This window comes from Dama dama, chromosome 1 (assembly GCF_033118175.1).
Source record: "Dama dama isolate Ldn47 chromosome 1, ASM3311817v1, whole genome shotgun sequence".
Classification (NCBI taxonomy): domain Eukaryota; kingdom Metazoa; phylum Chordata; class Mammalia; order Artiodactyla; family Cervidae; genus Dama; species Dama dama.
Window position 1 is genome coordinate 76,705,293 of NC_083681.1, and position 128,893 is coordinate 76,834,185.

Below are 128,893 nucleotides of genomic sequence, written 5' to 3' on the forward strand. Positions count from 1 at the left end.
TTAGTTAGTTAATCCAATCACTCAGTTGTGTCCGACTCTTTGTGACCCTAAGAACCACAGCACTCCAGGCCTCCCTGTCCATCACCAACTCCCAGAGCTTACTCAAACTCATGTCCATCGAGTCAGTGATGCCATCCAGCCATCTCATCCTCTGTTGTCCTCTTCTCCCCCTGCCTTCAATCTTTCCCAGCATCAGGGTTTTTTCCCAAGGAGCCAGTTCTTCACATCAGATGGCCAAAGTATTGGAATCTCAGTTTCAGTATCAGTCCTTCCAATGAATATTCAGGACTGATCTCCTTTAGGATGGACTGGTTGGATCTCCTTGCAGTCCAAGGGACTCTCAAGAGTCTTCTCCAACACCACAGTTGAGAAGCATCAATTCTTAGGTGTTCAGCCTTCTTTATGGGTCAACTCTCACACTCATATATGACAACTGGAAAAACTTCCAGTAGTCTAATAACTCATCATCGTGCATGTTTTCTTCTACTCAGATGAGAATTCAAAAGAGTGCTTTCACGGTTTTCCTGCATTTCTCTCAGCTCTCAACATGACATGAAGCCCCAGATGAGGGAGAATCAGGAGCTTTGTCTTGAACATTCACAGCAGTTGTTCATTGAGGGATGGCTGCCCCTTAGCTACCTTTGTTCTCTTATTTGTTCCTTATGTAATCATATTATTTTCCAACACTGAGAAGTTAGTTAGATTCTGTTATTTTTTTTTAAGTATGAGAGTTGATTTTTATTTATGTTTTTTTATTTGGCCACATCAGGTCTTATTTGTGTTAGTGTAAACTTTGCTGCAGCATGCAGGACCTTTTCATTGAGGCACACAAGTATCTCTCGCTGTGGTGTGCAGGTTCAGTAGCAGCTGTGGGAAGCCTTAGTTGCTATGCAGCATTAGGTACCTTAGTTCTCTGACCAAGGATTGAACCCACGTCCTCTGCATTGGAAGACAGATGCTCAACCACCGGACCACTAGGGAAGTCCCCAAATTCTCTTGACCTGAGACACTTCTATTTAAAATTAGAGATTAGTTAAGTGAATTCTATCTTTAAAACTGTTCAAAGTCTACTTATATAATACTTATTTTTAAGTAAAGAGTTTTAGCTAAATAAATGTATTTGGAAATCAAAATTATTTCAACTCATCAGTTAAGTAACAATAAGTTGAAGATAGGTAGAATCCTATCCCACATAAAATTTTTCAGTTTTCATTAGTTAAGTTTAACTGGAAAACATTCTGTGGTTGATAATTATCCTTAAAGTAAGTACAAACCGAAAATGTCTCCTTTGAAAATTTAGACTTTTTTAATTTTTTTTTATGTATGTTTACTTTTAATGTATCTGTGTCTCATTTTAAAGTGCATTTTTCATTGAGAGTACATGGTTGTGTTTTATCTATATTGAGAATCTCTGCCTTTAATTGTACTATTTAGAATAAAATTTAATATTAGTATAGATATGGTTGAGTTTAAGTATATCATCTAACTATTTATATTCTATTTGTTTCTGTTGTTTTAATACCTTTTTTTTTCTTTTTTTTTATTTATTTGTTTTTTTTTTTTTTTTCAGTGGGTTTTGTCATACATTGATATGAACCAGCCATGGATTTTAAAATAAAAATTTATTTATTTTAATTGGAGGCTAATTACTTTACAATATTGTAGTGGTAGACTTTTGAATAGTTTAAAATAGAGTTGATGTTCCATAGTACAGATCATATTTTAAATGTCTACCTGTTAATTCTATGGCATGTATAAGAGTTTCCAAGACTATAAAACACATAGGTATTGATTTTGACAGTTACTAGAATTGATAGTTTCAATATATCCTTGCTATGAAAGAATTCTTTATAGACATCTGGGGCACAGATTTGTTTATAACATCAGATGCAGACTAAGGTAGGTGTACTAGCTTTTGCAAACCTACTTAGGACAGCGGATTCATCATCAATGGGTGAGACACTCATGGTGCATTGTCTCTAGCCTTCATTTTGCTCACCCACTCCAGTACTCTTGCCTGGAAAATCCCATGGATGGAGCAGCCTGGTAGGCTACAGTTCATGGGGTTGCAAATAGTTGGACATGACTGAGAGACTTCATTTCTTCTTCAATGTCTTTTACATTACGTGTTAGTTACATAACATGTATAACTATTGATTAATTAATTTATTAATATCATTGCCTCAAATACCACCACGTGTATCTGACCACAAAGTTTGTCTAAAGTTGTCTTCTGTATTATCTCTTTTGATTTACACCAGTTCTTTAGATTGTAAGTAAAACATATGCAATTTCTAGCAAAAGTCATGGCATATGCTAAATTAAAAAAATATGTGGGCAGTGTATTTCATCCATGCCTTAATGATTGCCATCACTAACTTCAATGACTGTAATTATTTTTTAATTGTCTTTCACTTGAATTATAAATAGAATAAATGGATTTCCTATTTTTTCACAATTTCCATCATTAAATGCATTCTTTCTTTTGCTGAGTAGCTCTCAAACATTCTTTACTTTCTAGTATTATAGCAATCACTCTGGTTTAGCATGATTCCTTGGCAACATTTTCATATATAAGCCATAAAGAGCACACTCTGTAAGAATTTTCCAGTTTAGGTTGGGATGCTTAAATACATTTGCATTTCCTGATGATTCACTCCCAGATAATTCAGAGAATTTGGACAAATATATTAGAAAAGGGAAGGTCAATTTTATGTATTTGAGATATATATATATATATTTAAAATATGTGGAAAAGCATGTTTTTACTTTGGTCAATTAAAAATCTTTGTTAGCTAGATAATATAATTGACAGTCAAATATGTTTCGATTTTCAAAATATTATTTAAATGTTTAAAATCATTACTGAAAAATAAAATTCAGTAAAATAATTATTACAAAAGTGTTCCACAGTAGATTTATAAAATAAAAAGCAATTATAAAATAAAGCAGCTTAATTCAATAAGTTGAGAATATTATATTCATGTCAAACTAGTTTTTAGTAAAGTTTATAATTTTGTGTTCATATTGTTAATTTTCACCAAATTTATGTTTGTTTGTTTGTTTTTTTCGGATACCTAATTCATTTGTATATAATATATACCAAACTCAGATATATGGAACACCAGAGAGACGTCTCAGGATTCATCCTTTTGGGACTTTCTCATGACCAGAACATGCAAACATTTTGCTCTGTGCTCCTTTCATTCTGCTCTGTGACCCTGTTGGTAGGGAGTCTCTGACCCTTGTGTCCATTCCGGGCAGTCCTCTTCTTAACCAACCAGTGCACTGTTTCCTCGGTCACTTATCGTTCATAGACAGCTGCTGTACCTCTAGTGTTACACCCAAACTAACTGGTGATCTGCTAGGGGGAAAACAAACATTTCTCACGATAACTGCACGCTCCAGATTTTGTGATGCGTTTTTGGCAGCATTGAGTCTTCATTCTTCCTGCCATGGCTTTTGGTCGCTACACTGCCATTTGTAAACCTCTCCACTATGTGATTGTCACGAACAGAGCAAGATGCACTCTTCTAGTCTTGGCCACTTGGGCTGGTGGGGCTGTCCCTTCTTTTCCTCAATTATCTATGATAATCCAGTTGCCTTTTTGTGGTTCTAATGAAACTGGTCACTGTTTTTGTGATCTTCCCTATGCTTAAAATTGCTTGTGCTGATCCCTCCATCACTGGTGTCCTTCTGGTTGCCAACTCAGGAACGGTTTCCTTAGTTACTTTTGCTGTCTTATTTGTTTCTTATGTCATCATACTATTCACTTTAAGAAGTCACTCAGCGGAGGGAAGACGCAAAGCCCTCTCCACCTGTGCGTCTCATATCACAGTAGTCCTCTTACTTTTTGGACCTTCGATCTTTGGTTACCTTAGACCTCCTACTACTTACCCTGAGGACATGGTACTTGCACTATTTCACACTGTCATCGCCCCTGTGTTCAATCCTTTAATCTATACACTGAGAAATACTGAGATGAAAAATGCCATGAGGAAAGTTTGGTGTCAAAGGTTATCTTCAAAGAAAGCACACGATTAGTGTGTGAAGAAGCTTATATGTAAGCAATTTTATAAAAGAAAAGAGACTGATGTAAATTTTAAAAAAAAGACTATCTCATAGATTTTACATTCTATCATCATGTGAATGGAATTATTGAGAACAGAAGTTTAGAAACTTAAAATCAAAACCACTACTAATTTGCACATACCAAAATAGCTGGAAGGTTGATCAGTTTTTTGGAGTATTATGGTGGGGTAGACATGGTTACCTGCAAGGAAATAAAAACAAAAAAACTGGTTCAAAACAAATAAGACAATTCTATATTGACCTTTGAATATTAAGATAAAAATATTTTAAATTATAATTGCTTTAAAAACTCTGGGCTTATGGGCCAGACCATATGGTGGCTCATATTATATGGCAGTAGAAAAACTGAAATATGAGATAAAATGATATCCTTAGATTTGTGAAAGAATATTCACATGCATATTTTAGTAGCATTCAGAAATCAGTAATTAACAAAAGATCAGTATAACAGACTCTTTTAACTCGCTTCCAGATGGTCACCTGACTTCACATTAAAAAATAGTAAAAACTAGTAAAGACAAACTAAGAATCAATAATTTAGGAAGATTAAAACCACAATCAATGTTTTCCACCTATAGATCAGAATATAAAGCATTTCCCACAAAACTTACAGAAGTGATTAATAATAAAATGTAGGTGTTAACCCTTAACTGCCTAAAGTGATAATTGGCTCATGATTGGGTTGGTACTCAAAGATCTGTCATGCAACAATGAGGGGGAAAAAAGCTAGCAAAAGACAAATAATATGCGATTAAAGTCAAAGAAAGAAACAAGTGAGTGAATTTTTGTAGCACATGGATATTAATAGCAACTTTATTGTTAATTGTCAAATCTTGTAGATAACTAGGATGTCCTTCTGTAGGTGGATAGATAAAATGTGGTACTTCCAGACAATGGAATACTATTCAACACTACAAGAAACTTAAATTCATTCAGTTCAGTTCAGTTGCTCAGTTATGTCTGACTCTTTGTGACCCCATGAACCGCAGCACACCAGGCCTTCCTGTCTATCACCAACTTCCAGAGTTTACCCAAACTCATGTCCATTGAGTCAGTGATGCCATCTAACCATCTCATCCTCTGCCCTCTGCCGTCCCCTTTTCCTGCCCTCAATATCTCCCAGCATCAGGGTCTTTTCAAATGAGTCAGCTCTTCATATCAGGTGGCCAAAGTATTGGAGTTTCAGCTTCAACATCAGTCCTTGCAATGAACACCCAGGACTGATCTCCTTCAGGATGGACTGGTTGGATCTCCTTGCAGTTCAAGGGACTCTCAAGAGTCTTCTCCAACACCACAGTTCAAAAGCATCAATTCTTTGGCACTCAGCTTTCTTTATAGTCCAGCTGTCACACCCATACATGACTACTGGAAAAACCATAAACTTGACTAGATGGACCTTTGTCGGCAAAACAATGTCTCTGTTTTTTAATATGCTGTCTAGGTTGGTCATAACTTTCCCTCCAAGGAGTAAGCATCTTTTAATATCATGGCTGCAGCCACCATCTGCATTGATATTGGAGCCCAAGAAAATAAAGTCTGTCACTGTTTCCATTGTTTCCCAATCTATTTCCCATGAAGTGATGGGACCAGATGCCATGATCTTCATTTTTTGCCAACTTTTTCACTCTCCTCTTTCACCTTCATCAGGAGATTCTTTAGTTCCTCTTTGCTTTCTGCCATACGGGTGGTGTCATCTGCATATCTGAGGTTACTGATATTTCTCCCAGCAATCTTGATTCCAGCTTGTGCTTCATCCAGGCCAGCATTTTCCATGATATACTTTGTGTCTAAGCTAATGTCATGATGTATGTCAAAACCCATAAACTGTATAAAACCTAAAGTGAATCCTAATGTAAACTATGAATTTTGTGTGATGAAGTTGTGTCAATGTGGGTTCCTTTGAATGTAAAAAATACACCCGTCTTGTGGGAGAGGCTGTTCTTGTGTGAGGATAAGGGTATATGGTTTTGCCATGAAACTAAAACTGCTTTACAAAGTAAAATTCATTAGTTAAAAATATACATTTGGTCAAAATAGATACATCAGCTTATCTTGAAACCAGACTATAGAAAGAATTCTGAGAAAGATTTTATAGAGAAACCAGAAGAGAATTTTATGAAAGTCCTTTCAGCATGCTTCAGTTCAGTTCAGTTCAGTCACTCAGTCGTGTCTAACTCTGCGACCCCATGAACCGCAGCACACCAGGCCTCCCTGTCCATCACCAAGTCCCGGAGTTCACCCAAACTCATGTCCATCGAGCTGGAGATGCCATCCAGCCATCTCATCCTCTGTCATCCCCTTCTCCTCCTGCTCCCAATCCCTCCCAGCATGAGGATCTTTTCCAATGAGTCAACTCTTCCAATGAGGTGGCCAAAGTATTGGAGTTTCAGCTTTAGCATCAGTCCTTCCAATGAACACCCAGGACTGATCTCCTTCAGGATGGACTGGTTGGATCTCCTTGCAGTCCAAGGGACTCTCAAGAGTCTTCTCCAACACCACAGTTCAAAAGCATCAATTTTTTGGTGCTCAACTTTCTTCACAGTCCAACTCTCACATCCATACATGACCACTGGAAAAACCATAGCCTTGACTAGAAGGACCTTTGTTGGCAAAGTAATATCTCTGCTTTTTAATATGCTATCTAGGTTGGTCATAACTTTCCTTCCAAGGAGTAAGGGTCTTTTAATTTCATGGCTGCACTCACAATCTGCAGTGATTTGGGAGCCCATAAAATAAAATAACACATACTAATTGAAATATAATTAAGAAGTCACACATACTAATTGAAAAAAAAATATATTCCCTTCATTGAGTCCCTTGCACAGCAAGGAGATCAAACCAGTCAATTATAAATGAAATCAACCCTGAATATTCATTGGAAGGACTGATGCTGAAGCACTGATACTTTGGCTATGTGATTTGAAGAGCCAACTCATTGGAAAAGACCCTAATACTGGGAAAGATTAAAGGCAGGAGTAGAAGTGGATGATAGAGGATAAGGTGGTTGGATGGCATCACTGACTCAATGGACATGAATTTGAGCAAACTCTGGGAGACAGTGAAGGACAGGAAAGCCTGGTGTGCTGAATTTCACACAGTTGCAAACAGTTGGACACGACTTAGCAACCGAACAACAACAACAGCAATGTTCAATAGCAGCATTATTATAATTGCCAGGGAAGTAAGCTAAGTGTCCATTACCAGATGAATTGATACAGAAGACATGGTGCGTGCACGCACACACACACACACACACACACACACACACACAGAGGAATACCACTCAGTCAAAAAAAGAATGATGCATATTACCACTTTCAGGAACATGGATTGACTTGGAGAGCGTTATGCTAAGTGAAATAAATCAGACAGAGAAAGATAAATACTCTATGATATCTCCTAAATGTGAAATCTAAAAGCTATGACAAATTACTGAATATAGCATAAAGGAAGTAGACTCACAGATATAGAGAAAAAACTAATAGTTACCATTGGGGGGGGATGGCAAAATAGGGGTGGGGGAATGGAATGTGTAAACTTTTGAATGCAAGATAGGTTAAAGGATGTATTGTAAAACATGGAAAATATACCCATGACTTTGTAAATGAAAGTAACCTTTAAAATTGTGTAAAAATTAAAAATTGCAAGAGTCACAATCATTCTAAAGATGCTATATAAGGAAATATGCATGTGTGTGCCTAGTTGCTTAACTCTTTGCGACCCTACAGACTATAGCCCAACAGGCTCCTCTGTCCATGGGATTCTCCAGGCAAGAATAGTGGAATGGGTTTCCATGCCATCCTCCAGGGGACTTACCAACTCAGGGATCACCTTGTGTCTCTTACATCTCCTGCACTGACAAGTGGGTCGTTTATCACTGACAGCACTTGGGAAGCCCACAAGGAGTTATAAACGATGGAAAAAATGATAACAAAGGTAAAATTAAGTATTGTTTTTAGAGCAGAGAGGAACTGCACAAGTTACCATCCCAAGAATTTCTAATAAAGAATCAAATTATCTCCAGATTTGGGAATTCCCTGGTGGCTCACTGGTAGAGAATCCGCCTGCCAAAGCAGGAAACGCAGATTCAGTCTCTGGGTTGGTTGGGAAGAATCCCTAGAGAAGGAAAGAGCAACCCACTCCAGTAATCTTACCTAGGAAATTTCATGGACAGAGGAGCCTGGTGGGCTACAGTCCATGGGGTTACAGAGTCCAACATGACTTAGAGATTAAACAACTGGCAAAACTGGCAGTCCAGTGGTTAATACTCGGCATTTTCACTGTTGGGTCCCTGGGTTCAATCACTGGTCAGAGAACAAAGATTCCTGAAAAAGTGGCAGTGTGGACAGCAACAACGACCAGAGAAAAATAAACTATCTCAAAACCAAGAATGTTAAGGAAAGTGTTATTGATGTTATTACTGTATGTTTAAATTTTCAGTGTTTTGTATGCTTTGCTGTCCTGGGTCTTCCAGCTGCACCCTGGCTTTCTCCAGTTGCAGTAAGTACAGCCGCTCTTTGCTGGGGGCACAGGCTTCTGATTGTGGTCGCTTCTCTGGCTGCATAGCCCTGGCTCTGGAGCTTGTGGGCTCAGTAGTAATAGAACAGGGACTTTGGTTGCTCTGCGGCATGTGAAATCTTCCTAGACCAAGGACTGAACCCAGGTACCCTGCCTTGGCAGGCAGATTCCTATCCACTGTATCACTAGGAAAATTGTGTTGTTATTTTTTTTTAAATCGCCAAATTTAATTTTAGTCATGTTCTATGATGTTTACTTAGCTGAACAGAACCAAACAAAACTGTCAGTAAAAGTGAAATAGAAGTTGAGTTAATTAATAGATTCATTTCAAAGGACTATCAGTTCAGTTCAGTTCACACCCTCAGTCATGTCAGACTCTTTGCGACCCCATGGACGCAAAGCCCAGCATGCCAGGCCTCCTTGTCCATCACCAACTCCCAGAGTTTGCTCAAACTCATGTTCATTGAGTCGGTGATGCCATCCAAACATCTCATCCTTTGTCATCCCCTTCTCCTCCCCCCTTCAATCTTTCCCAGCATCAGGGTCTTTTCACATGAGTCAGTTCTTCGCATCAGGTGGCCAAAGTATGGGAGTTTCAGCTTCAGTACCAGTCCTTCCAATGAATATTCAGGACTGATCTCCTTTAGAATGGACTGGTTGGATCTCCTTGAGGTCTAAGGGACTCTCAAGAGTCTTCAACACCACAGTTCAAAAGCATCAGTTCTTCAGTGCTCAACTTTCTTTATGGTCCAACTCTTACATCCATACATGACTACTGGAAAAACCATAGCTTTGACTAGATGGACCTTTGCTGGCATCTTTAAAAGGTAAATATTTGTTTTCATTATCATATTCCCTTAATAGTATGAATTTCTAGTTATAGAGCATTATTAGTGATCAGAATTCTTATTTCAAACACTATTGACCTAGCACTAAAAACATTTTTTGATACAAATCTAAACACAAATACCTAAATGAGACTTGAGACTTTACCAGAATATTTCACAGAAATTACTTAGTACTTCTTGTACCGGCTGTCAGGAGTAATAGGTTGACAGCATTTTTCAAATTGAAGCATATTGACATATAACTACATAATTTTTAGTTTATATATATATATATATATATATATATATATATATATATATATATCTCCACATATCCAGGAAGGATTTATCTATGTTATAAATAAATTTGATAACTGCAACTTTGGACCTTTTGCCTCTCTTCACCCATTTTGTCATGCCCCTTCAACCCACCTCTGGCAACCAGCAATCTTTTCTCTGAATCTATGAATTCAGGTTTGCTTGCTTTTCCTTTTTTTAAGATTTCACATATAAGTACGATTATATGGTATTTTTCCTTTTGTGTCTGTCTTACTTCATTTATTATAATGCTCTCGAGTTCCATCTGTGTTATTAAAGTGGCAAGATTTGTTTCTTTTGTATATGCATAAACACATATATGCATATATCACATTTTCTTAGGCAGTTTCCGTGTTGTGGTTATTGTGAATAATGCTGCAGTGAAAATGGGAATCATATATCTCTTTGATGTAGCAATTACATTTACATTTTCTTTATATTCCACAATTCAGTCCAGCATACCACGTTTCATTTAGTATTCTTCTCTCTCTACATCATTATTGCTCCTATGTTCAATCTCTTAATCTATATGCTGAGGGATGTAAAGATGAAAAATGCCGTAAGAAGAGCTTAGTGTTAAACATTCTAACCACATCTTAACAACAACAACAACAAAGGTGGGAGGAAGGACAGCTAGATGAGATATATGTGGAATCAGAGAACAATAAATTATTTCACAGATTAATTACTCCACTGGTACTGTTTTATAAAGTGACATAAATGAGACTTCTAGATTAAAAATAGCTACTAATCAAACACCAATTCTACTTAAAAAATTGAATTGAAAATGTAGTTTATTTTGTTGAATTTTGAGATGATGTGATCAGGGTTACATGCCTAAAAATCATCTGGGTTATAGTAATTAAGTCACTACTCTATTAAAACAAATACTATAATGAAAAAAGAAAAAAAAATAAGAGGGAAGTTAGGTTTAGTGCTTTCTGTATTCATCATCAAAGACTATTGTAACTTCTATTTCTTGAGAATCACTTCTTGACCTACTTTTCTAAACTCCAGTTTCTTCATCTGTGCAATGGAGCTGATAAGAGTTATCTATCCCTTAGGGTTGATACAAAGACCAATAAGCTAAACCCCATCAATTGGCTCAGACCTTACAGATAGTAAATATTTGCTATTATTAAGGAGGCTCACAGAGCAGGGCAGAAGCAACCGTTAGTTTTGAATATAGACGTGAAAAGAGGAAAAGCTGTTGAAAAATTATGAGAGCAAAATTACACAATGCTTGACTCCACTGTTGACAAATTAGTCTGGTAAGTTTTTTGTAAACCTAGAAAGATATGAAAGAAAGTTCTATATATCTGTAATTTTCTGGAAAAATTCATCTTACCTGGAAGTACATTAAAGAACATTCATTTTGCCCTCTTGGAGACAAAGATGAAAACATTACATGAGGATGGATGAAAATTATTTCTTAACAAAAGGACTGACTACAGATTTCCTCAGATAATAGCAAGGAGAAAAGAAACTCAAATTGCATAAATAGCAGATCTCAGTCATCAAGGGATGCTGAGATGCTGCAGGGTTGCCTCTTTTTGCAGGGCATTTATAGTCCACTTCTAGAGCTGCTCTGATAACTTAGATCTAAAAGGACAAAGGTGAGTGGATTATTTTGGAACATACACATAATTCTTGTTGCTGTTTAGTCTCTAAGCCATGTCTGAATCTTTGCGACCCCATGGACTGTAGCCTGTTAACCTCCTCTTTCCATGGGATTTCCAGGCAAGAATACTGGAGTGGGTTGCCATTTCCTTCTCCAGGGGATCTTCCTGACCCAGAGATCAAACCCACATCTTCTGCATTGGCAGGGGGATTCTTTACCACTGAGCCACCTGGGAAACCCAATGTACATAATTAACTCGAACTAAGTAAGCAACCTTTTGGGAAGAAATACATGTACCTTTCGGATATAAAGTTTACGTAAAACTTTACAGAGTTTTGTGCCTAAACCCCTCAGGAATGATGTGGTAATAGAAATGCAGAGTCTGTAAAACTCCATTTGACTAGCTTTGGATAACGGAATACTCTTCTTATCCTCAAGCTTTTTTCTGTGGAATAAACCCCCATCATTTATTTGATTTGATGGTGTTGTAGGGGACAGTAGTTACTAAAATTATGTAAATGTTGTACTATTTATTTACAGATGGGGGAAAATTAGAAAGTGAAACTCAGCAGTGGCATTCAAGTCAGAAACTTGAAAGGAAATCACCTGAGGAGTTAAAGGATGACTATCATTTCAATGAAGACAGGACAGAAACTATACAAGAAGAATAGATTCAAAATAAGTGCAGAGGAAAATATGTGAGTAAATTGTGTCTTTTTCTTCCTTGCCAGGAGCTTCCATAAATATGTGGTATTTCTTGCAATGTATTTTTAATTACTGGGTTAAGAAAATATTAATTAGCTGTTGCTTTTAAAATAGGCTTTACTGTGAATTTTATAGCCTAGGAAATTTTTTGATTAAGGGACCAGGAAATTCAAGGAGGATCTGGGAGTAAACTGAGGGTGGAATAACAGATTCTGGAAAAATAAGATCAAAGTCATAATATAATACTGCAGGATGACTGCATATAAAAAAAGAGGACACATTGTTATAACTCAAGGGAGAAGGTCAGTAAAACATTAAACAATATTCAGCTAATTTTTATTCTGAAAAAGACATAATAGCAGAAAGGGCTATTAGAACAATGAAGCTAATTTCTTCATTTCACAGAGCCAGGAGTTTTCAAGTTCACAGATAATAAGAAGTGGCAATGTTAGGACATGCTCCTAAATATATTTCTCCTGCCTATTATTTTACATGGTTAAGAGTTGAGATGCACTGTTAGTGCTCACACTTGAGAAAATATGAAATTGCTTCCTACAGTAGATGAACTGTATGCTTGTTACATTTTTGAGTGGCTTATTTATGGCAATTCGGAGCTGACTTGGTTTGTGGTTTCTCATAGAGACTTTAGCCCAACTACGTTCTGTGTTTCCATTTACACATTTTTTAAATTTAAGTTTTTGTGACTAGAAGGGAACAATGATTGATTCAGGAGGTATCATAGATTTATCTAGAAGGTTTAAGAAATCTATGCAAACTTCAGAGTTGGGTAAAGTGGGGTTAATGTTAAATCTTTCTTGTTGCTTTGCTTTTTTTTTTTTTTTGGTTTTCCTTTCTGAAACGTTGTGAAACAGGCAAGGGAGTCAGAAAAGTTAAGCTATAAACCCTAGTTTGTTGAATACTAGATATGTTATTATATACAAATAGCCTCTGAAGATAATTTATTTTTGTGTACATTTATTTTAACACAATCATCTTGCCATGTGTACACTATTTCATGCTTTTTAAAAACTCTTTCTCGCTTGTGATCAAAATCATCCCAGAGTCAATCTGAACTCTAAAGAATATTTTTCTTGGGTTAAAAAAAAAGAAAAAGTTAAATATATCAGCTACCTTGCAAAATTTATGTCTGAATTTAGTGGCTTAATTAAGATATATAAAGAGGGTACCCCCAAAATATAATGAATGATTATATTGTAATCTTTATTTTTAAAGACATTAAAATATGTTAAGTTAATCATAGTAGTCCTATGTCAATGAAGAAAATGAATCAAGGAAGAATGCCAGGTAAGAAATTAAGCATAGCTGTAGCCTTCTGGATAAAAAGATAGCTAACCTTCAAGGAAAATTTTTAGTAAACTCCTAATAAATGCAAATTGATGAATGGACTTTTCTGAGCGTATTCCTAATTTTCCTTTAGATAGAGATTTAAAATTATGTAAATGTTTTAATATATTTTTGTCGTGATAACATATTTGAAGTATATAGTGAATGCTTCAAGCCAGTAGTATATTCAACATTATTATTTTATTCAAATTGAAATGAACAGTCTTTCTACTTACTGGCTAATATACCATGGTCTGATTTGGGGACTGAGCAGAAGCTACTTCTCAATAAATTTTTCTTTAAACAAATTCCTAAATTAGTTTAATTTTAATTTAGCAGAAGCTCTTAAAATTCTGCTATGGGAACAAATTTTATTTCTTTTAAAATTCTATCTCTATTACAATGCAATTGTTCACCATGTAGGTAACAATGTTAACTTAATCAATCATAGGGAGAATTGAACCAGACAATTAAACAGAAATTGATCAAGAAGCCAAGTATGAGGTTGATTACGAAAATATATAGTATGAAAATACAGACACCATGAAGACATCTGAAAATAATTTATCCTAGTTTATTTTCATTATTTCTTATAAGTTTTTGATGGAGCACATTGTTAACCAACCACTGTCATCTTTTCAGAAGCATTCAAAACTCTATTGTGGATTGATAAGACATTCATGTTGACTGACACCAATGCTGATCACAATTCGATGGAAGAATTAGCAGAAATCAGTCAGTATATATTAACACAGATTCTTAGTAAAAAGTATTTTGAGTACCTGATTTTTATTCAGAGACATTTAAATGAGTCCTATTAAACCTATTAATAATTAGTGTCTTTAAAATCATAGGATCATTACTCTTCTCAATAAGCATTTCTAAACATTGGTTCATGAATTATATCATTTCAGGTAATTTATGTGTTCCACCTACACTAACCATGGAAAAATGCAATAATGTCACTGTATTTATTCTTTTGGGACTTTCCAAAAACAAGAACACTGAAATCCTTTGCTTCCTCTTATTCTTATTTTGCTACATTGCTATTTGGATAGGAAATGCGCTCATCATGATTTCTATCACCTGCAGTCAGCTCATTGAGCAGCCCATGTATTTTTTCCTTAATTACCTCTCAGTCTCTGACCTTTGCTACACATCGACAGTGACACCCAAGCTAATAACTGACCTACTGGCAGAAAGGAAGACCATTTCCTACAGGAACTGTATGGCACAGCTCTTTACCGTGCACTTCTTTGGAGGCACTGAGATCTTTATCCTCACAGGGATGGCCTATGACCGCCCCGTGGCCATCTGCAAGCCCCTGCACTACGCCGTCGTCATGAGCAGGCAGAGGTGTAATGCCCTCATCATCGCCTGCTCTACTGGGGGACTTACACACTCTGCCAGCCAGTTCCTTCTCACCGTCTTCTTACCCTTCTGTGGCCCCACTGAGACAGATCACTACTTCTGTGGCGTGTATCCTTTGCTGAAACTGGCCTGCTCGAATACACGCGTGATAGGTTTCTTAGTTATTGCTAATGCGGGCCTAGTTGTTTTGGTGACCTTTGCTGTCTTGATGCTGTCTTCCTTTTTATATTGTTCGGCATCAGGGCATGTTCCGTGGAGAGCCGCAGCAAAGCTCCCTCCACTTGCAGGTCTCATATCACCGTTGTAGTCCTGTTTTTTGCACCTGCGTCATTCATTTACATCAGACCAGCCACAACTTTCCCAGAAGATAAAATGTTTGCTCTTTTTCACACTATCATTGCCCCGATGTTCAACCCTCTGATCTACACGTTGAGAAACACGGAGATGAAGAATGCCTTGAGGAAAGTTTGGTATCGTCATGTACTTCTGGAAAGAAAGTAACTTTTCTGAAGCTTTTCTGCGTTTCATGACAAGGTTCCGTGAGATCGCGGCTGGGAATAAGATCCATTCTCATCACCTCTGCTTGGAGAGATAAGTGAAAAAAAAAAAAAAAAAAAAAAAAAGCATATCCTGTCTGTTGTTCTATGTTTCTACACTGGCACCTTAACATAATTTTAAGCATTATCCTTATTCTCACCCTCCTTCATCTGTCTTAACAATTAAGACTATGTTTATGCAAAATAGCCAGAGTATGCGCTAAAAACAAAAAGTTGCATCACATATTTAGCATCCTATTGAAAAAAGATAAAATAAATCATGCACTTTTTATGCCTTAAAATGCTGAGAAACTGAATAAGATATTACCTTCTGTTTTCAAACTTTTATTGGACTATACATGAGCGTCACTCACGTGTAGTTCTTGAACGGTCAAAAACTGAGCAACGCCGTGTAATCAGCAGCCAGATTGAGTCAGAAATTAATATACCAAAACTCCACCCCGTACCCCTGTATAATCACAATTTCCCCACAAAATCACCATCTTTATCTTTAAAATCAATTTATATCCTTTTTGTATTCTATAGAAAGATAGCAATAGAGATCATACACTTGTGTCCATTTTTCTATTATTGTGTTTGTAATACTCATTCATCAAGCATCAACTTCTCTGATGGCTTTCATTGATCTACAGCATCTCATTGCATGAATATGTGACCATTAATTTATCCATTCTTTTGGTGCTAGGCATTTGGGTCATTTCTTGCTTAGAGCTATTGAGAGTAGCACTGCTTTAAACACTTTGGAATGTATTTTGGTGTATATATGTCTTCTGTTGTTTCTTTTCAATATGTTTTACATGGTAAATTTTAATACTTAAAATTTTAAGATAGTGGTGCACCCTTGTATTAGTAATCTTTGCTAATATGTTACTGACATAAACTAAAATATATTAAATTTTAAAATGTCACTAGAAAGACATTAGGGTGGATGAAATAAAAGGTTTAGAAATATGTGAAACTTCTGACACTTTTAGAATTCATCACTGGGGTCTGGGGTATATTAATCAATGCAAATCAAACTGTCAATCACAGATACAAAGGATAAGACTGTTAGAAAGAAAGCTTGGACAATGGAGCTTAGGAAAAATTTGCAGAATAGAATGTCAGGTAATGTTTACAAGATTAACGTTTAGGTAATCATCACTGGGAAATATTACAAATAAGATATTTACTAGAGGATATGGAGTTGCTTATCATAAGTAAAGCTGGAAAATTATTTATTTAGATTCTGAGTAAAAAGAAAAAATGTATTTCAGTGACCTCTAAATAGGGGCAGTGGTTTCAGGTAAAGTAGGTATATGCAGATGATGCCACCCTTAAAGCAGAAAGCAAAGAGGAATTAAAAAGCCTCTTGATAAAGGTGGAGAAGGAGAGTGAAAAAGTTGGCTTAAAACTCAACACACAAAAAACAAAGATCATGGCATCCAGTCTCATCACTTCATGGCAAATAAATGAGGAAACAATGGAAATTGTGACAGACTTTATTTTCTTGGGCTCCAAAATCACTGTGAATGGCGACTACAGCCATGAAATTAAAAGACACTTGCTCCCTGAAAGAAAAGCAATGACAAATCTACACTGTATTAAAAAGCAGAGACATTACTTTGCCAAGAAAGGTCTGTATGTTCAAAGTGTTGGTTTTCCAGTAGTCATGTACAGGTGTGAGAACTGGACAGTAAAAAAGGCTGAGAGCCAAAGATTGATGCCTTCAAACTGGTGTTGGAGAACATGAGAGATCCTTGGACTGCAAGGGGTCAAACCAGTCAATCCTAAAGGAAAGCAATCTTGAACATCCATTGGAAGGACTGATGCTGAAGCTGAAGCGCCAATACTTTGGCCGCCTGCTGCAGAGAGCCAGCTCACGGGAAAAGACCCTGATGCTGGGAAAGATTGAAGGCGGGAGGAGAAGGGGACAACAGAGGATGAGATGACTGTATGGCATCATGGACTCAAGGGACAGAGTTTGAGCAAGCCCCAGGAGTTAGTGAAGGACAGGGAAGCAGTCCATGGGGCCGCAAAGAGCTGAACATGATTGAGCAACTGAACAACAACAAGTGCGAATGCTGGTTTGCAATGCACACAAACACAAAATATAGACAATTACAACTTTCCAGGAACTTCTATTATAGCACAAATGAGATAAACATTCTTGAATTCAAAATCAAACTAAGAGAGAAAATATTTAAATTTTTCCAAAAGGTGATGACCACATTAAAAAAATAGCCCTAAATATAGGGGAAAATTATATTGAAAATAGATACTGCAGAGTATGTCACACAATGACTTCCTTTATTGAGGTCATTGGACAAAAATATAATGTAAAAATATTTATTATTATAAAAATAATAATTTTCAAAGCATGATATATGAATCTCAAAATTGTTTAAAAAATTAAATAAAAAATAGTATTTTAATTTGAAATTTGATGGATAAAACAAAAAAGAAAGAAAGAAACAGTAAATATCTTAAGAAATTTATCTTAAGAAAGAAACAGTAAATAGAATTGCAGTTATTAACAAATTACCAGAACACAGAATTAGAGAGACAAAAAGATAGAGAATATCAAAAAGATATTAATATTCATTATCAATGAAGTAAAACAAAATTGAAAAACCAATATTTATCAAACTCTAGGGTTTGGATAACAATAAGAAAAAAAATTAAAGTGCCGTTTACTGAAAATTTTCCAGATTGATGATAATTTTGAAAGAATGAAATATTGCCTTTTGCAGCAATGCCAATGGTCCTAGAGAGTACTATGCTTAGTGAAATAAGTCAGACAAAGACAAATACGATATGATATCACTTACATGTGGAATCTAAAAAACAATACAAATGAATCATATACGAAACACAAGCAGACTCACAGAAGTAGAAGTCAAACCCATGATTATCAAAGGGGAACAAAAGGGGAGGAAGGACAGATTAGGAGTATGGAGTTAACAGATACAAACCCCTACATGTAAAACTGAGAAGCGGTAAGGATTCACTATAGCCCAGGCAATTATATCCAATATATTGTAATAACCTGTAATATTGACTCCCAACTGATGATTCACAGTTGTATCTTTTCCCTTTTGCCAAAAGGAATGGAAAAGAAAGTTAATTTGGTTTGGTTATTTTCTCTTCCTTTTCTTTGCAAAACCCAATCTCCCATTTGAGAAATGGAAATAAATGTGGAAGTGAATAACCTGGGACTGAGAGGAATAGAGTGCCAGCTGGTCAGTATTTTCAGTAAGTGACTCCTGTATCCATTTGCTTTGTTCCTGACAATTATTCGAACTCTGTATGTTTCGCTTTGATTCTCTTTGTTCCCCTCTCAAGAAGTAGAGACCTCCTCCAAAGAAACCTCACGCTTCCTCAGGGCTACTAAGTCCTCCTCCTGCTTTTCTTTTCTTTTCTTTTTTTCCCATTTATTTTTTTATTAGTTGGAGGCTAATTACTTTACAATATTGTAGTGGTTTTTGTCATACATTGACATGAATCAGCCATGGATTTACATGTATTCCCCATCCCGATCCCCCCTCCCCCCTCCCTCTCTACCTGATCCCTCTGGGTCTTCCCGGTGCACCAGGCCCGAGCACTTGTCTCATGCATCCAACCTGGGTTGGTGATCTGTTTCACTATAGATAATATACATGTTTCGATGCTGTCCTCTCGAAACATCCCACCCTCACCTTCTCCCACAGAGTCCATAAGTCTGTTCTGTGCATCTGTGTCTCTTTTTCTGTTTTGCATATAGGGTTATTGTTACCATCTTTCTAAATTCCATATATATGTGTTAGTATGCTATAATGTTCTTTATCTTTCTGGCTTACTTCACTCTGTATAATGGGCTCCAGTTTCATCCATCTCATTAGAACTGATTCAAATGAATTCTTTTTAATGGCTTAGTAATATTCCATGGTGTATATGTACCACAGCTTCTTTATCCATTCATCTGCTGATGGGCACCTAGGTTGCTTCCATGTCCTGGCTATTATAAACAGTGCTGCGATGAACATTGGGGTGCACGTGTCTCTTTCAGATCTGGTTTCCTCAGTGTGTATGCCCAGGAGTGAGATTGTTGGGTCATATGGCAGTTCTATTTCCAGTTTTTTAAGAAATCTCCACACTGTTCTCCATAGTGGCTGTATTAGTTTGCATTCCCACCAACAGTGTAAGAGGGTTCCCTTTTCTCCACACCCTCTCCAGCATTTATTGCTTGTAGACTTTTGGTTGGCAGCCATCCTGACTGGCATGTAATGGTACCTCATTGTGGTTTTGATTTGCATTTCTGTGATAATGAGTGATGTTGAGCATCTTTTCATGTGTTGTCCCTCCTGCTTTTCAAGCAAGAGCATTAGCTAGAGATGGCAGAATTTCCTGACCTTCCTCAGGTCTGAATAAGAATGCTGCCCTCTGGAGACCCAGTGCCCAGAGCCCTGCTAAAGCAAAGTGAAAAGCAAATTTACAGACTGAAAATTCCCAGGAGGCCTCAGGAATATAACCTTGGACAAGTGGTTAGTGATTATAGCAAGACTGCTTTAGAAACACTTTTGGGAAAACAAATGCCCCTAGCATTCAAAGAATGAATTCTTATAATGCCCTGTTTGTATTTGGCACTTCCGGATATCATTTCCTCTAGGCACAAGCGTAAAACAGATGACTCCTACGGAATGCATGTGCACATTGTTTTAGCAGGTATACAAAAATGTCTCTGGCTTACTTGCAATTCAGAGCAGGTGTAAAGAAATTATATCTGTAATCAAAAGACCAGATCACATCCCTGTGGAAAGAATTCACACTTCTCTGTGAGTTCAGGATGACTTCAGGGGTACCTAACTCTTGTTTTCCCTTGCAAAACAACAGAGCTTCGCCTAGAAAAACAATCCTGAAGATATTTGCAGAGAATTAATGTAGCTTTGTTTGCATCATGGATTTGTAGTCTCCCATTTCATTTCAGGTTTATACGATTGAAAAAGGTTAGTACAGTGCTTACCAAAAGTGGAGAATGTACCAAGCAGATATTTTCCTGAAGAGCTGGAAACTAACCTGACGGCAACTCAAAATTGCCCTGATGTTTTTGTTTGTATTAGGCTATCGGCATGCTATTTGCCTTTTGTTCTCCTTAACTGTTATTGTAAGGTTATACATTTAATTGTGGTATAGCGATAAGAGTACATGCTTTGGTGATGTTTAGCCTTAATTGTATATTGCAGGCTGAATTGGAGTAGGGGAAATAACATTAGAATTTTGAAATGTTTAGGTTGTCTATGGCTTTTGAACGTCTAATCTACAGAGATCAAATGATGATTTTCCTAAAATAAATTAGACTGATTGAAATTGATGAAGGTAAGTTAACGGTAGGGAAAGGAATCCTGTCTAGTTGTTATGTACTAGGTACCATACTAGGAAGCTTCACATTATAATTTTATGCATTTCTCAATATTTTCTTTAAGAATGTATCAATATTGCAATTGCACATATAAGGATTCTGAAGTTTAGACAGATTAAACATCCTTCCCAAAGAATCTCAAAAGAGTATACTTTGTTCTTGTTATAAATTCTTAGTAACAATTTTATGGAAAGCAAAATATTTAAAATAATTTTGGAGAGTAAACTTGGTAGTGTCTAAGCTTATGCAGGATGAAAGTTGTTTGTCTTCCACTAATTCAGAAATAAATATTTGACACAATGGTAACATTTATTCAAACCCAAATATTGAAAAATTGGGTAATAAATTGGCCAGGTGTAAGGATCTACTATTTCATCTAATGGCAAATGTGTGTGTTAACAATCTTGATGGAATTTATTATATATGGAGTTTGAATCAATGTGATTAGTTCTCCTCTTTATTTTACACTCCTCAGCTTTTCTAATTCTTTTGCTGTTGTCTTTCTTGAAAACTATTTATACTTGAATAAATGTAATATATGAGTTTAATGTTTTGAAAATTTTTCTTCAGTCAAAGAAAGGTTAATTTTTCCATGACTATAGTTTTATCCCCTCAATTTATTTATTAGATTAATTTTGTTATTGCCAGTGTCTGTAGAAATACTTAATTGATCATTCACCATAATTTCCTTAACAACATTCAATCAACAGTAAATAGCTAATCCTTTAACTGTACAAACTGGGACACTGAAAACTACTGTGGTCAAATTGTAGGCAAAGATGTTGCAAATGGGCTTGAAATCATAAATGCTAATCTACATCTTAATTCTTGTAACTCCATAGATGTATTTTTAGAATGACCTAGCATATTGCCTGTAATCTATATTGCAAAGAATTTGAAATATAGATTCAAATGATTCCACCCCTGCTGTCCCTCATGATTCCTGGTCTGCTCTGTTTCCATCCAGAAGAGGCATCAGCAGTCTAAATGTAAACCAGATTATTTCTATGAGCTACTGTTTATTAGCTTTCTGATTTGGGAAATTGATTCAGCTACTTTTTATCAGATTCTTTTGTAATGGAACAAAGGGATCATGTTCCCATGATTAAGTCATTCTAATAACTAGACTCCTTCTTATTTAATAGTTCTCTTTATATGAATGCACTTAAATTTATTAAAAATGTAAGTTTTTATTTTATTGCTGTATAATAGAGATATCTTATGACTATAATTGTGACATTTTTTAAACGAACCACACAGCATGAATACGTGCTATTTAACTACTATCATCAGTGGAAAATCTGAGGAAATCTGCTGTCATTCTGTTAAAAATGGAGATTAGCAAGGAGAGACTTAAGGATATAATATGACCAAATCAAAAACTCCTGCCTCATGGAATCAAATAGATTAAACTAAAATGGTACCAAATGTGTTTTATTGTCTTATCTATTTGCTAGTTAAAATCACTTTAAGTATTACCAGTAATATAGCTACACAATGTGGTTAATGATGAATTTGTTAATTTCTACATAACTCTACAACAAAAACAAAATTTATATTTTAAAAACATCTCTGTGATGGCTGGGTATGGTCTTCACACCTGATCTAGGAGTAAGGTAGGAAGACCTTCTGGATTTACCAGGGTGGAGAGCAGCATTTAGATGAGTTCCCCTGTATGTAGTGCATATTTTTCCACTCCTGTATACTGTATGTCTTAAAAATTATGCAGAAATATGACACAAGCAGATTCATGAATCAATCCCTCATTCATTCAACACATAACAGTCAAACACTTACTGACCATAACTTATGCTTTATCATTTTATAACATCATCTTTTACTGAATTTCAGTGATTAAACAGTAAAATATAAATATATAAAACACATAAAAGGTGCAGGAGTTAAACATACCTGTGTAATTACAAGCAATTTTCTTTTTTCTTTACTTATTAAACCACTAATTTTAACAAATGTACAGTTTACTACAAAAGCAGTGACTTTAACCCTTAAAGGTTAAATAGAAAAGGTGCATATATTTTACAGTTATTTTTAGGCTCTCAGTCATTGACAGCTTTCCAGTGTCTGTGATCATGTATTCTAGTTATTTAACTTATAAGATTGATTTGACTTATAAGACTTATTTGACTTATAAGATTATGTTTCTTTCACTAGTGGCAAAGAAATCAGCTGTTTTGCAAATAAATTGTCCACTCAAGCATTTCGAAATTCAGAAAAATAGGTCATAAATTTGTTTATATTTCTTGCACTTAGGCATGAAGAAAATGCAGGGGGTAGTCAATATCCTGTTGGAGAAAGAAACATTATATAAAATGAAAACTGTATCATGTACAAAAAAACACGTATTTAATATATCAATATGTCACATACCCAGAAATGAGTAAATAAATATTCATTTTCCCCCAAAATATTATGCTGTTGCTCCTTAATCGTTTCAGTTGTGTCCGACTCTGTGTGACCCTATGGACTGCAGCCTGCCAGGCTCCTCTGCCCGTGAGATTCTCTAGGGAAGAATACAGCAATGGGTAGCCATTCCCTTCTCCATAATTTTCCCTTCCCCTTTAGGAAATAGTGATATGTTAATCATTAAATTTAAAAACTGAGGAATACTGAGAGAATACATATTTAATTCCATCAATAGGATAGAAGATTTTGAAACAAAAGGAAGCTATGGGGCAAAAAAAAGTCTATGATTTCCCATAACAAGTACAGTAAATACCTTATGAATCTGCTTCAATGATATGTTAATGGTTATAATTTTATAGTAAATTGCTATTGTTTTACTGTAAGTGTTTCATCCAAATGCATGTGCTGATTTTTCTTTCAGGTACTCAACAATTTTTTGCATAATACATATTAAACTCACCTTATGGAAAATCAGAGGAATGTATCGGAATTCATTTTTATGGGGCTTTCCTCTGACCAGAAAATACAGATGTTTTGCTTTGTGTTCTTCTTATTCTGTTATGTTGCCATCTTGGTGGGAAACCTTCTGATCCTTGTCTCCATCCGATGCAGTGTCCTTTTTCACCAACCAATGTACTATCTCCTCAACCACTTATCCTCCATGGACATCTGCTATACCTCTTGTGTGACACCCAAACTGATCAGTGACCTGCTCCTGGGAAGGAAAACCATCTCTTACGGCAACTGCATGCTGCAGGTCTTCACCATGCACTTTTTTGGCATCATCGAGGTCTTTGTCCTTACAGTTATGGCCTTTGACCGCTGTGTTGCCATCTGCAAGCCTCTCCACTACATGATTATCATGAACAAGGCAAGATGCGATCTCCTTATCGTGGCTGCTTGGGCTGGTGGGGCCGTCCATGCCTTTTCTCAGTTCTCTATGATAGTCAGTTTGCCCTTCTGTGGCCCCAATGAAATTGACCACTACTACTGTGACATTTTTCCTTTGTTGAAAGTTGCCTGTACTGACACCTACATCACTGGTGTCCTGGTGGTTGCCAATTCAGGAATGGTTGCCTTAATAACCTTTGTTCTCTTGTTTGGGTCCTATGTCATTATATTATTCACCTTAAGAAACCACTCAGCTGAAGGAAGGTGCAAAGCCCTCTCTACCTGTGGGTCTCACATCACTGTGGTTATCTTATTTTTTGGTCCTTCAATCTTTGCCTACCTCAGACCCCCTACCACTTCCCCTGAGGACAAAATATTTTCTCTCTTTTATACCATCATTGCTCCTATGTTCAATCCCTTAATCTACACTCTGAGAAACACAGAGATGAAAAAGGCCATGAGAAGGGTTTGGCACCAAAAGATATTTTCAGAAGAAAAACATAATTGATTTTTTCTACTCGATCAGTTCTGGGTGTTCATTGGAAGGACTGATGTTGAAGCTGAAACTCCAATACTTTGGCTACCTGATGTGAAGAGCTGACTCATTTGAAAAGACGATAATGCTGGGAAGGATTGAGGGCAGAAGGAGAAGGGGGCAACAGAGGATGAGATGGTTGGATGGCATCACCGACTGAATGGACCTGGGTTTGGGTAGACTCTGGGAGTTGGTGATGGACAGGGAGGCCTGGCGTGCTGCAGTTCATGGGGTTGTAAAGAGTTGGACACAACTGAGTGACTGAAATGAACTGAACTGAACTGAACTCTGTATGTTAAATAAAAACTTTATGCAAGAGTAAATGGGAGCTTGGAATCATAGAGTCCTATGGCTTTGAGAATGATTTGAACTCAAATTTTCCACTTTATAAATTTCAGAGGTGATGAAATGAAGAAATATGTGTTAATCTCTCTAACCCATAGTGAGCTATGAGGCTAAAGAGAGTTCTCATAATCATTCACATGTAAACTTGGGGACAAGACAAATTGCTGATATTCTCCAGACATGCAGAAAATTAAGAAAATGTAAGTTCATAAAGCTCTTCTCTGGTGCCCAGCAGTAAAGAATCCACTTGCAATGCAGGAGACAGATTTGAATCCCTGGGTTGGCAAGATTCCCTGGAGAAGAAAATGGCAACCCACTTAAATATTCTTGCCTGGGAAATTGCATGAACAGAGGAACCTGGTGGGCAACAGTCAATGGGGTTGGAATAGTCGGGTCCAACTGAGTGACTACACCACCACAGGTTCATAAAGGAGACATTATTTTTCAGCATTAAGCTCTGTTTGGTGAAATAGTTAGAAATTGAAGAAAGTGGAGAAAACCACTATACCATTCAGGTATGACCTAAATCAAATCCCTTACAACTATACAGTGGAAGTGAGAAATAGATTTAAGGGACTAGATTTGATAGAGTGCCTGATGAACTATGTACGGAGGTTTATGACATTGTACAAGAGACAGGGATTAAGATCATCCCCATGGAAAAGAAATGCAAAAAAGCAAAATGGGTGTCTGAGGAGGCCTTACAAATAGCTGTGAAAAGAAGAGAAGCCAAAAGTGAAGGAGAAAAGGAAAGATATATGCATTTGAATGCAGAGTTCCAAAGAATAGCAAAGAGAAAGAAGAAAGTCTTCCTCAGTGATCAGTGCAAAGAAATAGAGGAAAACAATAGAATGGGAAAGGCTAGAGATCTCTTCAAGAAAATTAGAGATACCAAGGGAACATTTCATGCAAAGATGGGCTCAGTAAAAGACAGAAATGGTAGGGACCTAACAGAAGCAGAAGATATTAAGAAGAGGTGGCAAGAATATCCAGAAGAACTGTACAACAAAGATCTTCATAACCCAGATAATCACAGTGGTGTGATCACTGACCTACAGCCAGACATCCTGGAATGTGATGTCAAGTGGGCCTTAGGAAGCATCACTACGAACAAAGCTAGTGGAGGTGATGGAATTCCAGTTGAGCTATTTCAAATCCTAGAAGATGATGCCAGGAAAGTGCTGCACTCAACATGCCAGCAAATGTGGAAATCTCAGCAGTGGCCACAAGGCTGGAAAAGGTCAGTTTTCATTCCAATCCCAAAGAAAGGCAATGCCAGAGAATGCTCAAACTACTGCACAATTGCACTCATCTCACACGCTAGCAAAGTGATGCTCAAAATTCTCCAAGCCAGGCTTCAGGAATACGTGAACCGTGAACTTCCAGATGTTCAAGCTGGTTTTAGAAAAGGCAGAGGAACAAGAGATCAAATTGTCAACATCCGCTGGATCATCAAAAAAGCAAGAGAGTTCTAGAAAAACATCTCTTTCTGCTTTATTGACTATGCCAAAGCCTTTGACTGTGTGGATCACAACAAACTCTGGAAAATTCTGAAGGAAATGAGAATACTTGAGAAACCTATATGCAGGTCAGGAAGCAACAGTTAGAATTGGACACGGAACAACAGACTGGTTCCAACTAGGAAAAGGAGTACATCAAGGCTGTATATTGTCACCCTGCTTATTTAACTTATATGCAGAGTACATCAAGAGAAACGCTGGCTGGAGGAGGCACAAACTGGAATCAAGATTGCCGGGAGAAATATCAATGACCTCAGACATGCAGATGACACCACCTTTATGGCAGAAAGTGAAAAAGAACACAAGACCCTCTTGATGAAAGGGAAAGAGGAGAGTGAAAAAGTTGGCTTAAAGCTCAACATTCAGAAAACTAAGATCGTGGCATCTGGTCCCATCACTTCATGGGAAATAGATGGGGCAACAGTGGAAGCAGTGTCAGACTTTACTTTTTTGGGCTCCAAAATCAATGCAGATGGTGATTGTAACCATGAAATTAAAAGACGCTTACTCCTTGGTAGGAATGTTATAACCAACCTAGACAGCATATTAAAAAGCAGAGACATCACTTTGTCAACAAAGTTCCATCTAGTCAAGGCTATGGCTTTTTCCACTAGTCATGTATGGATGTGAGAGTTGGACTATGAAGAAAGCTGAATGCCGAAGAATTGATGCTTTTGAATTGTGTTGGAGAAGATTCTTGAGAGTCCCCTGGACAACAAGGAGATCCAACCAGTCCATCCTAAAGGAGATCAGTCCTGGGTGTTCATTGGAAGGACTGATGTTGAAGCTGAAACTCCAATACTTTGGCCACCTGATGCGAAGAGCTGACTCATTGGAAAAGACCCTGATGCTGGGAAAGATTGAAGGTGGGAGGAGAAGGGGATGACAGATGATAAGAAGGTTGGATGGCATCACCGACTCAATGGACATGTGTTTGGGTGTGCTCCGGGAGTTGGTGATGGACAGGGCCGCCTGGCGTGGTGTGGTTCATGGGGTCACAAAGAGTCAGACACGACTGAATGACTGAACAGTTCAGTTCACTCAGTCATGTCCAACTCTTTGGTACCCCATGGACTGCAGCATACCAGACTTCCTTGTCCATCACCAACTCCCAGAGCTTACTCAAACTCATTTCCATCATGTTGGTGATGCCATCCAACCATCTCATCCTCTGTTGTTCCCTTATTGTCACTAATTATTTGTTTGTTTTGTTTCCTTCTGGATCCTTCTCCACTTCCCAAAACTGTTCCCAAGCACACATTTTCTCAGCAAGTTCACAACCCCAGGACAAACCTGGCCATCACCTTGCTGCACCATCAGACACTAGTGGAGCAGACATTTGCATCCCAGGCCTTGTGCCTGCCTCCACGACAAGGCTCCAACACGGGTGCTCTATCTGAGCATTCACCAGTCAACATCTTCCAGTCTAGGTCCAAGTTGTTGTTATTGTTTTCCTAGTTTCTTCTCTAAAGTTTATTCACACCTCAGACCACAGACACCCTGTATCCAGCTTGTTCTCTGTACTCAATCTCTGCATATCCTCTGGCCAACCTTAGCCTTTAGAAAAGCACTTCCTGCTTGTTCTCTGACGGTGGCGGTTCTGGCTGCAGCTACAACAGCACGTGGCTCCAATTTTTAATTGCGCCAGTGCTGACTCCCAATTTTGAGGAGAGATCTCCTCCTCTATGTTCGTTCTTTAGTTACTAATCCTCAATCTTAGGTTACTTTCAACATTTCTAATGGCATATCATACATTGAACATATTTAAACTGCACAATTTGTTCAGTTTTGACAAATGTATACACCTCTGAAACCATCCCCACGATCAAAATAATGAGAGTGTCCATCACTCCAAAGAGTTTCCTTGTGCTCATTGTAGCCTTCCCTCTTGCCCTTTACTGGACCCCTTTTCTCTGGCAACTGTTGATTTGCTTTCTGTCTCTATAGATTAGTTTGCATTCTCTAGATATTTATATACATTTAATCATACAGTATAAATTCTGCATTCACTAGTTTCTTTCATAATAATGACTTAAAGATTAATCCATATTGTTGCATGCATCAATTGTTCATCCCTTTTGATTGATGAGGAATTGAATGCAAATCCCATGAATGCAAATTTTACAATTTGCTTTTTCACTGTGTTCTTGATAGACATTTGGGTTAGGTCCAGTTTTTGCCTATTACAGATAACTCTGCTATGTTCATTAATGTACAACTTACTGATTTTGCATATAGTCTTGAAAGGTATATATGTAGGAGCAAAATGGCTGGTCTTATGCACACTTAACATTTTAGGAAACTGCAAGCTACTTTGGAAAAGTGAGTGATTGTACCAGTTTACCTCCCCACAAGAAGTTTATGAGTGTTCAAGATGCTCTTCAATACTTGATATGTCACTTTTCTCAATTTTAGCCTATATTAGAATCATGAGCTGCCATCTCATTATGGCTTTAATTTGCATTCATAAATAACTAATGGTGTTAAGCAAATTTTCACCCACTAATTTGACATTCAAATATCTTTTTCGGTGAAGTGTCTTTTTAAATCATCTGCTAATTTTTAAAATTTTTATCCAGATTGTTGAAATTTTAGGCATAAAATTGCTTATATTATTTACTTATTAGCTCTTTAATATCTGTATATTTATAGCACTATCATGCTTCACTTTTGATGGTGGTAATATGTGTCATTTCTCCTTTGCTCCTGAGTCACATGGCTAGATGTTTATCAGCTTTAGAGTACTTCTCAAATAACTTATTTTGCTTTCCTTTTCTCTCTACTGTATTTTCTTGTGCTTTTATTTTTGATTTTTCACTTTGATCTTTATTTCTTTGTTTATTTGTTCTTTCTAATTTTAAGACAGAAATTGAGGACAAATGTGAGAATATTTTTCTTTTCCAATATAGACGTTTGGTGCAACAAATCTCCCTATAATTAATACTTTACCAGCATTGTATAGACTTTGATATATTTTGTTTTTATTTTAAGTCATATAAAACTACTTTGTGATCTCCTTTTGATTTATTCTTTGCCCTTGGGGCCCATTTGTGCAGATGGTTCTGAGTGTATACACCCTGCAGGACTAAACCTACTGAATGGAAAGTGCTCAATAGTAAGGGGGGTAAAAATACATGTATTTTGTTGGTTTCTAACTTCATTAAGCTATTTAAAACTTCAGTAAACAAATGTGGAGCCTATTCCAACCTATCTATAAGAATAGGGATTTTGTTTTAAATTTCAAGTATTTTGAAATTTTTTTTTTTTTAATATTTATTTACTTTTATTTTTGGCTACACCGTGAAACTTGTGGGCTCTTAGTTCCCCAACCAGGGATTGAACCCCTGTCTCCTGCATTGTTAGCACAGAGTCTTAACCAGTGAGCTGCCAGGGACGTCCCACTGATGACTCTTCTTCCTTCGTCTCTCGCAGCCCAACGCTCATTGCAGCCTTGGCACGGCATTGCTGTTGGTTGCTGCCGCTGGTCCCAGAAAGTAGTGAAGTGACAGGTCATTGATTTATTGTTAACTGACTCTTATGCGTCTTATGTTGCTTTTGTTCATAAAAAATGTTGGGATTCTGAATATCTCTTTCTGATTTTCCTCTAACTTCTTTTCTTCTTTGGCTTGGAAATAGAGGCCTTCTTCAAAGCAAACTCGGTGCTCCCAAAGGGTTACCTAGGTTCTTTTCTGTTCTTCACAGGAGGAAATTAGACAGAACTGGCAGAATTGACTGAGCTTCTTTGGATCTGAATAACAGTACTGACCTCTGGAGACAGTGCCCAGAGCTTGGCTAAACAAAAAGTTAAGTACATTTACATTCTGAGAATTCCCAGAAGGCTGTGGAATATAATCTTGGACAACTGATTAGTGTTCCTTGGTTAGAATCTTTAAGAAATGCTTTTGGGAAAACAATTTCTTAAGTCAAACTATTCTTATAGCTTCCTCTCAGGTTATATTTGGCTCGTGTAGAACAAGTTTCTTTCAGGCACAGGCATCAAAGAGATGACTCTGAGGGCGTGGATGTGAATGCCGCTTTAGCAGATATTTCAAGAAGTTCTTGTTTACTCTTGAATGTGAGCAGGTGTTGGTGAGTCATCAGCATTTAGAATCCTAGATCACCTTCTTGTGGGATGAACAAATGTTTCTCTGGGAACACAGGGTAGTTTTCAGGGGTATTCAAACCACCACTCACTTTGTATAACAGTAGGATTTTTCTTCCTGAAAATTCAAACAATATTTGAAGATATTTTTAGAGAACTGATATAGATTTGTCTGAATCGCTGCTTTATAGACTTACATTTAATTTAAGTCTATATGCCAATGCTAGTGAATGGTTAGCAAACTGTGTAAATGAAGTCGGGGGTGGGGGGGAGTTGTGTGACCAAGACATTTTCCTGAATAAGTTAAAACTAACTTGAACACCATCTGCAAATTATGTGCAGGTGATAGTCTTTACAGTACTTGTTTTAGGCTCATCAGCTCTATTTGGCATTAATTGTGTTACTTTAAGGTTATATATTCTGTTGTGGTATATAAAACATTTTAGCAAGGGTTCAAATGAGTTCTGTTTTGATAGTGTATTACAAACAGCATGTGTGCTTTGGATAATACATTTAAAAATGATGAAATTTTCAGATTGTCAGTGATCCTCCAAACTCTAATATTTGAAGAAACTCCTATTTTTTTAAAAATATCAGTTGCCTAGAATTGTCTAGATTCATCAGACTCAGGTTAAGTAAATGTATGGTTAGTCCCAGGTTGATTATACCTATATATATATATATATATATATACCCATGTATACCCATATATATACCTATATATATATATATATAGGTATATAGGTATATATACCCATGTATACCCATATATATATATATATATATAAATACATAGAGATCCTACTTGACTTCCTGAAGAATAGTTTTACAACCCTGATAGCACCTCATGAAGGGTGAATAGGACAGTTAAGCAGTACTGCAGCAGGTGCAAATTAGCTTTTTAACTTAATATTGGTGGCATGAAATACAGACTACTTATTTAAAATTAAATATCAAGAAATTTTGCAGGCAACCAGTGATATAGCCAGGTTGACTTTATTTTTTTCAACAGAAATTCAATTTGGGTTTTGTTTGGGTTTCATTTATTTCAAGTGATTTCATTGAAATGTATGTCTGTGCCTTTATTCAAAGAAAAAAAGAATGTAAAGAAAAGATATTGTTATGTATGGATTTTGTTTTATGAACTCATGTGTTCTCTCATTGTTTCCTGGAAAGATGTGTCTATATCAAAGGTGTAGTTGTTGCACTTCAAATTTAAAGTACATTGTGTTATACAACCAAGAACAACTCGTGTGATTGAATAAATCCAAAACAGTCCTTCTTATACTTCAGATTGCATTACAAATAGTAAAAGAAAGTTAAACATATAAAGCACCAAGAATAAGGTGTGACAATTGCCCAGATTCAAAAAGGATGATTGATTATGCACTCTAAACTGGAAGGTCTTTTTAGATTTAAATGTCCTCTTCTGTATAAAGCATAAATATAAAAAACTGAAGCAAAAAAAGTAGCTAACTTTCAGTTTACATTATTTCACTTGATATCAAACATCTGAATATTGGAAACATCTAGGTGACCAATATCCTCTCTCTAGCATCAGAAGTTTACCAATGCTTGGATAAAAGTGGTTTTTCCTCCATTTTATTTTATTATCTTTATCATATTTAATTTTAACCTTATTGCTTTTGCATCATCACTTGATTTTTGACTTAATTATGTTTTCTTTTCTTCACTTATGTGTTCAATGTTTTAACCTTCATGAAGGCCATCATTCTACTAGTGCCTTCAAGAGAGCTGATAACATATCTTTATAAGATCAAAGCATTAATATCTGTAGTGTTTAGATTGAAAGCTTGATGTTGTAAAAGTGATTTCAAAGCACGGACATGTTACACCATGCATCTATTCTTATAATTATCATAGTATGTTTTATAGTGATCTGGGAGTCTGTCACCTTTCAGGAGATGAAAATAGTGATAATTCCTTTACTGCTGTCTTTTCTAATAGGTGCCCCTTTCCTGTGGAAAGCAATGATATACATAGTAAGACTTTGAAGATCTAGTTTATAAATGCTGTGGTTTACTTGTTCTGTGGTTTGGGATAGTCACTTACTTTATTTTAAATCAATTCATTCGATACTGAAAATCATATGGTTGGATTAGATGAGTACTTTTATGCTACATAATAACTAGACTTATTTATTTTCAATAAATTTTAAGTCACTTTAGTTTCTTGTACTTTCACTCAAAGGAATGCAATATAATATTTTTTCATAAGTTAGTTATTAATTGCAATTGTGATGATACATTTAAAGATATAACAAAACATTAATTTGTATGGAGTTTATGGTATAAATTGCATGTAATTTTGAAGATACAACCCTGTTGTCTTCATGTTGAAAAAAAAAAGGAGACTATGGATATAATGTCTTCATGTTAAAAAAAGGCATCTTAGGGATATAATGACATAATATGATTAAATTAATACTTTCCCTTTTTAATGTAGATAAAGATATTGAGCTAAAATTGAAAAAAGAATTACTCTCAACATATTTTGCAATGTGCTTTAAAGCCACGTCTGTTTATCAGCTAAGATAATATTAAATATCACAAGCAATACAGCTATACAATTTGGAAAATAGTGAACATGTTAACCTATTCATTTTGTTGTATCAAAAGTTATGTATTATTAAAAATCTGCTTATGGAACCCATGGAAATCAGCATGGCTACTCCATCTGACAGAGGAGTCAGGTAGACAACGACCTGGATACTACCTAATTCCTCAGGAGTGACGGGAATAAAACTGAGAAGTGTGTGTTCTCAGTAGTACATGCTTTCATCACCTTAGTGTTAAGTCCTACCCTGATCAAAAAGAATATACTACATGCAAATCCATTAAAAAGCCAATGAACAGAAAACAACTGATCACTTCTTGACCACAGTTTGCCTTACATTTATATTGAGGTGACATCATTTTCTGATTTTTGCTGTCCATGATTTATTCCAGCAGAGAACACAAGTACCAAATTCAAATTATTTGTTCATTTCAATTAGTGTATCTCTTTATTTGCACTGTTAATTTTAATCACTATAAAATTAACATTAAACCATTATTTTACTTTAAATTTAAATATGAAATACAATTTTCTTTCTTTAAATGTCAATCACTAAAAATTTTTGCTATATTTTCAAATAATTTTAGTCTTATAAAATAGGTAGCAAGATTGGCTCCCCAAGTTCACTATGCAGTACTTACTCTACCCTTACTCTTGTATTTCAAGGGACAGCACTTATAATCCTAATCACACAGCTCATAATTTAGGTGACTTTTATTACATGCACTGTATTCCATGATCATATGACTACAGACAAATCCAGGAGAGTGTTTTATATCATGGTAGGGGAATGGAGCATCATGTAATTAAAAAAAAAATTACCTTTCTGAAGGAGACATTTGAAAATTATAAGTAAAAAAAAGTCCTTTATTAAATTGCATTAATAACACTAAGTGTTAAAAGTAATGGTAATGGTATAATTTATCTCTGGGAAATAGTTCAGATCTTCATGACATTCAATGAGATTCAGTCCAGTTCAGTTCAGTCGCTCAGTCGTGTTTGACTCTTTGCGATCCCATGATGTAGCATGCCAGGCCTCCCTGTCCATCACCAACTCCCGGAGTTTACCCAAACTCGTGTCCATTGAGTCAGTGATGCCACCCAGCCATCTCATCCTCTGTCGTCCCCTTATCCTTCTGCCCCCAATCCATCCCAGCATGAGGGTCTTTTCTAATGAGTCTACTTTTCACATGAGGTGGCCAAAGTATTGGAGTTTCAGCTTCAGAATCAGTCCTTCCAATGAACACTCAGGACTGATCTCCTTCAGGATGGACTGGTTGGATCTCCTTGCAGTCCAAGAGACTCTCAAGAGTCTCTCCAACATCACAGTTCAAAAGCATCAATTCTTTGGTGCTCAGCTTTCTTCACAGTCCAACTCTCATATCATACATGACCACTGGACAAACCATAGCCTTGGCTAGATGGACCTTTGTTGGCAAAGTAATATCTCTGCATTTTAATATTCAATGAGATTACATCCCAATCAATCCATGATAACCTGAAAATACAAGTTGAAAGTGAATTGAATACATCTAACCTACTGGACATCATAGTTTAGTCCAGCTTACCTTAAACATACTCAGAATACTTACATTAGCCTGCAATTGAGCAAAATCATCTCTAATACTTTGACCACCGAATGCAAAGAGCCAACCCATTGGAAAACTCTCTGATGCTGGGAAAGATTGAGGGTAAGAGAAGAAGGGGGAAACAGAGGATGAGATGGTCAGATGGCATCACTGACTCAAAGGAAATGAGTTTGAGGAAACTCGGGGAGATAGTGAAGGAGGGGGGAGCCTGGAGTGCTGCAGTTCATGGGTTCCTAACGAGCTGGACATGACTTAGCTATTGAACAACAACAGCAATCTAACATGAAGCCTATTTTTAACAATCTAACACAAAGCCTATCTCATGCAAGTTATTGAATACTCCACTAAAAGTGAAAAACAATGGCTGTCTGGTACAGAATGGTTGTAAGTGCATCCATTATTTACCTATGAGATCACCAGGCTGACTGGAGGCTACTGTAACTCACTGCTCAGACCCAGCATTATAACAGAGTATCATATCACCTATAGCTAGCCCAGGGAAAAGATCAAAATTCAAGTACAGTTACTTCTTGATGCCTGCTATTCTCATACTATCATAAAGTCAGTAAAGTCACAACATAAATCACCATGAGTCAAGGAATGTCTGTAATGTCTGTTCTGTACTGTAAACCATGTGCTCAGTCGACTCACTGTGGACCCATGGATTCAGAGCCCAGAAGGTTCTTCTGTCCATGGAATTTTCCAGGTGAGAAGTGTGCATTGGGTTACCATTTCCTACTACAGGGGATATGCTTGATCCAAGGATCGAACCCATGTCTCTTGTGTCTTCTGCATTGGCAGATGGGTTCTTTACCTCTAGAGCCACCTGGGAAGCCTAAACAATTATATTTTGAAAATTTAATAGAATTTATTTTTATTCCACTCCAGTGTTCTTGCCTGGAGAATCCCAGGGACAGCGGAGCCTGGTGGGCTGCCGTATGTGGTGTTGCACAGAGTTGGACAAGACTGAAGCGACTTAGCAGCAGCAGCAGCATTTTTATTACTACCAATGTAACAGAATATTTGAAAACAATACTGAAGAAATTAGCTATGGTTCCTAAGAAAAATATAATATCATTAATTTATTAACTAGTTTTGGTAATTTGTTAAAATGAACTTTAATGGCTTGTTAGCAGCTTTTATATGATTGTGATCATATTGTAAATATTTTCTTTTATTTTTTTTTCAGATATTCAATTATTTGCAGATAGCATACAATATATGGAAAGTCAGAGGAACATCTCAGAATTTATTTTTTTGGGACTTTCCTATAACCAAAACATACAAATATTTTGCTTTGTGTTCTTCTTATTTTGTTACATTGCCATCTTGGTGGGAAACCTTCTGATCCTTGTCTCCATCCGATGCAGTGTCCTTTTTCACCAACCAATGTACTATGTCCTCAGCCACTTATCCTCCATGGACATCTGCTATACCTCTTGTGTGACACCCAAACTGGTCAGTGACCTGCTCCTGGGAAGGAAAACCATCTCTTACGGCAACTGCATGCTACAGGTCTTTTCCTTGCACTTCTTAGGAATGATTGAAATCTGCATCCTTACTGTCATGGCCTTTGACCACTGTGTTGCCATCTGCAAGCCTCTCCACTACATGATTATCATGAACAGGACAAGATGCAATCTCCTTATCATGGCTGCTTGGGCTGGTGGGGCTGTCCATGCCTTTTCTCAGTTCTCTATGATAGTCAGTTTGCCCTTCTGTGGCCCCAATGAAATTGACCACTACTACTGTGACATTTTTCCTTTGTTGAAAGTTGCCTGTACCGATATCTACATCACTGGTGTCCTGGTGGTTGCCAATTCAGGAATGGTTGCCTTAGTAACCTTTGTTCTCTTGTTTGGGTCCTATGTCATTATATTATTCACCTTAAGAAACCACTCAGCTGAAGGAAGGTGCAAAGCCCTCTCTACCTGTGGGTCTCACATCACTGTGGTTATCTTATTTTTTGGTCCTTCAATCTTTGCCTACCTCAGACCCCCTACCACTTTCCCTGAGGACAAAATATTTTCTCTCTTTTATACCATCATTGCTCCTATGTTCAATCCCTTAATCTACACTCTGAGAAACACAGAGATGAAAAAGGCCATGAGAAGGGTTTGGCACCAAAAGATATTTTCAGAAGAGAAGCATAATTAATTTCCCCTACTCAATGTGTTAAAACCTCTATGTGGAAGTAAAAGTGGACTTGGGAATTGTAGAACTCAATTAACTTTCAAATCACAGAGCCCAAATTATTTACTTTATAAATGTCAGAGATGATGAGTTGAAAAAGTATGAGAAAAATGACAGTTCCATTGGTCACTCTGAGATTTGGTAGGGACTAATGTGATTAAAAACATATTAGCTTAAAGAAACTGTTGCTATGTTATATAGATTAGGCAATTCTAAGACTGACTGAATTTAAAAAAGATAATTTGCTTCTGATATTTGTACATGAAGACTAGATAGGAAATACCTAAATTTGCTTTCAAGTTAATTCTTTACAGACATATCTAACCTTACACTCTGCCTTGGGTGTTTCACTGACTTATGTATGGTTTTAAGGCATCTTACAGATTTTTTCATATATTAGTTATGACATATAATCCATAAAGAAATGAAAAACAAAACAGAGACAGAAAGACAGAACTATGAAGGCAATAAACCTGTACTCTGTACCTGAATCAAGAAATAGAGCACAATAATAATCTCCAAAGTCTAATATCCATTCCTTCCTGTCCTCACTGCTTCTGTCCCCTAGAAGTAGATACCCTTCTGACTTTTATAGGTACTGTCCTCTCTGCCTGGTGTCAGTCATTGAGAGGACACGACCACTGCTGGAGCAATGAGATGGGCCTGAGCATCAGAAGTTCCTCATTTGTCCTCCCATTCTTGAATTTGAGTTCCATTTATTGTCCCAGTTTTTGCCTTTTCATACTGTTCATGGGGTTCTCAAGGCAAGAATGCTGAAGAGGTTTGCCATTCCGTTCTCCAGTGGGCCACATATTGTCAGAACTCTCCTCCATGACTCGTCCATCTTGAGTGGTCATACATGGCATGGCTCATAGTTTTATGAGTTAGATAAGGCTGCAATCCATATGATCACCTTGTTTAGTCCATCCTAAAGGAAATCAGCCCTGAAGATTCATTGGAAGGACTGATGCTAAAGCAGAAGCTCCAATCCTCTGGCCACCTAATGTGAAGAGTTGACTCACTGGAAAAGACTCTGATGCTGGGAAAGATAGAAGGCAGGAGGAGAAAGGGATGACAGAGGACCGGATGGTTGGATGGCATCACCCACTCAATGGAAGTGATTTTGAGCAAGCTCTGGGAGATGGTGAAGGACAGGGAAACCTGGCTTGCTGCAGTCCACGGGGCTGCAAAGTTGGACATGACTGAGCGACTAAACAACATCACCCCCATAGCTGGAGACATTTTCAAGGATGCAGACTTGAGATAATAAGGTGTTGTTGAGACCATCTGGACTGAATATGTGAATGAACCCAGGAAAAGCCTGTATATGATCTTAAATTTTCTGACATAAAGATGCAAAGATCTGCTTGTCTTGGAACCATCTGTGACAAGCCCCCCATGTAAGGCCCCTTGTTTAGTAAAAGTGCCACCTCCAAACTGGAGTGGTCTGACTCTTTTATCAGTCTCTCCCTGCCTCCTTATATGGGGCCAGTTTGCTAACAAACACCTCGAAACATTAGGCACATTATAAGTTAATTATCTGTTATTGATTTTACTCATAGGTAAATTTAGGAGACTTAGTGCCTTTCTCACTAGGACCTTGTTAAAATGAAAGAGAACCCTTTGTATATGACACCCAGTAAATCCTCGCTATGTATTTGCTATTATTTATTTTGCTCATATAGCACATTGGAAGCAACTGAATCTTCAGAAATACATGGGAAAGAAGAAAATAAGGAAAGAAAGGCTTTTGGAAATGATATGTTTGGGGAAAAATTAAAACATGTTCAACTGAAAATTTTTTCTATTATTTTTTGGAAGTTCTCTAAATTCATAAAAACAACACCAAGGTTTATTAGCTTATAATTTTCTAGGAAATCAATACTTGAAAATAAAGTAAAACCCATTCATACTCTCTCAGGGAAGATGATCTTTTTGAGGAGCGATGAAGACTATTAATTGCCATAAGTTTACTTCAGCTCAGTGCTTGGTCTTGTCCGACTCTTTGTGACCCCATGAATTGCAACCCACCAGCCTCCTCTGTCCATGGGATTTCCCGGGCACGAATACTCAAATGGGTTGCCTTTTCCTCCTCCAGGGGATCTCTCTGACTCTGGGAGTGAAACCTAGTACCAGAGCTGTCCTTTGCCTCTCACTCAGACTACAGACCGAGAAGGCAATGGCTCCCCACTCCAGGACTCTTGCCTGAAAATCCCACGGACAGAGGAGCCTGGTAGACTGTGGTCCATGGGGTCACTAGGAGTTGGACACGACTGAGAGACTTCACTTTCACTTTTCACATTCATGCATTGGAGAAGGAAAGGGCAACCCACTCCAGTGTTCTTGCCTGGAGAATCCCAGGGACGGGGGAGCCTGGTGGGCTGCCGCCTATGGGGTCACACAGAGACGGTCACAACTGAAGTGACTTGGCAGCAGCAGCAGCAGCAGATTACAGAAATCATGGAAAGGGTAAGCCCCTCAAGGCAAAAAATCCCACAGAGTTGTTTATATCACAAAACTCTGAGTGAAGTGCAAGGGAATTCAGTCACTGAGGCCCAGGAGGAATGAATGTCTAATAACTGAGCTTCCTAAATCACACACAAAAGCCTGGGGTGGCCTGCATACTATTTATAATCCAGCTTTGATGTTCACTTCAGTGGATCTGCTGACTTGGATCTAGAGGAAATCCACTTGGTGAGCTCATGATTCGGGAACATAAATCCAAACAACTTGCAAAACATAGTGTTCTAGAATAAGATAGATATAGTTTTAGAATGTACACTTTAATTTTGTTTATTAGTTATGTGAGCCTGAACATCTTGGGGATTAGAGATGAAAATATAGATGGTGATTAGACTCTTGTGGATATTCACACTAGGCCACTTTCTTCAAACTGTTCCTCTGGGGGTATGTCCTCTCATTGTGTGAACACTGGTTGAGTGACAGTGTCTCTACAATGACACTTTTATTTTTCTATGAATGGCTAATGAATGATATTGAGAGATATGTGAATTCAAGACACAAAATGAAATACTCTGAACAGTAGGTGAATGACCAGAATTTCAGTGAGGAAAGAATGGCCAGATTGAAATAAGTGATATGAATGGACTCACGACAATTGGATTGGAAGGACATGTGTGGTGAATGATTTCTCCTCCTTTCCATGATCCTGCCAGACTGTGTGATAGCTGAATATATTTTCCTTTTACTGCATAGGTAACAGATTGATGGCTAGTTAAAGTTAAGTATAGGTATCTATTTTTTTTTTTATAATTTGCTTTGTGATTAGAGTAGCAATAAATTCAAGGAGTTTCCTGTTGAGTGTGCTCTGATGTTCCAATAGGAAATCAGACAGTGATAGGGAAATCATGCTTTGCTGAATAAGAGGAAAATAGCATTAAGACTTTTGGTAGAAAATGGGCAAAGTGCTCATTAAGAAAATAAATGACTCACAGTTACCAAGAAAGTGAGAAAAAACAAATCCAAAAGAAAAATAAGATCCCTCCAGTACCCATTGTCATGATCCATGATCCCCCATCCTGACAAAAAAAGAAGAAAAGATGGCTCAAGAATTAAATTAATCAAAGACTCTAGGCAGGACACAAAAAGTCGAAAGGAGATATCTCAAAATTTGAGTCTCTTTACTTTATCTCTATATACCTTGCTCTCCACCCATGTTTCCTGTAATAAATGTGATGCTGATAACTTCACTGATTTGAATACTTTATATATCATTTTAAAACAACTGAAGTTATTTCAACAAATAGTTATTGATTATTGGTTAAATAAATGGTATCTTGTAATCATTTCAGCTCCTCACGTTTGGGTAGGATCATGGAAAGGAGGAGCTATAACTCCCCACACATGTTCTTCCACTTCAATTGTTGTGAATCCATTCATATCACTTCCTTTCAGTCCTGCCATTCTTTCGTCATTCCGGTCATTCACCTACTGTTCAGAGTATTTCATTCTGTGGCTTGAATTCACATTTCTCTCAACGTCATACATTTGCCATTCATAGAAAAAAAAATGATTATGGAGATACAACAAAGATAAAATCATTGGAAATATTTATTGAGCCTCTAATATATGTTGGCTAACTCACACCTCTTATCTAATTAATTCTCACAACAGATGTGGGGGTGGACATGCTCATCAACAAAGTGCTCATCTGCTGGCAATATGATAATCTAAGAAAAATCAGCAGATGTCAAATTCTGGAGAAGATGTGACAGATGCAGATCCAGGAGAAGTGTCTAGAATTTAAAATTAAACATGTACAGGCATTTCTTAATATTCTAGGCAGAATGTAAGATGGTCTTTCTTTCCTTGAGAAATTTAAATTCATGCAGATTAAGGATGTATAAATTTACTTTGGCATAGATTGAAATCTGAAATATTGGAGTCAATGAAGCTCTCTGTTTCTAATATTAACAGCGTCATATATTTACTGAACATGCATAAAGTATCAGGAACTATGGTAACTGTGTAACATTTTACCAAGTGTATTGCTAAGTAAGATATATGCTGTTTTAGATCTTGACTCTACCACTTATTAAGGCCATCTTGCACTAATTTTTAATTTTTCTAAAACTCAATTTCCCCATTTGTAAGCTAAGTTTACCACTAATATTTATTAGAGTTATAGAGATGGTTGAAATATTTGTTTACACAATGTTTAGAAGAAAGTTAGGCACATGAAAATGTGAAATTGTAAACTAATAAAAGAATTAGACTGTTGTTAGTGTAATTAAATAACATCTTGAGGCCATATACTCACTCTTAGCAAAGCCAGAATATAAACCCAAGCAATTTCACTTCCTTAATTTTAATGTTTTCCCAAACTTTACCTTTAATAATACCAGGGTTGTGTAAAATCTTAACTGAAGAATATATTATTAAATTGTCAAGACTATATTCATCATTTGGTATATATATCAAACTGAATTTAGACTGTTTCATTTGCTTACTGTTTTACTTTTTTCAAAGTTTCTGTCTATTTTAAAATTTGAATCCCATAATTCTCTGAATTATTTAGGGAAGAAGCTATTTCTCTACAATTTAGATACAGAAAAATATTACAGGAAATGTAGTTAAGAGTTCACACTTGAAACTGATGACTCTGTCAAAAATAAAAGCTAGAGATCTCCCACTAAAATTGAGAAGCTAGAAATCTAAGCACTAGTTTAAGCATTGTGGGATACAACTGTAGGGGAAGTTAGCAAAAAGAGAAAACTACCAAGAAAGGAATTAAAGAAATGTTTGTGGCCTTGAGAATTGAGAAAATTTGAGATCAAACACATGTTTAACAAAACTTCTTGATTAGAAAGTCAAATTTAAGAAGAAACATTAATACTGTATGAAATGGAGACAGAACAGTTGGCTTTGGTAAATTATTGTAAAAGCTTTAGTTTTTTTATAGGCTTAATTTATTTAGGTATAAACTAAAATGTCCCTGTTTAATTTGGGGGTGGGAAAAAAATTTAAACTGGTTGTTTTTTTCCATGCCCATAATTAAAATAATGGCTTTGTTTATGTCTATTCAAATGAACAAGTGATTGCTTCAAGTTCACCAAATCAGTATTTTAAATATCATTTTAGATTAACCTTTATATAGGGGAGAGAGAGAGAGAGAGAGATGAGGAAATATTTCTATGATATAACTGGAGACATGAAATCTTGCTTTTCCATAGCTACACTGTAAGCTAATTTTAAATTTTAAAATTTTTACCATAGATATAACTTAATTGTTTTAAGGCTCCATTGCAAAGAACTTTTCTTTTTGGATGTGACAGAATTAATTTTGTCTGTAAGAGAGTGATAAGCAGAGAATTTATAAATTAACTGATTAAATATAGCTACAAGATTAGGGCAGAAGATATGTAACAAACTTTAAAGAAAGGTTTTAATTACTTATAATGTATTTTGGGATCAACATTGATAGTAAGAAAACTTGGAGTATGTAGTTACCAGTTCTATGTAATATTTGTCATTAGTGTTGAGACACAAACTACATTCTTAGAGGCTATGGTCAACCTCAAGTGAATTGTTTGTATTTCCATATGTCAAATCCATATGATTTAACAGATTGTTTATGAAGTGTTTCAAGCTACCTTTATTCATATTTTGTATATTTCCCATAAGCTTTTAAGTAAAATCCCATCTATTTAGAATAAGAGGATTTGTCTAGTATACCTCAACATTTTCTTCCAGTTTAAAATAATTGCATGGCTTTAAACCTTCAATTTCTATATGAAAGTTATATTTAGTTAACTTTATTATTGACAGCCTCACTGGTAACACAAGAATACATATAATAAAAATATCAATCAATAATTCAGTGGCTAATAAAACAATGACTATTGATTGATTTGAGTATTTTGTGATAAACTATAAAATATTTCACCATTTTACAAATGTTGTTCAGTTAAGTCATGTCTGACTCTTTGCGACCCCATAGACTGCAGCACGCCAGACTCCCCTGTCCTTCACCATCTTCTGGAGTTTGCTCAAATTCATGTCCATTGAGTTGGTGATGCTATCTAACCGTCTCATCCTCATCCACCCACCCTCTTCTCCTTTTGCCTTCAATCTTTCCCAGCAACAAGGTCTTTTTCAATGAGAGATAGCCTAAATTTAGAGGAATAAAGTGATTTGTACCAACTTCACACACTGCAGTGTAATTAATAATGGATTCTAGACCCCAAATGTTTGTCTTCAGCAAGCCTTTCCCACACACCTCCCATGCACTTTTTCTCTGAACTATACAGTGTAAAATTTTTACACGTGGGTTCTGGAAAAGTCTTAGATTGGACAAATAGGAAGAGAAAGTCATACTCCAATTCTAACCACTGAGAAAAATATTGACTCCTAAAGTATGATTCAGTGAGTTAAGGGCAAAGTCATAAAGGTAAAACTTCCTTTTGCTTCTCTGTTTTTAGTTTTAGCTACCATTCTATTCTGCGGTTGATTTAGTGTATGGTTTTTATTGATGTGCCAGAAATAAACATACTTCTGTTATAAAATGTTAGAACTTTACTATCTCAAATCAGTAATAAAAATATAACTAAGGAATCAAAATTTTTCAAACCAATGGCATTGGCTTCTTGCATAGCTTTCATCTTCCTCTTTGTAAATATACATGTATCATTATATAAATAAATATTTAATTTTATATTTGACCTCATTTTAAAATTATTTTGAAGCAGGATGTTTTCTACTAGTGAATATTTTTAGGTTTTATACTTTCTTCTATATCATTAAAGGTAAACTTTGTAATACTTATGCTTAATTGTGTCTTTAACAAATTTGAGTTTGTAGACATACAAAGCAATGTTTCTTTTCAAGAACTTGTATATTTTTTTAGAAGTGGGAAATATTTGGCAACTAATCATTATTTTTAAATAATTTGACTAATTGATCAAATGTATTTATATTTATTGTTTATTTTGAACCTAATGTTCTTAAAGATGGACTTGTGAAAATCATGAAACTAATCAGAAACAAAGAATACTATCAAATTTTCATTTTGTGAAGCTGGAATTATGTTCATTAAACATAGTTTCATGCTATTAGTGTGCTTTAATTAATTTTTACTGGACTAGAGTTGATTTACAATGTTGTGTTTACTTTCTGCTGTACACCAAAGTGAATCAGTTATACACATAGATAGATCCATTTTTCTTCTAGATTCTTTTCCCAATGGGTCATTATAGAGTATTGAGCAGAATTCCCTGTGTTATAGAGCAGATCCTTATTAGTATCCATTTTATTTATAGTAGGGTGTTTATGTCAATTTTAGTCTCCCAGTTTATGTCTCCCTCCTTTCCCCTTGGTAACCATAAGTTCTTTTTATCTACATCTAAAACTCTATTTTCATTTTTGCAAATAACAGAAATAGCAGACATTAGTGTTATCAGAGGTTTTCTCCTTGAATATTTCTGATATCAACTTATGCATTATGTCCTTTCAGGGAACTGTTATGCCTTTTTACTGCACTGGATCATGGAAAATAGAAATAATGTCACTGTGTTTATTCTCTTGGGATTATCTCAAAATAAGAACATTGAAATCTTCTGCTTTGTCTTGTTTTTGTTTTGTTACATTGCTATTTGGATGGGAAATTTGCTCATAATGATTTCTATTATATGCAGTCCTCTCATTGACCAACCTATGTATTTCTTCCTTAATTACCTCTCCCTCTCTGACCTTTGCTACACATCCACGGTGACACCCAAACTAATGACTGATTTATTGGCAGAAAGGAAGACCATTTCTTATAGTAACTGCATGACACAGCTTTTTATCCTTCACTTCCTTGGAGCCATCGAGATTTTTATCCTCACAGGGATGGCCTATGACCGCTATGTGGCCATCTGCAAGCCCCTGCACTACACCATCATCATGAGCAGACCAAAGTGTAACACAATCATCGTCGCCTGCTGTACCGGGGGACTTATACACTCTGCCAGTCAGTTTCTCCTCACCATCTTTTTACCCTTCTGTGGCCCCAATGAGATTGATCACTACTTCTGTGATGTGTATCCTTTGCTGAAATTGGCTTGCATGGATACACACAGGATTGGTCTCCTGGTGGTTGTTAATTCAGGTCTGATTGCTTTGGTGACTTTTGTGATTTTGATGGCTTCTTATTTTCTGATATTACACACAGTCAGGGATTACCCTGCAGAGAGCCGCACCAAAGCTCTTTCCACTTGCAGTTCTCACATCACCGTTGTGGCCCTATTCTTTGTGCCCATCCTCTTCATCTACATTAGACCAGCTGAAACTTTTCCGGAAGACAAAGTGTTTGCTCTTTTCTACACCATCATTGCCCCCATGTTCAACCCTCTGATCTATACATTGAGAAACTTGGAGATGAAGAATGCTGTGAAGAAAGTGTGGTATCATCAATTTCTTAAGAAAGGGCAGTAACCTGCATGAAAAAAAATATTTCAGAAAGTCACTTTAGGGCTAGAAATATCATGAGCCCTGAAAATAGATGTATGGGATGATATACAAGGAGTTTACAATGATTGCAAAAGCTGGCTACAGACTCTTTAGCATTTTCTCAGGTCTCTCCTGGTTGGGAAATTTAATTTTTTCATGTTTATTTTTCCTCTTTTCTTTTCTCATACCTGTCTCAAGAATTCCTTAATTTGACATTGTATTTTGACTGTGCAATAAAATATTTTAGTTCTTCATATATATATATATATATATATATATATATGTGTGTGTGTATATATATGTGTATATATATATATATATATATATATATATATATGAAAGTTTCTCTTTTTTTCTTTTGAAATGCTTAATTTTATAGGAAATAGTAGATGGAGAATAGTGGGAAGTGGATATATTGATAAGTTTTATTTAAATTTACTAGATTTGAGTAAAATAATTATGTCAGTTCTTAAAGTGAAAGTGCTAGTTAGTCATGTCTAACTCTTTGCAACCTCATAGACTGTAACCTGCCATATTCCTCTGTCCATGAAATTCTCCAGGCCAGAATACTGGGATGGGCAAACATTCCCTTCTCCAGGAGATACTCTCCACTCAGATATCTAACATGGGTCTCCCATTTTGCATGCAGATTCTTTACCATCTGAGCTAACAGGCAAGCCCTCTTAAAATATCAGATCAATATTAAATAAGCATCCTTAATTACTGAAACATAAATTCTCTAGTAGCATACAGCCAATTCTCTAATTCTCTCCTCTGGATTGCCAATCTTATTCTAGGGTGCTCTTAATGACATAAACTAAGAGGAATTCATCTAATAGAGGACAAATATTGTTAGATTTTACTTCCAGCTTCTCAGAGGAGAGCATTTAAAGGTGGATTTTTGAGTTGAAGCTAATAGGTAAATGAGTGTAACATTTAACTCCTTTGGCTACTTAGAGTTTATTACCACTCTTCTACATTAAATTTGAATCTCCTTATAAAAAAACAATAACATCTCTGTTTTTGCCAAATAAGATGCTTCTGCAAAGATAGACTCCCTCTTTCTCTCTCAAAAAGGAAATGCAAATCCTAAACCTCCTGGACAATGTTAGTTTCTCCTCTAGTTCAGGTTGCAAACTTTCTTGAATAATTTGTCACAATAAGAAGAGGTTGTAAAATTAATACTCAAAACTTAAAAAAGAAAAACATAGTATGTAATTAAATATATGAAAAGTACACAATGCTAAATTAGTCTTTGTCTCTGTGATTGGGATCAGGAATTTAGATATATTGAAGATGGTTTATCTAAGTTCCATGATGTCTGGGGTCGAAGCTTAGATAATTCAAAAGTTGGGAGGGAGCTAGAAGAGGGGATATATGTATATCTACGGCTGATTCACGTTGAGGTTTGACAGAAAACAGCAAAATTCTATAGAGCAATTATCCTTCAATAAAAAAATAAATTTAAAAAAAAGTTCATTAACTAGAAGCTGAAATCTTTTAATACCTTGAATTGCATGCCTGGAAGTTGAGGTTGGCTGTGAGCTGGGACCTCAGCTGAGCTGCTGGCCATAAAACTCTGTATCTGTCCTGTATGTGTGGGTTTTCAATGGACTAGTTTGGGCTTCTGTATAGTATGGAGGCTGTGAAAAAATATATCTCATTTTCACACCTTCTATGTTATGCTTTCTAAATAGTTAAATGTCCAGTGAAACTATTATCAAATGCCATGTTTAGAAACAGTCCTACACATCTAGACATCTCATTGTCTATACAAACTAGACAATCAAATGCATTGGCTGAGGTTTTGACTACTGAGAATAATTTCTTCACCATTAGCCTTTTGGGAATATTCGTGTTTGAGGCTGCAATGCTATAACATTCCATGTTGAGTCAGTGCCAGATTTTCTGGTAGAACTAAATGCAAACAGATGCAATCATGTGTTTCCTCCTTGGCCAACCCACCATAAGATCACAGTTGTTGACTGAGGGAAAAGAGACAATTTGGCAAGGGTTTCATGAACATTTCTTAAGCGTACAAGACATGTTCAAACATAACCTCTTAGATATCATTCTCACTTGATGATGTGTTGCTGGCAATCACTGAGCTTCTTCATGGTGGAAAATTTACCACTTTGTTTTTCAGTTCAGTTCAGTCACTCAGCTGTGTCTGACTCTTCACAATCCCATGGACTGCAGCACGCCAGACTTCCCTGTCCATCAACAACTCCCAGAAATTGCTCAAACTTATGCTCATCAAGTCAGTGATGCCATTCAACCATCTCATCCTCTGTGGTCCCCTTATCCTGCTGCCTTCAATCCTTCCCAGCATCAGGGTCTTTTCCAATGAGTCAATTCTTTGCATCAGGTGGCCAAAGTACTGGAGTTTCAGCTTCAATGTCTGTCCTTCCAAAGAATATTCAGGAATGATTTCCTTTAGGATTGACTGGTTTGATCTCCTTGCAGTACAAGGGACTCTCAAGAGTCTTCTCCAATACCACAGCTCAAAAATATCAAGTCTTCAAGACACAGCTTTCTTTATGGTCCAACTCTCATATCCATACATGACTACTGGAAAAAGCATAGCTTTGACTAGATGCACCTTTGTTGACAAAGTAATGTCTCTGCTTTTTAATATGTTATCTAGGTTGGTCATAGTTTTTCTTTCAATTTCATGGCTGCAGTCCCCATCTGCAGTGATTTTGGAGCTCAAAAAAATAAAGCCTCTCACTGTTTCTATTGTTTTCCCATCTATTTGCCATGAAGTGATGGGACCAGATGCCATGATCATAGTTTTTTGAATGTTGAGTTTTAAGCCAACTTTTTCATTCTCCTGTTTCACTTTCAGCAAGAGGCTCCTTAGTTCTTCTTTGCTTTCTGCCATATAAGTGGTGCCATTTGCATATCTGAGGTTATTGGTATTTCTTCCCAGCAATCTTGATTCCAGCTTGTGTTTCATCCAGCCTGGTTTATCGCATGATGTACTGTGCATGTAAGTTAAATAAACAGGGTTACAATATACAGCCTTGGCATACTCCTGTCCCTATTTGGAACCCAGTTTCTTGTTTCATGTCCAGTTCTAACTGTTGCTTCTTGACCTGTATACAAATTTCCCAGGAGGCAGGTCAGGTGGTTTGGTATTCCCATCTCTTTCAGAATTTTCCAGAGTTTGTTGTGATTCACACAAGTCAAAGGCTTTGGAGTAGTCAATAAAGCAAAAGTAGATGTTTTTCTAGAACTCTCTTGCTTTTTCAATGATCCAGTGGATGTCAGCAATTTGATCTCTGGTTCCTCTGACTTGTCTAAATCCAGTTTGAACATCTGGAAGCTCACGGTTCATGTACTGTTACAGCCTGACTTGGAGAATTTTGAGCATTACTTTGCCAGTGTATGAGATGAGTGCAATTGTGTGGTAGTTTGACATTCTTTGGCATTGCCTTTCTTTGGGATTGGAACGAAAACTGACCTTTTCCAGTACTGTGGTCACTGTTGAGTTTTCCAAATTTGCTGGCATATTAGTGTTTCACTTAGGAGGGTCTATACTCTTTTGCCTCAGAGACCCTAATCCCTAGACATTAACATGAGTAAGTTTTTGTTCGAATTACTGAATCTGAAGCAGGAGGTGCAGTTGAAGTCATCATCTAGATAATTTATGAACATCCGTTGTCAGTGTTCAAGGTATATCTATCCGCAAGCTAAACAAGTAATTTGAGAAGTACTTGTAATAGGAATTAATGCCCCCTATTGTTTATGTTTTGTTTTTGTTGTTGCTATTATGGTGACCTTAATATATGCATGTCCATCAGAGATACAGTGTTATTTTGGCTACATAGTAATGACAGAGAAATTATATTCCATGGGCTTACATTTGGGCATAATAAGAAGCAAAAATCCATTGAAAGGATCACATGTAAATCCATGGCTGATGCATGTCAATGTATGGCAAAAACCACTACAATATTGTAAAGTAATTAGCCTCCAACTAATAAAAATAAATGAAAAACAAAAAAAGAGTGTCTATTTTAGCTGTGCATTTAAGAACTGTGGAAACAAACGTAGTGTGAACCTTTGTTCCCCTGAAGACCAGTATGAGATGGCCTGGGACCACTATCTCTAGCAGTGACGTGCTTTCACTTGAGGTCAGCTGCTTCAGAATCCCATGATTCTTATTGAAAGAAAGAAGTATATTTCTTGGGACTTACTGAGAAAAAAAAATCTTCTTTTAAATAATAAATAGGATTCACATGTGACAAATTTCTAAAGCAATGACAGAAATTAAAATTTCCAAAATTTCAGGAGGGTAAAACAAACAAATTTATTCTTAAAAGACAAGAAAAGAGGGCAGATTAAAAATAAAAATATATTAAAAATATAAGCAGATATAGAACTATAGAAATGAATCCATGAAGATATGTCAGACTGATTTAATTTATTGAGCTAAAAGATAATAATTATCAGACTAGACTTTTAAATATAGTCATATATGTTAAAGGGGCTTCCCTCTTAGCTCATTCCATAAAGAATCTACCTGCAATGCAGGAGACCCAGGTTCAATTCCTGGGTCGGGAAGATCCCCTGGAGAAGGAAATGGCAACCCATTCCAGTATTCTTGTCTAGAAAATCCCATGGACAGAGGAGACTGGCTGGTTACAGTCCATGGAGTTGCAAGAGTTGGACACAACTTAGCAACTAAACCACCACCACCATACATTTTAAAGAGATTAACCTAAACAATAAAGATGCAAAGTGGTTAAAAGTAAATGAAGAAGGTTGAGTGGGTAAGTACTAATGAAAAGAAAGGTAGTATTCATATTAGTGTCAGAGCAAAATTAATAGAGAAAAGTATGTCGATAGTGTTAATGACATTTCATAACATTAAGAAACTACAAAAATTCTATGAAAATAGGTTTGTATATTTTATGGAAATAGAGGTTTATAAACCTGATGAGATCTCATGGACAGCTATAGCTCACTTGAACCAGAGACTCTGGAAGGTGAATTCCATTTACACACACAGAGATTACTTTTTAAAATATCATATGTTGTGATACAAATTAATTTTCTTCAAATACACATTACTTTGACCACCTCATCTGAAACGTAACAAGGCAGTTACATTTCTACTGCAATAAGCACATATTTTAAACAAGTTGAAATTTAAAACTATACAATAAAGCATCTAGTGAGGTTGGGAGGGTGCTTTGGATTTGAAGCAACACACAGAATATTTTTCATTCTCTTTCCAAACAGTTTATTCCATAGTAAACCGAACTTCGAAACGGGGTCTGGAGTTTCCCTGACAGTTCAGTAGACTCTGCCTTCCAGTGCAGGAAGTGTGGGTTCGATCCCTGGATTGGGGAGTTAAGATCCCACATGCCTCATGACCGAAAACCCAAAGCATAAAACAGAAGCACAGAAGCAATACTGTAACAAATTCAATAAAGACTTTAAAAAAGGTCCACATCAAAAAATAAAATAAAATAACCTGTTTCTGATTTTCTTGGCCTTTGTCTTCTTCAGTGTTTTCTAATATTTCCTCTGTTCAGACATTATCTCTTAGTTCTTCCTCAAATTTTGTTTCAACATAAAGGACATGATTTATAATCTCAGGATTGAACATAAGTGGGCTTTCAGTTTGTACTCACATTCCTCAGAGTATAAGGAATTAATAGCTATGACATAACTATTTTTTAAGGACTTGGCCAGCTTTTCTTTGGGGAGCTGTCTCATCCTTACAAAAAGTGAGAAGGAGGTTGGGGGTTATAATCTCCAAGGTCATCTATTTAAACACCACTTGGAAATCAAACAGAAGGCTTATGTGTACATTTCCATTCCCAGAACCACAGAGGAGATATAACTTTTGGTAGAAAACAACAGCACTATTCAACAAAAATGCCAGTGATGATTCAGTTTTAAAAATCAAAATGATTTTTAGATCATCTAAAAATTTAGATGATTTTAGTTTCAAAAATCAGGAGAGCAATTCTTATTTCTGTAAGGACAGCAGAAAAGTCCCAGAACCAGGATTCATGTGAGCTGATTTTAAGATAAAATTCAATAACTTTAGTAGTGTCGTTAAGATTCTGACTGCATTGAAAACATTGCTACCATTTACTCAGAGATAAAGGATTTTATCTAAAGAGATAATCACCTGGTAAGTAAAATTTCAATCAAGCTATAGTAAAGAATAATTACTTTCAAATACAAAAGATAAATTTTGCATATATAATTTAAATTAAATTTTATCTATAAACGTGCTGATTACATATGTTAATTCCCCTTGTCATATGCCTCAACAGATGTCAAAATTAAGCAGATTTTTGGTACGTTTTTGAGAAATTCATGGAGAAATGATAGCATTTGTGTCACATGGGGATATATTAAAGAAAAGAAGAAAAAACCTTATACTTAAGATGGAAGAGAAAAAAATATTAAAGAGAAAAAAGGGTACAGATAAAATAAGTTAAGGGAATGTACTGATATAGAGATTCATCACTCTTCTGCCTCCACTGCTACTCTGCATAATACGTATTTAGTGAGTAATTAAAAAAGCAAAATGTTACAATATAGAAAATCTTAATACCAGAGGATCCTGAATGTCAAGGTAGAGCAAACTCAATCAGGAAAATTGAGAATAGGATGAACAGTTACACAGAGAGCAAATAGAATTAGTTTAGCCAGAATTGGTACCAGTCTTAAGAGAAACCTTTGAAACTGTTGGGAAACATTAAGCTTATTCACGAATTTTTGTGTAAGACAACTTGGTTATAAAAGTAATAACAAAACAAACAGATAAAAATAACATGTCCCTAGAATCATAAGACTAGTTTGTACCAGAAACCAAATTAGCAATATCCGGATGGTGAAAGAAAATTAAAATAAACCTAAAAACAGTCTTTAGTATTTATCAGTATTTACCCAAATTGTTAAATATTTGGCTTCCTTTTTTACAAAAAAAAGAGATAATAAAATGATCACTGGACACTTATTTGGATTAATTGTTCAATTCATATAAAATGTTTAAAACTTTTCAGGAAATATTAGGTATTATTATCATTACTTATCTTTTATGTCTGTGAAAGACCTGTAAGAAAAATCAATTTGATATGAACTGCAATGGCTTTAATTTTAGCTATTAATATTTCAGCACACTTCTGATTATTTTTTATTGTGCTGTATGAGATACTCAGTCTATACACAATGAAATGAAGAAAAACAAAGTGAAAGAGAAAATAATCGGGCAGAAAGTGAAGAAGAATTAAAGAGCCTCTTGATGAAAGTGAAAGAGGAGAGTGAAAAAGTTGGCTTAAAGCTCAACATTCAGAAAACTAAGATCTTGGCATTCACTCCCATCACTTCATGGCAAATAGATGGGGAAACAGTGGAAACAGTGTCAGACTTTATTTTTCTGGGCAAAATCACTGCAGATGGTGACTGCAGCCTTGAAATTAAAAGACGCTTACTCCTTGGAAGGAAAGTTATGACCAATCTAGATAGCATATTAAAAAGCAGAGACATTACTTTGCCAACAAAGGCCCATCTAGTCAAGGTTATGGTTTTTCCAGTGGCCGTGTGTGGATGTGAGAGTTGGACTGTGAAGAAAGCTGAGGGCAGAAGAATTGATGCTTTTAAACTGTGGTGTTGGAGAAGACTCTTGAGAGTCCCTTGGACTTTGAGGAGATCCAACCAGTCCATCCTAAAGGAGATCAGTCCTGGGTGTTCATTGGTGGACTGATGTTGAAGCTGAAACTCCTATACTTTGGCCACCTGATGCAAAGAGTTGACTCATTTGAAAAGACCCTGATGCTGGGAAAGATGGAGGGCAGGAGGAGAAGGGGACAACAGAGGATGAGATGGTTGGATGGCATCACCGACTCAGTGGACATGTGTCTGGGTGCACTCTGGGAGTTGGTGATAGGCAGAGAGGCCTGGTGTGCTGTGGTTCATGTGGTTGCAAAGAGTTGGACACGACTGAGCGACTGAACTGAACTGATTGCACAGTATGTACCTGCTAATTCTACCTGCACTACCATGAAATATTTATATTTATACTAGAAATGCTCATATTAAAAAGGAGAAATTTGTCATAAATAACAAATTTGTCTTAGCAGCAATGTTAGTCCTTGAAGTTTATCATACAAAATGTTCTCTTTAAATCACATGGATATGAAAATGAGGATCTTGTATATATAAAATCAGTAACTCTAATATTAAAAAGGAAATTGGAAATAATTTGGAAGTGTTAGAAATGTAAGTTATACTTTAAATAGCATGATTATGAAGTCTCTGATATTAAGTTGAAGGCTGTCAAGGAGAGACATTTAAGGGAAAAAAAGGAAACTAATTAAGTGTTCTGATTATTTTCCCATTTTGTTATGATAACATCTAGTTAACATGAGATAGACAGATTTTCAAACTATCCTGCCTATGAATTAATGGAATGTTTCTATTCATTTTTTTTCAGTTAGAATATGCTTTCCTCCAGGATTGTATGAGCAAATTATCAAAATGATCTTAAATTATTGGATTAAAAATATGCTTATAAACTATAGAAGCATATTGGTTAATTAATTGGAAATGAAAGTATCTACAACCTAAACTAAAGTTATTTAAGAAAGTAACTTTTATTTATTTTTCTGATTATAGAAATGCTAATAATATGCATGGTATTCTGAAAAATATTTTCTTGGGATATTTATTTATGAAATTGTCATTATTTCTTAAAGAAATCATTGTAACCTAAAGGAGAACAAAGCAGGGACATTATAATTAATCAAATTATAAAATATTCTATTATAAAAATTATTGAAGCCTGATCCCTATAAAGCAAATGCCATTCACTTATATATTATTGTTATTAGTCATTTTGGCAACATTTGTTTCTCAATTTTATGTGTAATTACTATTATTTTTCCTATTAAATTAAAAGAAATGTCACAGCTACTTTTGCTTCACCCGAAACAGTATTTTCTTTACTGTTTTTGTCCACAATGCTTGCAAATATATCAGACCGTTTTCCAGAATCAGAGCTTCTTCTTGTTCAGTCGCTAAGTGTGTCTGAATCTTTGTGACCTCGTGGACTGTACCACGCCAGGCTTCCCTGGAGTTTACTCAAACACATGTCCATTGAGTCAATGATGCCGTCCAACCACATCATTCTCTGTTACCCCCACCTCCCCCTACCCTGAATCTTTCCCAGCATCAGGGTCTTTTCCAGTGAGTCGGCTCTTCTAATCAGGTGGAAAAAATTTTGGAACTTCAGCTTCAGCATCAGTCCTTCCAATGAATATTTAGGGTTCATTTTCTTTAGGATTGGCTTGTTTGTTCTCCTTGCTGTCCAGACTCTCAAGAGTCTTCTGCAACACCCCAGTTTGAAAGCCTCCATTCTTTGGCACTCAGCCTTCTCTGTGGTCCAACTCTCAGATCTGTACATTACTACTGGAAAAGTCATAGCTTTGACTATATGGACCTATATTGATAAAGTGAAATCTCTTATGCTGTCTAGGTTTGTCATAGCTTTTCATCAGTCAGACAAATGAGTCACTTGTCTTGTGTGCAAGCAACCCACTGATAAAGATAATAATGATTTAGTGCAACAGTTTAAAAAATCACATTCCACAAGAAAATATCAACATTTTAAACAAAGACAGGGTTCTACCTGGCAATTGCACAACTTACTTTACTCCCTTCACTTTAAATATGCTTGTTTGAATCTCCTAAGCAAACAAGCCACTTCAGGAAAGGAAATGTATCTTTCCTAAACTCACTTTTCATCCCATACATAAGATGACTGTGCATGTTTGTTTATACTTAAGCAAGTGTATTTATCATCACTATTCTCTTTCACTCTAGAAAATAATCAGATCTGGTATATTATATGGCAAGATATTCATACAAGGTTTAGAATTAACTGTTTAAAAGTATAGTATAGGAAGCTGATTTACTCAATGGATGTATTTCTCCAACACTCACCCTGATTGACTCCATGCTTAGTCAATATTTCTCATTCTAACCTGTCTTTTTTTTTTTTTTTCAGGCAAACTCACTGAGTCTTCACTGCATTAGACCATGGAATATACCAATAACATCACTGAATTCATTCTCTTGGGACTTTCCCAGAACATGAAAATCAAACATGTGTGCTTCCTACTATTCTTATTTTGTTACATAGCTATTTGGATGGGAAACTTGCTCATCATGATTTCTATCACATGCAGTCAGCTAAATGATCAACCCATGTATTTCTTCCTTAATTACCTTGCTCTATCAGATCTGTGTTATACGTCAACAGTGACACCCAAGTTAGTCACTGACTTGCTGGCAGAATGTAGCACAATTTCATACACTGCCTGCATGGTGCAGCTTTTTGCCATGCACTTCTTTGGGGGGATTGAAATCTGTGTCCTCACCGTGATGGCCTATGACCGCTATGTGGCCATCTGCAGGCCCCTGCGCTACACCGTCATCATGAGCAGGACCAGACGCTTTGCCATGGTCAGTGCTTGTTATGCTGGGGCATTTCTGCACTCCTTTGTCCAGGGTCTCCTCACCATTAACTTGCCATTCTGTGGCCCCAATGAAATAGATCACTATTTCTGTGATGTGTATCCTTTGCTGACACTGGCCTGCACAGACACCTACAGGGTTGGGATCCTAGTGGTGGCCAAAGCAGGCATGATGGGGTTGGTGATCTTTGTGGTCGTGATGCTGTCCTACATTTTGATATTATACACCATCAAGGCTTACCCTACAGAAAGCCGGTACAAAGCTCTTTCCACCTGTGGTTCCCACATCACAGTTGTGGTTCTGGGCTTCGTGCCTATTCTCTTCATTTACACTAGACCGGTCACAACGTTCCCAGAAGACAAGGTGTTTGCTCTCTTCTACACCATCATTGCTCCCATGTTCAACCCTCTGATTTACACTCTCAGAAATGCAGAGATGAAGAATGCCTTGAGGAAGGTCTGGTGCCAGAAACTATTTTTGATTGCAAAGCAAAGCATCTGAAATCACTTTGCTTCCTCATTACACATCTTATTCAAGTGATATTTGCTTACTTTAGTTCAATAAACAATGAACTTTGCTCTAGAAAAACTAAGCATAAACAATAGTATCAGTTGAAATCCTTTTATTCTATCAATCCATGTTTCTGATTAACATCTTCCCCTAGTAACAGGAGTCATCATTTCCTTGTTGAAGTGACACTTTGCTTTGATTGTTTTTTCTCTTTCCATAAGTCGCTAAATGGATGTTACCATTTTAATTTCCCCATACTTTGGTTCCATGAAACAAATCTCCAAGTGTACATAAGCTACAATCATGTTGATCATCCCAGACAGAAAGTCCATAGAACCTTGCTATACTCCCTGCATTCTCATAAAAAAGGAGTATCAAAAATTAAAGTCTTATTTTCTATTCAGCTGAGGACGTCCCATATTCATTGCACTATTTGAAAAGCAAAATTTAGTTATGTAGGAACTGAACAACAAAAATATGATTTATGTGAGAATCACTATATAAAAATTGGAACATGTTTCTAAAGTGATTTTAATGAAATCATCTTAAAATGACAAAAATTAATAATTATATAACCTTTTACCATAACAATATCTTCATATATATTGAAACATTAGTTTGGAAATAAAAAGGATACCTATATGATTTATTGCTCAAATTGAGATATTTGAGTGTAAAAAAGTGGAGTTCTGTGACTAATTATGCTGAAATAATGGACATAAAATGGGATTGTATCAAGCAAGTAGGATGTCTACCTACTTTTCAATGTCTGAGATGTATGGATATTCTTCTAGTGAAAAGGTTAGTGGCAGGAACATTGCAGATCTGCATGTTATCTTAGTTGAAGTCAATGGGGTTTTGAAAACAGAAGTAAATGATAGTACTGAAATTATTCGATCCAGTGTATACTTCAGGTTTTCCATTACCATCGCGTTGCCGTGCCCTCCTCCAGGGGATCTTCCCCACCCAGCGATCCAGCCCAGGCCTCCTGCGTCTCCTACATTGCAGGCGTATTCTTTACTAGTGCCATCTGGGAAGCCCGAAACAAAAGTACACATTTTCAATTTCCATAGAATTTCTATACACTTTGATATCCCTAGATATATATAGAACCAAGAAGCATCTCTTTTCAAATAATTGGATTTTATTTTTTTCTTAATTCTTTAGCAAAATAAGATTCATTGGACATCATGAAAATAATTCGAAGGGGAGGAATAATGCATTATGTTGCACATGTATAGGGGCTTCCTAGGTGGACCTAGTGGTGAAGAACCCGCCTGCCAATGCAGCCAAGGGAAGATATGTGGGCTCAGCCCCCGGGTGGGGAGGAGCTCCTAGAGGTGAGCATGGCACCCCACTCCAGTATTCCTGCCTGGAGAATCCCGTGGACGGAGGAGCTGGCAGGCTGTGGGTCATGGGGTCGCAAAGAGTCAGACACGACTGAAGCAACTTAGCAGCAGCAGCAGCAGCACGTGTGAAGGGAAAAAAATAATAGATAGACTGAATATGCAAATCAATGTAAATTTACATATGCAAATATGTAAATACAAAATGCAAATATGTAAATAAATCCATATAGGGAAAGACAAAACAATGTCATAGCACAGTGTATAATGAAAAATTTCAGAAGCGTTCAAATGTGGAAGTAAGGGGAATATTCATATAGGTACTAAAAATTAAAAAAAATGTTATTAGAGCAATTGATAACCTAGCTAATTCTATGAATTATTATGACGTCTACATCATGATGCATGCTGGTTTGCATTAGTTCATTAAAGGTATCTTGAAGCAATGAGAAAATTATTAACAAGTGTTTCATTTTTTAATACCTTACCTTAGGTTAAAAGAGTTTGTTTTCCAATAATATTATTATTATAAAATGTTGAGTTACTTTAAAATTGTACTAATAGTAGAGATGGCAGTTATGATTCAAGTGATTTATTAAAATATGAATTTAGTAACAAGTGAACAGGAAGCATGCAGATAAATAATATTTTACTAAGTGAGGGGCCCTGAAAAGACCTTGTTCTTTTTTTTTTTCCCTCTGTTGTTTAGAGATATTAGTAAATAGCTTATAAGCTAATTGTGATGCTGAAAGGAAATGTGTATTGTTGTTCTTAGAATAGAAACTGCTCAAAATTGTTTTGCTACTGTTCTTATTTCTAATGTTATATTAGAAATATATATATTATTTCTAATAATAATATTAGAATACAATTCTAATAATTTCTGTAATTTAATTTCTGTGAAACAAGAATTTTATAATAAATATTTTATTTTTACTTTTTCATTATATCAGAAATATAAGTAGAAGATTTCTGTGGCTTATGTTCATGCATATTTAAGTAACATATATGCAAAACAGAAAAAAAGACACAGATGTACAGAACAGAAATTTGGACTCTGTGGGAGAAGGCAAGGGTGGGATGATTCGAGAGAGCAGCATCAAAACATGTATATTATCTAGGGTGAAACAGATCATCAGCCCAGGCTGGATGCATGAGACAAGTACTCGGGCCTGGTGCACTGGGAAGACCCAGAGGTATAGGGTGGAGAGGGAGGTGGGAGGGGGGATCGGGATGGGGAATACATGTAAATCCATGGCTGATTCATGTCAATGTATGACAAAAACCACTACAATATTGTAAAGTAATTAGCCTCCAACTAATAAAAATAAATGAAAAAAAAGAAAAAAAAGAAAAGGCATATAATAAAAAATGTCTACATATTAACATGTAGCAAAAATGTTTGTATATTTAAATATTTGTGAGTATACTTACCCACTCATATGCCATTGAAAGGAATACAAAATAAAATGAGATGGATTCAGCCATTCATTATTGTAAATTATTAGAATAAAAAAGTGCTAAAAATAATCTTTTCTCTTAAGGAATGAAATCAGAACTTCTTTAAAGTTACCTGGAACTGAACTGAAAACACTAAATGTGATAGTAAGAATTTCAGGGGAAAAAATGCCACTTTTAAAGCATTTAGTTGGGGAGTAATTATGATTTGTGTTGAATTATCAGACTTTTCTAAATCCTCCTTTGAAATTGTTAGTCATTGTCTTAACAGTATTACTTTTTATTTCTTCTTGTCCAGTTACAAATGTCTTAATTCCAAAGAACTATAGTTCTCTCATGAGCTTTATAACATTTTATTAAATTGCTAAATAGGGTAACAGTGTTTGGTAGGATGGAAAACTTGAGGTGAAATTGCATATTTTCACCCAAAGTTTAAAAGAAGCATGCTGTTTAATTAATGGTACCTCATCAAGATAAAGGATATTACTAAAATAAAATAAAGCACCAATTTGAAAAGTAACAAAAAAAAGTAACATTATAATAAAATATGATTTCAATCTTCATAAGATATATGTGGTAATTTTTTTCTCATAAAGCTCTATAAACTCTAGTTCTGAAATATTGATCTAATTATCTATGTTATTTTACAGAGGTGCAAATTGAAACTCAGCAGATAAAATTCTTTCTAAGCATCAAATGGCAAAGTCCAGTTAAGACAGTTAAGTAGTCAGGTTTGTGTCTGTGTGTGCTAAGTTGCTTCAGTAGTGTCTTTTTGTGACCTTATGGACTATAGCCTGCCGGGCTCCGCTGTCCATGAGATTATCCAGGCAAGAATAGTGGAGGGGGTTGCTACGACCTCCTCCAGGGGGTCTTCCAGACTCAGGGACTGAACTCATGCCCCTTAAGTCTCCTGCATTGGCAGGTGGGTTCTTTACCACTAGCACCACCTGGGAAGCCCCGTAAGTAGTCAGGTAAGGGAAACCAAAAGCCATAAAATTGATGGCAACACTCAAAGTTTTATTTAAAGCTTTTTAGCAAGGAGGAAGTCATCGTAAAGGCAGAGATCAAAGTCTTCATCCTCAGAAATGACATGTACAGTAGTTCATTTCAGCTCAGTTACTCAGTCGTGTCCAACTCTTTGTGACCCCATGGATTGCAGCATGCATTTATAGTAGAAAAAGCAGAAAATAGAGTGGAAGGGATTATCAGACTAGATAAAACTGAGGAACACCTGATTTAGTTTTAAGGAAAACTGATAGTTGGGTAAATGAATCTTACTTCTTCAAAGATAGTCTTAACTCCATTAAATTCCATCAGATAATTGCTCAAAAATTCCATTTTTTTCTCTCTACTTTCTCTCTCTCTCTCTCTCTCTCTCTCTCTCTCTATATATATATATATATATATATATATATATATATATATATATATATATATATATATATATATATATATATATATATATATATATATATTACACACATCAGACTTCCCTGGTAGCTCAGCTGGTAAAGAATCCACCTGCAATGCAGGAGACCCCTGGTTGAGTCTTGGGTCAGGAAGATCCCCTGGAGAGTGGATAGGCTACCCACTCCAGTATTCTTGGGCTTCCCTGATGGCTCAGTCAGTAAAGAATCTGCTTACAATGTGGGAGACCTGGGTTCAGTCCCTGGGTTGGGAAGATTCCCTGGAGGAGAACATGGCAACCCACTCTGATACTTTTGCCTGGAGAATCCCCATGGACAGAGAAGCCTGGTGGGCTACAGTCCACGTGGTCACAGAGTCAGATATATCTAAGCACAGCAGCAGAATATACATACATACACACACACACACACATATATACATTCCCATCACTGAGTCTGATCTATATTTTGTCAAATATTATTTTAGGATTATTCTACACTTGAATTTAGATAGTAAGTGAAAATCTTTTACCTTGAGATAGATCATCTATTCTGAGGAACGAAGGGATTTATATTTTCTTCTTTTTTGTAGCAAAGTCAGTTGTGGTTTATTTATTCCTTGATCATATATACTTAATGTCAAACTCAGTTAAAATAGCATGAATTTGTGTGTTAAAATAGCATGAGTTTATATATATATAAACACATATATTTTCCCCAATGCTTACAATGTCACTTCACAAACAGATCACACAGTGACTTGCTTTTCAGAGGAACATGCCATGTAGACTATAAGACTGGACTTTACACTATGTTCTACTTAGATCTATATATTCTCTTCACTTAAGTAAAATAATAGTGGTTCACAAATGCACAAAAAAATCTCTAGGTATTTGATTAAAAGAAGTCTAGAGTTGTAAGACATGAGGCTAGGTGTACAGTTCTGAAAGGAGTTTGCAGTATGTGATTGCTCCTATTTTCCTGTAACTGCCTTTTTGTTGCTGTTTAGTTGCTGAGTCATGTTCAGCTGTTTTGCATCCCCACGGGCTGTAGCCCACCAGGCTCCTCTCTCCATGGATTTCCCAGGCAAAAACACTGGAGTGGGTAGCCATTTCCTTCTCCAGGGGCTTCCTGGCCCAAGGATCGAACCTGTGTCTCCTGCATTAGCAGGCGAATTCTTTAACTGTCTTTTACCTTTTAACATAATATTACCTTTCATACCTTGAGGCCAAGTGTATTGACAGCCAGGTCTCCCCCAGGTTTAGCCTCCAACAGAAGCAGGACCACTCTCCCTCCAGATTTTTCAGTGTGTTTTCACTCTGCAAAAAGTTTTTTTTCTTTTCTTTTCTTTTTTAACAAAGAGGATTATTAGTGAAAAGTGAAATCAAGGAAAATGCATTGAGAGGAAAATAAAAGCAGGAACCACTGAGGACAAGCTGTTTTAGAAGACTTGGCTTTTACACATTCTGACTGATTTTCCCATTAGCAGGAAAGAATCAGCAACAGAGGGAGTGATGAGAAGACAGTCACTGGCATCAAAGATGAATGACCTTCAAATCATTAGCCTTCCTTCCCAGAACCTTTTATTGCACCAAACTCTTCTTATGGAATTTTTCATCTCCATGTTTCTAAGTGTGTAGATAAGCGGGTTGAGCATGGGGACAATAATTGTGTAGAAGAGTGTAAACACTTTATCTTCTGGTAATGTTGTAGCAGGTCTAATGTAAACAAAGATGACAGGTATGAAAAAGAGGATCACGACTGTGATGTGGGAACTACAGGTGGAAAGTGCTTTATGGCGGCTTTCTGCAGAATATGTGTGCACGTTATACAAAATCAAAATGTAGGAGGCCATGAAAACCACAAAGATCCCCAGTCCCATCAAGCCAGAATTGGCAATGACAAAAAAGCCAATTTTGTGTGTATCAGTGCAGGCTAGTTTCAACAAAGGATACGCATCACAGAAATAGTGATCTATTTCATTAGGGCCACAGAAAGGTAAAACAATTGCAAGAAGAAATAGACCAAGAGAATGAAGAAGTCCCCCGGCACCTGATGCTATGAGAATTGAGTGACGTCTTTGCCTGTTCATGATGATGGCATAGTGGAGAGGTTTGCAGATGGCCACATAGCGGTCATAGGCCATTCCTGTGAGGATGAAGACCTCAATCCCCCCAAAGAACTGTGTGGTGAAAAGCTGTGTCACGCAGTTTTTATAGGAAATGACCTTTTTCTCCAGCAGTAAGTCAGTCATGAGTTTGGGTGACATAGTGGAGGTGTAGAAGAGATCTGAGGGTGCAAGGCAGTTAAGGAAGGAGTAAACGGGCTGGGTGATTGGCTGACTGCATGAAATAGAAATCACGATGATCAAGTTCCCCAACCAAATAGCCAGGTAACAGAATAAGAAAAATAAAAAGCAGAGGATCCGGGCTTTCTTGTCCGTAGAAAGTCCCAAGAGAATAAATTCAGTAACATTATTTCTATCTTCCATGATCTGATGGTCAAGAAAGTTATCTGAAATGACGAAAGCAATGAAATTAATCATTGATGAGAAAATGGAAACCTATTATCTACTTAAAATGGCACCAATGCCTTTTAAAGACACGTTATTTTGAGACCCACTGAAATCATTTTTGTTTAATACAACTCTTTTGAATATCTAGTACTAATATTCTTCTAAGAGCTAAGCATACAGTGATAAATTAGACAAAGTTCCAGTTTTTATATAATTTAAATTATTTTGTGAGGAAGCAAGGAATTATATTTGTCAAGAATAAAAAAAAGAGATAATAGTGTTAAGTAGGGATTAATACTGTAATCCCTAGCCTAGGGATTAGGATGCAAAATAGAGGCAACTACAGAAGCTGCTTGATTAAGTGGTTTCTAATGAAATCACAAAATTGGTGTAGGGAGTGTGGGTGGGCTTTACAGTGCTCGGTGCAGAGTCAGTGTTAAATAAATGTCAATTAAATAAAAAAACTGGAAACTGAACAAAGTGCTGTAATTTTGAAGGAATAATACAAGAAATAATCAATCACCCTTTAGTCAGGCAATTCATTATAAAATTGAAGAACAAATCATTTTTAGGAGTGGACTCATAATCCTTTTTGACTTTTAAGAAGAAATAATTCCTTCATGTGAAATACTCCATGAAACTTCCATATTTCTTAAACTTAATTTGTAGCATCTCTAGGTTAATATATCTATAACTCTGCTTTTCCTATTTGTCTATATTTCTCTTGCAAGATTATATCCTGTTTCAAAATAAATTAACATTTAGAGGTTATTTGAGTTAAGTCTTGTCAGACTGTAATTATAGTTGCCTAGTTTGGAAATAATATACTGAGAAAAGGGCTCCTCTAATTCCAAAATAGTTCCCCCAAACACAATACAATAAACAAGATGTAGCACTTCTTCCCTTAATTTCTTAGAGAATTCACCCACACAATCTGCATGACTATATAAAAGAATCTCTTCAGTTCTCTAAAATAGAAGCAGTTATACCTGTATTCAGGTAATCATCTGGTAAATACACTATATAAGCAGACAAAATACCTAGTTTTTTCCTCCCATTCTGTTGCTTAGTTGTTCATTCCCTAGGATCCCAGTCTCCCATTCATGAAATAAAGCGATTAGATAATCTCTGAAGATCTCCCCAGATCCCAATATTGTGTGATTTCTGATTCTCCATTAATTTGAGGAAGACATCTGTTACCTCTCTCCTGCCTTCCCTTCTCTGCTTGATACATTGAGACTATGAAAAGTAACAAATACAGTGGCAATTTCATTACAATTCCTGTGCCTCAGTTTACTTCTTTGTAAAAATCAAGGTAAAGATAATATCTCTTTATATGGTGATTTTTTTGAATAATTAGTTTCTAAATATGAAAATTCTTAAAACAGTATCTGGAAAGTACTATATATTTAATAATTACTGGCCATCCTCAACAATTACTAAGGGTTTCCCTGATGGCTCCGATGGTAAAAGTCTGCTTGCCATGAAGGAGACCAGGGTTCAATCCCTGGGTTGGGAAGATCTCCTGGAGAAGGGAATGGCTATACACGTCAATAAATATTTTTGTCTGGCGAATTCCATGGACAGATGAACCTGGTAGGCTACAGTCCTTGGGGTCACAAAGAGTCAGATACAACTGAGCAAATAACACACACATGATTACTAACTATAAGATCAAGGCCCAGAGAAAATATAAGTACACCATCTTAGGAATTGTATCTTGTACTATCCTTCCCTAAACAAGATAGGAAATATTATTAATAGTAATATCAGAAACTTCAGAGATAGAGTCGTGTTCAGCACATGCAAGAGTCTTCACCTCCTTAAATACTTTTTCCTTCTTCCTTAAAATAAGCATGCAGTACCTAATTTACAGGACTACTGTGGAATGTAAATAAGCTTACATATACAGAATTTTATGCTCAAAAACATGTTAGTTTCCCCTCCTTCCTCTTGGAAGCCCATAGTGTTATAAATTTAGGAGGTCCTCACACTATTTGAGTGGTAGTAGATTCTAGTAACTCATAATTAAGATTATGAGTTCTGGACCAACATAGAATGAGATACTGGCTCCAAAATTGACTTGGAGCATAATCACAGATAAAATATATAAGCTCAGCTTCTTCACCTATAAAATGAATAATACTGTAATTAACTCTGAGATCTGCTGTAAAGGTGTGATGAGGTCACTTATATAACAGCTTAGGACAGAAACTGGTATATATTAAGATAAAACATTTAGTACATATTCATTGTCATTGACATCATATATGTCATATCAGTGATATATTGTATTATTCTTACTATACGTTTTGAATAGCTTATTTAAAATATGTCATATTGTAACACGGGATAAATATGGATAAGACATAGCAGAGCTTCCCTGCCGTAAGCCGTCTGCTCTTTCTTACCTGGAGGCTGGGCTTGCTCACTTTGGGGAAACAGCCTATCATTGAGCAAAACCTTTCTCTTTGGTCTGCGTTGAGCTGCCTTCCCCACATTTCTGAAGATAAATGTACTGCTTATTTCAGCCAGTTAATACTTTTGTTTTCTTTCTTTTGAATTAATTAACCTTATCCAAATTGACAGATGTTTATGTTCTCCTTTGATAATTTTTCTTCATCTCAACTAAACTTAGGAAAAAGAAACCTACCACTTAAATACTATCCATTCAAGTAGCTTGTTTGAAAATTTCATCATACATTTTTGCTTCTGCATAATCTTAGAAGCATACTGGAGTTTTGATTTTATTTTTTTTAAATACATCTTCTGTTTCTTCACTGCAATACTGTCCACTTATCTGCTGGACCAGTGCATTCTTCTTTATATTAAACATTTTTCCATAATGGAATTCAAAGAGCTAATAATATGATTAAATTTGTGAAATATGAAAAGACAAGTAAATCTAGTAATATTTTGATATCTGCTGAGAGACATGGCACTGATAACTTTAAGAGCTCATGTGCAAATCACCATTCATGATAGTTGAAGCCAGGTTTTCCCAAATAGTAAAAATAGCATTTTAAAGTTTCTGGAATTTTTCAGAGGTTAGTTAGAAGGCTTAGACCATAAATGCAATCAGAATGATTCAAATATTCATTTTAAGGAAAGTATTATAATTAGGAACTGGATTTAACTTACCAGCTGCTTAACTCATCAGACATTTCTTATAAGATGAGGCTTCACACCTAAGATAAAGTCAGAATATTAAAAATTATCATTTCCATGCAGTAATCCATCTCTAATTGCATAAAATCTTACAAGAGAACTCGTGAGTTCCGCTGTTACAGATATGTTTGGTAAATTGAACTAATTTTGAGATTTTTTTTTAGCATGCAGTTTTTCCATTTCTAAAAAAAATAAATGTGTCTCTGTGATATTTTACCTTTGTCTCTATAGAAAAGTTACACACATACATATATACATGATATATTCTGCTTGATGTTAAATTGGCACTTAAGGAGAATTCTGACAAAATGTGTAATATAGAAAAGGTCTCAATATCTCTGAAGATATAGAAATTTCCCATCAGTATACTTCGCCAAAGATGTAAATCATAGCTTCAATTTCTCAATTTCTCCCTAATAAATAAATATGCCAAAGTTCTTAATTACATTTCCCTATTGCATCAACATCCAAACCACTGAGATCAGACATGGACATGGAGACTATGAGGAGATGGAGTGTATAATGACTATGGACGTGGAGTATATAAAGCTCGTTTGTCAGGACAGGGCACAATCAGCTGAGGGAGACTGAAGTCGGCTACCATGGGAAATACTGAGAACCCTACAGCTAGAATTAAAAGTTCAGAGAGTAGACCCAGGACTTAAGACTTAAATTTTCCTGGGGAGAAAAAAAAAAAAAAAAGCTTGTTAGGGAATTATAATTTCTGGCTGATGCCTGGAAAAGACTTCTATGCTTTACCCCTATGCTTTTATTTGTGGGGCGGGGGTGGGGGGGGGGTGGAAACTCACATGCCCCCATGGGCTGTCTTGCAGATGCACAGACAATTTCCCAATTTATAAGGCAAACTTACATATAAGTTTGTAAGGCAAACTCCTTTCTAAAAAGATATGCTTTTTCCTGATTGAATTCTCCATATGTATATTGCAGAAAACATATTTTAAAAAGAATTGTAACAAAAATAAAATGGTCTCATAAATTTATTCGTATAAAAATATTTACTATCTCCTAATTCTAAAAGGTCTGACTTGGACAAAACTTACTATGGAGAATGCATTTGTTGTTGTTTAGTCGCTAAGTGATGTCCCACTCTTTTGCAAATCCACAGAATGTAGCTTGCCAGACTCCTCTGTCCATGGAATTTTCCAGCAAGAATATTGGAGTGGGTTTCCGTTTCCTTCTCCAGGGGAACATCTTGACCCTGTGATCAAACTCACATCTCCTGCATTGGCAGGTGGGTTCTTTACCATAGACCACCAGGGAAGCCCTAGAGAATGTATTTAGTGGTGAACAAAACAGCCTTTGTCCTCAGTGAGGCTGGAGACTAATGAAAGAGACAGGCAATGAAACAAACAAGAAAATAAGCAAGTGTATAATTACAAATAGTATATTTTAAATAAACAAATAGGAAGTTGTGGGTCATTTCTTTTCAATCTATAGAAGTTTTAGTCAAGTGTAAATCTTGGACATTTTTATGTTATACAGATATTTATTCCTTAGTTGCCTCTTGAATTTTACTTTATGTAATTCCATAAGACAATTGTATTTTCTCATCCATTTTTTACCTGAAAATGTAGTATTTATATTTGTTGAAAAGTTGAAATCATACAACTGAATTAATCCTTTAAGATATTTACTTAATCTTTATTGTTTGTCTGAAAGCTTCTAAGATCTTTTAATGTACCATTGAATTTTTTTAAACAGTCAGTGGGTGTCTGTGAATGGATCTATTTCTATAGTTTCTTTAAAGTTTACCATTTGTCAAAGGATACAGTTTAAAAGAGAATATAATTGAATTTTTATGCAAATGATGAATGGACATTTCAAAGATTCTATTGAATTTATTATTAATATTTAATGTAGAAACCAATAAGATGTTAAAATCAGTTCAGGCAACAGTTCACCACATATTTACCATCAGTAAGGGGTGCTAAAATGAATTTATAAGTTGATGCAAAATAGTCAAATATCCAACGGGCTATCATTAATTGCATTTCACCTGACACAATTTGAATTTCTACGTCCAGGCATTGTTGATATTGATATTATTTTGTGAGAATCAACTTCTCTATTTTGAGTTGTAAAATGTCTTAGCCAAAAATAATGAAAGGTAGATAATAACCTGAATGCAAGAACTAGTAGGGTCACTCACTAAATTACAAAGAATCTCACTGTGCTTTCTTGATATTATATGTGCTATTAATGATCCATCTGAAGAGAGAAGTATGGCTGATGCTCTTGAGAACCTAAGAAGGGAGGAGATTACAGTGCAAAAGTGAAGGAGCTAAATCATAATTCCCTGGTTAATGGTTGATATTGACAATGCAGGGTTTGCTTGTTTATCTTATTAAACTATAGTTTATTTACAGTGGTGTGTTGGTTTTGGGTATATAGTCATGTGATTCAGTTCATATATATGTATGTTCATATGTATGTGTATTTTCCATCTCAGATTACTTTTCATTATAGGTTATTACAAGATATTGAGTATAGTTTCCTGTGCTATACAATAGATCATTGTTGTTTATCTATTTTATATTTGGTAGTCTCTATCTGTTAATCCCAAATTGCCAATTTATCCCTCCCCTCCCCTTTTCTTTTGGTAACCATAAGTTTGTTTTCTGTGTCTGTGTATTTTTCTATTTTGTAAATAAGTCTATCTGTGTAATTTTTTTTTTTTTTTAGAATCCACATATAAGTGATTGCATGTATTTGTTTTTCTCTGTCTGACTTATTTTACTTAGATTTCTTGGTCCATCCATGTTGCTGCAGTCTCCAAGTTTTTTAATAATCCACAGTCACAACTTTTATTCCAAGAATAAAAATAAAACAGAAACATTTGTGTTAATTTTTGAAGTTTTATTTTTCAATAATACAAATCTGGTTGGTTGGAGGATAGGGCTTCTGAAGCAGGCGAAACTTTGAGGGTTGGCTGGTCTTCTTATTAAAGACCCTGCTTATTTCACACCAGAAAGTGATCTTTAACTTTCCTGCTCTGTTATGTTCTCTGACGTGTATACTGTGCATGCCCTATCCAGGAGTTCTCAGATAGCCGTCAAGAATTAGGTTTAAAACAATAAGCAAATATGTTAGGATCTTTTTATAAGAATTTCTAGCACATACTATTTTTAGGTTTATTTGTTGGGCATTTTAAACTGAGTCATATAACTATGCTATTTTTCTTGTTTATATTGTGAACCCATTTTAAGAATCCTCAACATTGAAACTCCTTTTTATCTAACATGGCTCTCTCTACAGCTTGAAAACAAATTCTCATGCAAGTACATCACATCCACAAAGTTTTTTAAAGAATTTTGAGACTCTACCCATTCCTAATCAGTTTCTAGTGGCCTGATCTTGCTCCTAGTCATTTCTGACATTGGGCAAAGGAGCTCCAGGATGACTACTGGAAAAACTGCCATTAACTTGAACAGTGCCAAAGATGTGCCCATTGACTTTAAGTGATATTCTCCACTTGCCCACTCTAAGAAAAAAACAATTTCCCCAGTAATAGGTGCCCACTGCACGCTGCGCTCTGCTTAGTCACTCAGTCGTGTCCTGCTCTTTGGGACCCCTGGACTGCAGCCTGCCGGGTACCTCTCTCCATGGGGATTCTCCAGGGAAGAATACTGGAAGAGATTGTCATGCGCACCTCCAAGGGATCTTCCCAACCCAGGGATTGAACCCAGATCCACCACATTGCAGGTGGATTCTTTACCATCTGAGCCACCAGGGAAGCCTAGTAATAAGAGCATGATTTAACATGAGCCCCATTCTCACACCCTCACTGCTCCCAAGGAAAGTTATTATCAGAATGGTTACCTTTCTGATGCATAACAGGAGATTGGGCAATAAAACAGCTCATTCGTATTCAGCACTGACTGTGTGACCAAGCAGTGTTTCAGTCTGGCACATATCCTCACAAGACTGTGTGTTGGGCTATTATTATCACTTGATGGATGATCTGTTGAGCATATGTCCCAATCCTCATGGTTAGTAAGCAATTCTGGGTCCAGAACACATGCCCATAACAAATATACACTATCAGGTGCTAGAATTAGCCAGAGTTGCAGTTCACATTTACATGGACAGAGTTGGGAGGGACAGTTCCTTTGAACAAAAGAAAAGAGATTGATGTGGGGCTTAGGTAAGAGTACTGGTGTTGGACATATGAGAAGCTCCAGATCGCCACTGCTACAAAATTATCAGAGTAGAAAGCTATATTTTTAAGAAATATAGTTGCAGGTCCAAAATTTGGTCTTTTAAAATATTCTTTAAATGATGCAAGTAAAATGTTGGAATTATCTTCTAAATCATTGCTACCCGGAATTGGCTGTATTGAATAAAGTCACATACAAGAATGGACTCTATGGGTTCTCAGTGTGGATTTGTATTACATGATGCCTTTGATATCTAAATTTATATTTAGATATGCTAAATATCTAAATTGATTACACAGTCAAAAGATCAGAGGGGAAGAGGAGATATAAATAAGAAAACAAGAAAACTAGAAGAGAGCACATCAGAGAATCTGGATAAATCCAGGGAGTTGCAAGCTTTTGCTCGTAGTTAAACCTATATATTGCTAAAACAAAATGAAACAAAAAAGCATATAAGGCAAGCATTATACATTTTAAAGTCTTCATTGTAGAAAATTCATATATTCAACAAGTTCAGCAGTGGGAATCAGAGGTATCTTAGTTCATTTCCTCTCTTACTGCGATATGGCACCAGAGTTTCTTTACGGCATTCTTCATCTCCAAGTTTCTCAGCGTGTAGATTAGAGGATTAAGCATGGGAGCAAGGATGGTATAAAAAAGAGCGAACACTTTGTCTTCTGGTAAAGTAGTTGCTGGTCGAATGTAAATGAAGAATAAAGGAGCGAAAAAGAGGACCACCACAGTGATGTGGGAACTGCAGGTGGAGAGAGCTTTGCCGCGATTCTCTACAGAGTAGGACCTGACCGTGTATAAGATCACAGCGTAAGACATCAACAAGACCACGAAAGTCACCAGGCCCATCAGGCCCGAATTGGCGACGACAAGGAGACCGATTCTGGTGGTGTCAGTGCAGGCCAGTTTCAGCAGAGGATACACATCGCAGAAGTAATGATCTATTTCGTTGGGCCCACAGTAGGGTAGAAGGATGGCCAGGAGAAACTGGCCAAAGGAATGCAGGAACCCCCCAGCGCAGCAAGCAGCGATCATGGCAGCGCACTTCTGTCTGGTCATGATCAGAGTGCAGCGCAGAGGCTTGCAGATGGCGACATAGCGGTCATAGGCCATCCCCGTGAGGAGGAAGACCTCGATGCCCCCGAAGAAGTGCATGGTGAAGAGCTGGGTCATGCAGCCGTTGTAGGAAATGGCCTTCTTTGCTGCCAGCAAGTCAGTGATCAACTTGGGGGTCACAGTGGAGGTGTAACAAAGGTCTGAGAGGGAGAGGTAACAGAAAGAAATACATGGGCTGCTTCATAAGTTGACTGGAGGTGATAGAGATCGTGACAAGTAGGTTTCCAATCAGAATTGCAGTGTAACAAAGTAAGAACAGTAAAAAACAGAGAATTTCAATTTCCTTTTTCTGAGAAAGTCCTAGGAGAATAAATTCTGTAAGGTTATTCCTATTTTCCATGACTCAGAGCAGTTTGTAGATACCTGGAATTAAATAGTTATCAATCTTTATAAATATGTAAATACGATGATGTATATTATTCCTTGTCATAGGCATTTTATAACGGAAAGCGTTCAAAACTTGAAGAAAAAGATTTGATTTTTATTTTGAAAGGCTTTCCTTGCATTCTTTTTGTCCCTTTCTGGAAAATGTTAACTCCTGATAAGCAACTTTGATACCTGATTTAAAAACTAACACTGTAGAATGTAGCATATTTATGCAACCATTCTGTTAGCATGTATTAACAAACATAACTGGATATTATGCCCTGGTAGAATTCAAGAAATGGTACTGTAGAAAAAAAGCAGTCATCCGTTTCCTATTTTCACCATTTGTTATTGAGAAAATAGACATAGAAACGAAACTTTGACAGAAAATACAAACACACTTGTACGTGGATAATGTTATATGTGAAAAATTTCCTTCCATCTGTCCTAGGTGGAAATGTGATAAATAGAAAAAAAAATCAACCAATTTGGAATCATGAGGTATACATACATGGCCAAAATCAGTTATATATCTGTTGTGCCTAATTTACAGATATGATTAATTTATAATTGTGCCTAATTACAGATAGGATATGATATTTTATAGTCAAACAAAAGGATAACAAGCAAAGTATAATTACCTCTATTTTTTCAAAAGGTATCACCTCAAACTTTAAAAATATTTGTTTTAGACATTCAGGAAGGCAAAGAATGCTCAAACTACCGCACAATTGCACTGATTTCACACGCTAGTGAAGTAATACTTAAAATTCTCCAAGCCGGGCTTCAGCAATATGTGAACCGTGAACTTCCAGATGTTCAAGCTGGTTTTAGAAAAGGCAGAGGAACAAGAGATCAAATTGCCAACATCCACTGGATCATTGGAAAAGCAAGAGAGTTCCAGAAAAACATCTATTTCTGCTTTATTGACTATGCCAAAGCCTTTGACTGTGTGGATCACAATAAACTGTGGAAAATTCTGAAAGAGATGGGAATACCAGACCACCTGACCTGCCTCTTGAGAAACCTGTATACAGGTCAGGAAGCAAGAGTTAGAACTGGACATGGAACAACAGACTGGCTCTAAATAGGAAAAGGAGTACGTCAAGGCTGTATATTGTCACCCTGCTTATTTAACTTATATGCAGAGTACATCATGAGAAACGCTGGGCTGGAGGAAGCACAAGTTGGAATTAAGATTGCCTGGAGAAATATCAATAACCTCAGATATGCAGATGACACCACCCTTATGGTGGTGAAGAAGAAGAACTCAAGAAGTGAAGTGAAGTGAAGAAGAACTCAAGAGCTTCTTGATGAAAGTGAAAGAGGAGAGTGAAAAAGTTGGCTTAAAGCTCAACATTCAGAAAACTAAGATCATGACATCTGGCACCATCACTTCATGGGAAATAGATGTGGAAATAGTGGAAACAGTGGCTGACTTTATTTTTCTGGGCTCCAAAATCACTGCGGATGGTGATTGTAGCCATGAAATTTAAAGACGCTTACTCCTTGGAACGAAAGTTATGACCAACCTAGACAGCATATTAAAAAGCAGAGACATTACTTTGCCAACAAAATTCTCCCTAGTCAAAGCTATTGTTTTTCCAGTAGTCATGTGTGGATGTGAGAGTTGGACTATAAAGAAAGCTGAGTGCCGAAGAATTGATGCTTTTGAACTGTGGTGTTGGAGAAGACTCTTGAGAGTCCCTTGGACTGCAAGGAGATACAACCAGTCCATCCTAAAGGAGATCAGTCTGGGTGTTCATTGGAAAGACTGATTTTGAAGCTGAAACTCCAATCCTTTGGCCACCTGATGCAGAGAGCTGACTCATCTGAAGCGACCCTGATGCTGGGAATGATTGAGGGCCGGAAGAGAAGGGGACGACAGAGGATGAGATGGTTGGATGGCATTATCGACTCAATGGACATTGGTTTGAGTAAACTCTGGGAGCTGGTGATGGACAGGGAGGCCTGGCATGTTGCAATTCATGGGGTCTCAAAGAGTCAGACACGGCTCAGTGACTGAACTGAACTGAAGGCATTTTAGGATAATAGTAGGTTTCACTTGAGTTTTGGTTTCACACAGTGTCTTATTCATTTGCATAAATTTGCTTCTTTCTAATTGATGTACTCAAACTCTTCAACTCTTCCTAATAATCAGTCATCTTGAAAATGTTTGTTTCTTTCTGTTCCTACATCACACGTCTTAGTATCTCAGGCTGGCTTTTCTCTCTTTAATTTCTGTTATTTTTACCTCCTCTCCTCCTAGCCACTGCTATAAAGTAATGTAAGACCAGTGCTAATAATGTGTTTATAACCATCACACCTTTGAACAAACCAATAGCTTTCTATTGGCAGAAGTTCAAGAAGCATAGACTAGGAGAAACTACTGAGAATTAATCATCCCACTAAGTCACACCAAAATTCCCTACTTCAACTATATAATACATAGGACTTTAGTATTTAAAATATTTTATTTCATTTACTCCAAACTTCAGAGCCAATCTATTCACAATTTATTTTCAAATCTGTAATGCTCCTCTCCTTCTTTTTCATTTTCAGAGAAATTGCCATTCAAATCTGTGTACATAAAGTGGGGTTTGGAAGAGGAAAACTGCAAATCTATCCGGGGTATGAGAGTTACCATCAAGGCCCACAAGATGACATTTAAATAGGTATCATACTGAATAGTGAAGAGGGGATATTTGTAGTGGTCAAATAAGCCATCTCCTTCAACCAGCACTAACAATTATGCTTTAGGCTTTTAATCATTCCCAATAATTTAAAAGCATGTAATTCTCTATTCTGATTTCTCCCCTAAATTTTATTCTTCTTCTGATTTGGTGGGAAACACTGCAAGTTAAATATTCAATCACAGATTATTCTTTATATAATACTTGACTTGCTGCATGATCAGTTAACTTACATTTTCTCAGCCTTTTTTCCGCTTACTATTTGTCTAAAATTCTGCCTCTGTGAGACTCTTTATTAGATAACAGACCAAATTATATTTGAAAAAGACAATGTAAATGCCATTTTGATGAGTGTGTTTGCACTAAAAGTGGAAAATCAATGAAATGATTATGAATTATCAAGAAAATAAACAAATGCTTTTAAAATGCAGGTTATTTTGTCTTACCAATATTTGAATATTTCAGGCAAAATTGAAAATTATTTTTAAAATAGCAATCATGTAAATGCACTCAATCTACTCTGTTAGGAAGACAGGGAAATATGTGAAAAATTCCTAAAAACTAATTTACTTTTTAAAATATAAAAACTGTATAATGCATGACTCAAAAACTATAGCCTGCATTCCTGAACAACTTGAAAGCATTTCTCCTATTTTCAATTATTTCTATAGAAATAAAAAAGTATGACTCATGTGTAAAAGTATCACAGCATTTTCACATTTAAAAAAATAAGTATTATATCATCTTAACAGAAGATATTCTTTAAAATGAAGCAAAGTATTTTCTCCCTCATCTCATTGTACTATTTTCTAGCTTGTTGACTTGAGTATGCTACATCCCTGTTTTGTATTTCGGTTTAGGCATCAGTGAGCAATGGGAGTTAAACTGTATCTTTAAGGATCTCTGCTGGACCTGAACTTTTTGTCCATGGTTCTGACAGAAATTTTGAGGAGTCAGCAGCTGGATGTTGATGGTTAATGTTTTCCAAACAAATCAGAGTAAATTTACAACTCCTCTCCAGGTTATTGTCTCTCTTACCTCTTATAAGATTAACTGATCCAGTCTCAGAAAGAAGCACAACTCCTTGAGCTCTCCTTTAACTTGGATCCGTTAGAGACTGCTATTTAAGTTCGTTTAATCCAATCCAGGTATATGGAAATCTATATCATCTATGGTTCATACTTAAGTGTTCTCTGAAATCTCTAATGATTCCATGAAGTAGTGACGCTGGACGAGCAGTTCAAATCAATATTTGTTCAATACTATCACAGTGTATTAAACTCTAGCTACTTCCAGGTCGCTTTCACTAACGACAGCCCACCACGCCATGGTTGCCCAAATATTCTAAGTCTTATGGTTCTTAGAACTAATTACCTTGCTTCATATTTTTATCTGATTATTGTCAGATACTATTAAATACTTTAGTTTATCTCTCTAAAAAATCTTATCTTGGTGAGAGTTAGGGCCAGTGCCTCATTTTCTCCCTGAAATGAACAAAATTAAAAATGAAACAAAACAAAATTCATGCCATTCAGATCTATGTTGAATAGTGAATGTTTAGCTTTGGAACAGATTATGTATACTCTGAGCCACCTTACTTGTTTAACCTCTAAAGAAAGGAAAATAAAACTCATTATTAATTAGTTATCAACTACTATGTGCCAAAAGTTGTACAAGGTGGAAATAAGACTAAAATCACCTAGGAGACTTCACTGAAATTCTCATTTAGTAAGTTAGTTACCCAGTTCTCCTATGATAAGATTGTGACTGGATAATAAAATGATGAATTATGAAGGATTTGATGTATTAGGTTATACAATACATTCCTCATTTAATCAATTGTAGTGCACTTTGTCTCATCATGAATTAAATTATTAATTATATTAGTTTTCTCATTATATCCTCACTCTATACTTTAAGTGTTCAGTATGTATTTGTCAAAGAAATAATTTTATTTCAATATTTGATAGAATGAAATGAAACTTAATTTTAATTATGTCATTATCAAGATAATTGTTTTGAGATATAAAAGCACAGAATCTTATAATCATATTTACTTCAGAAAGATAGAGACTTGGAAAGATCAACTTAGGAATGTTCTTCTAATTTTTCCTAGCATTCTGTCTATTAGCAAAAATCATTTGAAGTTCACATAAACCCACCCCTGTAACCTTTCTCCGTTTTTCACTCCCTTGGCTTACTGTGGAGACTAGACCCTTAAGAGTAGTCTTATATATTCAAACTCAGTCACTTGCCCTAAAACCCTGGTTGTCTCCAGCCTGGGTGGTTTCCAAAATGTGCAGAACTAAATCTGAGCATGCTCCATTCACCACTGTTTCATTTATTCTGAATAATTATTCAGATCAACTTCATTAACTTCCTATTTTAATAAATAGCTCTGTCTTGGTTGAAATGCAATAGAATAAGTGGTGTTAATACAGGAATGAGAAACTCAAGCTACAAATATGGCACATCCAGGCAATTAATAGAAAGTAAGAGCAGAGTGATTTAACATACTCTGTGCACTCCAGGACTCTTGCCTGGGAAATCCCACGGACGGAGAAGCCTGGTGGGCTACAGTCCAGGGGGTCGCAAAGAGTCGGACACGACTGAGCGACTTCACTTTCACTTTTCACTTTCATGCACTGGAGAAGGAAATGGCAGCCCACTCCACTGTTCTTGCCTGGAGAATCCCAGGGACGGGGGAGTCTGGTGGGCTGCCGTCTATGGGGTCACAGAGTCGGACACGACTGAAGTGACTTAGCAGCAGCAGTTCTTCTTGAGGTTTTCCTTGACAGATGTTCTGTGTCCTTAACTGAAATATAAGTCACCGACTTTCTGCTTTACTTGTTTCCCTTTAATATTCCCCAAGTTATGAAAAAATGTTTATTACTGTTACTGTTTATTACTTTATGCAACTGACATAGGAAGGGTAAGTTATCACACATGGGTTGTATAAAAATATATAACCATGAAAGAGATGCTCTATGTTACCAGGTAGGTAGAGCAATAGTTTCAAATATTGACTGTATGTAAATGTGGCTAAAGTTTTCTTACAAACATTAACCAGAGGGCAAATGATCATTAAATTATATTTAGATAATTAATTCTAAAATCATATTGATCAAGCAATAGTAATTAATTGTGGGTTGATTAAAGAAAAGTCAACTCATGTCCAACTCACCATATATTTGGCTTAAATCTAAGGTACATGTAGTATTTCACAGTAGTTCACCTTAAGTCAACCAGTAAATTTTATGACTATGTAGTAATATGTCTCATTATACAAGTAATTTTGAAGAAATCTGAAAATAGAACTTACCTGCTCTCTAAGGTAAGGTGTCCAGCTTTTTTCTTAAGCAAATTCAAGAGGCTTTTCCCAGTTTTATTTTAATATTTAAGAGAATAAAATGGGGCACCATCAGCATTTATGTTGGCAACTATTCTTTATTTCTCTTTAAATAACACTTTTATTATATTCTATGGTGAACATAAAAACAAAGACAACACAAGGTTCCTATCTGATTTCTAAAAAACTTTACCTGGGAGATATTTAACTTGCAGACACTTATTGCAGTATCTCTGTGAGTCTGGAAATTCCCTTTGGGATAATCTGACCAAAGTGAAGCTGAACTTTTGGAACATTATTCAAAGACCTAAAAATAATTATATCGACCAAGCCATATTTTCCCTATGTGTATATGGAAACTAAGCACAAATCAGCTTCTACTTTAATATGGTGACAATTGTGAGCAAAACTCTAATGACCTGGAAAGAAAGCTCATAATACCCACACCTCAGAAAGAAGAGGTGAGGAAAGAAAAGGAAACTCTGAGTTGCAGGGAAAAGGAAAGCATTGATGCTGCCGCAATTGACAGTTTGTGGAGGATGCTGGCTATTGCAGCATGCATCTTCTAAAGTCTATTAATAATAAAACCTCTTTGAAAAGTTACCACAATCTATTCTTTACTCCTCAGTGTCCTTCACTGTTGATTTTTCTGTCAACAAGTCACCCAAACATCTCTCTTATACACCTCATCCCTGTAATGGAAGATAATACCAAGCCTTTTTGTGATTGTTCATGTTTGTCTTATTTCTCAGTAACATTTTGAGACTATTTTCTCTTTGACAGCATTTTATTCAGGCTCCAGAGACCATATTCTTCAAATGTATTAACATTTTAAAAAATGAAACTTCAACAACTTTAAGTGCAAAACAGTGGCATTAATTACATTTAAAATATTGTACCACCACTACATATTTCCAAAACATTTTCATCACTCCACACAGAAACTTTGCACCCATTAATGATAACTCCTCAGCCCCCTATCCCTCTAACTGATATCCTGTAATATACTCTGCCTCTGGGAACCTGCTTCTTATCTTTCATGTAAATAGAATCACACAATGTTTGTTTCTCCTGTTATTTTAAATTAATTAGTTAATTTGGCTGTATCGGGTCTTAGCTGTGGCACAGGGATCTCTCATTACTCTACCTGGATGCCTCAATGCAGCGTGGGGTCTCAGTTGCTCCTCCACATGTGGGATCTTAGCTCCCAACTAGGGACTGAACCCGTGCCCCCTGCACTAAAGGTGGATTCCTAACCACTGGACCACCAAGCAGGTCGCCTATCCCTTTTTTCAACCTTGCAATTTAATCTTCGGTTCAGTTCACTTCAGTAGCTCAGTCATGTCTGACTCTTTGGGACACCACGGACTGCAGCACACTAGACCACCCTGTCCGTCACCAAACCCTGGAGCTTACTCAAATTCATGTGCATAGAGTCGGTGATGCCACCCAACCACCTCACCCTCTGCCATCCCCTTCTCCTCCTGCCCTCAATATTTTCCAGCATCAGGGTCTTTTCCAATAAGTCAATTCTTTGCATCAGGTGGCCAAACTATTGCAGTTTCAGTTTCAGCATCAGCCCTTCCAAAGAATATTCAGGACTGATTTCCTTTAGGATGGACTGGTTGGATCTCCTTGCAGTCAAAGGGACTCTCCAGTTCAAAAGCATCAATTCTTAGGTGCTCAGTTTTCTTTGTAGTCCAATTCTCACATCCATACATGACCACTGGAAAAACCATAAATTTGACTAGATGGACCTTTGTTGGCAAAGTAATGTCTCTGCTTTTTAATATGCTGTCTAGGTTGGTCACAGCTTTTCTTTCAAGGAGCAAACATCTTTTAATTTCATGGCTGAGTCACCATTTGCAGTGATTTTAAAGCCCCCAAAATTAAGGTCTCTCAGTGTCCACTGTTTCCCCATCTATTTGCCATGAAGTGATGGGACCAGATGCCATGAGCTTAGTGTTCAGAGTGTTGTCCTAAGCCAGCTTTTTCACTCCCCTCTTTCACATTCATCAAGAGACTCTTTAGTTCTTTTTTACTTTCTGCCATAAGGGTGGTGTCATCTGCATATCTGAGGTTATTGATATTTCTCCTGGCAATCTTGATTCCAGCCTATGCTTCATCCAGCCCAGCATTTCTCATGATGTATTCTGCATATAAGTTAAATAAGCAGGGAGATAGCATACAGCCTTAACATACTCCTTTTCCAATTTGGAACCAGTCTAACTGGTTCCAACCCATTCTAACTGTTGCTTCTTGACCTGCATACAGATTTCTCTGGAGGCAGAAAACTTTGTCTGGTAGTTCCATCTCTTGAAGAATTTTCTACAGTTTGTTGTGATCTACACAGTCAAAGGTGTTGGCGTAATCAATAAAGCAGAAATAGATATTTTTCTGGAATTCTCTTCCTTTTTCTATGATCCAACAGATACTGGGAATTAGATCGTTGGCTCTTCTGCCCTTTCTAAATCCAGCTTGAACATCTGGAAGTTCACGGTTGATGTACTGTGGAAACCTGGCTTGGAGAATTTTGAACATTACTTTGCTAGTGTGTCAAAGTGAAAGTGAAGTCGCTCAGTCATGTCCGACTCTTTGCGACCCCATGGACTATAGCCCACCAGGCTCCTCAGTCCATGGAATTTTCCAGGCAAGAGTACTGGAGTGGGTTGCCATTTCCTAGTAACTGTGTGGCAGTTTGAGCATGCTATGGCATTGCCTTTCTTTGTGATTTGAATGAAAACTGACCTTTTCCAGTCCTGTGGCCACTGGGGAGTTTTCCGAATTTGCTGGCATGTTGAGTGCGGCACTTCCACAGCATCATCTTTTAGGATTTGAAACCCAAGGATTTTGTACTCCAAGGCCAAATTTGCCTATTACTCCAGGTATATCTTGACTTTTGACTTTTGCATTCCAGTCTCCCCAATGAAAAGTGGGCTTCCCTCATAGCTCAGATCATGAGCACCTTATTGCCAACTTCAGACTTAAATTGAATAAAGGAGGATAAACCACTACACCATTCAGGTACTACCTAAATCAAATCCCTTATGATCATACACTGGAGTGACAAAGAGATTCACGGGACTAGATCTGATAGACGGAGTGCCTGTTGAACTATGGACGGAGGTTTGTGACATTGTATAGGAGACAGGGATCAAGACCATCCCCGTGGAAAAGAAATGCAAACAAGCAAAAGGGCTGTCTGAGGAGACCTTACAAATAGCTGTGAAAAGAAGGGAAGCGAAAAGCAAAGGAGAAAAGGAAAGATATACCTATTTGAATGCAGCTTTCCACAGAATAGCAAGGAGAGATAGGAAAGCCTTCCTCAGTGACCAATGAAAATAAACAGAGGAAAACAATAGAATGGGAATGAGATCTCTTCAAGAAAATTAGAGATAGCAAGGGAACATTTCATGCAAAGATGGGCTCAATAAAGGACAGAAATGGTAGGGACCTAACAGAAGCAGAAGACATTAAGAAGAGGTGACAAGAATACACAGAAGAACTGTACAAAAAAGATCTTCATGACCCAGATAATCACGATGGTGTGATCACTCACCTAGAGCCAGACGTCCTGGAATGTGAAGTCAAGTGGGCCTTAGAAAGCATCACTAGGAACAAAGCTAGTGGAGGTGATGGAATTCCAGTGGAGCTATTTCAAATCCTGAAAGATAATGCTCTGAAAGTGCTACACTCAATATGCCAGCAAATGTGGAAAACTCAGCAGTGGCCACAGGACTGGAAAAGCTCAGTTTTCATTCTAATCCCAAAGAAAGGCAATGCCAAAGAATGCTCAAGCTACCACACAATTGCACTCATCTAACAAGCTAGTAAAGTAACACTCAAAATTCTCCAAGCCAGGTTTCAACGGTACGTGAACTGTGAACTTCCAGATGTTCAAACTGGTTTTAGAAAAGGCAGAAGAACCAGAGATTATCCTTTGAATCATTGAAAAAGCAAGAGAGTTCCAGAAAAACATCTATTTCTGCTTTATTGACTAAGTCAAAGCGTTTGACTGTGTGGATCACCACAAAATGTGGAAAATTTTGAGAGATGGGAATACCAGTCCACCTAACTTGCCTCTTGAGAAATCTGTATGCAGGTCAGGAAGCAACAGTTAGAACTGGACACGGAACAGCAGAGTCTTCCAAATAAAGAAAGGAGTATGTCAAGGCTGTATATTGTCACCCTGCTTATTTAACTTATATGCAGAGTACATCATGAGAAACGCTGGACTGGAAGAAGCACAAGCTGGAATCAAGATTGCCAGGAGAAATATCAATAACCTCAGATATGCAGATGACCACCACCGTTATGGCAGAAATCAAAAAAGAACTAAAGAGCCTCTTGTTGAAAGTGAAAGAGGAGAGTGAAAATGTTGGCTTAAAACTCAACATTCAGAAAACTAAGATTATGGCACCTGTCCCATCACTTCATGGCAAGTAGATGGAGAAACAGTGGAAACAGTGACAGACTTTATTTTTTGGGGCTCCAAAGTCACTGCAGATGGTGATTGCAGCCATGAAATTAAAAGATGCTTACTCCTTGGAAGAAAACTTATGACCAACCTTGACCGCATATTGAAAAGCAGAGACATTACTTTGCCATTACTTTGTTATAACTCCTCTTCATTTATAGTAAGCCTGCTTTAAAGCTAAGAAAAATTTTATCAATTCTTATTCACAACCTTACAGAGTTATGAACACAAATAGTAAATTGTGTCAAATAAGACTATTACAATGATTTATTCAATCTTATTGAGAACCAACTTGGTGGGGTGGATCATAGAAGATGCCATAAAACATTCATTATTAAAGAGCGCCTGCTTTAGACTTGAGATGAATAACTCTCCCTGTCCTAATCTCGAGAAGGCAATGGGCTAGCAGAGGATACAATCCAGTGAACAACACAGGTTTGGACTGAACGGGTCCACTTATACACACATTTTTTCAGTATTAAATACAGTACTATGTAATTGCAGTTGGTTGAATCTGGGAGACGTGGAACTGTGGATTCACAGAAACCATGTATATTAATTGTATTTGTTGCTGTAAGGATTTTAATATTTTTACTAATATCTGTACATATTGTTAACCACATTTTTGTGTATTAGCTTCTTATACAATTAATTGAAATGAAGTGTTAACTCTCTTCATTAACCAAAATATGTGATTCTGTAAGTGACCAAGAGACAATACATCGCTGCTAGTTCAAAACTGAAAAGTGAAAAAGCAAAGATAAAAATCAAAGGTGAGTGGATACTTGAATGTGATCAAGTAAATTACCATCTTTGAACACTTGTTTCCTTATTCCTGAAAGAGAAATGAAATTACCAACTGACAAAAAAAGAAAAAAAAAAAAACACAACCTAAATAGTGATAATTATTTTTTATTCTATTTACTGAAACCTAGAAATTACGGGGCTTCCCCGGTGGCTCAGACAGTAAAGAATTCACCTGTTGTGCAGGAGACAGGATCAATCCCTAGGTCAGGAAGATCTCCTGGAGGAGGAAATGGCTTCCCGCTCCAATATTCTTGTCTGGAGAATCCCATGGACAGAGGAGCCGGGTGGGCTCAGCCCATGAGGTCACAATAGAGTCAAACTCCACTGAGAGACTATGCACAGTGCAAACCTGGGAGACAACATCTCAGTTCAAAGAAACTGCTCTGAAGAGGGAAGGGAGGAGTCAGAATGTACATGCATTTTGCAGCAAAATCCAGGTAGTCAGACCATCAGAAAATTACTGTAAATCAAAGAAAACCAGGGAGCTCGTGTTAATGAACTTAGGGCTTCTCTGCGCCTGGGAAGGGGGAACAGTCTGGCTCCTTGATATCATCCCTGTGAGCTGCACCTTAACTGCTCAGGGCCGGTACCCTGCTCTTTTCTCTCCTGTGTCCTCAGGGTGCAGCTCTGACCCCATCCAGAGCTCCTCCGGGCTCAGGTCTGAGCGGGAGGTGGGGGTGCAGGAGGCGTGCCGATGGCTTGGTGGCCTCAGCATCCTCTGTCGGTCGACGCAGGTCACAGTTTTTCTTCACAGAATAAAATGTTTTCAAAGTTATATTTAAACCACGAACATCTTGCTTTCTATCAGTTTCTGCTACTTTCTCTAAAGCAATCAATGCACATTATTGGTGCCTTGATTTAAATTACGGTGTCACCCTGCCATCTAGTGGACATGCTAGAGCATCACTTGTTAGGGAAAGACTAATTCATACTCTCTGCTACTAATTTGCAGAGGGATTTTATGCTGCTTGTGGCTCAGAAGGTAAAGGATCCGTCTAGAAAGTGAGAGATTCTGTGTTCGATTCCTGGATCAGGAAGATACCCTGGAGAAAGGAATGACAACCCACTCCAGTATTCTTACCGGGAGAATTCCAGGCGCAGAGGAGCCTGCTGGGTTACAGCCCACAGGGTTGCAAAGAGTCAACCACGGCTGAGCGATTAGCACTTTATACTCTTTGATCCTATGAAAACATTCTGCCAGCTGCTATGTAATTTTGCTGAGAATGAGACCACAAATAGATAATGTAGGGTCAAACTGGGAATGTTGGGGGAAAATAAAACCAACATCTCCTTCCCATTATGTCAAACTAGTATTTAAACTGTATATAAATTTAAGAGGAAAAAATAATCTCTTGTGTAATAAGAAATAATACTGGAGTGAGATGATCAGATTTACTTTAATTCTTGAATCTTTTCTGAAATATGTGGCAGACTGGAGGCCCAGGCTAGATCAAAGAAAGATAAATAAAACTGCCTGTGAGCACAGTGAGGGACCCTGGACACCAGGGTGCCCGTGATGGCCTGCCTTCACACTCGCCGTTCTCAGAGGCATCTACACACACATACCTGGGGGAGGAAAGTGCAGGTGTTAGTGGCTCTGTCGTGTCTGACTCTTCATGACCCCATGGGCTATAGCCCACCAGTCTCCTCCATCATGGAATTCTCCAGGCAAGGATACTGGAGTGAGCAGCCATTCCCTTCTCCAGGGGAATCTTCCTAATCCGGGGATAGAAGCCAGGTCTCCTGCACTGCAGGTCAAATCTTCACCATCTGAGCCCCCAGGGATCTATCTAAAACTACATATTTACATGTAGTACTGAATTTAGGAGGCTATTTTGAATTAACTTTCTTACTTTTTTAAAGTATGCTTTGCCCACTACACTTATAGGAATGACCTCCTCAGGTATGTGCCATGCTCAGCCACTCAGTCGTGTCCAGCTCTTTGTGACCCCATGGACAAGCTCCTCTGTCCATGGGAATTCTCCAGGCAAAAATACTGGAGTGAGTTGCCATTCCCTCCTCCAGGCGCTATTCCCAACCCAGGGACTGAGCCTGGGTCTCCTGCATTGCAGGAGGATTCTTAACCATCTGAGTCACCAGGGAAGGCCCTCCTCCATTATAGACAAAAGATTAATAAAGTTTGTATTGAACTGAATCCTTCTGTGTTAAGGTGGTTAGAATGTACTACTTAATTATAGCAATAGATATTTTATCAGGTGGAGTAGTTAAATCAACCTGTTACAGATGTGTAAATTATGGATTTTGAGAATTATACAGATAATTTTAAACAGTATTTTGAGAACACCAAGTATGTATATTATCTATAGTGAAACAGATCACCAGCCCAGGTGGGATGCATGAGACAAGTGCTCGGGCCTGGTGCGCTGGGAAGACCCAGAGGAATCGGGTGGAGAGGGAGGTGGGAGTGGGGATCGGGATGGGGAATACATGTAACTCCATGGCTGATTCATGTCAATGTATGACAAAACCCACTGCAATGTTGTGAAGTGATTAGCCTCCAACTAATAAAAAAAAGATAAAAATAAATAAAAATAAAAGCTATTTCTAAAATTAAAAAAAAAAAAAAAGTGATCTTAATGAAAGCTCTAGGCCAATGTGAGGACCAGTCACAGAATATGGGAAATGTAGAGAGACATTGTGGAGTTTAACATCTTGTCTGCGTGCTTCCTGAAGAGTCTCCCCCTTGCTTTTGTTTACATTAAAGTTTGTGTCTCTAGAGCCCCTTCTTATATACTTTTAGTGAAACTGGGCAACCCAGAGACTCTGAGTCATTCACACTATTCTGTTTATTGACACTGGAGAAAAAAGAAAATTCTTTTATTGTTGTTGTTCTGAAATTAGCTTCCTGTTGCTTTTAGAAGTGGATTCATTTAAAATTAAATTTCTGTCCTCAGGAAACAGATAAAAAGGGCCAGTGTTTCTTTCATATTTTAGCCGTGAAATATTTGAAGACAGTGTTAAGAGTCTCTTTTTGTTTTCCTTCTGTGCTCCAGATGTCTTCAGGCCTTTGACTGGTTTATCAGATGCTCTAGCTCCCACATTACACCTCATTGTTTATTACTTTACATTTTAGGTGCCTGAATAATTATTGCTAGCTTCTGGGAATTATTCACTAATCTGCAGTGAGATGTTGTCGAGAACATAATGTTCGTTTCTGAATCAAAATGAAAATGGGAGCTACTTCTTTCTGTTTACACCAACTGCTGATGAAACCACACTGAATGCCACGATTACAATATTGAAGCTGAACCAGGTTCAGTCCCACTGTCGGCGCTGCTTTACAGCCACGGCCTCTTCACTACCACAGCCTTGTCCTGTGGGCATGGAACTCTATTTCAGCCCTACTCAGCAACCGTTACTGATCCCAATTGCGTTCTTTACACAGTTTAGATTCCCTGGTCGTCCGATCCTATCTCATACTTTTTGCTGTTGTTCAGTCATGTAAGACTCTCTGCAACCCCACGGACTGCAGCATGCCACGCTTCTCTGTCCCTCACCATCTCCCAAAGTTTGCCCTGCATAAACTCTACTTCTAATTGAAAAAAAATTTGAACATTCAAACTCCTACCTTGGTTCAGACTGTCTTCTCTGCTTAAAATGTCTTTTGTTTTTCTTTCTTATCCCTTCCTTCTACCTTAACACTATAGTTTGACTCAAAGTTCAAAGTCCTATTGTGATTTTATTGATCAGGAAATATCTCGGTCATTATTCAAGTATCTCAACGTGTGAAGAGCACTCTTAATATGCTTGACGAAAGCTTAATGAAAAAGAAATAAGCAAAACACAAAAATATTATGCACAGTAGCAATGCAGAAAAGTGCAGTATTTTTAAAACCAAATTATTATTTCTCTCACTATATTATAGTTATACCATAACAATTCCATTGTTGAACTTCCCAGGTGGCGCTAGTGGTAAACAACCCAACTTCCAATCCAAGAGAGACAGGTTTGATCCCTGGGCTGGGAAGATTCCCTGGACTAGAGCACTGCATCCCAGTCCAGAATTCTGCCTGGAGAATCCCATGGACAGAGGAGCCTGGCAGGCTTCAGTCCATACCCCTGCACAGAGTCAGACACCACTAAAGTGACTTCACACACATGCACCCAGTCACATTATCATAAGCCATAATTGAGAACAAGCTTAAGTCTCTGCATTGTCACTCAGAGGGCATCTGCCTACTGATCTGGAGATAATTTGAGACTTTGAACAATCAAGAAATGCATTCTATTGCATAGGTTGACAAGGTGTGATCTGCAAACCAAATCTGTCCTACTGTCTTTTATAAATAAAATTTTATTGGAAGAGAGGCATGCCTATTGATTTATGTATTGTCTACAGGTGAATCCAGGCTGCAAGATGCAGACGTGCATAGCTGAAATTGAGAGGATGTGGCCCACAAAGGCTAAAGTATTTACTGCGCAGCTTTTTCCAGAAAAAAGTGCTGCTCCCTGTTCTATTAAATCAAGTCACTGGAGTTGAGATGTTTATATGTTAAGCTATGTCAGCTTCTTAAATAATAAATATACTATACTTCCCATAAACCTAGACTACAAATTGAAAAATAGAATGGAATTTCCATAATAAATGTAAGAATAAAAAAAATTTTGCTCATATTTGTAATAGTAATGCAAGTTGTATTATCTTAAGAAAACCAATCATTTTTATAGAAAATGAAACACAACACAATGTTAAAGAAAGGATTAAAAAAACACTATAATATGATTCATATTGTTTAAGTTTTATATCAAACACATCAATATGTCCCTCAGATACAGAGAAAGTGAAAGTTGCTCAGTTGTGTCAGACTCTTTGCGACCCCATGGACTATACAGTCCCTGCATTTCTTCAGGCCAGAATACTGGAGTGGGTATCCTTTCCCTTCTCCAGGGAATCTTCCCAACCCAGAGATGGAACCCAGGTCTCCCACATTGCAGGCAGATTCTTTACCAGCTGAGCCACCAGGGAAGCCCAAGAATACTGGAGTGGGGAGCCTATCCCTTCTCCAGGGGATCTTCCTGACCCAGGAATTGAACTGGGGTCTCCTGAATTGCAGGAGGATTCTTTACCAACTAGCTATGAGGGAAGCCCACAGATACAGATACAGAGGGACAACCAGAAATTCAACAAAAATTAAGAATCTTTGGATTGTTACCCAATAGCTGGTTTTGCTTTAGTATATTTCTGCATTTTGCAAGTATTTAAAGACAAAAATATAGTGTCTAGTTCAACATTTTTAAAAGATCAATGAACTAGAGTGCATGATGAAATTCTTCCCCAAACTTTGGGAAAAAATGCACATGCAACCAAAGTATTACAAGGGCATTATTTCATCTAATTGCCCCATTTGTGGTCTCAAGGCAATAGTTAAATAAGATTCTCTAAGGTAAACCTCCTTAGGGTTTTGGTGGCACATATATGTGACAGTTTGATGTTAGGGTTCACCTTTTTTGGTCTCCTTTGCTCTTTGTCATGTCTGAATATATTTTTAATACATTATAAGAGAAATTCATTTTCTTCTGAAATATTCATTGCAATATACTCTAGTTTCTTATTTTTTCAGGCTTATTACTATATTAAAAAAATTGACTTCTCAGCAGAAATTTTCCTGGAATCCATTAAACTTAGAAGCTTTGTTAAATGAGCCAGTCAAATTTTTCTACACTCAGGTGAGTTGATTTTTATTTCACTTTAAAAGGAAAATAATATGTTTCTAATATGTTCCATTAATCTGTGCAGGAGGCAAACAAACATGTGTATAAATCTAATTGCCAGGTTACCTGTTTAGCTGACTAGAAGTCTTTGATTATTTATCTTTCACCACATTTATTATTGTTCACCAGGCTACATCACTGGGAAATATTTTTGGTTTTTCTGAATCACAATATTTTCACTCCCTTTATACACACAAACTTTAATAATAAACAAGAAGTATAAGTTGTTGTTTGTGCTGATATGGATTATATCCTGGAATAATGCTCTAAGAAACAGATTAAGGCTGAGATTTTATAATTTTCTAATTTCCAAAATGCCTGTTACAGGACTGAGTACATAGTGGGTCTGCAATGGGAAAATTATTCCAGGGTAATTGCACAGAAAAGAAGATAAATACTCTGCACAGTGCCTGTGCTCATATGCTGAGCATGGCTGACACTTCCTGGGGCTACATGGGTGATTGGGAACATTGGCCCCAAGCCTGTTGATGAATACAGAGTGTGGGAGGTGGAGTGAAAAGCTACAGGTGTGGAGAAGGAGTGTGGGGAAGAAGGAACAAGTATGCATCAGAAATTGTATTCATCCTTGGTGAAGATTTCCTTTTCAACGCTGGACTATTCAAACTTTGTTACCATAGACATAGGGAACAAATCCTGACTTTCAGAAAAAGTGTTTTCAGTTAGAGAATATGTACTCTACGATTTGTATGTTAAAGTGAAACATACGTTCAGGGAATCAGAAATTAATCACATGTTTAGGAATGTAAACGAACAACTGAAGAAAAAGAGTGGGGGAATATGTGAATGGCATAGTTATACATGTAGAGGAAATCTTGAAGGGTTATATGTGTTCTTGGAGTATAAAGTTATAAAACCTGAGTGAAAGTAACAGAGTGTTTAATTTCAACTCCTAATGAGATATAGAATTTTTAGAGAATTCTATGTGGAATGAACTTCCCTTTATACTGAGTGCCATTTCAGGTTTCGGTAAGAATTTAGGAAGTAGCTTTGAAAAGAATGAATTTTAATGTCAAAAAAAGACAATAGAGGAATTTTGGAGGAAAAGAGGCTAATTAAAAAAAAAAAGAGAGAGAGAATCCAATGCACTCTTTTTCCCATAAGTACTCTCATTCTATGCCTGGGTCAGGAAGATCCCCTGGAGGAGGGCATGACAACCCATCCAAGAGAATCTCATGGACAGAGGAACCTGGCAGGCTACAGTCCATGGAGTTGCAAAAACCTCTGACAAGACTGAGCGAATAACATGACTTTTCATTCAAATTTTGCTTCAGAGGTCTCTGAATCAACTTTTACATTTTGTCCACGGGAACCAAGAAAACCAGAGTGCTGAAGTCACTTTCATTCTCTTGGGCTTCTCAGAATATCCCAAACTCCAGACACCCCTTGTCCTGTTATTCTTAACCATCTACTCCGTCACTGTGCTGGGGAACCTGGGCATGATCCTGATTATCAAGGTAAATCCCAAACTCCACACCCCTGTGTACTGCTTCCTCAGACACTTGTCCTTTGCTGATCTCTGTTCCTCAACAGTAGTTACCCCCAAGCTACTAGAAAACCTGACTGTGGAAGACAGAACCATCTCCCTCACAGGATGCCTCATGCAGTTCTTCCTTGCCTGCACATTTGTGGTGACAGAGACATTCCTGTTGGCAGCGATGGCGTATGACCGATTTGTGGCTGTTTGCAACCCTCTTCTCTACACAGCTGTGATGTCCCAGAAGCTTTGTTCCTTACTGGTGGGTGCATCACACTCTTGGGGTACAGTCTGCTCCCTGACTCTTACCTGCTTTTTATCCGAATTGTCCTTTAGAGGAAATAACATCATAAATAACTTTGTCTGTGAGCATGCGGCCATTGTTGCTGTTTCCTGCTCTGACCCCTACATTAACCAGGAGATCATTTTAGTCTCTGCCACGTTTAATGAAGTAAGCAGCCTGATGATTATTCTTACCTCCTATGTTTGCATTTTTATCACTGTTCTGAAGATGCCTTCGACTGGGGGGCGCCACAGAGCCTTCTCCACCTGTGCCTCCCACCTGACTGCCATCACCATCTTCCACGGGAGCATCCTTTTCCTCTATTGTGTTCCTAACTCCAGAAGCTCATGGCTCATGGTCAAGGTGGCCTCTGTCTTTTACACAGTGGTCATCCCCATGCTGAGCCTGCTGATCTACAGCCTCAGGAACAAAGATGTGAAAGAGACTGCTAGGAAGCTAGTTAACACCAAATTATTATGTCAACAAATGTAAAATGGCTTAGGTTTGCTTTTTCATTTTCAAAAGCACTGTGGAGAACTGTCCAAGTTTTCTAGCATTTTTAATAGCATTTCAAACTACAATTTGTAGGAAGGAAAACAGTGCACACATTTAACATAATTCCCTTGTTGATACATCGTTCAACAACTTTAGTAAACTGTAGAGAATTAGCAATAAAATAATGAATTAGCCTAGATAATTTAAAAAGTCTCTAGATAACGTGTTTGTCATGAAAAGATTTCTGAGTAAAGACACATTATCGTTTGCCTGTTGAGGTGAGTCTTCTTTTTTTTTTTCTTTAAGTCATTATAAGTCTTGGAAGAATGGATTTGAATTGTCATGAAAACTGGCCACCTAATGCGAAGAGCTGACTCATTTGAAAAGACGCTGACGCTGGGAAAGATTGAGGGCAGGAGGAGAAGGGGACGACAGAGGATGAGATGGTTGGATGGCATCACCGACTCAATGGACATGGGTTTGGGGTGGACACCGGGAGTTGGTGATGGACAGGGAGGCCTGGCGTGCTGCGGTTCATGGGGTCGCAAAGAGTCGTACATGACTGAGCGACTGAACTGAACTGATGAGGGAGTCACATCAGTTGAATCACAGTAACTAAGAGTTGTTCAACACTAAGATGCTGAAGTTAAAAGACTTGCCGGTGCTTAGTTGCTCAGTCATGTCTGACTCTACAATTCTATGGGCTTTAGCCTGCCAAGCTCCTGTGCCCATGGCAAGAATACTGGAGTGGGTAGCCATTCTCTTCTCCAGGGGATCTGCATGACCAGCAATCAAACCTATGTCTCCTGCATTGAAGGCAGATTCTTTACCATCTAAGGTACCAGGGAAGCCTAAATTTAAAGGATACATTTATTTAACACCACGTAGAAAGGACTGGTACATTACAAGTGCAAAGAAGTCATGTCTCTGCCCCCACAAAGTCCTGAATATGATTTGGTAAAATTCTACTTGTTAATATAAAATTTATTTGTTTTTATACATAAATCATCAAAAATAAAATTAAGAAATGCACACTTCAGAAATAGTTCCAGCTAAATCTAAAATAGTCTTTCATGTCAGTCAAATTACGTGTAAAATAGCTATTGATGTACAATGATAAAATAACAGAGAACTTCATCGGTAAGTAACATTAATGGTAGATTGAATTGGGGCCCTGCCAACATCAGTTAGAGCATCTTGGTTAACCTGATTTAATTTTGCCCAACTGGCAAACTCATGGACTTCCCTTGGGGTTCAGATGATAAAGAGTCTGCTTGCAATGCAGGAGACCTGGGTTCTATCCCTGGGTGGGGAAGATCCCCTGGAGAAAGGGATGGCAACCCACTCCAGTATCCTTGCCTGGAGAATCCCATGGCAGAGGAGCCTGGTGGGCTACAGTCCATGGAGTTACAAAGATTCAGACATGCCTGAGCAACTAACACACTTCGCAGTAAACTCACGTCCAGTCTGTAGAGTGAATTCTATTTGACGTACGCTCTGGTGCTTCCCGGGTGGCACTAGTGGTAAAGAACCTGCCTACCCATGCAGGAGACACAGGAGACCTGGGTTCAGCCCCTGGGTTGGGAGGATCCTCTGGAGGAGGGCACGGCAACCCACTCCAGTACGCTTGCCTGGAGAATCCCACAGACAGTGACGCCTGGTGGGCTACAGTCCATCGAGTGGCAAGGAATCAAACACCACTGAAGCGACTCAGCATGCACACACCTTGATATCAGGTGTACCCAGCCCCTCCTCCCTAAGTAGACTCTACTATCACATAAGATATATATTATCTGCCAGAAATTGGGGGGAAACTTAAAACCTCTTTGTGAAAGACTACTTTTTTCCCCTTCTAAGCATTTTGTCTAATAGTAATTCTATGTTCATCCATGTGAGAGGAACCACCAAACTTATTCTGCAGTGTCTGTAGCATTTTAGATTCCCAGGCACAATATATAACTTCTGGTTGTTTCATATCCTTGCCAATCATTGCTATTATATACTTTTATTATAGCAAATCCAGTCGATATAAATTGATATCTCATCATGATATTGATTTGCATTTTCCTAATAACTAAATAAGTTAAGAATATTTCACTTGCTTGTTGGACATTTGTAAATTTTGTGTTGTATCTGATTTGACTTTTTGTCTTTATTGTTTCTTTTCTGTACCTTTTCTTTTCACTTTATTGATAGTTTTTAATATACAAATATTTTAAATTTTGAGGAAGTTCAATTTAGCAATTTATTTATTTATTTATTGTCACTTATGCTTTTGTTTCCCTAAGAATCTACTGCCAAATTCAAGGCCATGAAATTTAAGGCCTGTGTTTTTCTTGTAAGAGTTTTATATTTTATGCTCTTTCATTCAAGTCCTTGTTCACTTTCTGAGTTAATTGTTGTATATAATATGAGGTGAGTGTCCAATCCCATAATTTTACTTGTGAACGCCCAGTTGTCATGGCATCATTTATTTGAAGAAGAGTGTATGCTCTCTCCAATGAATATTAAGAGAATCATAACCTCAGAAGCGCCATGATGGTGGTGAGCTACCATTTGGGAGAAATCAGATCCTGTATAGGGCACAGCCGCACAGTCAAAATGTATTTTGAGTCTTCCACTAGTGAGGAATAAGCGTGTTGTTATTGTTGTTCAGTCACTAAGTCATGTCCGAGTTTTTGCCACCCCATGGACTGCAGCACGCCAGGCTTCCCTGCCCTTCGCTGTCTCCTGGAGTTTGCTCACACTCATGTGCATTGAGTCGGTGATGCCATCCAACCATCTCATCCTCTGCTGCCCTCTTCTCCACTAGCCTTCTCTCTTTCCCAGCATCAGGGTCTTTTCCAGTGAGTCAGCTCTTCACATCAGGTGGCCAAGGCACTGGAGCTTCAGCTTCAGCATCAGTCCTTCCAATAAATATTCAGGGTTGATTTCCTTCAGGATGGACTGGTTGGATCTTGCTGGATGAAGGACTCTCAGGAGTCTTCCCCAGCACCACAATTTGAAAGGACATTTCTTCAGCACTTTGTCTTCTTTATGGTCCAAATCTCACATCCGTACCTGACTACTGGAAAAACCATGGCTTTGACTATATGGGCTTTTGTTGGCAAAGTGATGTCTCTGGTTTTGAATATGCTGCCTAGTTTTGTCATAACTTGCCTCCCACGGAGCAAGTGCATTTTAATTTCATGGGTGCAGTCACCATAAAGCAGGGAGTTTGGAGCCCAAGAAAGTAAACTTACTGCTTCCACTTCAGCTCCTTCTGCATCAAGTTATTATTATTGCTAACCTGTGTCTTTAAAGCCAAAATGGGTAGTTACCAAAATTAGTGAAAATATCATCCTTTCATAAACAGATATTTTTAGAAAACATATCACCCAAAATTTCTTTTTAGATTTAGTAATAAATATAAACATCTGAGAACATTCTATATTTGAGAAGCCAATGGAAGCTGTTTTCTATCAATAGAATCAATAGTGTAAATATAAAATAAAGTTTATAATATAAATATTATAAAGTACCAAATAAACAATATAATTATAGTTTAGCAGCCATATGTTTAGAAACATAAGAATATATATATATTTCTTCATAAGAAAATTTAAAAAACTAAATGTGGATTAATAAAAGATAAATCTATTGCTGTATAATTCCCCTTGTGGATTTATGCATTTTATATCCACATAAAAATTTTAAAAATGGTGTTGTTTATTTTTAAGATTAAATGAGTAAAGTTGATAATACAAATGCCCTAAGGCTTTAGGGAAATAATATACAACCAATATACCACCTGAGACAGTGTTAACACATAATTAGTTGACTTGCAGTCATCAAGGCAGTACTTCAGTTATATTCTCTAGTTTTCACATCCCTGAGGTCATGATGGCATATATTTGTGATACAGCTTGGTGCCAGGATTTACTTTTCAGGCTTGATCTTATCTTTGGTATCTCTGAGTTTTCTTAACAGGTTGGAAAGTCATAAAATATGAAATAATTAATGAAAAATGCTGGGCACTTTTACTACCCTTTTCACGTGTGTTTCTAAGTACCAAGCAACAGCATTGCTGGAGTTTGTTAATCTTGGCAAAGAGTTCTTCACTAAATGACTCATTCAAATTCTTCTGTGTTTAGGTGAGTTGACTCATGTCTCTTTAGTTTTACTTAAGAAAGAAAATACAAAGACCCAGTAATCTTTGTAGGAGACAAACACATATGTAGAACAAAGTGTCCACAAAGAACCACTTTTTGGCTGAGAAGGTTTATGGAGTTATATTCCAATTCTTTCTTTCAAATAGTTTTTGTCATAGTTTTCTCATTGGGTATTCACCATAAAGTCAGAAACGGAGAATTCTCCTTTTGGCAAAGGGAAGAATTATAACAAAGTGGGCCTTGTCTTCAAGATTTTGCTGTAATTTTCTAGAAATAAAGTGACAGTAACAACCATATTTGTAAATAATAGGAAAATAATCGACAGTAATTGTGAGTGATAAATATGAAAGTTTGTCTGTATACAGAGGGGATGAAACAATGAGTCATGTCTATAAAAGTAGGTGGTAAAATAAAGCAAACATCATAAGAAAGAATAAAATGGGGAAATAAATTATAAAGAAATAGGCATGTACTATATAGCAGAAGTTGATAAATCCACCTTCACTAAAGAAGGATGTATTAAGTGATAATGAGGTTGAATATGGATCTAAGCAGTTTTTGGAAAGGTCATACTGAATAATGCTAATGTTATGCATTTGCTTAACATTTATTTGGAACCTTAAAGTCACTGTTATATTAAACAATCATGGAAAATTATTCTCATAATCTTTCACAGAGTATTTTAAATTGAAGGAATGTGGCTGGAATAATAGAGTCATAATCAATCTTTGCAGAGTTGAGACCTTACAGAGTATTTTTACAGAGGATCTGTTGTGGACATGGCTTTGGAAGATATCTTTCTTACAAGTTCATCATGTGGGAATCAGAGAAAGCTACAGTGTGGTGAGAAAACCTAGAGGAAAATAAGGAAATATGCATCTTAAACCAGGCATTCTAATGAAATTCTACAGTGCTTCTATCGTGTGGCTTCTAGAAGAAGGGATTTTGACATTGTATTCCCCAATGTAGCCTCCAGTTGATAGATGTCCATGTTTCTGCAGGATTTTCACAAACATATCTGGTGTTTGATCTAACAATTATTCATAATTCTAATATATAAAAAGGTAAATATCTGTTCTACCATGTCTTACAGCATTTGAATTCATTATTGAAGTATCTAGTTCCATTCTAGTGATTGAAAGTTTATATTAATATTCTTATCTTACTGTTGAGGAAATGCCTTGTGATCAGTAATAATCAAGAAACATTCTGGTGTCCCATTTGAAATAGGTATTTTCCAGCCACTTTTCTTCAGAATTCAAATTCAAATTCTTCTTAATTCAAAATGGCAGAGTATATATTTGATCCATTCTGAAGCCTATATGCTTTCTCCAGTTCTTATTTTTGCCATCCAAACTCCAAGGTCTGCTGCAATGGAAAAAAAATAAGAGTTTTCTGTTCAATACTGTTTCAACTATTATCACAGGAAGCATAGCACATATTTTGTTTTGAAACTTCTGATAAATAATACAATTGGCTATGAAGAATACATTTAAGTATTTTCAAAATTAATTCAACATAAGTGAAAAGTTTAGTATGTTTTATAGCATAGCTCCAGAAAGGGTTGAGAATTTGGAATAACTAGGAATAAGAAAGGAATTGAAAGGAGATAGAACAACCAAGAAAATAATATATTAACTGTTTTGCAGAGATGTTACCATTATACAAATTAGCACATAAGCTAATTGTCTCATATCTCAGGAGGTGAGGCAGGTAAGAAACTGGAACCTAACGATATGTTTTTCTCCAATGCATGTAATTGAATTGTCCTATCAGGTGTTTTCACAAAGCTCAGAGTCATGCAAAGACAATGTCTCTTGAAAGCAGCTGATAATAATGAATTTTATTATTTGAAATAAAGCAGGATCTAATCTGTTTTAGTTCTTTGTTTCTGAAGATCATACACAATGAAAATTATTATTGGCTATATAATTGACATATAAGTGGACATTAGCATCTGAAAGAAGGCAGAAGTATAGCATTTACAGAAACACTGTAAACAGAGACCCAGTGAGCTTCTCAACACATTTTCTGTTCTCTCACCTATTTCAAAGTTTAGTTTTTCCTTCTAGATCAGCATTCATATTTTGTCCACAGGAACCAAGCGAACCAGAGTGCCGAGGTCACTTTCATTCTCTTGGGCTTCTCAGAATATCCTCAGCTCCAGCTGCCCCTGTTCCTGGTCTTCCTGACCATCTACACAGTCACTGTGCTGGGGAACCTGGGCATGATCCTGATCATCAAGTCTAGCTCCAGGCTCCGCACGCCCATGTACTTCTTTCTCAGCCACTTATCCTTTGTGGATTTCTGTTACTCAACAGTAGTTACACCCAAGCTACTAGAAAACTTGGTTGTGGAAGACAGAACCATCTCCTTCACAGGATGCCTCATGCAATTCTTCTTTGTCTGCATATTTGTGGTGACAGAGACATTCCTGTTGGCAGTGATGGCGTATGACCGATTTGTGGCCATTTGCAACCCTCTTCTCTACACAGTTGTCATGTCCCAGAGGTTTAGTTTTGTGTTGGTGATTGCTACATACTCTTGGGGTATAGCCTGTTCCCTAATATACACATTACTTTTTTTGACTTTATCCTTCTGTGGGACTAAGTTCATAAATAACTTTGTCTGTGAGCATGCGGCCATAGTTGCTGTTTCCTGCTCTGACCCTTACATTAACCAGGAGATCACTTTAGCCTCTGCCACATTCAATGAAGTAAGCAGCCTGATGATTATTCTTACCTCCTATGTTTGCATTTTTATCACTGTCCTGAAGATGCCTTCAACTGGGGGGCGCAATAAAGCCTTCTCCACCTGTGCTTCCCACCTGACTGCCATCACCATCTTCCATGGGAGCATCATTTTCCTCTATTGTGTTCCTAACTCCAAAAGCTCATGGCTTATGCTCAAGGTGGGTTCTGTGTTTTACGCAGTGGTCATCCCCATGCTGAACCCACTGATCTACAGCCTCAGGAACAAAGATGTGAAGGCCGCTGTCAGGAAGTTAATCAAGACCAACTTAATATGTCAATTAATGATTAATGTAAAATGACTAAGATTTAGTGTGCACTTTCAAGAGGATAGTTGTCCAAGTCTTCCAGAATTTATAGTACTCTCAAACTATTTTTTTTCAGAAAAGAAAACAGTACACACTTTTGAAGTGTGTAAGGCCCTGGTTAACACAACATTCAACAACTTTAGTAAACTTCAGAGAATTACCTATAAAATAACAAACAACACATAATTAAAGCCTGGACCATTTAAATTAAGTCTCTAGGTGGTTTTTCATATAAAGATTTCTGAGTAAGCTCACATTATCATTTGGCTGCCAAGGTACAGTCATCGAACAATGGATTTATAGAGTTGCTCTGAAAATGTATAGCTAAAAGTTAAAGTAATTTATAGCTAAATTTATAGAAAATTTATGAGAGAGTTGCATCAACAGAAATATAGTAAACTGAGAGTTGTTCAACACTAAGACACTAAATTGAAAAGACATATTCATTTAATCCCATACAAGAAACATCGGTACATTATAAGTTCAAAGAAGTCATATTTCTGTCCCCACAAAGTCCTGAATATAATTTGGTCAAATTGTACTTGTTAATATAAAATTTATTTGCTTTTTGTAAATAAAACATCAAAAATAAAATAAGAACTGCACACTTCAGAAATAGTTTCAGCTAAATCTAAAGTAGTCTTCACGTCAATCTTAAATTGTGTATGTTACAGCTATTGGTATATAAATATAAAATAACAGAGAACTTCATTGGTAAGTAATATTATTGGTGGACTGAATGGGAACCCTGCTAATATCAGCTAGAGCATCTTGGCTAACCTGATTTAATTTGCCCAACTAGCAAACTTACCTGCAGTTTATACAATGAACTATCTTTGACATATATTACACATCTTGTATTTAAGATCCTAATCTTAAAAAAATAAATGACAGATTTTAGGCAAAGAATAATTTTGAAGCTGTAATTAGGTTTCTGTCTTTCAAGAAAAACCAGAACAAATTATAAAGAAAAAAATAAGTCTGGATGGCTGCAGAATCCTTTAGAATAGAATGTTTGTTACTTCAGAAAATACTGTGAATGGTCATTTATTTACACATATTTAAAGCAGAAATTCTCCATAAATTTTGACAGTACAATTTTTACAATGAATGTAATGATTTTGAGATTGAAAATCTGTTAATATAAATGATTTTATTGTCTGTTCTACAAAGTCCTAATGATGAGCTCTTTATTTCCAGAAATAAATTATACTCTTTTAACTTTAAATTCTTCTTGGTGGTTTGCATAGGTGCAGCCTTTTGTTTTGTTTCTAAAGTGTTGTGGAACTATTTTTAATGAAATTGTTCACAAGATAAAGAAAGAATGTACAGAATAGTCTCTTAATGGAGAAAATGTTATAAGTTCAATATAAACCTCATTGTGTTAGGTGCTCAGTCTTCTCCGACTCTTTGCGACCCCATGGATATAGCCCACAAGCTATTCTGTCCATGGAATTCTCCAGGGAAGAATACTGGAGTGGATAGCCATTCCCTACTCCAGGGGATCATCCTTACCCAGGGATCAAAACCTGTCCTCCTGCATTGCAGGCAGATTCTTTACTGTCTGAGCCTCCAGGAAGGCCCATAAGCCTCATTAGGTAATACTAATTTTCATATCATGTATATTAATAAATAAGATTTCAGCAAATTTGTTGATGCTGGGCAACTGTCATATGATATACCAACTCCATAGATGGTGGGTTAAATTCTTTATTGCACAACTGGCCTTCATTACTATTCATCATCCTAAAAAAAATATTTTGCCTGAAAGAGATAAAGAAAAACTTAGATGGGCTATTAGGGGAACAGACTGTGGAGCACTTTTTCAATGCTATTTTTCCTGGGTATTGCTGCCTAGATACATAGTTCATTCAAGTTTAAGAACAGTCTTGTAGATGAAAAATAGTTTCATTCTAAGCACAAAGATAATATTCAACAGAAAGTAAATAAAAATAACCCTGAGTTTGAAAGATGAGCCTGAAAGAAGAAACATCTAGGAGTAATTTTCTAGTTATATTTGGTGTTTATTTCCTACAGTTATTATCAAAACTCCAGAAAATTCTTTATAAATATCATAGTTTTATCTTCAAGGAAGATTCCACATTAAGAAGATTTGATTGTCAATCCTGCATAAACTTTGCCTCTCTGTATAATAAGTAGGGAGTGTTTTATAGCTTATTGTCTGATGACAATATCACCAGATAAGAAATGTACAGAATAATATATCATAAATAAACATGGGCAACCAGTTCAAATAGCAAATCAGTTTATTGATATATAAAATAAGATAATACATCATATCTAAGAGGGATTTAATACAAAAAAAAGTGTGCATTTGGTATGCTGCTGTTGTTCAGTCGCTAAGTCCTGTCCGGCTCTTTGCTCCCCCATGGAAAGTAGCACACCAGGCTTCCCTGTCCTCCACTATCTCCCGGAGCTTGCTCAAATTCACGTACACTGAGTTGTTTTTTAAGATTCAATAGTAAATTTAAACATCTGAGAACACTGTATCTACATTTGAAAAGCAACAATGAAAGTTATTTCTTCTTGATAAAATCAATAATGTAAGTATAATATGAAGTTTACAATATAAATGGTGTAATATACCAAATAAACAATATGAGTTACTGTTTAGGTAGCTCTGTTTTTAAAAACATAAGAAAATATGAGCGTTTACTGTCATAAGAAAATAGAAAAATAAATTAAACAGTTTAATAAAAGCTTTTTCTGCAATACTGTCAAATAGATTATTTTTCTCTTGAATAGTTTTATATTTTGCTTCCAGATAAAATCAAGAAACAGATACAATTTCTTTTATGTTTTAAGATTAAACAAGCTGATAATTCAAATGCCCTAAGGCTTTAGGGAAGTAATATACAATCAAGACACCACAGGGGACAGTGTTAACATCTATTAACTTGAACTGCAGTCACCAAGGCAACACTTTAGTGATAATCTCTATCTCCACATCCTTAAGATCTTCATGGCATATATTTGTGATGCAGTTTTGTGTCAGGATTTAGTTTCCAGTTTGATCTTACCTTTGGTATCTGGGAGTTTTCTCAATAGTAATATATTTAAAATAGTAGTGATATATGTAGAATATATATGAAAATAGCAATATATGAAATAGCTAATAAATTTACTGGTGGGTTGCACTACCGTTTTCAGGTCTGTTTCTATTAAATAGTAAGCAGCAGCATTCCAGGTGTTTAACTCTTAGCAAGGAGGTCTTTCATAGACTCATTCAAGGGCTTCTGTATTTAGGTGAGCTGACTCATAACTCTTGTTTTATTTTAAAAAGAAAATGCAGAGTTCCAACAATCTTTGCAGGAGACACACATATGTTTAGAGCAAAGTACCCACAAATCCATTTAATTTGACTTAAAAGGTCTGTGGTATTGTATTCTGATTCTTTCTTTCTTTCCAATAATATTCATCCTGGTTTTCTCATTGGGTTTCCACTATATAGCCAGAAATGAAATAAACATTTTGGCAAATAAAGAATAATTGAAAAAAGCAGGCACTGTCTTCACTTTTTCCTGTAATCTTCAAGAGATAAAGTGACAGTAACAGTCATATTTATAAATAAAACAATATGGCATATCATACCTGTGAGTTATAAACAGGAGTGTTTGTATGTGTACAAAGGGGGCAAAAGAAGGAATACTATCTACTACAGTAGGTGGTAAAATAAAACATCAGAAGCAAGAAAAAATTGGGAAAATAAACTGCTAATATAAGGAAATGGGCATATGCTATGTAACACAGTTTGATAGACTCACTTTCAGTAAACAAGAATGTGTTAAGTGATATACGCATTTTTATAGATACAAGCAGTTTTGAAAAAGTCAAACTGAATGATAGAAATGTCATGTATTCACTAATAACATTTGTTTGGAATCTTAAAGTCACTGAAAGTCAGGTTAAAGTAATCATGGACAATTATTCTGATCTTGCACAGAATATTTTAAACTGAAGAAAGTACTGAGAACTTACACTATTGTTACAGAGGATCTATTGTGGGGATGGTGTTTGGAAGATATCTTTCCTCCAGGGTCAGAATGTGGCAATCCGAGAAAGCTGTAATGGAGTAAGAAAATCTGTAGGACATTAGAAATATAATTATGCATTGTAGACTAAGTGTTCAAACAAAATACTACAGTGTGTCTATTGTGTGGGCTCTAGAGGAAAGGAGGTCTACACTGTCTTCCCAAATGTGTGCACCAGTCGACAACAGTCCATCTTGTGCCTGATCTTCACAACATATAAGTTTTTAAAAATCATAGCCGTTACTCATAATTCCAATAGATAAGAAAGCTAAACATCTACTATGCATCACACCTTGTCGTATAACCTTTGGATTCATTATTGAAATATCTAGTTCCATTCTCGTGATTCAAAGTATATATTAATATTCTCAGCTTATTATGCAGGATATGCCTTGTGATAGCAGTAATAACCAGGAAATGTTCCGATGTCCCATTTGAAGTGGTTTTTTTCCTGATATTTTTCTTTGAAAAAGCTAAACACTTAATTAAAATGCAGTAATACATGTTTTTTCTGCATCTTGAAATTTATAGACTTTGTCCAGTAGCTTCATAGATTTTATTTTTGTCAACCAAATTCCACAACGTGCTATGCTGGCAAAAGAAAAGCTTTTTGTCCAAGATAGTTTCAGCTATTATCACAGCAGGTATGGCACTTATTTTGTTGTTAACCTCCTGATGAATAATAAAATAGGCTATAAAGAATAGCATTTAAACATTTTCAAAATTAATTCAACGTAAGTGAAAAAGTTTAGTGTACTTTCACAGCATGATTCCAGAATGGGTTGAAAATTTTGCGTTACTAGGAGTACAAGGGCAGAACATCAAAGAAAACTTTATTTTTCAGGGATGTTATCATTCAAAAAATTAACAGTTGTAAGTCTCAGAGCTAAAGAAGTGAGTCAGGTAAGAAATTGTAGAATCTCATATGCTTTTCCTCCAATTGAACTGTTTCACTAAGCTCAAATTCATGCAAAGAGAGTGTTCCATGAAGTCAGCTGATAACACTGAATTTTATTATTTGATGGACTTCCCTGGTGCTCCAGCGGTTGGGAGGCTGCCTACCAGTGAGTGACACCCATGGGTTCAGTCCCTGGTCCAGGACGGGTCTACGCAGCAAAGCAGCGGGGCCTGTCTCCACTGAGTCTGCACTCGAGAGCCGCCGCTGCTGAATTCTGCTTGCCTCTGCAGCAAGGGGTGGGGGGTGGTCATCTCAATGAGAGACCCAGAACCACAGCTGGCGGAGGCCCTTGCTTACTGCAACTGGGGGGACCCTGTGAGCAGCAGCCAGGACCCAGCACAGTGAAAAATAAATAAATATACTGAATTTTCTTATCTGAAATAGAGCAGGGTTCAGCCTGTTTTAGTTCTTTGTTTTCAATGGTTACATTGACATAAAATTATCATTCACTGTGGAATCACTATGTAAGCAAATACTAGCATTTGAAATAAAGTGGGAATCTGGTATTTTTCAGCAACACTCTTAACAGAGCCCCACTGAGCTTCTCAGCACATTTTCTTTTCTGGTCTCTTACTATTTCAAATTTTGTTTTTTACTTCTGGATCAGCATTCATATTTTGTCCACAAGAACCAAGCGAACCAGAGTGCTGAGGTCACTGTCACTCTCTTGGGCTTCTCAGAATATCCTCAGCTCCAGCTGCCCCTGTTCCTGGTCTTCCTGACCATCTACACAGTCACTGTGCTGGGGAACCTGGCATGATCCTGATCATTAAGTCCAGCTCCAGACTCTGCACGCCCATGTGCTTCTTTCTCAGCCAATTATCCTTGTGGATTTCTGTTACTCAACAGTAGTTACACCCAAGCTACTAGAAAACCTGATTGTAGAAGACAGAACCATCTCCTTCACAGGATGCCTCATGCAATTCTTCTTTGTCTGCATATCTGTGGTGACAGAGACATTCCTGTTGGCAGTGATGGCATGTGATTGATTTGTGGCCATTTGCAACCCTCTTCTCTAGATGTCCCAGAAGCTTTGTTTCTTGTTGGTGTCTGCATCATACTCTTGGAGTGTGGCTGTTCTTTAACATACACATACTTTCTGTCAACGTTATCCTTCTGTGGGACTAAGTTCATAAATAACTTTGTCTGTGAGCACGCGGCCATAGTTGCTGTTTCCTGCTCTGACCCCTACGTTAGCCAGGAGATCATTTTAGCCTCTGCTACAGTCAATGAAGTAAGCAGCCTGATGCTTATCCTTACCTCCTATGTTTGCATTTTTATCACTGTCTTAAGGATGCCTTCGACAGGGGGTGGGGGGGGCGGTGCACCACAGAGCCTTCTCCTCCTGTGCCCCCCACGTGACTGCCGTTACCATCTTCCACGGGACCATCCTTTTCCTCTACTGTGTTCCTAACTCCAGAAGCTCATGGCTCATGGTCAAGGTGCCCTCTGTCTTTTGCGTAGTGGTCATCCCCATGCTGGACCCAGTGATCTACAGCCTCAGCAGCAAAGATGTGAAAGAGTTGGTGAAGAAATTACTGAATATTAAATTGTTCTGTGATAAAATGTAAAGCTAGAAAGATTTTTGGAGAGTAAGAGTTTCTCAATAGCAAATTGAATCATGAACCTATTTTAACCTTGCAATTGACAGGCCAATTTCTGTTCACTTTTTTATTTTATGAAAGTAACTTTAAAATTACAAATTAAAATAGAAATAAAAGACTACTTAAATTTTTGATACAGATACTGAACTGTAATTGTTTTGTGTGTATAATATCTGACCTTGTAGTTGTCCTGGTTATATTTCAGTCTAATTCAAGTCAAGTGAACTGTAGGAATTTTGAAAGGATCTGAAGAGTTATAGTCTACAATAAGGAAGTTTTACTTCTTAATAAAAAAGTAGTATGGTAAAAGCTCAGCATAAAACTTTAACTATCTTAAAAAAGACTTTATTAATTCCATAAGAAACATTTTGGTTTTGGAAGTTTCCCAGGCAAATAAAGACAGATAACAAATATATTTATCTTAAATAGTTCTGAATATGGCATAGTTAAACTATAATTGGTAATATAACCATGTTATAAACCATATAAAATATTTCCTATGTGCTAGTTCAAGAAAATGATGCAAATGTTGGAGATATAATATATATCTACCACTTAAGTTTTTCTACTTACATCGTTGTGGTTGTACATTTTAAAACTTATTCATCTATTTATTTGACTGGAAATTTTACTGAGGTAATTTTCAATTCATTTTAAGTTACAGTATCTTTAAACCAGTTCTCCAATGACAGTACAATATACCAATCAACAAATTGCTTATGAATTAATATGCAGATTTCAGTAAAGCCTTAGCTATTCCTCGATGAAAAAGAAACATTTATGAACTCCAGTAGGTTGTAACAAGAGCTGTTTTTGAAAAAGTGACTTTACTGAAGTAGCTCTGCTGAGACGAGGCAGGTCACTCGAGCTTCAAGGCTGGGCTAATCGGACCAACAGACCTTCAGTCTCCAGACCTGCCTGTATATCACCCTCCTTGGACCATTCTTATGTTGGAAGCGATCAAGCTCCCGTTTGGGTCTCATCTATTAACGTTTTACAAGTCAAAGGGAAAAAAAAATGGCTAAGCTCAAAGTCAAAGTTTGAAAAATTTTGCTTCTTGTAGAGCTTTTATGTGTCAGGTCAGGGGTATAGGGTGACATGGAGAATTTGGCTCAATATTTGTGCGTGTGTGACGCGTGCCTTCTCAGTCATGTCTGACATTGTGATGCCATGGACTGTAGCCCCTCAGGCTCCTCTGTTCATGGAATTTTCCTGGCAAGAATACTGGAGTGGGTTGCCATTTCCTCCTCCAGGGAAACTTCCCAATGCAGGAGTCAAATCCAGGCCTCTCAGGGATTGAACCAGAGTCTCTGGCGGCTCCTTCATTGGCCACTAGTGCCACCACCTGGAAAGCCCTGGCTCAATATTCACCAAAGAGTAATTAAAACATTTATCTCATTAAAGATAATGAAATTATCAACCTTGATAATTTCAGGTAATTCTATATCAAATAACAGATAATCCATGACCATGACTGGTTTTACCAAAGGTTTTAATAATTGATGGGTCATTGGACTGCTTTAAGCAAATGACTGATTGAGACTAAGTATATGAACTTGCCTTTCCTATTTGTGTCTCACTAATCATTACTAAGGTTTATAAGCAGAGAGCAGGGAGTTGTAGTTACGATTCAACATATTAAATATTGTTTGTTTCCTCCCATGATTTAGTTTTCCATGAAAATTAAATATTTACCATAACGCTTTACACTAATCATATGTCTTTTATTGTTTAAGGATGTACAACAAAATTCCCGACCCTCTTTGTGTATGGCAATAGTGATAATAATTTAACATTTGTTTGTCATCCAAGGGTCATAACCGAATGTTCCTATCCAATACAGGGAGCCCAGTCTGGTGTTCTGTGATGACCTGAAGAATGCAATGAGGAGAGGGGAGGGAGCCTAGGATGGGAGTGGGTAGCTGTTCTCTTCTCCAGGTGATCTTTCCCCATCCAGGGATCAAACCCACATCTCCGGAATTGCAGGTAGATTCTTTACCATCTGAGCCACCAGGAAGTCCTTACATAAGGGAAATTCAGAATCAAAAGTTGTAAAACATTTAAAATATAAAATCTGCTAGATTTAGTAGGAAATTAGTAAAAGAGCTCTTGATTCAAGTTGATAAAAAATAGTTTCTTGATCTGTGATACCTATCTTCATTTTTCCATATTCTACTAACCATAGCATCCTCCACTCCTAAAGATGGCACATTTCCAGTGTGATCATTACTGTACAATATCGTGATTAATTTTTTCAATACTTAAAAAAAAAAACCTAATTTCCTAGTATAAGCTTCTAGTGAGGTTTATGTTTTCCCAAAGAAATTCAGGTGGTAATTTTGGGGAAGACTTTCAAAGATGAGTATTTGGACAATATCTTTAGCCTTAAACACAGAACAAGCATCATGTGAATAAAAAAAAAAAAAATGGATTCCAATAATCAATGGTCTATAGTAATATTATAGTTTATAAATTACCCTTTGTGGATACTGTAATGTAATGTTCACTGAACCAAATGTCTTGAAAAATTGGGTGTCTGGTGGAGAATACTATCATGAAAGTTGTGGTGGCCACAGGAAATGGGAGAAAATGAGGTATGGGTTCTTTTGATTGTCCTGGGGAACTTACAGTAGGAAACTACAAAATTCTGGGCATCAACACTTTGGCAAAATTTACTTTGAAATAAGTTGAAATATGGTAGCCCTAAAAGAATCTTCTTTTTTATTAAGCCACTAGTAAAGTTCCCTAAATTTCTCAGTGGGAAAACTGTGTGTCAGAGACTATATAGTCCTCCACATAATAAAATAATTTTCTTTATCACATGATCTGTGGCATTTTGCAATATTGATGGCATTCCAGTATATTTTGATATTTTCCCCCAATTGCCTGTTTGTGTCTGTTAGGATACAGTCTGATTTTGTATTAGACCAAAAAAAAAAATATATATATACTTATCCCTTTGAAAAAGTTTCTTCAACAATCTGTCTGGGTCCATTCACAGTTTATTTTAATATCTCTCTAGTCTAGACTCTAGAACCTCCATATTTCTCCTGACAAATATTTTCCTGTAGTTTAACTTGCCTTTATTTTCTCTTTTTTTTTTTTCTCACTCTACTTGTTTAAAAAATAACAAGTTCTGTAAATAAAACCATTTAGTCATTTATTATTTAAATGAGCATTTGGCACTTACTTCTCCCACAAATCATTTCATCTGAATTTGAAATAATTCTGTTTTTTAACACAAAAGATCTCATATCACAAATAATTAAAATATTCATTTTTAAAAACATATTTACATAATGCAATCCCCAACCTCTCTGTAGGAGCATTCACAATCTGGGCTTCTCTATTTAGAAGCACTGTCAAAGTTTATGGAATTAAGGTCTTAAAGCTTTAATTAAACTCCATATTGGAGGATAAAAGCACTGTTTGGATCCCTGGTCTGGGAGGATCCCAAATGTCATGGGGTGACTCAGCCTGTGCCCCATGACAACCGAGCCTGTGTTCTGGAGCCTGTGAGCCAAAAATAAATGAATAAATATTTTTAAAAAGAAACAAGTTCATATCATATACACAATGCTTGCTTTAACTAAAACTAGCATTCAATTCTGAACAAAATTTGGAAGAAAGGAATTTAGAATTTTAGAGTAATTCTTTATAGAATTAATAAAATTAAAAGTAGAACTTGTTGAACTAATTATCTTTGGTCTACATGGACTTCAGCTATCTTTATCATTTATATTTGACTTACTAATAAAAAGCATGCTAAGAAATCTATAAAATAGCAAAAAAGTAAAAAACCAAAAACCTATTTCAAGTGATTCTCTTTTAAAAGGCTCCTATGGTTGGAATTACAAGTATATTTGGTGATTCAATCCCTGCCCTAACAAATCTTCCGTTGAAATATCAGGCCAACTGCTTTGATGTGGCTTACAATAGATGCTCAAACAAATAAGCAGATATTTTCTTTATTTCTTCATCATCACATATTAAAAATAACTTGTAAATGTGAACTTCGATTAGCTGCTGAGTTGTAGGTTACCCGTTTGACTAAATCTTCCAAAATTAGCTGCACTAGAATTGTCAATCACTTTGAATAACTTGTGTAATCTTTGTTTTCCAATGCCCCTACATATGCGTATATCAAGATTTCCTATACAGGAAACTACATGTGTATGTATGTATGAAAGTGTGTATGTGTTTGGTTGTGTCCGACTTTTTGAGACCCCCTGGACTGTAGCCCACCAGCCTCCGCTGTCCATGGAATTTTCTAGGCAAGAATAATGTGGGGGTTGCAATTTCCTCTTTCAAAGAAACTATGCAGTAACATCTTATTGGGTCAATATTTTACATGGCCTTCTTTCTTTCTTGACATGTGACATAAAGGAGTAGGTGCCAGGATCACATGGATGAATTTAAAATATTAGTGCTATGACCTCTATGACCGTAGTACAAAAATATAGCTGAATCTATCACCAGGAGCATCAGCCAGTCACTCAGTCATGTCTGACTCTGCGACCCCATGGACTGCAGCACACTAGTCCTTCCTGTCCATCACCAACTCCCAGAGTTTACTCAAACTCATGACCATCAAGTTGGTGATGCCATCCAACCATCTCACCCTCTGTGGTCCTCTTCTCCTCCTGCTTCAGTCTTTCCCAGCTAGCATCAGGGTCTTCTCCAATGAGTCAGGTCTTTGCATCAGGTGGCCAAAGTATTGGAATTTCAGCTTCAGCATCAATTCTTCCACTGAACATTCAGGACTGATTTCCTTTAGGACTGACTGGTTGGGCCTCCTTGCAGTCTAAGCCAGTATCATGACACCTAATAAATCTCCACTCTACCAACCCTTAGCTGATGGCACTCATATTCAGGGCATGACAAATAACAAGGCTAACTGGCTAAATGCAAAAATATGTATAGTATAATGTTGTGTGTTTTGTCTAGTGTATTGCTAAGTGTGTTTTCATATTAATATATGTAGAGATATATGACTAAAAAACATATCTTATCAGCCATAATTTGGGTTAGGGTCATTGGAAAATATGTTAATATAATTTTTATGATAAGAAGTATAGCCTCTGTACGGTCTTCCCAAGTGGCGCTAGTGGCAAAGAACTCTCCTGCCAATGCGAGAGACATAAGAGACATAAGAGGGGTTGAATTCCTGGGTCGGGAGGATCCCCTGGAGGAGGGCATGGCAACCCGCTCCAGTATTACTGCCTGGAGAATCCCATGGCCAGAGGCGCCTGGCAGGCTACGGTCCATGGGGTCACAAAGAGTCCAACACAACTGAAGCAACTTAGCATGCATGAACACAGCCTCTGAATAGAGGTGAATTATTTTTAAAAACATCAGCAATAGGTCAATGACAAAAGAAATCATACTGTAAATTACAGAAGAGGAAGTTTCCTTTAGTTATTCTGTTTGTAGCTCATGGCAATAAACTCTATAAGAATTCTTCAGGGTTTGAGTCCCCAGGGTTAGGTGGTTAGATATAAAACAAATTAAAACACCATCATGAAGTATAATTTCTAGGTCTGTCTATTACTCAAGGGTGTGTTCATTCTCCTTCTGTAATTTCTTGACTGTTGCAAAAATGACAGGTGATATTTTTTGCTATCTTTATTAACTATATTTTGCAGGAATCATCAGCTTTCTGATTAAAGGACTGGAAATATTTAAACCAAAATTTCAATTTTGATACAAAAGGTGTATGCAGCATATTAGTGCTAGCAAGGAATCCATCATAAAAACACACCAAGGATATCTGGCATTTGGTGAGTTGATTCAACCTAGGATCATCCTTTCATTCTGAGGGATATAGAATCCAGAAGGTTTTTGGCAGAGGAAACCTATATGAGCTGAAAACAGCAATATACAGGCTAAATTCTACTTTTATTAGTCCCAGGACCATCATGCATGTGCAGTTATATGTTTAATCCAACAGAAATTTACTATTATATTTTTCTTTATGTATTAAAAGTGTTTAATCTTTCCCAAGTCAATTCTGCTTTTATCATGTGACTCCCATAATCCAACCAACGATTTGTTTAGTTCTTTTTCTTTTTTTTCTGATTTCCTTCTCTGTAGCCCGCATTTTCACAGAATTATATTCTATCTTGGGAATATTTAATGCTCTAAGCATCACATTCATTTAAGAATCATTTATGTATAATACTACTATCGATAAATACTATTCTTTCTTATTGAGAAACTAAAATTCTAAAGGATAAAACTAATTTCCCATAATCAAATTCACTTAAGTTGTCAAGTAAAGACTTCAACCTGACACTTCAGAACATTCCTGAGTATACACTGATCACACTGCCTTCACTAGCTTAGGATGAGCTATCTTCAGTTTCTTTCACTCCACCTTCTCATGTTCCACTGCTCAATTTTAATTCTTCTTCATTTTTATTTTTTAAATCAAGAGCCATGGTACTGAATGGAGGAAATCAGAGCTCTGTGACCATATTCATCCTCTCGGGCTTCTCAGAATACCCACGCCTCCAGGTACCCATTTTCCTGGTGTTCTTGACCATTTACACAGTCACTCTGGTGGGGAACCTTGGCATAATTGTGATCATAAGGACCAGTCCCAAACTACACACACCCATGTACTTTTTTCTCAGCCATCTATCCTTTTTGGATATTTGTTCTTCCGTGTATTTACACCCAAACTCCTAGGTGTCTTGGTTGTGGAAGACAGAGTTATCTCTTTCAAAGGACGCATGGCACAGTTTTTCTTTGGCTGTGCACTTGTGATTTCGGAGATGTCCATGCTCGCAGTGATGGCCTATGACCGGTTTGTGGCTGTTTGTAACCCCCTGCTCTACACAGTTGCTGTGTCTCCTAAGCTCTGCAGCCTCCTGGTTGCTGGAACCTACACGTGGGGTGGAATGTGTTCCTTGACAATCACATGTTCTCCTTTGGAGCTGTCCGTCTGTGGTTCTAATGTCATACATCACTTTGGCTGTGAGTATTCTGCCATCATCTCTACTTCCTGTTCCGACACCCATTTCAGTCAGCTGACGTGTTTCATCATTTCTACACTCAATGAGGTGTGTAGCCTCCTGATTATCCTCGCCTCCTATGTTTTCATAGCTGTCACAATCATCAAGATGCCTTCAGCTGGTGGACTCCGAAAAGCCTTCTCCACCTGTGCCTCCCACCTGACCGCCATCACCATTTTCCATGGGACTGTCCTGTCCCTTTATTGTGTCCCCAACTCCAAAAGCTCATGGCTCCTGGTCAAAGTAGCCACTGTGTTTTTTACTGTTATGATTCCTATGCTGAACCCTCTTATCTATAGCCTTATGAATACAGATGTGAAAGAGACAGCCAGGAGTTTGATAACTATGAAACTGCTTTCTCCTTCAATATAATTCAGAAGTCCAATGGAACTGAAAAGCCACTTGAATTAAAGTCAAGCTGTGTATAACTCAAATATATTTATGTTCATACACTGCCTGATAATTTTCATATATATTTCTGATGCTAGCTTACCTTTATTATAAGTAAATATATGGTTATGTTTCAGATAAATTGTATGTTGCATTTTACATTTTTTATTTGATGATCAGGACGAGCTACAATTATTTCTGAGTTAATATAGAAATAATACATTGTGGAAGTCAGAGTGACGAAAAGAGATATATTGTTAGGGACTCATTCCTTATGCTACAGTTTATGTTGTGATTTGTAACACTGCTGCAAACACAGATGATAACTCTGTTTAGTGTCAGGGTTAAGGTTAGGGTTAGTGTTAGGGTTAGGGTTAAATTTGCACTCAGGTTCTCATAACTAACTCTCTTGATTCAGTTCTACAAAATGCAACTTTTAGCTTTTCTCAAAACTTTATTTTACTCCAGGTAAAATGAGGACTTTTGAGTTTGCATGATAAAAATATTACCTGATTTTAAGCAAGGATATCCTGAAAATAATAGCTAGTCTCTGTAGGCATCACTCATTTTTTGAATACCAGTATAACATAGTTCAACAAAAGGTGTTTAAGATGATACTGAATGTTGAGAAAAAGTTAAATGTATGTCTAAGGAGATATGATGATTACTCAGTGATAAAGCCCAAGTTAAGAACTGCTTTATTTTCTCTTCTTCTGACATATTCTCACTCACATCTCAGGTTTGCACTCATAATCCAAATGAAAAGAAATGCTCTTAGTCAATAATGAAGCATGAAAAAATTATAATGAGATTAACAGAAATGCTTCTGAATAACTGGACTTAATCATGAATCTACCTCATTCAGCATAATAAGTCTTTCTTATATTCCTTTGAAGTACCTGCCATTACCACATATTCTTTATGATAACTTTGAAATAAAGCTCACTATCCATTAGAGCAACTTCTGACAGCTTTTCTTCCCTGTAAGTGGATCCCGTTTATCCTTGACCGTTTCATTTTCATACAGACTTCAGTATTTATTTTGTTCACTCATGCAGTCTTAAACCCTGAGACTCTTACGGGCTCTAAAATTTACATCACTTGTTCTTTAGCTCTGCACGTTAACGCGTTCTTGGCTGTAGCCACGCCCTCTCCGCTTCATTCACCTATATTCCTTCATAATTATAAGATCATATTAGCTGGTTTTTATTTTATCATTGTTTTAATTTATTGATTTTTATTTTTAGTTTTGGCTGTGCTGCACTGCACGTGAGATCTTAGCTTCCCAACCGGAGATAAAGCCTGTGCTCCCTGCAGTGGAAGCAAAGAATCTTAACCCCTGGACCACCAGGGAAATCCCACCATTGTTTTTATTGATGTGACTTTGCCGTTTGATTTATTTCTCATTATCATTACTATGATTGATTTGATTTCTGAGGGAAAAGAGAGACAACAAAGGCATGTTATATATTGAGTTTGACATGCTGAGTTAAAAACAATCCAAACTTTATCTCTTTCTTTACTGATTAGGGGAAAAAATGGGCATAGGTAAAATTCTACAGGCATGGCAGATAAGAATATATTGTGAAGAATCGTTATTAAGAAATGGCAAATCTTAGTGAAATAAACACCTTCCTTGGAAAAACATAGCATTCAATCTTATACAATAAAAATAGAAAATCTAAGTAAAGTCTTATCTATTAAAGTAATGGATGTCTGTGTGTGCTCAGTCATGTCTGACTCTTTGTGACCCCATGGACTTTAGCCTACCAGGCTTCTCTGTCCATGGGATTTTCCTGGCAAGAATACTGGAGTGGGTGGCCATGCTCTTCTCCAAGAGATCTTCCTGACCCAGAATCGAACCCCCGTCTCCTGTGTCTTCTGTACTGCAGGTGGATTCTTTATGACTGAATCACGGGGGAAGCCCAAAGTAATGGAATTTGTTTTCAAAAACTTTCTAACAAAGAAACCCTATGCCCTGTTTATTATGTTGTGAATTTCTCCAAACATTTAAGAAATATTTTCAATTACGCACAAATCTCTCTAGAGAGTAGATTGAGAGGATACTTCATAAAGCATTATATTCACTGAGTTTTTAACAATCAATTCAAACAAAGCTATTATAAGAAATAAATGTATAGATCAATGTTTCTCATGAGGTTATATAATGAATATTCAAGACAGAATATTAACACACTGGATTTTATTCCAGAAACTGAAAAGTGGTTTAACCATCATGAATTAATAACCACAAATCAACATATTGAAACAAAAGGGAAGATATATCATTCTTGCAATTTATAGTTCTAGAAAAATTCTTTCATTAAATACAAAACTCATTCCACTTTGAATGGATGATTTTCTCAACTCACATTTAATAAAATTATTATTAGTTACAAGAAACTTTAAGTAATCCTCATATTAACTATTGAAATTACTGTGATTAATTTTAAAATACTTTGGCTGTAATACTATGTATATATCTAAGCTAACATTTTCCCAAGAATGTGCAAATCCAAAGGCAGTCCCCTAGAGTTGTAATTGAAAAGTTCATACTTCCTAATGGCTGTGACAAATATTTCTAGCATCCATGTGTTGAACAGAAATTAACCTCTTCCTGATAAGAGTTCGGGCTTCTCTGGTGGCTCAAATGATAAAGAATCCACCTGCAATGCAGGAGACCCGGGTTCAGTCCCTAGATTGGGAAGACTCCCTGGAGAAGGGAATGGTCAGCCATCCCAGTAGTCTTGCCTGGAGAATTCCATGGATGGAGGAGCCTGGCGGACTACAGTCCATGGGGTCCCAAAGAGTCAGGCATGACTGAATGACTAACACTTTCACTTTCTTGTTAGAGTATAGAATGTCAGAAATAGGTTATCATTGTGAAAAATATGACCTGCTGACCATGAATACTAGAAATGGCTTGCCTTTGGTGTAATTAAGGTACTTAGGGATTACAGTTTAGCTATCAACAGTTTATTGATAAACCATATGCTTGCAGACTTGCGTTTGATCCCTGGGTCGGGAAGATCCCCTGGAGAAGGAAATGGCAACCCAATTCAGTATTCTTGACTGGAGAATTCCATGGACAGAGGAGCCTGGGGGGCTACAGCCCATTGGGTCGAAAAGAGTCGGACACGACCAAGAGACTAATACACACACATACATGCGTGCATGAATAAGTCTTGCAAATTATACTTTAGAAAGTCATTTCTATTTGCTTACCATTAGAATACAATGATGCAATTGATATTTTTATATATACTCATTTATGCAGCACTACTGCATTCTGTTATTATTTTCCCATATTTTGGTTGCAGATTCCTTAGAGCTTTCTATATACAGACTCTAGCTGGCAAATAAAGACAGTTTTACTTTCTACTTTTCAGTAATTACAATTTTCTTTCCTTATTCAGCAAAAATCTAAAATAAGATGTTGAATAAAAGTGGTTGAGGACATTATTTTTTTGGTTGTTGTTATATACAGGGTTAGGAGAAAATCAAGTTATTTTACTTGATGTAGTGTTTTTTTTTTTTTTTTCTGTTTTCTGTTTTTACATTAAACATAATGCTAGCTAGAGGTATTTTTATAGATGATCTTTGTCAGATTGAAGGAATTTTCTTATATATCTTGTTTGCTGCTATACAAGTAATTGTTTTGCCCCCCTCCCAAGTCATTATTTATTTTCCTATCATATACTGTGATATTTTATTTTCTAATATTTTATTAAGTATTTCTGTAATGAAGTGCATTAGTTATCTTGTTTTTTCTTTCTTTTTTTTTTTTTTTTACAACATCTTTGTCTGGTTTCGTTGTTCATGGTTGTTGGTTAGTTACTAAGTCTTATCTCTTTTACAACCCCATGGATGGTAACCTGCCAAGCTCCTCCATCCATGGGATTCTTCAGGCAAGTATACTGGAGTGGATTGCCATTTCCTTCTCCAGGGGATCTTCCTGATCCAGGGATAGAACACGTGTCCTCTGCCTGGCAGATGGATTCTTTACCTCTGAACCACCAGGGAAACCCATGAAACACCAGAGATGTCCAAAAACTCAGAAAACGATGAGAAATATTGGTGGTGGCTCCTCCTCCCTCTTGGAGACACCCACACCCTTTCTTTCCTGGTGTGCCTCTCTGCCTTGCTCTGATCTTAACAGTTTCTCTATGTGCTCGCCCACTTGTGCTGTGTCTCTAAAAGTAAACTTCGTACCTCATTTACAATTTTTGCCTCATTGGGAAATGCATTTTTTACTGGGGACAATGTATATATATATATTGTGTGTGTGTGTATATACATATATATACACACACTGATGGCTGCCAGTAACCTGCATATCAGCTATCAGTTTTTAAACTATGGGGCTATGATTCACACATTCTAAACTAACTAATCATTTTCAGGTTTTGCACATTGCTGATTGAGTTGTCTTTGCCTCTTCAACCAAATCCTGAGCTCCTGAAGGTCAGGAAGAGGCAAAGAATTCTATCACTGTACTTGCACAGCCCTGGATTCTAGATATTTGTACCTGAAAATCAAATCCAAAAATCTTTGGTTTCTATCATAGAGGTTTCTTAGAACCTCTGTCAGAAGCACCTGGGAAATCAGTTGAACTCCCGGATATTTGGCAGAGAAACCCAGGAATGCTCATTTTAAACAAGTCTCTTGGAATATTCTTATGTATATGGATGTTTGGGAATCAGAGAGCTGTCACATACAAATAAACACAATCCTAAGTACATGTTTCACACAAGGTATAGGTAAGATAGTAACAGCATCAAATTTAAATAACATTTCCAGTCTCATTTCCTCCTCTAGTCCCTCCTCCCCCTCCCATCTGAATCGTCTTCCTGGAGTAAAATTCTGATCAAGCCCTTCCTTCAATCAAAACCTTCCCAACTGTGAGAATATAAAACCCATGATCACAAGCTTATCTTTTAAGAATCTTTATGGCCCAGTTGCAATCAAATGACATAAATTTTTAACTAAGAGCACAAACTCTGGGGCCAGACTGACTGATTCAAATCCCAATGCCTCCAGTTTGAGAATGAGCTATATTAATGGGATGAAGAAAAAACATTGCATATATCTCTTATTGCTCTGTTTATTTAAATATCCATGCACTGTTTTTGTGCTATTTATTAGTTAATGCTTGACAGAATTTACCATTTAATAGTATGGGCCTGAGGTTCTCCTTGTGGGAAGATTTTTAACTAAAAATTCAATTTCATAAGAAGATAGAGGCTATTCATATTTTGTATTTCATCTTTAGTAACTTTATTTGTATGGTTCAAATGATTTTCTGACATCAACTAAGTAGTTGAATTTTTTGGAAGAAAATTATGCATAATACTCCCTAATTATTTTTTCTACATTGACAACATCTAAAATGAAGTTCCATTTTTTTCCCCTTGAGTAATAATTGCATTATGATCTGTTATTTTTAATCAATTTATCTAACAGATGGTTGATTTTATGTATCATTTTAGACATCAGAATTTTAGTTTTGTTCAATCCCTTATTTCTATTTCACAGTCCATTTTCTATTTTGCTGATCAACATTCTCATATTTTCCTCCTTCTATTTATTTATTAAAAAAATTTTTTTTCATTTATTTTTTATTAGTTGGAGGCTAATTACTTTACAATATTGTAGTGGTTTTTGCCATACATTGACATAAATCAGCCATGAATTTGCATGTGTTCCCCATCCTGATCCCCCCTCCCGCCTCCCTCCCCATCCCATCCCTCTGGGTCTTCCCAGTGCACCAGCCCTGAGCACTTGTCTCATGCATCCAACCTGGGCTGGTGATCTGTTTCACCTTTGATAGTATACTTGTTTCAATGCTATTCTCTCAGAACATCCCAGCGTCGCCTTCTCCCACAGAGTCCAATAGTCTGTTCTGTACATCTGTGTCTCTTTTTCTGTTTTGCATATAGGGTTAGTGTTACCATCTTTTTAAATTCCATATATATGCACTAGTATTCTGTATTGGTGTTTATCTTTCTGGCTTACTTCACTCTGTATAATGGGCTCCAGTTTCATCCATCTCATTAGAACTGATTCAAATGAATTCTTTTTAATGGCTGATTAATATTCCATGGTGTATATGTACCACAGCTTCCTTATCCATTCGTCTGCTGATGGGCATTTAGGTTGCTTCCATGTCCTGGCTATTATAAACAGTGCTGTGATGAACATTGGGGTGCACTTGTCTTTTTCAGATCTGGTTTCCTCGGTGTGTATGCCCAGGAGTGGGACCATATGATTATCTCAATAGATGCAGAAAAAGCCTTTGACAGAATTCAACATCCATTTATGATAAAAACTCTCCAAAAGGCAGGAATAGAAGAAACATACCTCAACACAACAAAAGCTATATATGACAAACCCACAGAAAACATTGCCCTAAATGGTGAAAAATTGAAAGCATTTCCCCTAAAATCAGGAACAAGACAAGGGTGCCCACTCTCACCACTACTATTCAACATAGTTTTGGAAGTTTTGGCCACAGCAATCAGAGCAGAAAAGGAAATAAAAGGAATCCAGATAGGAAAAGAAGAAGTGAAACTCTCACTGTTTGCAGATGACATGATCCTCTACATAGAAAACCCTAAAGAGTCTACCAGAAAATTACTAGAGCTAATCAATGAATATAGTAAAGTTGCAGGATATAAAATTAACACACAGAAATCCCTTGCATTCCTATATACTAACAATGAGAAAACAGAAAGAGAAATTAAAGAAATAATACCATTCACCATTGCAACAAAAAGAATATAATACTTAGGGGTATATCTACCTAAAGAAACAAAAGACCTGTACACAGAAAACTATAAAACACTGATGAAAGAAATCAAAGAGGACACAAACAGATGGAGCAACATACCTTATTCACGGATTGGAAAAATCAATACTGTAAAAATGAGTATACTACCCAAAGCGATCTGTAGATTCAATGCAATCCCTATCAAGCTACCAATGGTATTCTTCACAGAACTAGAACAAATAATTTCACAATTTGTAGGGAAATACAAAAAACCTTGACTAGCCAAAGCAATCTTGAGAAATAAGAAGGGAACTGGAGGAATCAACCTGCCTGACTTCAGACTCTACTACAAAGCCAGTCATCAAGACAGTATGGTACTGGCACAAAGACAGAAATATAGATCAATGGAACAAAATAGAAAGCCCAGAGATAAATCCACATACCTATGGACACCTTATCTTTGACAAAGGAGGCAAGAATATACAATGGAAAAAAGACAACCTCTAACAAGTGGTGCTGGGAAAACTGGTCAACCACTTGTAAAAGAATGAAACTAGAACACTTTCTAACACCATACACAAAAATAAACTCAAAATGGATTAAAGATCTAAATGTAAGACCGGAAACTATAAAACTCCCAGAGGAGAACATAGGCAAAACACTCTCTGACATAAATCATAGCAGGGTCCTCTATGACCCATCTCCCAGAATATTGGAAATAAAAACAAAAATAAACAAATGGGACTTAATGAAACTTAAAAGCTTTTGCACAACAAAGGAAACTATATGCAAGTTGAAAAGACAACCTTCAGAATGGGAGAAAATAATAGCAAATGAAGCAACAGACAAAGGATTAATCTCAAAAATATACAAGCAACTCCTGCAGCTCAATTCCAGAAAAATAAATGACCCAATAAAAAAATGGGCCAAAGCACTAAACAGACATTTCTCCAAAGAATACATATAGATGGCTAACAAACACATGAAAAGATGCTCAACATCACTCATTATCATAGAAATGCAAATCAAAACCACAGCGAGGTACCATTACATGCCAGTCAGGATGGCTGCTATCCAAAAGTCTACAAGCAATAAATGCTGGAGAGGGTGTGGAGAAAAGGGAACCCTCTTACACTGTTGGTGGGAATGCAAACTAGTACAGACACTGTGGAGAACAGTGTGGAGATTCCTTAAAAAACTGGATATAGAACTGCCATATGACCCTCCTTCTATTTATTGTGAGATTAAAAACTATGTTTTCTTTTTTATCTTCTTAAGATGGAATCACAGGTCATCAAGTTTCTTCTCTTAAGTAAAACATTCAAGCAAGTAGGTGCTATTTTAGATAGAATGAGGTATAAATAGAAAGAGTACAAAAATGTTGACCTCATAAGTGACAAGTAGAAGTCTAAACTAGTCCTTAAGATTCCCCACCATTTGGTGTACAAATATCTTCAACTAGCCATTCAATTAAACATTAATCTGGGAGCTGCTGGCAAATAATTTTAAATTATAACTAGTTTTAAATCAGTTAATCATAAGAAAAGAAGACTATCCTGATTAGTGGGTTTCATATAATCCGATGATGTTAAAAATGCTTGAATCCCTCTTTAAAGAGATGTATGAATTATAAGAGGGTGTTGAAAGAGAGATTTGAAGTGTAAGAATGACTTGAGTGGAGAAAACAAAGTGGATATCTAGGAGTGAATTCTAGGAACTGTGAATAACCCCAAAACAGATGTCAAGGAAACAAGACCCTATTCCTACATCTTCAAGGAACTGAATTATTCCAACAATATGAATGAGCTTGGAAGAGAATCAATTTCTAGATGAGAAACTTGATGACACTTTGATTTCAGCCTTGTGAAAACTTGAATAGAGGGACAAGGTGTATTGTGCCTAACTTCGGACATACGAAATTGTGAACTAATAAATGAGTGTTTTTCAAGCCACTGAATCTGCAGCAGTTTATTATGATGAAATCGACCATTAATATACAACATAATTGATAGGTTTTATCAATTGCATTATCAAAAAATGTATGTTCAACAAGGTTTAATAAAACAGGGAAACATTGGGATACAATAATAACTGCAAATGCCATAATATCATATTTCTATTCAGTGTGATATTGAATGTGTTTTTTAGGAAAATGTAGATGTTCAAATAAGAAAACTTAGAGGGAAGACTGAAATAAACATAACACAGGAACAACACTATGCGTGGTCTATTGAACAGTAATTGTGATTTTCTTTCTGAATTTTGGAATTCACATCTTCCATGATAAATATAAACAGGTTGATTGCTAGTGTTATTTTTCTAAGATGAGAAGATAAACGTGCTCAAGCTTCCTATATGATTTAATGATTTAGAATAAACTATACTCTAAATGAGGAGTATGGGATTTTCTTTAAACTGTCTTGTTTGTAAATGGAAAACACCCCAATCAAAATTCTCTGGGGTGTCAATCCCCAAAGTCACTCAGGTAGATGTAAATATACAGCATGATCCCTAAGTTTAGCTTACAAGTATTGCTTACCCTTGAGAGTGTCTCTATTTTTTTAATGAGAAAAAAAATGTGATTTTCTTGATGATTTTACTGAAATAAACTTTGCAAGAGGTTACAATACTCTTATTACAAACTACAACAATTTGAATTAAATGTAAATATTTTTGTTGAATACTTTTTAAGATTCTTATTTAAATTAAAGAAGTCTTCGGTAAATCAATCTATAAAGACTATATAGATTCTGGTGAGTTGTTTAGATTAAGTGATTTACTTTAATTCTGATGTGGGAAGCTCTGAAGTTAACAATACTTTTGGCAGAGAAACACCTATGCAACCCTAGTGGCAATGAAATGATATTCATTTAATTCATTTAAGGGTAAGAATACAAGATATTGAATTTATTTCTTATATCTTTAATATTCATGGATGCATTTAGTTTTGAACTTTGCTTATATAGCTGAATGATGCCCTTGGTGGACATTCAAGTAGTAGTATTTGTTTTCAATTAAAAATTTTAAAAAAATTAAGGAAATATTAAAAAGAAATCTATAAAACTGTAGAGAAATATGCCAGACTTTGCATTAATTTTTTTTGAGTTTAAAGTCATGCAGGTGAAAGCAATTTGGAGCAGTACAGCAAATTTGAGTTCTGAATTAAACCCCAAAGTAGTCTAAAATATGTTGCCTGGTATTTGATATTAAAAGGTAATAATGCTTTTATATACCAAAATGTGTGTATTTTGTACACAAAAATCAAAATTGCTGCAGTGAGTAAAACAAAAGAAGTAGCTATCAAACAGTCTGGATGATGCAGTGATACAGTGCATGGTAAGTTGCTTCAGTCCTTTCTGCCTCTTTATAAGCAACCCCATGGACTATAGCCCTCCAGGCTCCTCTGTTCATGGGATTCTCCAAGCAAGAATACTGGAGTGGGGTGCCATGCCCTTCTCCAGGGGATTTCCCCAACCCAGGGATAGAACCTGTGTCTCTTATGTCTGCTGCATTGGTAGTTTAGTTCTTTTAGAGATCACAGAAATCCAGACAGAAGCGTTCAGTTTGCAGGTAATTTGTACGGAGATCATTTTGAATATGGGTAAGCATTTGAGCATGATTTTAAACTAATATTGAAACAAAATTGGTCCTGAAGAATGGCTGTAGGAAGGTTAAATAAAGATAGCTGCTGAGTAGATGGTTGGTAGCTAGCAATAAAGATGGGAGTGTATTTTGAAGAATATGTTCATTTTGCCCTAATTAAATTTTTCACAGCCTTAAGCTTGAATGGAAAGGAAATCATAGAGATACAGACAAGGACAGGGAAAATTGGACAAAACAAAGCTTATGCCTTGATGGCTTGAGACGTTAATGGAAATGTGCAGCTAAGAAGGAAACATTAGGAAAGAATTTAAGTAAGAAAAAGATTTCCTCCGTGTATGCATTTTTTCTACTTCTTAGTTACTATTTGCACCATTTTAGACTTTGTAAAATTATAGGTGGTGCTACATTGTAGAATGTTTTGAGGTCATATATTTTGAATTCAAAGTAAACATGAAAAACAGCATTAGAAATGCAAGAGAAGAAACTAAATTTGGTGAGGGACATTCATTACATATGAAATTAAAGTCTTAAATGTTTTAGAAAATAATTAAAGTTGGACTTCCCTGATAGCTCAGTTGGTAAAGAATCTGCCTGCAATGCATGGGATCCTGGTTCAATTCCTGGGTTGGGAAAATCTGCTAGAGAAGGGATAGGCTACCCACTCCAGTATTTCTGGTCTTCCCTTGTGACTCAGTTGGTAAAGAATCTGCCAGTAATGTGGGAGACCTGGGTTCAATCCCTGGGTTGGGAAGATCCCCTGGAGAAGGGAATGGCTACCCACTCTGGTATTCTAAACTAAATTTGGTGGGGGACAATTATTGCATGTGAAATTAAAATCTTAAACATTTTAGAAAATAATTCACTAATTTAAGTTATATTTTATACATAATAGTGTAGTAAAAACAAATTATTAGAATAGAATTATATTCTATAGGTAAGGTTTCAGAGAGTTTAACTTGTCAGAGACATATTAATAAGTGACTGAGGTTAAATTTGAAGGCAAGTTGACTTGATTAAAGAGTCTAGATTGTTAACAAGACATCATTCATATTCTCTAGGAGATATGATATGTGACGTTTTACCGAGGTTTGGCCAGTTGGCAAAATCATTAAAGGAATGTAAACCTGAGGCTTCTCTGATAAGGTGGGTGCTGAATCTCTCAGCTGTATGGCTTGCCAGGCTCCTCTGTCCATCAGATTTCACCAGCAAGGATACTGGACTGGGTTGCCAGTTCTTTCCCCTGGGGATCTGCCTGACCCAGGGATTGAACTCATGTCTCTTGCATCTCCTGCACTATCAGGAGGATTCTTTACCACTGCATTACCTGGGAAGCTCTCTCTGATGGGAGAGCACTAAGGAAAAGAGAGAAAACAGAAGACATCCTGAGCAGTTAAAATGGCCTGAACAAACATAAGAATTTGCAACTGTAATCAACAATTTCAATTAAATGAAGCTAAAGAAAGGAATTATCCACATGGAGAAAAGGCAGACAGAGCTGAGGAGGCTGAGAAAATCCAAACAAGGACATTTTCTGAGTCACCTTGACACTCAGTTCTTCCCAGTCCATCCTTTCCTTGCCCCTCCATCAGCAGCTGCCTTGCACTCCCCACACCTGTAGACATGCGGTGTACCATTTGGGCTCCAAATGTGTCTTATTCGCCTTCCTGGGAAATCCCAGACTTCACCACTGCAGACCAGTCCCTTGTCCAGGCTGGGAAATAGATACCCTCTATTTCTGTCCTGTCTGGTTGCTTAGGGTGAACTCTGCTTTTCTCTGGCAGGAACCACAGTGATGGATGAGAGAAATCAGAGTGCTGGAATCACCTTCGTCCTCTCGGGCTTCTCAGAATACCCACAGCTCCAGATGCCCCTCTTCTTGGTCTTCTCCGCCGTCTATACAGTCTCTGTGGTGGGGAATCTGGGTATGATTGTGATCATCAGAATCAATCCCAAACTTCACACCCCCATGTACTTCTTTCTCAGCCATCTCTCCTTTCTTGATTTTTGTTACTCTTCTATAACCACACCCAAACTCTTAGAGATCTTGGTTGTGGATGTAAGGACCATCTCCTACGTGGGTTGCATGATGCAATTCTCCCTTGGTTGCACACTTGTGATTACGGAAATGTCCATGCTAGCAGTGATGGCCTATGACCGGTTTGTGGCTGTTTGTAACCCCCTGCTCTACACAGTTGCTATGTCTCCTAAGCTCTGCAGCCTCCTGGTTGCTGGATCCTACACGTGGGGTGGAATGTGTTCCTTGACAATCACATGTTCTCTTTTGGAGCTGTCCTTCTGCGGATCTAACATCATACATCACTTTGGCGGTGAGTATTCTGCTATCGTCTCTGCCTCTTGCTCTGACTCTCACGTCAGTCAGATGACATGTTTTATCATTTCTACTCTCAATGAGGTGTGTAGCCTCCTGATTATCCTCGCCTCCTATATTTTCATAATTGTCACAATCATCAGGATGCCTTCAGCCGGTGGACTCCGAAAAGCCTTCTCCAACTGTGCCTCCCACCTGACCGCCATCACCATTTTCCACGGGGTCATCCTTCTTGTCTACTGTGTACCCAACTCCAGAAGCTCACAGCTCTTCACCAAAGTAGCCACTGTGCTTTTCACAGTAGTGGTCCCCATGCTAAATCCCCTTATCTACAGCCTTAGAAATAATGATGTGAAGGAGACCATCAGAAAATTAGTCAACACCAAAATGTTTTCTCACCCAATGTAATTTTGAGTGAGAAGAGAGATAGAGGAAAGCACTTTCTTAAATGTGCTTTATACAGTGTGTTGGTGGTTATTACATTTTTCTTCAAATGTGTGCTTATTCACTGATTAATGTCCTACTCTTTGCGACCCCTTCTCTATCCATGGGGAATCTCCAGGCAAGAATACTGGAGGGGGTTGCCATGCCCTTCTCCTGGGGATCTTCCCAAGCCAGGGATGGGACTCATGTCTCCCGAAGTGCATGTTGATTCCTTAGTTACTGAGACACAATGGAATACAATCTCTTGAGAAAACTATATATACATATACATATATATCATATATATATATATCATATGAATATAATGTGATTTTTAAACTGCACTGCGATTTTAAAATATCACCTTCAGTTTAAAAGAAAAAAAATAAAATTATGTTTATGTCTCACTTTCAGAGTGTTATAAGAAAAATAATGATCATCTAATGTTGTCCATGGGCTTCCCATGTGGCTCAGATGGTAAAGAATCTGCCTGCAATACAGGAGACCTGGGTTCTTTCCCTGGGTAGGGAAGATCCCCTAGAGGAGGGCATGACAACCCAACCCAGCATCCTTGCCTGGAAAATCCCCAAGGACAGAGGAGCCTGGCGGACTACAGTCTATGGGGTCGCAGAGTCGGATAAGCCTGAGCGACTAAGCACGCAGCAGAGCAAAAGGCTGTCCACGTCCTAACGTCCTCAGAATTTGCAAATGACTTCTGTTTCATGTCTTCTTTCTTTCTTTTTTTTTTCTTCTCTTCCTTTCCTTTCTCTTTTTCTCACTCTCAAATTATGAAATGTGATGAGTAGGTAGACAAGTAATTTTGTATCATCATCCTGTATGTTAGTTTCTCCAAGAAGTTAAAGACATTATCTGCTCCTTACAGCATTTCTGTAAGCATTTTTCTAGTCACTGTGCCTCTCTGAAGCCTCTAGGAGCAAACTCCATTGCGGTGTTCAAAACTTTTTCTTCAAAACAGAGAACAGGTTATGAGAGTTAAAACTTAACTTTGTAGCTTTTGAAATTTGTATTATTAAAATCTTAGAGTATGTTCCCTATGTCTGGCTTATTTGGCTCAGCATTTTGTTTCAAAAGAATTTTTAAGTGATTGTAACAGTAGTTCCATTTTTGTTGCTGAAGAATCTTCCACAAAATAAATATACTAACATGATAATGTTTATTCATACTACTACTACAAGTGGAATTTGGCTGTTTCCTCTTCTTTAATGAAGTATTATTTATTTACAGTGTTATAATAATTTTAGATGCACAGCATAGTGATTCATTATGTTTTTAGATTATACACTGTTAAAACTTTGTGGCTCAGTGGGTAAAGAACCTGCCTGCAATGCAGGTGATGCCGGAGATATGGGTCTGATTCCTGGGTGGGGAAGATCCCCTGGAGGAGGGCACAGCAACCGGATCCCATGGGCAGAGGAGCTTGTGGGCTACAGTCCATGGGGTTGCATGGTATCCTCATAGCTTACCTATTTTATACAGAGTATTTTGTATGCTTTATACTCCTGAATCGCCCCGCCTGCTTTCCTCTATAAAGCCTGCAAATAACAATTCTTGGAGAGAATTAGAGTGAAGGGAAACAGTGGGCATTGTGGGTGAGGATGTAAATTGGTATAGCCAATACTGGAAAACAGTATGGGGTTTTGCACACACACACACAAACACACACACAAAAGCTAAAAATAGAACTACCACATGAGCCGGCGAGTTCGCTCCTGGATGTTTCACCTTTTTTGTCTTTAATGGAAATGCTGCGTGAACACTCTTACACAAGTGTGTGCCGCATTGCACGTGAGCACTCACTGTGTGAGGTGTGCCCTATCTCTGAATGTTCTGGATCAAAGGGAGCTTGTTTCTGATCTTTTGCTAGATACCATCAAATAATTTTCCAAAATAGAGGGATTAGTTTAAATTCCAACTTTATTGCATGTGGGTTCTAATTATTGTCCATTCTTGCCAATGTTTAATATTGTCATAGCAGACATTTTAATATTTTCAGGTTGGTGGGTGAGTAGGGGTGCTTCATTTTGGTTATGAATTCAATTCCACTTTATTAATGTGGTTGAATTCCTATAATTTAGTTATTAGTCATTTGACTTGTCTTACTTCTTTGTGACTGGCCTATTCAGAGTTTTTTTAACCTATTTTTCTATTAGTTTGTTAATATTTTACTATGAAATATGTATTTCATTATGCATTCTAAATAAAAGTCCTTTGATATATGTATCATGAATATTTTCTCCTAGGTTGTGGCTTGTCTATTCACTTGGTTGGTGATGTATTTAGGGGCACACATTTCCTTATGTGTAATGAATTAATGTTTATCAAACTGTTTCTTTACACAGTGAAGGCATTTAATGTCTTATTTAAGATCCACTTCTTACCTCCAAAATAATAAACATATTCTCATATTTTATGTGCTAAATTATCAGAAATTTCATACAGCATTATATTTTATATTCTACTTCCTCTGTTTTCAATTCGGGGTTTTATTTTCTCTTTTTACATTGATTTTTATTTATTTTTTTTCTTTTTTTTTTTTTATTATTATTGTTTTTTTTTTTTCCAGTGGGTTTTGTCATACATTGATATGAATCAGCCATGGATTTACATGTATTCCCAATCCCGATCCCCCCTCCCACCTCCCTCTCCACCCGATTCCTCTGGGTCTTCCCAGTGCACCAGGCCGGAGCACTTGTCTCGTGCATCCCACCTGGGCTGGTGATCTGTTTCACCATAGATAGTATACATGCTGTT

The 128,893-nt window shown here is 36.8% G+C and overlaps 9 protein-coding genes and 4 pseudogenes across 9 annotated transcripts; 11 read left to right on the forward strand and 2 right to left on the reverse strand.

Moving 5' to 3' along the window:
• The first annotated feature begins 3,116 nt into the window (after positions 1-3,116).
• LOC133063444 (olfactory receptor 4P4-like) lies at positions 3,117-4,044 on the forward strand (annotated as a pseudogene).
• Positions 4,045-14,368: 10,324 nt separating this feature from the next.
• LOC133063500 (olfactory receptor 4P4-like) lies at positions 14,369-15,297 on the forward strand (annotated as a pseudogene).
• An 8,320-nt stretch (positions 15,298-23,617) lies between these two features.
• Positions 23,618-24,553, forward strand: LOC133055542 (olfactory receptor 4P4-like). Its single transcript, XM_061140716.1, has one exon. It carries the CDS (start codon positions 23,618-23,620, stop codon positions 24,551-24,553), a length of 936 nt encoding a protein of 311 aa, XP_060996699.1.
• Positions 24,554-35,934: 11,381 nt separating this feature from the next.
• Positions 35,935-36,870, forward strand: LOC133055553 (olfactory receptor 4P4-like). Its single transcript, XM_061140720.1, has one exon. The coding sequence runs from the start codon at positions 35,935-35,937 to the stop codon at positions 36,868-36,870; it is 936 nt and encodes a 311-aa protein (XP_060996703.1).
• Positions 36,871-44,910: 8,040 nt separating this feature from the next.
• Positions 44,911-45,840, forward strand: LOC133063562 (olfactory receptor 4P4-like). Its single transcript, XM_061153119.1, has one exon. The coding sequence runs from the start codon at positions 44,911-44,913 to the stop codon at positions 45,838-45,840; it is 930 nt and encodes a 309-aa protein (XP_061009102.1).
• Positions 45,841-55,923: 10,083 nt separating this feature from the next.
• Positions 55,924-56,862, forward strand: LOC133063614 (olfactory receptor 4P4-like). Its single transcript, XM_061153251.1, has one exon. The coding sequence runs from the start codon at positions 55,924-55,926 to the stop codon at positions 56,860-56,862; it is 939 nt and encodes a 312-aa protein (XP_061009234.1).
• Positions 56,863-62,633: 5,771 nt separating this feature from the next.
• On the reverse strand, positions 62,634-63,572 carry LOC133063678 (olfactory receptor 4P4-like). Its single transcript, XM_061153375.1, has one exon. It carries the CDS (start codon positions 63,570-63,572, stop codon positions 62,634-62,636), a length of 939 nt encoding a protein of 312 aa, XP_061009358.1.
• A 7,907-nt stretch (positions 63,573-71,479) lies between these two features.
• Positions 71,480-72,410, reverse strand: LOC133063736 (olfactory receptor 4P4-like; annotated as a pseudogene).
• Positions 72,411-84,256: 11,846 nt separating this feature from the next.
• Positions 84,257-91,765, forward strand: LOC133063794 (olfactory receptor 5D13-like). Its single transcript, XM_061153632.1, has 2 exons — positions 84,257-84,496; positions 90,788-91,765. The coding sequence occupies exons 1-2, from the start codon at positions 84,257-84,259 to the stop codon at positions 91,763-91,765; spliced, it is 1,218 nt and encodes a 405-aa protein (XP_061009615.1).
• Positions 91,766-95,872: 4,107 nt separating this feature from the next.
• On the forward strand, positions 95,873-98,971 carry LOC133063839 (olfactory receptor 5D13-like). The gene is made up of 2 exons (XM_061153759.1): positions 95,873-95,901; positions 98,017-98,971. The coding sequence occupies exons 1-2, from the start codon at positions 95,873-95,875 to the stop codon at positions 98,969-98,971; spliced, it is 984 nt and encodes a 327-aa protein (XP_061009742.1).
• A 5,135-nt stretch (positions 98,972-104,106) lies between these two features.
• Positions 104,107-105,558, forward strand: LOC133063911 (olfactory receptor 5D13-like; annotated as a pseudogene).
• Positions 105,559-112,029: 6,471 nt separating this feature from the next.
• Positions 112,030-112,979, forward strand: LOC133055564 (olfactory receptor 1165-like). Its single transcript, XM_061140724.1, is given in 2 exon segments — positions 112,030-112,255; positions 112,258-112,979. Coding segments are annotated over 2 exon segments (948 nt in total).
• A 12,182-nt stretch (positions 112,980-125,161) lies between these two features.
• LOC133055575 (olfactory receptor 1165-like) lies at positions 125,162-126,106 on the forward strand. Its single transcript, XM_061140730.1, has one exon. The coding sequence runs from the start codon at positions 125,162-125,164 to the stop codon at positions 126,104-126,106; it is 945 nt and encodes a 314-aa protein (XP_060996713.1).
• The last annotated feature ends 2,787 nt before the right edge of the window (positions 126,107-128,893 follow it).

Excerpts from the sequence above, each read along its gene's own strand:
- LOC133063614 (XM_061153251.1), top strand. The coding sequence starts at position 55,924 with ATGGAATATACCAATAACATCACTGAATTCATTCTCTTGGGACTTTCC.
- LOC133063794 (XM_061153632.1), top strand. The coding sequence starts at position 84,257 with ATGAACTTAGGGCTTCTCTGCGCCTGGGAAGGGGGAACAGTCTGGCTC. Across the intron at positions 84,497-90,787 it reads TCCTCTGTCGGTCGACGCAG|AGGTCTCTGAATCAACTTTT; the intron begins GTCACAGTTTTT and ends ATTTTGCTTCAG.
- LOC133063562 (XM_061153119.1), top strand. The coding sequence starts at position 44,911 with ATGGAAAATAGAAATAATGTCACTGTGTTTATTCTCTTGGGATTATCT.
- LOC133063839 (XM_061153759.1), top strand. The coding sequence starts at position 95,873 with ATGACTCATTCAAATTCTTCTGTGTTTAG. Across the intron at positions 95,902-98,016 it reads TCAAATTCTTCTGTGTTTAG|GAACCAAGCGAACCAGAGTG; the intron begins GTGAGTTGACTC and ends TTTTGTCCACAG.
- LOC133055575 (XM_061140730.1), top strand. The coding sequence starts at position 125,162 with ATGGATGAGAGAAATCAGAGTGCTGGAATCACCTTCGTCCTCTCGGGC.
- LOC133055542 (XM_061140716.1), top strand. The coding sequence starts at position 23,618 with ATGGAAAATCAGAGGAATGTATCGGAATTCATTTTTATGGGGCTTTCC.
- LOC133055553 (XM_061140720.1), top strand. The coding sequence starts at position 35,935 with ATGGAAAGTCAGAGGAACATCTCAGAATTTATTTTTTTGGGACTTTCC.
- LOC133063678 (XM_061153375.1), bottom strand. The coding sequence starts at position 63,572 with ATGGAAGATAGAAATAATGTTACTGAATTTATTCTCTTGGGACTTTCT.